The 120,029-nt window shown below is 41.1% G+C and overlaps 2 protein-coding genes across 2 annotated transcripts; one reads left to right on the top strand and one right to left on the bottom strand.

The window, feature by feature from the left end:
* Nucleotides 1-1,365: 1,365 nt before the first annotated feature.
* LOC110530496 (myosin light chain 1, cardiac muscle) lies at nt 1,366-5,524 on the bottom strand. The gene is made up of 6 exons (XM_021613635.2): nt 5,258-5,524; nt 3,491-3,518; nt 2,558-2,707; nt 2,108-2,281; nt 1,772-1,849; nt 1,366-1,661 (listed from the first exon to the last, which is right to left on the bottom strand). The coding sequence occupies exons 1-6, from the start codon at nt 5,357-5,359 to the stop codon at nt 1,633-1,635; spliced, it is 561 nt and encodes a 186-aa protein (XP_021469310.1). The 5' UTR covers nt 5,360-5,524; the 3' UTR covers nt 1,366-1,632.
* Nucleotides 5,525-38,804: 33,280 nt separating this feature from the next.
* On the top strand, nt 38,805-109,689 carry LOC110530495 (parathyroid hormone/parathyroid hormone-related peptide receptor). The gene is made up of 13 exons (XM_021613634.2): nt 38,805-40,000; nt 81,042-81,144; nt 86,281-86,391; nt 86,774-86,898; nt 92,997-93,091; nt 99,302-99,488; nt 101,627-101,780; nt 102,343-102,403; nt 103,018-103,084; nt 103,247-103,341; nt 104,302-104,443; nt 104,882-104,923; nt 105,144-109,689. Exons 1-13 carry the CDS (start codon nt 39,914-39,916, stop codon nt 105,516-105,518), a joined length of 1,644 nt encoding a protein of 547 aa, XP_021469309.2. The 5' UTR covers nt 38,805-39,913; the 3' UTR covers nt 105,519-109,689.
* Nucleotides 109,690-120,029: the final 10,340 nt, after the last annotated feature.

Genomic DNA, 120,029 nt, shown 5'->3' with positions numbered 1-120,029 from the left:
TCAGTGTCAGTTAGTACAGCAAGCAGCATGTAGGGGTCTCCCTGGGGTTGAGCCACAGGGTCTGGGGCTAAAACAACATGATTTGTTTACTGCTACAGCACATTAGGACAATGAGACCACTGTTCACTCGGTTCTTCATAGAAGTCAGTTATTCAACTTGGCAAACAATTTGTTCCACATGAAAGGTCAATAAGTTGCAGTCACGATGAAGCCGATATACTGAAATGGAAAAATTAAACAGAAAAAAGGACAACACTGGTGACTGATGTATACCTACTGATCTGTATCGAATCATCTTAAATCAGATTTGTAATACCATGTGATTATTGGGTATTATCCTGCTGAAAACAATGAATCAAACAAACCAAACAGCCACTAAATGGTCTCTGGTTTTCAGACCACTGGCTCCATCTATTGGTTGGAGGTGAGAGGCCAATGAACCTACTGCATACTGTAGGCCTATACATTACCCACTACAGTAATGTGTGGGATCTTTAAAAACGCAACAAAATTCTTCTTATAAAATGGAATGATTTCTTTGTTTAAAAATAATAATAAATTCCGCTTTTGTATTCAATGTTTGATTAGGTCTGCAACATGTTTTTCGGGACAGTTGCAAGTCTGCCCTCTTGTGTCTGCAATCAGGCAAATCAAGTGGCATCATTCAGGTGCCACAATACGTCATGTGGTTTGATAAACCACAGAAGAGAAAAATGGAGACATAAAAAGGGGACCTTGTTCTACAGTATGTGGACACTGACAATAATCACCTCAGACATTTGCGATAACTTTAAGCAGAGTTACTCCTTTCAAGTGAAATTGTCTTATTAAGTAAAGTAAAGACAGACGAGACAGTGGAAGAAAAGATACTTTGTGACCACATCCTTCATTACACATAGTGTGTGCCTGGACTGAGAATGTATGTGATAGAAATACTACAATGGCTACTGACCATGTGTACAGAACACACATGTCATAAAAGGAGTCCATCTCCTTTCTCCGTAAAAACATAATTTGTATATGTCTTCAGCTCATGCTAAAGATTGTTCATAAACTTACCTTGATGCAGTAAGAAGAATTGTCATTTCTGATATATAAAGATGAAGGACCTCAGTATGGAGTTTGCCTGTTCTGTTTAAGTTATATTTTTGGCAGTTTCTTTGAATTTATCACTGTGAGGTGCTTGTTTGGTAAAGTATGTTAGTTAGACCAATAGCACACTATTTTGTTTGTAGGCTACATGAGGGAGCATTGACCATAGACCCCAATACAGGACATGTCACATGGCAAGAGAAATATGACAGAGGAAAATCAGTTACAATAGGTCAAATGAAAATTAGGAAGTAAAGTTGCATAATACCATAATAATGAATCATTATGTTTAATTACAAGTTTTGATCCACAAATGAACAGTGGGGATATACAATAACATTTGTTATTTGAGTCAACATGAAGGGGAACGATAAAAACAATGAACAGTTAGTTGAACGGTCCTGTCACATGATGGAATAGCAATCCAACTGGGCACATAGGGATGAACACATGAGATGAGAGGCATGGTGTGGACGTTACATAAACATATGAACAATCATCTGTCTTCAACTATCAGGTGTCTCGGCAGTGGCAGCCTTTTTAAGATGCCATGACGTGTTTTACAAAAGCTGTGAAGAAAAATAGACAAGGGAATTAGGTACGGAAATATTGATTGATTTAAAAAGTATGTTTTGTAATGTTTGGTCAAAGAGAGCAAGAAGAGGGTATAATTTTTTACCTTCGTAGTTTACACAGCCGTTGGCGTCCTCCTGGTTTGTCATGAGCTGCTCAACCTCATCCTCCTTCATCTTTTCACCTATAACCAATCAAACATACTGTTCAATTCCCTTTTTTAGTTAAATAGCATTTAAATTGAGTCTGCCCTAAAATCTTTATAGTCTACATTAGCTGTGTCCCATCCTGTATGTCATGTAGCCAACTCTTCTACTGTTGTCAATGGTCTGACAATAAAGAGTTGGCTACTTCCCATATAGGATGGGACCAGGCAAAGTCAAACTATTTTAGACTGTGTTATTGTATGCTATGTTAAAGATGTCTAAGGCCATGGACTCACCCAGTGATGCCAGGACGTGCCTGAGCTCAGCGCCCATGACTGTGCCATCGCCCAGTTTGTCGAACACCCTCAGTCCCTCAACAAAGTCCTCATATGTGCCGCGGTCCTTGGCTTTGCAAATGTGTTGGTGGATTGGCAGGAAGCTGTCGAAGTCCAGCATCTTTGTCGCCATTTCTGTGTATGAAACAACAAAATCAAATGTCATTGAAACCATCCACACTACCACCAATAGAGGATCTAGAAATGTAGAACATTAACTTGTATTAAAATAATACATATTCCATATATGATTAACCAAATTAGATTTCAAATATAAAAAGTTAATAATAGGTACATTTTAAAAGCTTATTGATAAAACATCAAAGAAAGCCAACTGATCAACATATATATTTTTTATGGTTTTAGAAACTCCCCAAAATAAACTGATCATGGAATGTTGCATGGACTTACCTTCAGGCTTGGGCTTTCCAAGGACGTACATGATTTCTGCGTTGGTGGGGTTCTGCCCCAGTGCCCTGATCACATCACCACACTGTCCGTACGTGATCTTCATCTCATTGAGTGGTGTCCTGTCGAACAGCTGGAAAGCATCCTTGAAATCTGTGGAGAGAGCAACACAAAAGTGGCGGTGTGTTTCTAGATTATTTTACGCTTGTCTGTCAGGGCCCTAAAAGCAGACTGGTCTCACAGCATGCAAATCTCAATTTGAGTATAGGATGGACATTTTCAAAAGACGATGATTTACTGTTGCTTTCTCTCATCACATCTCTATCACTTTCATGTACCTCTGTCACATTCAGTGGTGGAAAAAGTACCCAACTGTCATACTTCAATAAAAGTAAAGATACCTTAATAGAAAACGACTCAAGTAAAAGTAAATGTCACCCAGTAAAATTCTACTTGAGTAAAAGTTTAAAAGTATTGGTTTAAAATATACTTAAGTATCAAAAGTAAAAGTATAAATAATTTCAAATTCCTTGTATTAAGCAAAACAGATGGCACCATGTGTTTAGTTAGTCCGCCAGATCAGAGGCAGTAGGGATGACCAGGGATGTTCGGTTGATAACTACGTGAATTGGACTCTTTTCCTGTCCTGCTAAGCATTCAAAAAGTACTTTTGGGTGTCAAGGAAATTGTATGGAGTAAAAAGTACAATATTTTCTTAAGGAATATAGTGAAGTAAAAGTAAAAGTAGTCAAAAATATAAATAGTAAAGTACAAATACCCCCAAAAATGTACTTAAGTAGTACTTAAAGTATTTGTACTTAAGTACTTTACACTACTGGCCACGTTCATGTACTTCTGTCATACTGCACGCTCATGTACCAGACTAGATATATTGTGAAAAAAAAAAAACTCTAACAACAATAATCTCGATCTTACCTTCAATTTGCTCGGGGGTGAATTCAAGCTGAAAGGAAAAGCAAAATCATTAAACCCTATTTGGTGCAGGATGTGAATGTGAAGGGAAGTGAGCAACAATTGAAAATGACTTTGAAAAACTGAGGTCAAACACATAAAGCCTTGATAGTAGTTGTATCACCCCACTCGCCTTTATGACGCCCCCACTGTAGGTGTCCAAACAATATAGAGATTCCCCTGGCTCCAGTTACACTCCACTTATTCTAGTTATTTAAAGCCAGGGCTTGGTCAGTGTCAATTTATGGCTGACCTTCAGACACACACAGCCTCCACACACATGCCTCCTGCTGACTGTTTTGATTGCGCACATGCCTTTGACCGACTGCTTTTCCTGTCTATGTTTTACACCAGGTCTGTTGTCTTAACGCAAGATGATGTGTAAGATGGAGGTTACAAGTGTCATGCAAATGATTAAGTGACACTTCACCAGCATAGAGAGAAAGTGCCCTATTAAAAGGGTAAGCATTTCACAGCTGATGAAGGAGGTCAGGGTGGAGTCACTTGAGTCCCTCTGGATGATCCTGACTGTAAAGTGAATGTGAAATGGAGGAGAAAAGGAGGAGAAGGACACTAAAATGAAATGGTGCTTATCCCACATTTCTGGTTGTCTGAATAACTTCAAAGGTCTAACCTAAAGCTGTATTAAAATCCAATTTATATTCATTTGATATCCTTCATGTAAAGAGGATCGCACCCTTCTTGGCGATTTTCCTATTGTGTGTGTTGGATTTGTTTCAGATAGTCATAAATTACTGTCAGATCTGTGGATATTTAGAGATCCCAGCCAACGGTGGAGCTACATATTTTTGCATGTTTAAATAAATGGCCTTGGTAAGATATATATGTATTTATCTTTGCACTTTTTCCCCTTTCTTTTTTGCACAAAGCCAGTCAGCCTTTCGATTTGGGTGGTCTGCTATGCATGGACATAAATTAAAATCACATGGTGTGGCTTTAACCTCACTACATTGTAATACAGCTGCTCCCTCAACCATGGAACATGTTTACCCACATAGAAAAGGCAGAAATAGCAAGAAACAAACGTTGTCTTGTGTAAGCTAATATATACCATCAAGTTCAAGCTACTTTGGCTTATGTACAAAATGTGACTTACAATGGTAAATAATAGTACAAAGAAAGCTCAAGGCCTGTGTTTGCATATCACATAAAATGATCATTGTTGCTCTTCAATCTGTCATGCTACTGGTGTTTTGTCTTATCAATGTGGAAACGGCTGAACAGTAGGATTCCTATTTGAATGCACTGCACTGTTCACGTCACATGGTGTCTCTGATGTTCTTGAAAAACACAGATGACTATCAATGGAAGACCGAACTCTTAGTGCCATCTCCTTGAAAGGTCAGTTTTGCCCTCAAGTGGATAGATGGCTTGATGTTGAGATTAAGGGTATTACATTTTTCTTATCAATTTTATGAATGTGAAAAGAATGGATCCTCACCCATATGATAGTAAAATTATGTCCTGTCTGATAGCCCAGTATCAATTGTTGCATCTAATAAACATATAATAAACAGCCTTTTTCAATCTTGAATAAATCCCTAATCATTTTAAACACATTTGAAGATAACGAATAATTGAAAAACATGTTTATGTTAATGTTTCCCCTACCATCTAGACCACCATCCAACACTCACATCCAAAGCTCATCACATTTTCCTTATTCCCATCGTCATGCAAACTAAAGTGAAAATAGGAGTTTTTCTGTACCACAACTTCTGCAGGGTTAAACTCCGGGATCTTGACGGGCTCAGGCTCTGGGGCCTTGGGTTTGGGTGCTTCTTTGGGCTCTTCCTTCTTCTTGGGCGCCATTGTGAGAACAGAGATGCACAACTAAGCACAGGAGCCACAGGAGGAACAACACAGCAGAGGGTAACACTTTGGGTAGGGGCTGGGGCCCTTTATTCTGTCAGTCCAGGTGTCATCCTCACCCCCTCCCTGGCCCGCAGAGCTGCCAACAATAGTGAGTGTACTATAAAAGGCCATGCTTTGTGCTTCTATTTAAGACAGACTACAGGCTGCGGATGCACATCATCAAGATGCCTACTAATTTGGATCGAAATCCCCCGCCTGGGTCCTCATCCTTGAATCCAGCTATTTCTATCTAGTCCATATATGTGTTCAGGTGTGCATGCTAACTGTTCCTGTAGATGGTTCGCAAAACTACCTTTAACTTCCTTCATACTAAACACAAATAAATAAGAATGGTATCCACAAGTTCATCTGACTCTGGGGAAGTAGATAAAGGGATTTATTGCCAAAACCCTGAACTTTCCCTTTAAGGGAATATGATAGTGTTGTAACCGGAACTCTTTGTTCTACCAGTTATTTTTTTAGTTATTTTACCTTTATTTAACTAGGCAAGTCAGTTAAGAACAAATTCTTATTTTCAATGACGGCCTAGGAACAGTGGGTTAATATGCCTGTTCAGGGGCAGAACGACAGATTTGTACCTTGTCAGCTCGGGGGTTTGAACTCTCCAACCACTAGGCTACCCTGCCGCCTACTGAGCTAAGGTGGTATGTGATCATCTGAGAAGTAGACGGTGAATGCGACTCACATTATCCTGTCATAATAATATTGATAATACCCTGCAATTACTCTCCACTCAGATTGAATATTGCATAATGGCTAATAAATTAGTATTATCTGCCACGGATAGGACCGGAAGACATGTGTGTGGCAAGCATGGTGGGTCTGTGAGATTATTATTTATTTATGGGACAGATGTTCCTATCTGCAGGGATTTGCAGAGCATTAGTGACAGTGTGGAGAGAGATTTGAATAGTCTCTCTGCTGGCAGTAGACCCAATGGCATATTAATTGCTCTTGGACTGGACTTTTCAGATGTTAGCTTATGGACCTGCTAATAAAAAATGGCTTGCTTGATCCATGACAAGATGCCATTGTATCTTTCTGAACAGCTTGCCCCAGAGAAATCCACCGCACTGTGTATTTTCCCCTTCAGTTAACATGCAGGATCAATCTGATGGAATTATTGGTTAGTTTCACACTGACTGCTCAGCTTGCCTTGCACAAAAAGACAAGGAAGGAAACTTTCATTATAAGAGGATATTGAAATTCTGTGTTTAGTGATGCATGCTGCTGACTATGGATAGAAAAATGGAGAAGAATATGGAAATAAGATCAGTGTCAGAGAAACAAAGCATAAACACAGCACACACTCCTCCAAATAATGACTGCATCTAATATAATCAATGAACTATCAAGAACCTGCCTAGTAATGGTATCTTTATTTAATCCGAAGAAAGTGGTCTCCCATCCAATGTCTATAATAGTCCACATTGCATTGTTTGTTTCTGACAATGCTTGTGTCCTCTTGTCTGTATGCTACTGTACAAGGACTCTGGCAGCTGCTTTGTGGTTGTATTTCAAGACCCTGCGACTGATACATTATTCTATGCCCATGTCACGTGAAAATTTGACAATTTGTTTGATTCGTTAAATAAAGTTTAGGGTGTGACCGATATAATCTAAATGAACTGTTCTCCCTTATGTACTTTTGTTTCCTAGAATATCACACAGGCATGTGACCAAGTTTGGATTGGTTCAACACCATCTCCTGAGCTTCCCAGTGTGCCACTTTTAACTTCCGATTGCTTCCTATTTCCAGATTGTCTTTGAATTGTTTCAACATTTGGCAAGTAAATACTGAATGAGCCTAGAGATTTCCTGTTTGTAATGATGAGTGAGTATACTGCTAAAGGGAATATAAATACTAAATGAGATTTCCTTTTCCTCAACTAAATGGTCACACAGGTGGCTAACAGCTTTACTCTGACAACAGGGTTATATGATCATTGAGAGCTTTGGACTATAATGTTCTATCGGCATTTTAGTCAAAATTGAGTTATTGACATAGCCTTGTTCTGAATGTTCTCTACCGATAAAGTGCTCTAAATACCCCAATTCATGTTGTTAAGTTCAAAAGAATACAATTTCAAAATTGCCGACACCATTCAAACCAATGAGGATTCGGACCTTTAAAGCCAAGCATCTCAGAATCATCTTTTTGCAGATAAAACTTTATAGTCCCAAACTCTCAATGTGTCAATCTGGGCTGAATGAAGTTAATCCATACAGGGGTTATTCAAGGCTACATCTCACTCTACCTGGAGAGCCTACCAATCAAAGGCAAAATACAAGCTTATCAGGTAATAACACTACAGAGCCATGTGTGAAAGAGGCAAGGTAGGCTTAAGGCCAGCAGTGCAGATTTCATTATCACAGGCTGTGATAACCCACAATACTGTGAATATAATGTAATTATTGCATCAAACATCATACACTGGCTACTGATGAACTCTGTTAGTGTTACTGAATTGATCAGCTCCTCTATTCAGAAATCATCCGGCTCAATGTCATTTGCATCAGTTATCAAATCAAAGTGAAATGTTCTACCAGCCATGAAATGACTGATAATTGCATATATATGTCAATAAAATGACTCTCTGAACAGACAGTACTGCAGCTTGCCATTATTATGTTGTAATGCCTATCCAACTCATTGCTGGCTTGCACTTGCACTTGAACAGAACCCCGGCCAGTCAATGAGTGTCAACCTACATAGAGGCACAGATGGAAACTCAGTGTGTCAGTTAGGGTATAAATGGATCAAGCCCTTCATAGCTCTAACTGCCACACCACAAACATTATATCAGATGATTGACATTGAAGAGGGCTATTGCAGTCATCCCAGAATGACCACCCCATGGGGAAGCTCGTAAAACATGCATGATCTGTCCAGTTTGCTATTTTGGTGCTGCCTGTTGTTCTCTCTGGAAAGGGTCCAGATGATTTACAATGTCAATTGTTATTTGGCCCTCAAACAAAGCGAAGCGACCTTCAGTGCAGCTGTACTGTAGCAGAGGCTGCTTAGCAAACTAAAGTCCTAAGTAAGTATAGACACACTTAGTTTGAACGTTTCTGTTTGGATTCAATGACACAAAGTAACATCCCTTAATCCAGAAGGGACAAACAGAGAAGGGTACTAACTCAAATTAATTAATTTATAAGCTGTACACTGTTGAATAACAGCCATAGAGCACAATTATCCAGGAAATTCAGCTGGCAATGTCTCAAATTATGGTTCTGCCCTGCCGCGTGGCAGGTTATACTTCTGTCTAAGTTCAGGAGGACGTTCTCAGGGAGGAAGAGAGTTGATGATTAGAAGGAGAAACACCTATCAAGGTCCCCGATAACTAGTGTGGATCCCTTTGCATAATAGTTCAATGGCCAGGACTGGATTGTTAGAGCTTCCCTTCACCAGAATTTCTGAATTCAAGAATTTCATTTCTTGAATAACTTGAATAAGGGTCTAGTGCTGTCAAACATGTGATTTCCTGTGTTTTATATATATTTCCACACTATGAGGTTGGAATAATACTGTAAAATTGTGTAAAGGGTGATAATGCCCTTTACGTTTAAGAGTGTAAGAGCTGTTTGAAAAGGCCGCCTGAAATTTCAGCCTGTTTTGGTTGGATGGAGTTTGAGTGGGAAATTACTCAATTGACCAATACAAAAGAGAGTTCCAAATCTCTCTGCCAATAATAGCTAGTTTTCAGTTTTCCCCACTCAGGCCACTCCCAGTCAGTCCTAGCAAATTTCTTGCTTGAGAAATTGCACATTGCTAAGAAGCTGTTTTTGTTTCTTTTTGACCATTTTAATTTAACACAGTCACAGTAAGTCACAGTCACTTTATAGTTTCCTAGAAATTATTTGATATTGAGATAAAAATGGCTGCATTGAACTGCGATTCAACTCATTCTACTAATATGAAACTACATTTTTACATTTTTGTATATTGAGAGTCACAATGGTTAATTGCGCTGACACAAACTTTTTAGGACAATTTACCTTGTTGTAGCATCTTGTAGACATTAATTATTGAATACTGTTGAACCAAGTCTGCAATCAGATAGTCAACTTTAAGAAATGATTGTACAAGCATAGTTTGGAGTACATTATCGGTGGCATCTATAATCGAAGTGTAGGCTTCATACTGTGTCATCATACTGTGGCTATTGAATGGCAATAGTTAAGTTCCTTTGTGAACTTTTTGTAACCGTCATACGTACAGCTGCATCATGCCCGGGATTAGCTTTATGTTGATGACAATGAATGTTCTTATGTGATTGACATTTCCCTCTGGAAAATGTATTCCTCCAAATGGGTCTTTTAGTGATCATACAAACAGCCTACTCTGCTGTGTATTGTCCATGCTGAAATAGAATCAAATAAAGTAAAGTAGCACATCATTCTAAAAAAAGAGGATGACACAAAAAGTCATTTCACATTTTAGATTATGTCACGTTCTGACCTCTATTTCCTTTGTGTTGTATTTATTTAGTATGGTCAGGGCGTGAGTTGGGTGGGCAGTCTATGTTTGATTTTCTATGTTGTGGGGCAGTTCTATGTTTTCGGCCTAGTATGGTTCCCAATCAGAGGCAGGTGTCATTAGTTGTCTCTGATTGAGAATCATACTTAGGTAGCCTGGGTTTCACTGTGTGTTTGTGGGTGATTGTTCCTGTCTTTGTACCTGCACCAGATCGGGCTGTTTTGAGTTCTCACGTTTCTTGTTTTCGTTAGTTTGTTCATGTATAGTGTCTTCATTAAAATACAATGAACAACCACCACGCTGCTTTTTGGTCCGCTTCTCCTCCTACAGACGAACGTCGTTACAGAATCACCCACCACAACAGGACCAAGCGGTGTGGTAATGGGCAACGGAAAAAGCAGCAGCAGGAGCAGCGCGAGGAGGTATGGACATGGGAGGAGGAATTAGACGGAAGAGGACCCTGGGCTCAGCCAGGAGAATATCGCCGTCCCAAAGAAGAACTGGAGGCGGCGAAAGCGGAGAGGCGCTGGTATGAGGAGGCAGCGCGGCGTCGTGGATGGAAGCCCGGGAGTCAGCCCCAAAAATTTCTTGGGGAGGGGGCTAACAGGGAGTATGGCTACGCCAGGTAGGAGACCTGAGCCAACTTCCTGTGGTTACCGGGGGGCTGGAGAGACCGGGCAGGCACCGTGTTATGCTGTGGAGCGCACGGTGTCCCCAGTGCGGGTGCACAGCCCGGTGCGGTACATTCCAGCTCCGCGTATCGGCCGGGCTAGAGTGGGCATCGAGCCAAGTGCCATGAAGCCGGCTCTACGCATCTGGTCTCCTTGGGCCGGCTTACATGGCACCAGCCTTGCGCACGGTGTCCCCGGTTCGCCTGCATAGCCCGGGCTATTCCACCTCGCCGCACTGGCAGGGCGACCGGGACCATTCAACCGGGTAAGGTTGGGCAGGCTCGGTGCTCAAGAGCTCCAGTGCGCCTGCACGGCCCGGTCTATCCGTCACCACCTCCACGCACCAGCCCTCCGGTGGCAGCTCCCCGTACCAGGCTGTCTCTCCGGCCCATCCTTGCAGGGGCTCTCTCCTCTCCAGCGCTACCAGAGCCTTCCTCCTCTCCAGCGCTGCCGGAGTCTCCCGCCTGTTCGGCGCTAGGAGAGCTACTCAGCCCAGCGTTGCCGGAGCTTCCCGTCTGCCCAGCGCCGCCAGCGCCGCCCGTCTGCCCAACGCCGCCAGCGCCGCCCGTCTGCCCAGCGCCGCCAGTGCCGCCCGTCTGCCCAGCGCCGCCAGTGCCGCCCGTCTGCCCAGCGCCGCCAGTGCCGCCCGTCTGCCCAGCGCCGCCAGTGCCGCCCGTCTGCCCAGCGCCGCCAGTGCCGCCCGTCTGCCAGGAGCCGCCAATGCCGCCCGTCTGCCAGGAGCCGCCAATGCCGCCCGTCTGCCAGGAGCCGCCAGTGCCGCCCGTCTGCCAGGAGCCGCCCGTCTGCCAGGGGCCGCCAGTGCCGCCAGTCAACCAGGGGCCGCCAGTGCCGCCAGTCAGCCCAGCGCCAGCGCCGCCAGTCAGCCAGGGGCCGCCAGTCAGCCAGGGGCCGCCAGTGCCGCCAGTCAGCCAGGGGCCGCTAGAGCCCCTCCGCCCGGAGCAGCTGCCCCTCTGTCCCGAGCAGCTGTCCCTCTGTCCCGAGCAGCTGTCCCTCTGTCCCGAGCAGCTGTCCCTCTGTCCCGAGAAGCTGCCCCTCTGTCCCAAGCAGCCCCTCTGTCCAGTGGGGTCATTGAGAGGGGTGGGCATGGTGAGTAAGCCACGGAGGCGGACAATAAGGCGGACTAAGACAATGGCGAAGTGGGGTTCGCGTCCCGCGCCAGAGCCGCCACCGCGGACAGACGCCCACCCAGACCCTCCCCTATAGGTCAAGGTTTTGCGGCCGGAGTCCGCACCTTTGGGGGGGGGGTACTGTCACGTTCTGACCTCTATTTCCTTTGTTTTTGTATTTATTTAGTATGGTCAGGGCGTGAGTTGGGTGGGCAGTCTATGTTTGTTTTTCTATGTTGTGGGGCAGTTCTATGTTTTCGGCCTAGTATGGTTCTCAATCAGAGGCAGGTGTCATTAGTTGTCTCTGATTGAGAATCATACTTAGGTAGCCTGGGTTTCACTGTGTGTTTGTGGGTGATTGTTCCTGTCTTTGTGTTTGCACCAGATCGGGCTGTTTTGAGTTCTCACGTTTCTTGTTTTCGTTAGTTTGTTCATGTATAGTGTCTTCATTAAAATACAATGAACAACCACCACGCTGCGTTTTGGTCCGCCTCTACTCCACAACAAGAGAACCGTTACAGATTAACCCAACAAGCTTAACATATATTACTTTCTGAGTTGTACAACTTTGTTGTACATTTATTTGTCAATGGGGTTTCATAACTTGTTTCTGATTGGAGTAATTCAAGGTGTTCCAATTGCAATGTACCAATTGCCCTCGGTCTCCCTTATAGGACCGTCATGATGGAACATACAATTTATACTGATTTACTGTTACAACAGAGCATGGATGAATGTATATTATATACAATTTGTATTTACTGAAGACCTGCAGGGTCGAAAGCAATCTTGTCACTCAAAGAACATCAAACTATTATGGGCCAGCACAATGGCCTAACACTAACGATTGGTTGAATAGAGAGACAGAATGACCATATACAAGATCACTTTACAGTTTCCTAAAAGGCATTGTCTTTCAACAGTGTGCTGTAATATCTGAAAATAGCAACTGTGCTCATCATGCAACTGTAACTTTAGTAAAAAATGATTTACTTTCACTAAGAACTTTTTGATGTACTTTTATTAAGCAATGATTATGGTCACATTTTGGATCTGGAAACCAGTAACAGACACTGTCTGGGTAGCTTTTTGTTGATCCTTGTGAATCTTACTTTAACACAGTAAGGGTTGAAAGGTAAGTCACGTAGGGCTTTCTAAAACATGTTTCTACAGAATCCATTCAGCCATTCGGATTTGTACCTCATCTTCTTCCAGAAAACGTGTCTCACATTTCATCTGAGCTGATGATTGTCTCCAGTTCAAATCCCAAAGGCGATCAGACATTTGGGAGTATGTTGCTATCAGGAATATGTTCTCTACAGGAACTCTACTCAGATCTGATGGTCTCTTTGATCTCCTCTGTTCTTCTCTGACCATTGAAGTGCAGGTATGTAAAATATTCAGGTATTATCTATTCAGTGATAGGACTAGACCTCAGTACTCATTGATTAGATTTAACATATGAAAAAGACACAATCTTTATAAAAACATTTGCCTATTTTAAACTCGCAGGAAACACTTAGTTAAACATTGCATGATATTTGTGAGTATTTCAAATCATACAACATGGAGCAGCACTGAATAGAAAAAACTACACTTGAACCTGTTACTATGAGGCTAGTGCCACACTGTCAAACTGTCACCAGGCATAGACTGGGACACAGTGCCCTCCTTTGGCTAAAAGGTTAAATATGTGACATGGAGTCAACAACGCCCACTTACTTTCTATGTGACAGACAGGGAACAAGCTGTACAATTTTATATGAATGAAAGCTGTTGAATGAATGAAAGCATGAAATCATGGTTTTTGATGACCCCATCACTATAATTCCTGTGGAATGTACAGTATCTCAAGAAAACTTTACAAGAGCTTTGTTCGATCGAACCCATGCACACCCACTTGAACCATTTTAATCTACATTAAACTTAAAAATATTTGTTTTCTTAAATTTCATTCAAAGAACATCCAATTATTATGGGCCAGCTCAAATGCCTAACATTGACTGTTGACTAAATAGAGAGACAAAGTTACCTAATACCAAAGTCACATAACTTGCATTCGAGTCTGATTCCAGTCCCAAATTTCATGACTTGATACTCAACTTGATAGAAATAAAATAACTTGAGACTTGACTTCGGGACTCTACTTGAACTTGACTTGAGACTGATGACTTGAAATGATCTGGCCAGGTTTTATAATGTCTTGTCATTCATTTTGTGGCACAGAGTCTACCTGGATTACTCTCCATGCACCCAGAGGCAGTAGCTGCAGCATCTCCCTTGCAAAGAAAACTGCAACAGATTGCCTAGTGAAACGCACACGCAGCACTCTGATTGGACCAGCAAACTGTCAATCAACACAGGTCGGGTGAGCTAGCAGATTGGATCAGGTGCAGCACAGATGTCAAATTATAGGAAGAGCAGATTGTCATAATAAATAAATATGCTGCTCCAAAAATTGTTTGGTGATCAAGAATATTAATATTTACTTTGCAAGCTCATCAGCAATGGGGCATCAATTAGTAGCATAGGCCAACTGGTATTTTGGTATGTAACAGTTGCTGGAAATGTCGAATTTACTCATGAATCTTGCATTTAGAATTAGTTTAAAATGAATTATTACTGTGGCGAAGACACACCATAGGCGCGGCTCTTTACTTGAGCTCTCAAAACTATATTTTTCTCCTGTTGAAATGTTTGCTGTTGCTTTCACATGTTTAGCCAATATCTAAATTGCACCTGGGCAGGAAAACTACATTATGCCCTTTCTCCTGCAGATGATGATGATGGTACAATTTTCCAATAACTCAATTTAGCGGAGTATCTACAGAATTAGCATTTTATTTTACCCATTGATCAAAAGATTGGACACCCGACTTTAATGCACATTTATTGGGCACATATCAGATCTCAGTATAAGACCCAGATGCAGACAGTTCGAAATAACAAATGTTTATTTACGAAACAGGGAGCAGGCAAACGACAGTTCAAGGGCAGGCAGAGGTCAGTAATCCAGGGCAGAGTTCTTAAGGTACAGAACGGCAGGCAGGCTTCTGGAAACAGGAGACAAAGGGCTGTGAGACATAGGTTTAATCCTAGACACATGAAAAGTGAGATGTATACGGAGGGTACGGGGCAACAGAGGACGAACAGCAGAGGGGCTAAGAATCTTGGAGTTGGGGAAAGGGCCGATAAAATGGGGGAAAAGTCTTCGGGACTACACTCGGAGGGGCAGATCCCGAGTGGACAGCCATACCCTCTGCCCGAGACGATACCGGGGAGCTGGGGTCCGGTGGTGGTCTACCTGGAGGTGGACTTGAGAAGAGCCGACCGAGTTTTCTTCCAGATCCGACCTCTTCCTATTGCTCCGGGAAGAGTGGGGGCTGATATCCGAGGGAACGCTTAAAAGAAGACAGACCAGTGGCAGAGCAGGGGAGGGTGTTGTGGACGTACTCAACCCACACGAGTTGCTGGCTCCAGGTGGTGGGATTGTCGGAGACAAGGCAGCGAAGAGTTGTCTCCAGGTCCTGATTGGCTCGCTCCGACTGGCCATTAGACTGGGAGTGGAACCAAGAGGACAGGCTGGCCAATGAGCATGCAGAACGCCTTCCAGAATCGGGACAAGAACTGAGAACCCTGGTCGGAGACCATGTCCACTGGGAGTCCATGGATCCGGAAATCGTGCTACAACATGAGCTGAGCCATCTCTTTGGCAGAGAGTAGCTCGGGGAGAGGAATGAAATGGGCGGCCTTGGATAACCGGTCCACTACTGTAAGGCAACGGTGTTGCCATCAGACGGGGGAAGACCAGTGATGAAGTCCAGGGATATGTGTGACCAGGGACGGTGTGGGACAGGAAGTGGTTGAAGGAGACCAGCTTGAGCTTGCCGATGAGTTATATTCTGTGCACAGATCGTGCAGGTGGCGACGAAAGCGGAGGTGTCAGGGACCATGGTGGGCCACCAAAAGCGTTGTCGCACCAAGGCCATGGTCCGATGGGAGACCAGGTGGCAGGCAAGCCTGGAGGGGTGGACAGCGTGGACAGAGTCAGGAACAAACATTCGGTTATCTGCTCCCCCCCCCCCCCCCCCCGGCTGGGAACGCTACGCCTCACAGACTTGATTCTTTATTCCCCAGCTGAGTGCTGCCGTCAAACACGAGATGGAAAGGATGGTCTTGGGTTCTGAGGGTGTAGCCGCGGGTCTATAGAGGCGTGAAAGCGTGACATTCTTGGATCCCGGGCAGTAGGAGAGGGAGAAGTCAAACCGTGTGAAAAGCAGGGCCCACCTAGCTTGCCTGAAATTGAGACCCTTGACGGTGCAGAGATATTCCAGATTCTTGTGATCCGTAAACACAATGAAAGGATGTTCTGCCCCCTCTATTGACAATGAAAATGAGGGGAAGAGCTGGAGAACAACGTGACAACTACGAATGAACAACCACCGAGGAACCAGGAAAATCAGGAAGATTGGGGCAGGGAAATGCAGCTAGCTAGCGTAGCTAATGTGACTAATGTGGCTCCGGTGGCTAAAAGAAGGATATGGTCGATTCAAGAAGAGAAATGAACAGACAAGTATTTTTTTGTACTGCATAATGGGACTAGTTCACTTTGTCTTATTTGCCAGAAGGCAGTCAATTGTTTTAAACATGCAAATAAAGAGCGACATTTCCAGTCACACCATGCCACTTGAAAAACATATACACCACAAAGCAACCACAAAGCAACAAAATAGTGCAACTCAAAGGACAGTTCAAAGGACAACAACATATGTTGGACAGATCTAGCACTGTTGCAGAGAAAACTACAGAAGCAACATATGAGATTGCTTGGATACTCACAAGAAACAAAAAGGCCTTTACAGGCGCAGAGATTGTCAAAGAATATTTTTTGGCCTCAGCCAAAATATTGCATGCTGATTTCTGGACTGGATTTCTGGACTGGAACTCTCAGACTCGACCATAACAAGACGCATAGAAGATATCGGCGAGGACATCGGTAAGCAACTGATTACTGACATATCTGTGGCACCATATTTTAGTATTGCGGTTGACGAAAGCACTTATCCTCTACAGGATTGCTGGGTCCCCCTCGGGACGGTTGAGCTAACGTAGGCTAATGCGAATAGCATGAGGTTGTAAGTAACAATAACATTTCCCAGGACAAAGAAATATCTAATATTGGCAGAAAGCTTAAATTCTTGTTATTCTAACTGCACTGTCCAATTTACAGTAGCTATTACACTGAAATAATACCATGCTATTGTTTGAGGACGGTTATGAACTTGAAAAGTTATTAATAGACCAATTATTCACAAAAAATAAAATACAATTTTATTGGTCACATACTTAAGGTTAGATGTTAATGCGAGTGTAGCGAAATGCTTGTGCTTCTAGTTCCGACAGTGCAGTAATATCTAACATTCACAACGACTACCTTATACACACAAATGTAAAGGGATGAATAAGAATATGTACATATAAATATATGGATGAGCGATGGCCGTGCGGCATAGGCAAGATGCAGTAGATGGTATAGAATACAGTATATACATATGAGATGAGTAATGTAGGATATGTAGACATTATTAAAGTGGTGTTACTTAAACTGAATAGTGATACCTTTTTTAGATCCATTTATGAAATGTCTTAATAAGTGACATTGCCCAATTATGTGTTTGGCTCCGCTTCCTTCAAAACGAGTTGTTCAGAGAGGAACTTTTATGTTTACTTCCCCTTCAGGGACAAACACGAGGAGAGGATATTTTGAAAGCCCTTGTTACATTTTTTGCTTATAATAATATTGACTGGTCAAATGTGGCATCTGAGTGCACTGACGACGCCTCAATAGTGCGAGGGAAGGAGAAGGGACTCAACAATGAACATTGTGAAACAAAAACAGAGAAACAGACTGACCTGGATTGCCTCACAACAGACAATAAATCTATAATTAATTCAGTCAAGGAGCCGAAGGGAAATTTTCGCTCATCCAACTACTGAGGTAACCCATATGTGTCTTATACATGTGATGTAACCTATTTGATGTGTGCATGTATATATTTGTGATGTGCTGTATATCAAATCAATTGCATGTGCTCTATTGCTCTGAATTTGCTTTCAATTGATAATTGATAATATTGGAAGAAAAAGTACAAATTAAAGATCTGTGCGGCAATCTGAATGAATGTGTCAACTCAAAGTGTCCCACTTACAAAAAATATTAACACTGATTTAGATCTACACAATAATAATATTTAACATTGAAATCAACACTAGGCCTGATGCTGCTCAAATACACTCGCTCCCAAATGCAAGCCCCGCTCTCCTTGTGCGCTCTTGAATTAGGCTAACTTTGACTTGCCCCATGTCCACAACCTTTCAATAAATGTGTATCTTGTAAATGCTACCCTACCCTTATTGCTAGCAAGTTATCTATGCAATTCGAGTGAAGTTCTTTTCCTTCAATTTGAAAATGTATTTCAGGTGCTTACCTTGAGTCTGTCTTGTTTCTGTTCCCAGCTTCTTGTTGGTACACTCTTTCCATGCCACTTCGATACAAAGTGATTTTGGTAGCAGGTTAGCAGAGGATTTTTGCTAACCCTAACCTTTTCCTAACCTTATCCTCAGTCTCCTAACCTGCTATGTTAATTCTCCCAACCTGCTGTGTAAGTTATCCTAACATGCTGCGAAAAAGTCACTGGTGTTGAAGAGGCATGAAGAGTGCTTCCCGCCACTTCTTGGAGCTCTGCTCATGTAGCACCATTTCTCACACGTGTTCTGTCATTTTCTAATGTATTCATTTGTTTAATGAGATCTCTCATATTGAAAATGTATACTGGTTGGATGGAGAAGAGCCTGTAAATGTTATGTGATGCTATGATTAAGTCTGCTTCTATACGTTTGTATAGGCTTCAGCTTAAATGTTATAATTGGCCAGTTATATTGGCACCCCTCTTGGTGAGGCAATGGTTTTTTCCAGGTTGTAGCCTATGCAGAGTTGCCAGAAAACACTAACATCCAGTTTTCAACTAACTTACGTTTTCCACCCCTGCTACGTTATATTACCCAGCTAGTGGCACAAGATAGGCCCTATTTCTACCTGGCTTTACCAGTGTTCTGTGCTCTGATCGGGAGCGTATATGTGTTTGCAGGCTGTACATTTGTCTGACATTATACCGTTTCCTAGACAGGAAATATCCTGGATTGAGTTCAGTTTGATTTTGATTTCTTTGGGGCCATTTGTTTTTTCATAGTTTCTTTGATTTTTAAAGTCCCTTTTGATCTATTTTGCCGACATTATTATATCCTAACCACTGCGCCATCGCTATCCTTATTTTGGGAAAGAAACCACAATTTGAGCACATTTTTGCATCCTTTTCCTGCTGCGTCATGTCCTTTAGCCAATATCAAATCTAACAACTATCATCATTAGCTAATTCATTTAATTGGTTTGTGATAGCTGTTGATAGACGTACGATGCTCCTGTTTAGCTGTGTCATTTTCGACCAACCTTTACTTGGTTGAAAAGACCGGTGTCTTTTAACCTCCCATGGCTAGTTGCAGGTAGAATGTTGGAATTGAGAAAATGCTCCATTATGAAACAAAAAAAATGTTTTGCTCCATGAAGTAATCCAACAATGTATACTCCCCCATCTTGTTGTTCGGCGCTTCCTCTTTCACCTGGCAGTCACTGGGAGTATGTGTGTGTGTTTGTGTGTGTGCACGCCTGCATGTGTGTGCATATGTAGCTGTTGCCTGAGAGACTAAGCTTTAACACATCTGTCTCGATGTCTGTTGGGCAGGATATGATAAATGACCTGATGTCTCATTACTGAATACCACTTAAATATTCACTCTCTAGTAGACAGCTTGCTGGTTCCGTAAGCAATAAGCATTATGCCTCCAAATGAAATTAACAGAAAAAAATACAATTAAAGGGAGCATGATATTTCTATTATAGCATATTGGCTGACTGTAATTCATATTCCATTCACCCAGCTCAATGTAAAATCAATAGGTTTAGGCTACTTCACCATAGTCAATATTTTCCCTGTACCCATCATGAGGTTGCTACAATGAATCTAAGGGAGTGCCAGATAAAGGGGAGGGTAATGAGTGAGGTAATGGAGTCCAGGTGTGCCTCATGATGATGCACAGGTGCGCATAATCATAATGATTGATGCCAGGTGTGCGTAATGTTGGTTGCCTGGACCGGTGGTTAGTAAACCGGCAACGTTGAACGCTGGATAGGTGGAGCAGGAGTAGACATGACAAAAAAATCAAATCAAATTTATTTGTCACATACACATGGTTAGCAGATGTTAATGCGAGTGTAGCAAAATACTAGTGCTTCTAGTTCCGACAATGCAGTAATAACCAACGAGCAATCTAACCTAACAATTCCAAAACTACTACCTTATACACACAAGTGTAAAGGGATAAATAATATGTACATAAAGATATATGAATGAGTGATGGTACAGAACGGCATATCGAGTACAGTATATACATATGAGATGAGTAATGTAGGGTATGTAAACAAAGTGGCATAGTTTAAAGTGGCTAGTGATACATGTATTACATAAAGATGCAGTAGATGATATAGAGTACAGTATATACATATACATATGAGATAAGTAATGTAGGGTATGTAAACATTATATTAAGTAGCGCTGCTGCGCCTTCTTCTCCGCCGACAGAGATGGCCGAGATGGCCACCTCGCTTCGCGTTCCTAGGAAACTGTGCAGTTTTTTGTTTTTTTACGTGTTATTTCTTACATTAGTACCCCAGGTCATCTTAGGTTTCATTACATACAGTCGAGAAGAACTACTGAATATAAGATCAGCGTCAACTCACCATCAGTACGACCAAGAATATGTTTTTCGCGACGCAGATCCTGTGTTCTGCCTTACAAACAGGACAACGGAGCGGATCCCATGCAGCGACCCAAAAAAACGACTCCGAAAAAGAGGGAAACGAGGCGGTCTTCTGGTCAGACTCCGGAGACGGGCACACCGTGCACCACTCCCTAGCATTCTTCTTGCCAATGTCCAGTCTCTTGACAACAAGGTTGATGAAATCCGAGCAAGGGTAGCATTCCAGAGGGACATCAGAGACTGTAACGTTCTTTGCTTCACGGAAACGTGGCTCACTGGAGAGACGCTATCCGAGGCGGTGCAGCCAACGGGTTTCTCCACGCATCGCGCAGACAGAAACAAACATCTTTCTGGTAAGAAGAGGGGCGGGGGCGTATGCCTTATGGCCAACGTGACATGGTGTGATGAAAGAAACATACAGGAACTCAAATCCTTCTGTTCACCTGATTTAGAATTCCTCACAATCAAATGTAGACCGCATTATCTACCAAGAGAATTCTCTTCGATTATAATCACAGCCGTATATATCCCCCCCCAAGCAGACACATCAATGGCTCTGAATGAACTTTATTTGACTCTTTGCAAACTGGAAACCATTTATCCGGAGGCTGCATTCATTGTAGCTGGGGATTTTAACAAGGCTAATCTGAAAACAAGACTCCCTAAATTTTATCAGCATATCGATTGCGCAACCAGGGGTGGAAAGACCTTGGATCATTGTTACTCTAACTTCCGCGACGCATATAAGTGTCATGTAATGTCATGTTGTGTCTTGTCTCTGTCCTTTCCCTTCACCCTGTCTCCCTCTGCTGGTCGTTGTTAGGTTACCTTTTCTCCCCCGCTTTCCCCCAGCTGTTCCTTGTCTCCTCTAACTACCCATTCACCCCGTTTCCCACCTGTTCCCTTTTTCCCTCTGATTAGGTCCCTATATCTCTCTCTGTTTCTGTTCCTGTCCTTGTCGGATTCTTGTTTGTTGTGTTTCATGCCTGAGCCAGACTATCGTCATGTTTGCTGTAACCTTGTCCTGTCCTGTCGGAATCTGCCGGTCTATCTGAGCCTACCTATGTTTGGTTATTAAAGAAGCTCTGTTTAAGTTAGTTCGCTTTTGGGTCCTCATTCACTCTCCATAACAGAAGAATCCGACCAAGAATGGACCCAGCGACTTCGGATCCTCTCCACTCAGCCGTCGGGATCCAGGGAGCGATGCTAGGCAGACACGAGCAGGAAGTGTCTGCTGCTCGACATGCCGTTGAGACCCTGGCCACCCAAGTCTCCAACCTCACAGAACAGGTTCACCATCTCCGCCTCGATCCACCGGCCACTTCCAGGGCTTTCGAATCTCCGGAGCCCAGAATCAATAACCCGCCGTGTTACTCTGGGGAGCCCACTGAATGCCGCTCGTTCCTCACCCAGTGTGATATTGTGTTTTCTCTCCAGCCCAACACTTACGCCAGGAGCACTGCTCGTGTCGCCTACGTCATATCTCTCCTTACTGGACGGGCTCGTGAGTGGGGCACGGCAATCTGGGAGGCAAGGGCTGAGTGTACTAACCAGTATCAGGACTTTAAGGAGGAGATGATACGGGTTTTTGATCGATCTGTTTTTGGGGAGGAGGCTTCCAGGGCCCTGTCTTCCCTATGTCAAGGCAATCGATCCATAACTGACTACTCTATTGAGTTTCGCACTCTTGCTGCCTCCAGTGGCTGGAACGAGCCGGCTTTGCTCGCTCGTCTTCTGGAGGGTTTCCGCGCAGAGGTAAAGGATGAGATTCTCTCCCGGGAGGTTCCTTCCAGCGTGGATTCCTTGATTGAACTCGCTATTCGCATTGAGCGACGGGTTGATCTTCGTCACCGAGCTCGTGGAAAGGAGCTCGCGCTCTCCGTCGCCTCCCTCTCCGCATCACTACCATCTTCCTCTGCCGGCTCGGGTGCTGAGCCCATGCAGCTGGGAGGTATCCGCATCTCGACTAAGGAGAGGGAACGGAGAATCACCAACCGCCTCTGTCTCTATTGCGGTTCCGCTGGTCATTTTGTCACTTCATGTCCAGTAAAAGGCCAGAGCTCGTCAGTAAGCGGAGGGCTACTGGTGAGCGCTACTACTCCTGTCTCTCCTTCAAGATCCTGCACTACCTTGTCGGTCCATCTACGCTGGACCGGTTCGTCAGCTTCCTGCAGTGCCTTAATAGACACTGGGGCGGAGGGCTGTTTTATGGACGAGACCTGGGCTCGGGAACATGACATTCCTCTCAGACAGTTAAAGGAGCCCACGGCCTTGTTCGCCCTGGATGGTAGTCCTCTCCCCAGGATTCAGCGTGAGACGCTACCTTTAACCCTCACTGTTTCTGGTAATCATAGTGAAACCATTTCTTTTTTAATTTTTCGTTCACCTTTTACACCTGTTGTTTTGGGCCATCCCTGGCTAGTTTGTCATAATCCTTCCATTAATTGGTCTAGTAATTCTATCCTCTCCTGGAACGTCTCTTGTCATGTGAAATGTTTAATGTCTGCTATCCCTCCTGTTTCCTCTGTCTCTTCTTCACAGGAGGAGCCTGGTGATTTGACAGGGGTGCCGGAGGAATATCACGATCTGCGCACGGTGTTCAGTCGGTCCAGGGCCACCTCTCTTCCTCCACACCGGTCGTATGATTGTAGTATTGATCTCCTTCCGGGAACCACCCCCCCCGGGGTAGACTATACTCTCTGTCGGCTCCCGAACGTAAGGCTCTCGAAGATTATTTGTCTGTAGCTCTTGACGCCGGTACCATAGTCCCCTCCTCCTCTCCCGCCGGAGCGGGGTTTTTTTTTGTCAAGAAGAAGGACGGGTCTCTGCGCCCCTGCATAGATTATCGAGGGCTGAATGACATAACAGTGAAGAATCGTTATCCGCTTCCTCTTATGTCTTCAGCCTTCGAGATCCTGCAGGGAGCCAGGTTTTTCACTAAGTTGGACCTTCGTAACGCTTACCATCTCGTGCGCATCAGGGAGGGGGACGAGTGGAAGACGGCGTTTAACACTCCGTTAGGGCACTTTGAATACCGGGTTCTTCCTTTCGGCCTCGCTAACGCTCCAGCTGTCTTTCAGGCATTAGTCAATGATGTCCTGAGAGACATGCTGAACATCTTTGTTTTCGTTTACCTTGACGATATCCTGATTTTTTCACCGTCACTCCAGATTCATGTTCAGCACGTTCGACGTGTCCTCCAGCGCCTTTTAGAGAATTGTCTTTTTGTGAAGGCTGAGAAGTGCACTTTTCATGCCTCCTCCGTCACATTTCTCGGTTCTGTTATTTCCGCTGAAGGCATTAAGATGGATCCCGCTAAGGTCCAAGCTGTCATTGATTGGCCCGTCCCTAAGTCACGCGTCGAGCTGCAGCGCTTTCTCGGCTTCGCGAACTTCTATCGTCGTTTCATCCGTAATTTCGGTCAGGTGGCAGCTCCTCTCACAGCCCTTACTTCTGTCAAGACGTGCTTTAAGTGGTCCGTTTCCGCCCAGGGAGCTTTTGATCTCCTCAAGAATCGTTTTACATCCGCTCCTATCCTTGTTACACCTGACGTCTCTAGACAGTTCGTTGTCGAGGTTGACGCGTCAGAGGTGGGCGTGGGAGCCATCCTTTCTCAGCGCTCCCTCTCTGACGACAAGGTCCACCCATGCGCGTATTTTTCTCATCGCCTGTCGCCGTCGGAACGTAACTATGATGTGGGTAACCGCGAACTGCTCGCCATCCGGTTAGCCCTAGGCGAATGGCGACAGTGGTTGGAGGGGGCGACCGTTCCTTTTGTCGTTTGGACTGACCATAGGAACCTTGAGTACATCCGTTCTGCCAAACGACTTAATGCGCGTCAGGCGCGTTGGGCGCTGTTTTTCGCTCGTTTCGAGTTTGTGATTTCTTATCGTCCGGGCTCTAAGAACACCAAGCCTGATGCTTTGTCTCGTCTCTTCAGTTCTTCAGTAGCCTCCACTGACCCCGAGGGGATTCTCCCTGAGGGGCGTGTTGTCGGGTTGACTGTCTGGGGAATTGAGAGGCAGGTAAAACAAGCGCTCACTCACACTCCGTCGCCGCGCGCTTGTCCTAGGAACCTTCTTTTCGTTCCCGTTCCTACTCGTCTGGCCGTTCTTCAGTGGGCTCACTCTGCCAAGTTAGCCGGCCACCCTGGCGTTCGGGGTACGCTTGCTTCCATTCGCCAGCGTTTTTGGTGGCCCACCCGGGAGCATGACACGCGTCGTTTCGTGGCTGCTTGTTCGGTCTGCGCGCAGACTAAGTCCGGTAACTCTCCTCCTGCCGGCCGTCTCAGGCCGCTTCCTATTCCCTCTCGACCGTGGTCTCACATCGCCTTAGATTTTGTCACCGGACTGCCTTCGTCAGCGGGGAAGACTGTTATTCTTACGGTTGTCGATAGGTTCTCTAAGGCGGCTCATTTCATTCCCCTTGCTAAGCTTCCTTCTGCTAAAGAGACGGCACAAATCATCATCGAGAATGTTTTCAGAATTCATGGCCTTCCGTCAGACGTCGTTTCGGACAGAGGTCCGCAATTCACGTCTCAATTTTGGAGGGAGTTTTGCCGTTTGATTGGGGCTTCCGTCAGTCTCTCTTCCGGCTTTCACCCCCAGTCTAACGGTCAAGCAGAACGGGCCAATCAGACTATTGGTCGCATCTTACGCAGTCTTTCTTTTCGTAACCCTGCGTCTTGGTCAGAACAGCTCCCCTGGGCAGAATACGCCCACAACTCGCTTCCTTCGTCTGCGACCGGGCTATCTCCTTTTCAGAGTAGCCTCGGGTACCAGCCTCCGCTGTTCTCATCTCAGTTCGCCGAGTCCAGCGTCCCCTCCGCTCAGGCTTTTGTCCAACGTTGCGAGCGCACCTGGAAGAGGGTCAGGTCTGCACTTTGCCGTTATAGGACGCAGACTGTGAGGGCTGCTAATAAGCGTAGAACTAAGAGTCCTAGATATTGTCGCGGTCAGAGAGTTTGGCTCTCCACTCAGAACCTTCCCCTTAAGACGGCTTCTCGCAAGCTTCCCCGCGGTTCATTGGTCCGTTCCGTATTTCTCGGGTCATTAAACCTGTCGCAGTTCGACTTCTTCTTCCGCGATACCTTCGTCGCGTCCACCCGGTCTTCCATGTCTCCTGCATCAAGCCCGTCCTTCGCGCCCCCGCTCGTCTTCCCCCCCCCCCCCCCATCCTTGTCGAGGGCGCACCCATCTACAGGGTCCGTAGAATTTTGGACATGCGTCCTCGGGGCCGTGGTCACCAGTACCTCGTAGATTGGGAGGGGTACGGTCCTGAGGAGAGGAGTTGGGTTCCCTCTCGGGACGTGCTGGACCGTGCGCTGATCGAGGATTTCCTCCGTTGCCGCCAGGTTTCCTCCTCGAGTGCGCCAGGAGGCGCTCGGTGAGTGGGGGGGTACTGTCATGTAATGTCATGTTGTGTCTTGTCTCTGTCCTTTCCCTTCACCCTGTCTCCCTCTGCTGGTCGTTGTTAGGTTACCTTTTCTCCCCCGCTTTCCCCCAGCTGTACCTTTTCTCCCCCGCTTTCCCCCAGCTGTTCCTTGTCTCCTCTAACTACCCATTCACCCCGTTTCCCACCTGTTCCCTTTTTCCCTCTGATTAGGTCCCTATATCTCTCTCTGTTTCTGTTCCTGTCCTTGTCGGATTCTTGTTTGTTGTGTTTCATGCCTGAGCCAGACTATCGTCATGTTTGCTGTAACCTTGTCCTGTCCTGTCGGAATCTGCCGGTCTATCTGAGCCTACCTATGTTTGGTTATTAAAGAAGCTCTGTTTAAGTTAGTTCGCTTTTGGGTCCTCATTCACTCTCCATAACAATAAGGCCCTGCCCCGCCCCCCTTTCGGAAAAGCTGACCACGACTCCATTTTGTTGATCCCGGCCTACAGACAGAAACTAAAACAAGAGGCTCCCACGCTGAGGTCTGTCCAACGCTGGTCCGACCAAGCTGACTCCACACTCCAAGACTGCTTCCATCACGTGGACTGGGACATGTTTCGTATTGCGTCAGACAACAACATTGACGAATACGCTGATTCGGTGTGCGAGTTCATTAGAACGTGCGTTGAAGATGTTGTTCCCATAGCAACGATTAAAACATTCCCTAACCAGAAACCGTGGATTGATGGCAGCATTCGCGTGAAACTGAAAGCGCGAACCACTGCTTTTAATCAGGGCAAGGTGTCTGGTAACATGACCGAATACAAACAGTGCAGCTATTCCCTCCGCAAGGCTATCAAACAAGCTAAGCGTCAGTACAGAGACAAAGTAGAATCTCAATTCAACGGCTCAGACACAAGAGGCATGTGGCAGGGTCTACAGTCAATCACGGACTACAGGAAGAAATCCAGCCCAGTCACGGACCAGGATGTCCTGCTCCCAGGCAGACTAAATAACTTTTTTGCCCGCTTTGAGGACAATACAGTGCCACTGACACGGCCTGCAACGAAAACATGCGGTCTCTCCTTCACTGCAGCCGAGGTGAGTAACCCTCGCAAGGCTGCAGGCCCAGACGGCATCCCCAGCTGCGTCCTCAGAGCATGCGCAGACCAGCTGGCCGGTGTGTTTACGGACATATTCAATCAATCCCTATACCAGTCTGCTGTTCCCACATGCTTCAAGAGGGCCACCATTGTTCCTGTTCCCAAGAAAGCTAAGGTAACTGAGCTAAACGACTACCGCCCTAGCACTCACTTCCGTCATCATGAAGAGCTTTGAGAGACTAGTCAAGGACCATATCACCTCCACCCTACCTGACACCCTAGCCGAGGATTGTGGACTTCAGGAAACAGCAGAGGGAACACCCCCCTATCCACATCGATGGAACAGTAGTGGAGAGGGTAGCAAGCTTTAGGTTCCTCGGCATACACATCACAGACAAACTGAATTGGTCCACTCACACAGACAGCATTGTGAAGAAGGCGCAGCAGCGCCTCTTCAACCTCAGGAGGCTGAAGAAATTCGGCTTGTCACCAAAAGCACTCACAAACTTCTACAGATGCACAATCGAGAGCATCCTGGCGGGCTGTATCACCGCCTGGTACGGCAACTGCTCCGCCTTCAACCGTAAGGCTCTCCAGAGGGTAGTGAGGTCTGCACAACGCATCACCGGGGGCAAACTACCTGCCCTCCAGGACACCTACACCACCCGATGTCACAGGAAGGCCATAAAGATCATCAAGGACATCAACCACCCGAGCCACTGCCTGTTCACCCAGCTATCATCCAGAAGGCGAGGTCAGTACAGGTGCATCAAAGCTGGGACCGAGAGACTGAAAAACAGCTTCTATCTCAAGGCCATCAGACTGTTAAACAGCCACCACTAACATTGAGTGGCTGCTGCCAACACACTGACACTGACTCAACTCCAGCCACTTTAATAATGGGAATTGATGGGAAATGATGTAAATATATCACTAGCCACTTTAAACAATGCTACCTTATATAATGTTACTTACCCTACATTATTCATCTCATATGCATATGTATATACTGTACTCTATACCATCGACTGTATCCTTATGTAATACATGTATCACTAGCCACTTTAACTATGCCACTTTGTTTACATACTCATCTCATATGTATATACTGTACTCGATACCATCTACTGTATCTTGCCTATGCTGCTCTGTACCATCACTCATTCATATATCCCTATGTACATATTCTTTATCCCCTTACACTGTGTACAAGACAGTAGTTTTGGAATTGTTAGTTAGATTACTTGTTGGTTATTACTGCATTGTCGGAACTAGAAGCACAAGCATTTCGCTACACTCGCATTAACATCTGCTAACCATGTGTATGTGACAAATAACATTTGATTTGATTTTCACAACGCTGTCTGTGTGGGTGGACCAATTCAGTTTGTCTGTGATGTGTACGCCGAGGAACTTAAAACTTACTACCCTCTCCACTACTGTCCCATCGATGTGGATAGGGAGTGCTCCCTCTGCTGTTTCCTGAAGTCCACAATCATCTCCTTAGTTTTGTTGACGTTGAGTGTGAGGTTATTTTCCTGACACCACACTCCGAGGGCCCTCACCTCCTCCTTGTAGGCCGCCTCGTCGTTGTTGGTAATCAAGCCTACCACTGTAGTGTCGTCCGCAAACTTGATGATTGAGTTGGAGGCGTGCATGGCCACGCAGTCGTGGGTGAACAGGGAGTACAGGAGAGGGCTCAGAATGCACCCTTGTGGGGCCCCAGAATTGGAGTGGGTCTAGTGTGTCAGGTAGGGTGGAGGTGATATGGTCCTTGACTAGTCTCTCAAAGCACTTCAGTTACCTTAGCTTTCTTGGGAACAGGGACAATGGTGGCCCTCTTGATGCTTGTGGGAACAGCAGACTGGGATAAGGATTGATTGAATATGTCCGTAAACACACCAGCCAGCCGGTCTGCGCATGCTCTGAGGACGCGGCTGTGGATGCCATCTGGGCCTGCAGCCTTGCGAGGTTTTGTGCTTTCAGTTTCACGCGAATGCTGCCATCAATCCATTGTTTCTAGTTTGGGAATGTTTTAATCGTTGCTATGGGAACGACATCTTCAATGCACTTTCTAATGAACTCGTTCACCGAATTAGCGTATTTGTCAATGTTGTTGTTGGACGCAGTGCGGAACATACCCCAGTCCACGTGATGGAAGCAGTCTTGGAGCGTGGAATCAGATTGTTCGGACCAGCGTTGAACAGACCTGATTCTGTCGACAACATGTCAATTTATATTGCAAGAGCTCTGATAGGTTAGAGGATGTCCTCCAGAAGTTGTCATAATTACTGTGTGTCTATAGAAGGGGCTGAGAACCATGAGGCTCCTAGGTTTTGCATTGAATTCAAGGTACCCAGAGGAGGACGGAAACTAGCTGTCCTCTGGCTACTCATGGTGCTACTCTAAAGAGTGCTGTTGTGGCTACCATCACCATTGCAAAACAGTGTTCAAATACATTATTTGGTGAAGTGAATATATTTAGTATAGTTTTTTCTAAAAAGGCTAACTTTTTTTTGTTTCACTATTTTGCTGAAATTCAATGAGGAGGATGGTCCTCCCCTTCCACCTCTGAGGAACCCACACAGCTACCACTACTCTTGCTCAACTAAAAAGGTTATCTGTCTCATCTACATTTTTTAAGTCAATCTAAAAAAAAAACGATTCTGAGGTAAGTTGATCTAATATTTTGTCATTTACAAAAAGTTGTATATACATAATCTAAGTTAGATCTATAAACGCTTTACATTAACCATTAGGGGAGCCCAAAGATACTTTGGAAAAACAACCTTTTTCTAAAATCAACATTTCATTAAATAACAAAAAAAGTGTAATCTGCTTCCATCATCCACATGCCTAATTTTGACCAAACTTTGCTTTTTTGTGTCAGCAATTGGATATTGTTCTTAGGGGGGCTAGTTACCCCAAATTAACATATTAATGCTTCTCCCTAGCCATATTAATACTGCTGCTTATACAGTATTTGGATATAGTCAAGTGTAGTTATAGTGAAAGGATCATTGGCTACAGTTGTCCTCTATAAGCCTGTGAGGAAAATGGTTGTTGGGTGAAAATCAATTATTAATACGTTAAGATCAACAGAATAGGCTGCCAGAATCAATTTGTGAAGTAATCAGTTTGTTTGAAACACATATTGTCTTTTCCAGCTTGGGAGAAGATTGTGAGATTCCTTATCCGGCTTGGATCTTATTTCCTGTTTCTCAGGTTCCCGTTGGGAGATCTGAGTGGTGAGCTGTCAACGCAATAAGAATTGCTGTCATATTAGATTGAGATGGGGGAGGGCGGCAGTAAACTATTGTTCTGTTGCGTTCAGAGAGAGTGTTTCCTCACCTTGTTTGTTGTCCTGGAACAATAATTCAACCATAATTAGAGAGATAAGCCAAAGCCAAAGTATTATACTGTAATGAAGTGTTTATTACCATTGATTACCTCATATTTCTTTCGCAGAGTTAGAGTGGATGAGGGATGCAAGCAAACTGGAGGACCATGAGCTTTTACTATAACTTCTACATAATGTACATTGAGCAAAGATATAAATGCAAAATGTAAAGGGTTGGTCCCATGTTTCATGAAAAGTGTTGATCCCAGAAATGTCCCAAAAGCTTATTTCTCTCAAATGTTGTGCACAAATTGGTTTACGTTGCTGTTAGTGAGCATTGCTCCTTTGCCTGACAGGTGACAGGCGTGGTATATCAAGAAGCTGATTTAACAGCATGATCATTACACAGGTGCACCTTATGCTGGGGACAATGAAAGGCACTTTAAAATGTGCAGTTTTATGTGTAGAGTAATGCCACAGATGTTTCAAGTTGCATGCAATTGGCATGCTGACTACAGGAATGTCCACCAGAGCAGTTGCCAGAGAATGTAATGTTATTTTCTCTACCATATGCTGCCTCAAAACATCGTTTTAGAGAATTTGGCTGTACATCCAACCGGCCTCACAACCGCAGACCACGTGTAACCTCGCCAGCCCAGGACCTCCACATCTGGCTTCTTCACCTGCGGGATCGTCTGAGACCAGCCACCCGGACAGCTGATGAAACTGAGGAGTATTTCTGTATGTAAAACTCATTTCTGTATGAAAAACTCATTCAGATTGTCTGGGCATGTCTCCCCAGGCAGGGGCGCAGCCATGGGTGGGCATGGGAGTGCATAGGCCCACTCACTTGGGAGCCAGGCCCACCCATGGTTGAGCATAATATATATTTTTTCAATTGACTGATTTCCTTATATGAACTGTAACTCAATAAAATTGTAGAAATTGTTGCACGTTGCGTATACATTTTCTTTCAGTATATATTGTTTGGGAAACATGTACGTCATCTACGTGTTGTTGATTTTGTAGTAAGCATTATGCTTAAGTTTGTGAAATTCAAGCCTGAGGATTGGATCAGAAGGTAATGTTTAGAAGGTAAAAAAAACAATAGTGGGGGTCGTATTTTGAAGAAACTAAAGAATCAAGTGAAAATGTTGGAACGCGACATTTTAAAATCACTTGATTGTGATTACATCCTTCTCCACAAGACAACAAAAGTGATACATGTATCAAACATATCTATATTCTTGATATATATATATATATATATATATATATATATATATATAGATAGATAGGCTCTTCAATGATGATGAGAAGTTAAAGTGAAAAGGCTACGAGTCTGTCTGTCAAGCTAATAAACTGTGCCTTGTGTCACATTGTGCAGCTAGGGGCATTAACCTGGGTCCCACTCTCTCTCTCTTTCTCTCTGAGTTTCCACATCATTGATAATTTCCCCTTCACTTCAGGCATATCACAAGGCATAGCCAACATAGGAGTGAATGTTGTGCTCTCACCAAGCAGATGACATCTATACAACTGATTAAGCAAAGCAAGATGCTCAGGAGGAGATGCACCATGCTATTTCTTATTCTATCTACAATGCCCATTCTACCCAACTGTGTTCCCAGATTGAGTCTGTATTTTTACACTTTCGGGGCCGCTGACTCATGACTGTCATCACTAAGGTGTCCCAACAAAAAAGTTATTGTAACTTTTACTAACAATATTGCAAAAAAAGCTGCCAAAACATTTGGTATAATCTAGATTATGTTTAAGGGTACTTCCCAGCCACCATAAATTTGTCAAATATACAGCCAACTCAATGATTTTGGTTGAGAGTTGGTGTAAAATACATGTGAATGTAATGGGTTGTAATGGGTTGACATTGCAGTCCAACAGAGAGTTGAACTTCTGACCCAATGTATCCAGACTAGCTAGGTCCATCAACTAATTGAGTTCAATCAATAGAGTGTGCCCTTGTCTAAAATTTTTCCACTCGCAACCACATCCCTAAAACCCAACCACACATTGGCATTTAATGACTTTGGGTTTTAATTTGTCCATAGAGGCCTTACAAACCAAAAAATACTTATTTTCCACCATAATTTGCAAATAAATTCATAAAAAATCCTACAATGTGATTTTCTTGATTTTTTTTCTAATTTTGTCTGCCATAGTTGAAGTGTACCTATGATGAAAATGACAGGCCTCTCTCATCTTTTTAAGTGGGAGAACTTGCACAATTGGTGGCTGACTAAATACTTTTTTGCCCCACTGTATATGTTATTTCAAATATCTTGAGTTCTTTCTGCTCGTATCAGTATGTGATAATAATGCATACTTTATCATGCATATTTGTTCCTTCTATCTGTCCAATGTTGAGCTATATAAACTGTCAGTTAGAATGACATCAGCTACAATAATTCACTTCATGTTCCTTCATATTTTCTTTGTAGAGTACATATTCTATTATACAGTTCAAGTATTTCACAACAGTATTGTGATTCAACTGGGTGAGACTATCAATGGAGGCTGCTGAGGGAGGACGGCTCATAATAATGGCTAGAACAGAGTCAATGGTGTCATACCAACCATATGGAAACGACGTCTTTTATGTGTTTGATACTGTTCCCTTGACTCCATTCCAGCCATTATTGTGAGCCATCCTCCCCTCAGCAGCCTCCATTGCTCTTTAGAGCAGTTTGCCCTATGCATACACAATACATACACAAGGCCAGTATTTCTCAGATGTCACCAGCTAAAAACAACCAATGTCCTAGTCTGTAACCAAAGTATGGCTCTTAATCATCCAAATTAGCCTGCATGCCACCCTGTTTCATCCAGCCAGTGGGACACCAGCAACGGTAAGGTTAGAGGGAGTACGGCATAGCACACAAAACATAAGCATCTCATTATTGAGTATGTTGTAATTTGATGTTTAATTATGTGCTTATTCATGCATATAAATGACAATTTAAATGAATGTTTAACTCCTGCAGGAGGACTGCAAGCTAGATAAAATGTGATACATAAGACTACATATTGTAGAGACTGTATAAAATGTGATATCTCATAAGCATAGCGTATGCACATAGGAGTGGCGAGATACTCTTAGATGCAAAATCTATGCTGTGTGACAATCTCTGTCAGTGTGATATACGGTTGAGCATTTCTGTGGCACAGGAGCATCATTCTCTCCCATGTATAATGGATATGGATTAGATGGCGCCTTAATCCAAATCAATCTACTCACCACACACATCACCTTGTCGCTATGAGTGTGGTAGGCAACATGTAAGCTACTATAAAAAGACACTTTGATGACTAATTCCCAGACTCTTTACTTTTAGTAATATATTTATCATTTTTTTATAAAGTGAAAGGTATTTGTCTATCTGTTCTAATGAGTAAGCAGTAAGATGAATGGTTGTGTCAGTACATGCAGTAGGGCGATTTATCTACTGAACTTGACCAATTTTTCTTCTTGAGTGCATTACCTTTAAGGCTTCTGTACACATTGGTGGTTGATAGTCTTGTTTATTCATGGTTTTGAAAGAAGAAAAAAAAACAGAGTAGGCACATGTTTTGAATTTGTCACCTGAAAGTGGTGACATTCAATAGATACAAATGTTCCTCTAACAAAACCAATCAATGAACCAATATTGTTCGACATTGCACTTATTGGCGTCATTAAGTCTACGTGCTGACTCACTAATCTATACAGAATCTATATAAATGATATGGTTGTTCCTCATGTAGAAATATGCCAACAAATGAGTACAAGTATGGTTTTACAAACACCATGTCGTTATTGTAGAAAATAATGTGTTTTCAATTACTTAAATGCTTCAACAAAGGCAATTAACACCATGTAGTATATGTAGAACAGCCATATACACTGAGTATACAAAACATTGAGAACAACTGCTCTTTCCATGACAGACTGGCCAGGTAAATCCAGGTGAAAGCTATGATCCAGTATTGATGTCACTTGTTAAATCCACTTCAATCAGTGTAGATAAAGGGGAGAAGACAGGTTAAAGAAGGATTTGTAAGCCTTGAGACAATTGAGACATGGATTGTGTATGTGTGCCGTTCAGAGGGTGAATGGGCAAGACAAAAGATTTTAGTGGCTTTGAACGGGGTATGGTAGTAGGTGCCAGGTGCACCGGTTTGTGTCAAGAACTGCAACGCTGCTGTGGTTTTCACGCTCAACAGTTTCCCTCGTGTATCAAGAATGATCCACTACCCAAAGGACATCCAGCCAACTTGACACAACTGTGGGAAACGTTAGAGTACTTTTTTATTGATTTGACCTTTATTTTACCAGGTAAGTTGACTGAAAACACATTCTCATTTACAGCAATGACCCGGGGAATAGCTACATGAGGATTAATGAAGCAATTGGATGCTGGGGATGATTAGGTGGCCATAATGGTATGAGGGCCAAATTGGTAATTTTGCCAGGACATCTGGGTTAACAACCCTACTCTTACAATAAGTGCCATGGGATATTTAGTTACCACAGAGAGTCAACTGTTTAATGTCCCATCCTAAAGACAACACTGTACACTGGGCAATGTCCCCAATCACTGCCCTGGGGCATTGGGATATTTTTTTAGACCAGAGGAAAGAGTTCCTCCAACTGGCCCTCCAGCACCACTTCTAGCAACATCTGGTCTCCCATCCAGCGACCGACCAGGACCAACTCTGTTTAGCTCCAGAGAAATGCCGGCAGTGGGATGCAGGGTGGTATGCTGCTGTCTGAACATTGGTCAATATGGGCCAGCATCCCTGTGGAACACTTTCGACACCTTATAGATTCCATGCCCCGACGAATTGAGGCTCAATATTAGGAAAGTTTTCCTAATGTTTGGTACACTCAGTTTAGAATACCTAGAATATCCATATACAGTGCCTTCGGAAAGTAGTCAGACTCCTTGACTTTTTCAACATTTTATTAGGTTACAGCCTTATTCTAAAATGTATTAAATATTTTTTTCCCTCATCAATCTACACACATTACCCCATAATGACAAAGCAAAAACAGGATTTTAGAATTTTTTGCTAATTTATTAAAAATAAATTCAAAAATTTTACATTTACGTAAGTATTCAGACCCTTTACTCAGTGCTTTGTTGAATCACCTTTGGCAGCAATTTCAGCCTTGAGTCTTCTTGGGTATGACGCTACAAGCTTGGCACACATGTATTTGGGGAGTTTCTCCCATTCTTCTCTGTTGTTCCTCTCAAGCTCTGTCAGGTTGGATAGGGAGCGTCGCTGCACAGCTATTTTCAGTTTGATTGGGTTCAAATCCGGGCTCTGACTGGGCCACTCAAGGACATTCAGAGACCACTACTGCGTTTTCTTGGCTGTGTGCTTAGGGTCGTTGTCCTGTTGGAAGGAGAACCTTCGCTGCAGTCTGAGGTCCTGAGCACTCTGGAGCAAGTTTTCATCAAGGATCTCTCTGTACTTTGCTCCGTTAATCTTTGCCTCAATCCGGACTAGTCTCCCAGTCCCTGCTGCTTAAAAACACCCCCACAGCATGATGCTGCCACCACCATGCTTCACAGGGATGGTGCCAGGTTTCCTCCAGACGTGACACCTGGCATTCAGGTCAAAGAGTTCAATATTGGTTTCATCAGACCAGATAATCTTGTTTCTCATGGTCTAAGAGTATTTAGGTGCCAACTCCAAGCGGGCTGTCACGTGCTTCCGTCTGGCCACTCTACCATAAAGGACTGATTGGTGGAGTGCTGCAGAGATGGTTGTCCCTCTGGAAGGTTCTTCCATCTCCACAGTGGAACTCTAGAGCTCTGTCAGAGTGACCATTGGGTTCTTGGTCACCTCCCTGACCAAGGCCCTTCTTTCCCAATTGCTCATTGGTGTTTCCAGACTTCTTCCATTTAAGAATGATGGAGGCCACTGTGTTCTTGGGGACCTTCAATGCTGCATATTTTTTTTACCCATCCACAGATCTGGGCCTCGACACAATCCTGTCTCAGAGCTCTATGGACAATTCTTTCAACCTCATGGCTTGGTTTTTGCTCTGACATACACTGTCAACTGTGGTACCTTATAAATTGAATTGACCACAGGTGGAATCCAATCAAGTTGTAGAAACATCGCAAAGATGATCAATGGAAACAGGATGCACCTAAGCTCAATTTTGAGTCTCATAGCAATGGGTCTGAATACTTATTTCGTTTTTTAATTTGTAAGAAATGTAGAAAAATGTATAAAAACCTGTTTTTGCTTTGTCATTACGGGGTATTGTGTGTAGATTGCTGAGGATTTTGATTTACTTAATCAATTTTAGAATGGATTAAGATAACAAAATTAGGAAAAAGTCAAGGGGTCTGAATACTTCCCAAAGGCACTGTATGTTCTTGCAATTTCTAGTGTATTAAATTTCAGATGTATATATGACAAGTAGTTTCTTAAACCATAGGATTCATGAGTTTCTACTCACCAATGTAACAACACATTGTGGTCAAAGACATAGTAACTTCGTTTTAGTCACGATTTGGTTTCCTATAAGTAAAAACACAGTTATGTTTTTGGCTATTACATTTTTATTAACTTATTTCCGGATATCTTCTACACTATCCACAATACACAATTTCTGAACATCATATGGAGGATTTCCTCTGTGCTAACGTGTTCGTATGCTAGCTCGGTAGCTAGCTCAAGCTGGCTAACGTGAGCCACTAACCATGCTAGCATGTATTTACATTCCAGACCAAGTGTTGACGGTGGTGAGCTACAATCCACCGATCACAGGAAATGGAATCTATCTATTTGGGATTTCCCTGACTCTCCAATGACCGGTGAAACACCCGCCCCCACCATGGTAGCTAACTCAGCCTTCACTCTTTTAAAAGTTTTACCGTTGGATGGGCCCAGCCATCAAGTCTCTGCTCTCTCTTTGCTTTGATCTGTGGTTATCTTTTAGTTGTGTTGTGTTAGTTGTATTCTAGCTGGTCTCCAGTAGTTGGGCTCTAGGTTGCCGACCATAACCATGGTGGTTGGCTAGGCTAGTTAGGCTAATAGCTAGTTAGTTAAATAGCTAAAGTTCGATGGCTGGCTAGCTTTCTGGCTAAGAAAATTGCATTTAGCTAACATTCTTTGATAACTGGTTAGATGCCATTATTAATTTCCAAAACTTTGGTTTACTTTAATGTAGCTGTAAACTAGGTGTTGATAGCAACTGGCTGACTTATGTAGTGCTAACATAACGTTAGCAGGCTGGTATGGCTAATGTTAGAATGCTAATTGGATAGCAATCTTGCATGTTGATTTGTAACAGTAAATGTAGAAAGTACTGTATTTGCTTGTAATTTGGCTGAAAATGAAATTGAAACTAGTAGTCATGAGTGCAAACAATTTGGCTTAATTTGAAGTTATACATAGGAAGTTATTTCGGTTGAAATTTAGGCTGGCTTGTCAGTTCCTCCATTGTCACGCCCTGACCTTACATATCCTTTTTATTCACTATTTTGGTTAGGTCAGGGTGTGCCTATGGTGGGTAATCTAGTTTTTGCATTTCTATGTTGGCCTGGTATGGTTCCCAATCAGAGGCAGCTGTCTATCGTTGTCTCTGATTGGGGATCATATTTAGGCAGCCTTTTTCCACCTGTTGTTTGAGGGATCTTGTTTTCGTGTAGCTGCATGTGAGCAGCTATACACTGTATTGTTTTTGGTGAGTTGCATATTTATTAAACATGTTGAACTCTAAGTACGCTGTGCCTTGGTCCATTCATTCTAATGATCATGACATTCATATTACATCACCCCCCCCCCCCCCCCCCCATTTGATTTTTAACTAAATGACTTCGGCATTCTTCGGAATTCTGGTTTTAAGTAATAACTAAAAAAAAAAGTGTAGCTTAAAACTTCTTCCATTATGAAGTAATTGGTAGCTCAACACTGCTGAAGATACAATAGTTGGCAATTTGAAAGATTGTAAATTGTACATTTATGAAGGGTCACTTACATTTGGAAATGTATGTACTAATACAGTAACAATAACAATATGTATGTCGATAACAATTATATTATGACAAAGTGGACATATCATGTTAGAGAATATGCGCAGTATGGCTAGGCTACCAGTGGAAAAATAACAGTGTAGGCTAAATTTGCCTCGAACATCTCCTCCCATACATTATCTGTTGATAGCAAATACAATAACATATGCAAAATGTTAGCGTAGTTTACTGTAATAAACTGGCAACACTCACAAATATGTTGAATGTGGAGATTGTGTGGAAAGAGGTGAGAAAATACTGTATGTCATTTTAGAGACGTGGTTTAATCTAACGCAAGAGAGCGCGGACCAATGAGAACCTTTTACGCGCTTCTCTAATACCTGCCTCTTTCATCCGCCTTCATACTCTCACAACTGGTGTCGAGCAACTGCCGTTCACATCTGGCGCCGCGTTGAATATTAGGGTTAACTCTTTAACTTTCTGATTTATTTCGAAAGGAGGCTGCCTTTTTAGATTTTGGTGGTTCTGAAAAAGCTGAAATGCATCAGAGTTTGGTTTGTCACAAATAGCGTAAGTGTGATCTTTATAGCCTGCTTTGCGATTTCCTTGGACTGTCTACACCACCATGCGTAAACAGAGCATGGTTACGTTTGTAGATTTGATACATCCACATAGAATGAATATAAGTATGAAGTTACACTTTTTATAGTTCGATACAATGTCTAGAATGTCATTCGTATAAATGGTCCATCATCTATTCAGTTTAGAAATTAATGTCTGGTGGGACAGCCTACACGATAAAATGTTTCGTCATAGCACGAATCTTATTAGAAAAAGTTGATAATTCTACGACTAACATGACGCTTTGCCTTGAGATTCACTTTTCATTTTAACACGGCTTCCCGAGAAAAGATTATGTAATTCAATTGTCCATAGTTCTTCACTGTGACAGATGACATGATGAACCATGCGTTTGTGCACTATATGTAAATTATCTTAGGTCATATAATAAGTGACATTTTCATATGATTTTGTCCACTTAACAAGTAACAGTTGGAAGGGGCTCTTGGGAAGGAAATTTGGGATATGGCATAAAGGCGCACAGCTCCATACTGAAGTGTTTAAGTTAGTCTGAAGGGAAATTTAAAAGACCTAAAAATACAGCGCTGGTTTCTTCTCCACAAAGAATCATTTGAACTTCCCACCGCAGAACGAGAGCGACATAAATAGTTCTGACATGTGGATGTAATTTCAGAAGAAGTAAAAAAAAAACTAAAAAAAAACAGACATGCAGATAAACAAAGTGAGTGGGCTCAGTTTGAACGTATTACAGATTTAAAAAGAGGGAGGGAAAGCGAAGAGATTATAGTTATGATTTTACAAGCCACTATCAAGACCATAATGAGAGGACAGATAGAGTGAAAGATGACTTGCTCTTTTGAAGACAGTTTAAAGTAAATTAAGTAATTTTACTGAAGCATCAACTCAACCTTGCTTTCTGAAACGACTATTGGAGGTTCGGCATGGTTGTCTCAGGGATGGGCCCCCCTCTAGTGTTCCACAGTGTGGGCTTTATTTTCTTCAGCTTGGTCCTCAGTCACGTCTGTCTGGTAAGTTATTAATTTCATTATAGAACATGTTCTGCATGTCATTCTTGTATTTTACCACATGTGTAGGCAGCTCACCTTACAGCCTATTCAGTTGTAATAGGTTGAAGCTAGGCTATATATTTTTTAATAATTGTGACCTTCATTGAACATACCAGCCTATTGAAGCTGGAATTATGTTGACAGATGATCCACGATATGAATAAAACTGTCTAGAAAAATGTTTCTTCATAATGGAACAAATTAAACGGACACATTCCTTAACATCTCTTCCCATAGCACTTGTAGAGCAAGGATGTTTTGTTAGACATTGTACCTACAAAATTATATTCTGACCTATTCCACTGCCCTGCTCAGAGCATACTGTGGATGCATATACTTTTAGAAAAAAGGGTTCCAAAAGGGTTCTTCGGCTGTCCCCATTGTAGAGCCCTTTTTGGTTCCAAGTAGAACCATTTTTGATTCAAAGTATAACTATTTTGGGTTTCATGTAGAACCCTCTCGGGAATGGTTCTACCTGGAACCAAAAGGGTTCTACCTAGAACCAAAAAGGGTTATCCTATGGGGACAGCCAAAGAATCCTTTTAGGTTCTAGATACCACCTTTTTTTCTAAGAGTGTACCCACCCACTCAGTGTATTGCATTCACTCAGGTACATAATGCTATGCAGTGCAATTTCCATGAATGAATGCTATTAAAGAACCTCATAAAATGTAGGCATTTACTTAATTATATGGGAAATTGTTTTACTACAGTAGACTATAATGTGTGTCATTTCAATTATGCATGAATCCTACTGAAGCCCCATCACACTGAGAGATAGAGTGCATGTGTTAAATCACTTTGCCAAGCCTAATCAATAGTAATGATGACATCTCTGTTCAACTATGTTGGATACAGTAACTGCATGTACATCATCAGGGGAGACAGAGAGAGTCTAAATACAAATGTAGGTTTTTACCATTCTTTGTATCCGGCATGGGTATTATATTAATGAAAACATGCATTCACATGTAATTTCAGTGTGGTGTTTTCCAAAGGAGAATGCTAGTGTACATGCACCGCATGGGGGCAAATCCTCATTAACATTTGATGTCTGTGTAATATCATGCTCATGTAGGTTTTCTCATGTTGATAGGTGATGCTAACTTATTAGTAAAGCCACAAGGTTGATGATGCTATTTTCAAAAGTCAGTATAACAGTAGCTCTACTCTGTAGACTACACAGTGGCTTTACCGACAGCAGTACAGGCAACTGCAAGTAGCACTGCTGGTCGTGGTTGTTCTGTGTTTTTTGGCTGAGTGTGTTGAGCGTTCAACAAGCAGTTTGCTGGGGCTGTGAGGTACAGTGCCTTTCCCTGGTGATGTGGTACATCACTGTGCCGCAGCACTGCTGGCATCATTGGTTTAGATGGCAGGGGGAAACAATTCTAACATAGCTAACTGCATTTATAGCTGATTCAACATTTGGTCGTTAAAGGCTGTGTCTGTAAATTTTGTTTACCCTTTCAGTTTTGATGTTTACCCTTTCAGTTTTGTTATTTTTCTCAAAAAAGTTATATTTAAGAGTTGTGTTTTTTATAGTATATGTCCAATGATGATATCCAGATAATTATGGAAAGACTTGAGTAAGTGAGGGATACACAGTATATTGAAAGCAGGTGCTTCCACACAGGCGTGGTTCTTCAGTTAATTAAGCAATCATGCTTAGGGTCATATATAAAAATGCTGGGCAGGCCATTATTTTGGCTACCATAGGATGACAATGTCCCCATCCGCAGTGCATGAGTGGTCACTGAATGGTTTGATGAGCATGAAAACGATGTAAATCATATGCCATGGCCGTCTCAGTTACCAGATCTCAACCCAATTGAACTCTTATGGGAGATTCTGGAGCGGCACCTGAGGCAGCATTTTCCACCAACCTGAACAAAATACCAAATTATGGAATTTATCTTGGAAGAATGTTGTCACATCCCTCCAATAGAGTTCCAGACACTTGTAAAATCTATGTCAAGATCATTGAAGCTGTTCTGGCTCATGGTGGCCCACCATCCGATTAAGACGCTTTATGTTGGTGTTTCCTTTATTTTAGCAGTTACCTGTAGATGTCCCCCAGTTTACGTAGGCTGAGTAATGAAGCACTAACATCTAACACCTATAACTATATTAAGAAAGTCTAAGTCCTATGTCAGTTAGTATGTATCCTTCCATTAAGCTATACTTCATTTGAAATACTTAAAAAATAAAATGTACATTGATATAAACTGATGGTGCTTGCTGTACAGAGGAAGGGTCTTAATTTCAGTTTCAGGAAGCTATGTCGCACAACACTACTTCACAGGAGAGGCATTTCAATATATTTTTTGTTGTTGTTGATCAAAATGCGTTTTTTGGTAGAAATGCCTTCTGGAACTTGTGAACTTTCATGTGCCTTAATAACGAACTTATATTCCATCTGTAAATACGAATAGAATTGTTAAGTTAGGAGCCTAGTTGGTTTAGCCATGGAAAAAGACAGGAACCTTACCACTAGCCATGATTAGCTGAGGTAATGGATGGGCTGGACATGCCGAGAGATGAGTTTGGATTGGTCTTCTATGTAGCATGCTTCTGTCTATAACGTGAGCTACTCAATATATGTTGATAGTCCTTTCTAACATGGTGTTTTTTGAAAGATTTAATTTAATGTTAGCCATCGAGAAACATAATAGTTTTGCGTCTTTTCTCATCAACATTGATGCCCTGATGGGCTACTTTCTGCACACACCACGGTCAGTGTGAACCAAAGTGACTTGAATTAACGCTGGCCAAACAAGACGTAGCTACAAACAAAACAGAGTTAAATGGTTCCAGTCTGCTGTGAAGCCTTCATCCATGTATACGGGTAAGAGTCTAGCTACATTTTCAGATTTTATACGTTTCTAATTATGTCAGAAAGTCATATTCATTGCAAGTTAAAGTGTACTGTTAGCTAGCATGTGTATGATCTGTGTCGTAATATTATTCTAATCAGAACTCCATTTGGATTGCTAGTTAGAGCCTAATGTAAGCCTGCTAACATTGAACCTAGTTGGTTAGCTTTAGCTACCTACAGATTCATACTACAGCTATGACAATGTTTACATTGGTAGTAGTATGAGTTGGGATTATGCCGCTTCATTGTTTAGCCAGCTAGCTACATGTCTAAACAAAATACTTTGCCAGATGATTACATGAGCCATCAATTTAGCCAAGTGTGTCTGGTGGTGATTACGACCATCTATTGTATTTCATGAACGTGTGTACAGTACATGTCTAGACAATAGTGACCCATCCACTTAGCTAGATGTGGCTGGGAGGGTGGTTATAGCATTTCTTTCACATGACCCATTAATTTAGAAAAATGTGTCAGGTAAGCGTCATCTAATAGTTATAAAATATCCTGTGCATGTGACAAATACATTTAGATTTTATTTGATATAGTATGTGTTTACCAGAGACGATCATGTAAAGAACAACATGACCTGCACCAAAGTCAGATTAGGATATAGGCCAAGGACTAGATACATTGTATTTTTACATGGAGTTTTTCCTTACTGTAGGCTACTACTTTTACCACTTTTAGTCTTGAAATCTTTGATTTTTACCTCACTATTCACTCTTATTAGCACATGGCCTCACATGTGAATGCTTAAAGAGATGGGTGGGGCTAAGGCTTAAGAGGGTGTGAACGATGCTGAATGGGTGTAGACAAAGAATAACTCTCCAGTAGGTGTACCAAAACATTCAAGGGCAATTTTCTCAAAAGTGGGGTTACAAGTTTATCAACTTTCAAAGCATAATTATTTCCCACTGTTCCTCACCCATTGTGCAAATATATTTTGTTTTCTAGCTCTGAGTCTCTACTTTTTCCCAATGTTAAAAACACAATTTCAAATTACATAGGACCGAATCCAGGTGGTAGGTCATATTTGATTAGTATTGTCATAGCAAAAGTATCCTGCAGCAAGAGGATTTGAGCATTTTGTCCATAATATTGCTTGATCGGTGTTTAGGGTATTAGCTGGATGAAAATGTGCTTCAAGAAAAGTGCAGTACTGTTAATAAAACCATGTGTTAACATTCTCAACAAAAATGTTATCAAATTAAGATCCTACATTGTCATTCTCTGCTTTTTATTAACCTTGACACTAATAGTTTAGTGCCAACTCACAGACATGGCCAACACACTGCTGCCTGCCTGGTAGGATTGTCTGTTATCAGACTGAGTGACTCAGACTCACTGGGTTATTGAATTTATTAAGAGGAAATGCTTCTTTCAGTAACCGCGGTCGGTGTGCATCGCCATCTAATTCCTACCTCATGACTGTGTTTTGGCTGTCTGATGACTTGCAAGTGTCATGTCTTCCTCCCAGAGTGAGAGTTAAACACATAAAGTATCTGTGAAACAGAAGTTAGCCATGTAGGATATGTGATTCAGTCAAGATGTTTATCCAAGAAGCAGCTTCATTGTAAGCACTAGTGACAGGGAAAAAACACTGTTACAATATATCGTATATTATCACTTTGACAATATCGCAACATTAATTTGGGGCTAGTTGGCTCTACCTCTTTTTAAACAGGGGGCCAATTTGTTTTCAGCACTTTTATTTCCATGCCTGATCAAAACGTGTTTTCTCATTGGTCTCTCTTGTCGCTCTGCAGCAGACATATCGTGAGCAATATGTTTGGAACATTGAATTGCAATAAAATCACAGTATCAAATCGTAATACATAAAGAATCGTGAGAATCACAATACAGATCATATTGGCACCTAAGTATTTGTGATAATATCGCATCGTGATGGCAATTCCCAGCCCTGGTAAACACGTTTATATACAGTGGGGCAAAAAGTATTTAGTCAGACACCGATTGTGCAAGTTCTCCCACTTAAAAAGATGAGAGAGGCCTGTAATTGTCATCATAGGTACACTTCAACTATGACAGACAAAATGAGAGAAAATATGGTGGAAAATAAGTATTTGGTCAATAACAAAAGTTTATCTCAATACTTTGTTATATACCCTTTGTTGGCAATGACAGAGGTCAAACGTTTTCTGTAAGTCTTCACAAGGTTTTCACACACTGTTGCTGGTATTTTGGCCCATTCCTCCATGCATATCTCCTCTAGAGCAGTGATGTTTTGGGGCTGTTGCTGGGCAACACAGACTTTCAACTCCCTCCAAAGATTTTCTATGGGGTTGAGATCTGGAGACTGGCTAGGCCACTCCAGGACCTTGAAATGCTTCTTACGAAGCCACTCCTTCGTTGCCCGGGCGGTGTGTTTGGGATCATTGTCATGCTGAAAGACCCAGCCACGTTTCGTCTTCAATGCCCTTGCTGATGGAAGGAGGTTTTCACTCAAAATCTCACGATACATGGCCCCATTCATTATTTCCTTTACACGGGTCAGTCGTCCTGGTCCCTTTACAGAAAAACAGCCCCAAAGCATGATGTTTCCACCCCCATGCTTCACAGTAAGTATGGTGTTCTTTGGATGAGTTTTTACCAAAAAGTTATATTTTGGTTTCATCTGACCATATGACATTCTCCCAATCTTCTTCTGGATCATCCAAATGCTCTCTAGCAAACTTCAGACGGGCCTGGACATGTACTGGCTTTAGTGGGGGGACACGTCTGGCACTGCAGGATTTGAGTCCCTGGCGGTGTAGTGTGTTACTGATGGTAGGCTTTCTTACTTTGGTCCCAGCTCTCTGCAGGTCATTCACTAGGTCCCCCCGTGTGGTTCTGGGATTTTTGCTCACCGTTCTTGTGATCATTTTGACGCCACGGGGTGAGATCTTGCGTGGAGCCCCAGATCGAGGGAGATTATCAGTGGTCTTGTATGTCTTCCATTTCCTAATAATTGTTCCCACAGTTGATTTCTTCAAACCAAGCTGCTTACCTATTGCAGATTCAGTCTTCCAAGCCTGGTGCAGGTCTACAATTTTGTTTCTGGTGTCCTTTGACAGCTCTTTGTGCTTGGCCATAGTTTGGAGTGTGACTGTTTGAGGTTGTGGACAGGTGTCTTTTATACTGATAACAAGTTCAAACAGGTGCCATTAATACAGGTAACGAGTGGAGGACAGGGGAGCCTCTTAAAGAAGAAGTTACAGGTCTGTGAGAGCCAGAAATCTTGCTTGTTTGTAGGTGACCTAATACTTATTTTCCACCATAATTTGCAAATAAATAAATAAAAAATCCTACAATGTGATTTTCTGGATCTTTTTTCTCATTTTGTCTGTCATAGTTGAAGTGTACCTATGATGAAAATTACAGGCCTCTCTCATCTTTTTAAGTGCGAGAACTTGCACAATTGGTGGCTGACTAAATACTTTTTTGCCCCACTGTAGACTTGTACATAGACATTTGAACTGGTCAATGCTCATCCTATCACACTGCCAGTTGCAATTGAGGAGACATCAGTTAGTGTCTGTTGGAGAACACTTTGAATGTGTCTCAAGTTAACTGTTTTTGCTGTTTCAATAGATATGTAATTATTATTTACAACACAGTGTATATACCATGTATATTTCACAAAATAACACATAAGGCACTCAATTATTTCCCATGAAGTCAAAAGAACAGCTGTGAGTTAACAATAGGGGTTTGTTCCCCCTAGTTAAGTGTACCACAGGAGGTTGGTGGCACTTTAATTGGGGAGGAACGTTTTGTGCTAACGGCTGGAGCGGAATTAGTGGAATGGTATTAAATACATCACACACAGGGTTTCCATGTGTTTGATGCCATTCCATTCCCTCTGTTCCAGCCATTATTATGAGTTGTCCTTCCCTCAGCAGCCTCCACTGAATTGTAGAGTAATTGAATGGTGATAACACTGATAGGATACGAAAGTACAATTATCTACTTACTACCTGCGTTTAGTCAAAACAATTAGCACCTGGCTTGTACCTGCTAACACACTGACCATTTAGTCAAAACAATTAGCACCTGGCTTGTACCTGCTAATATGCTGTTTGGACCACATTACTGTAAGTATTATTAAGCCCCTAAGCTCTTAAGTAAAGACCCATTTTCTCTGCTTGGAATATTGTTCCAATATGTTAGCTTGTGTGTCTTTCGATTCTACACTGAACAAAAACGTGAACGCAACATGTAAAATGTTGGTCCCATGTTTCATGAGCTGAAATAAAAGATCCCAGACATTTTCCATATACACAAAAAGCTTATTTTTCTAAAATGTTATGCACAAATGTGTTTACATCCCTGTTAGTGAGCATTTCTCCTTTGCCAAGATAATCCATCCACCTGAGAGTTGTGGCATATCAAGAAGCTGATTAAACAGCATGATTATTACACAGGTGCCCCTTATGCTTGGGACAATAAAAGGTCACTTTAAAATGTGCAGTTTTGTCACACAACACAATGTCACAGATAAATTGACTGATTTCCTTATATGAACTGTAACTCAGTAAAATCTTTGAAATTGTTGCATGAAGCGTTGATATTTTTGGTCAGTTTAGTCTAATAATCAACAAGGCAACAGTGAATGATGCAGCCTCCCCCCCACCCTTTTGGGCCATTTGAGATATGACTAACACATTTCAATGAATTACTATAGCTCCCACCTTGGGCCAATCAGTGTCATTTAAAAAAAGTTACGGATCTCTATGGCAAGATGCATCATGCACAAAAGTTTGCTGTCTGAGATATCGCGTGTGAATAACGGACGGACGGATGGAAATAGATCCACAGTCCCTTCCCCGATTTCATCGTGGGGGACAGCAATATCTGAGATCGATAGAGTGGAATGTTATCGCTAACCATGTTGTTATTACTGTTTTAGAGCCCTAGGTATGTCATATCCCTAGATGCTTTGGGTGAATGTTAAAACACAAGCTGTGTTAAAAGTTGTTGCCAACATTTAACCCTTTCGGAATAAGTTACACAATACACTTGAGTGCTTGAGTGGTGAAATGGGATTCACTGTGCAGCGGATGTATGATGGACAGACATTGTTCCACAGTATTATCTGGTACTGGATTGGTTGTTGTCCTTTCAACTGAAGTAGGAAGGTAATGCAGTATCATCAGATGTGCACCACACAGACATCATTGTCTCATAGCTGTTTCACTCTTTATCATTATGTGTATACTGTAGGTCAGCTTTTAAGGTGCACGTAAAGTGTAGTTAATACATGTAATGATCATGCATCACTGATCATCCTTTGACCAGCATCAGTACAGGTACACAGATTGATTTCTACTGGAATTGCTGTAGTAAGACTTCCTGGTTGTTCTCTCTCTATTCTTTTAGAGATCTACAGAGGATGGCGATGTTAGGACAGTACTAGGTAATCTGTTGCACCATGTTTCTATGGATGCTACTGATAATAGCATCACTGTCTGCACATTCACAACAAGAATAGCTAGGCTTTTCTGTATACATTTGTATATTGTCATCAGACAGTCACCGTGGACAGTTTAGAACCTGGCGTTTCCATTTTGTGCATTAATTTCAAGGTAATGATGATTGCGATCAGACTTTTAAATTGATAGCTGGTAACCTTGCTGGCACTTGAGCATTTCTGAGGAAACCTGTTAGATAACCCTGAGTTGACAATGGATGTCACTGAGACAGAGGAGACCATTTTTGGTTCCAGGTAGATCCCGCCGTGGAAAGTTTTTTTTAAAGGGTTCTCTAGAGAGCTAGTGCTTTGTGCTTTTCTTTAGTTCTCTGTCATCATACAGGGTTATTTTTTTATCTTTATTTAACTAGGCAAGTCAGTTAAGAACAAATTCTTATTTACAATGACGACCTAGGAACAGGGGCAGAACGACAGATTTAGCAACCTTTCAGTTACTGGCCTAACGCTCTAACCACTAGGCTACCTGCCACCCCATAATTATGTTGTGAATTATAGAAAAAACATTTTCCTGAATGTAAGATTATATAATAAGTGTACTAGAGACTGCCCTGGCTGGCACACAAATGTGTGTGTGTGTGCGTGTGTGCGTGTGTGTGTGCGTGTGTGTGTGCTGACAAAGTGAAGAGGACAGGAGGTAACGAAGTAGTCTTCAATCTGTATCTGTATAGCACTTTGTGACAATTTTACTGATGTAAAAATGGCTTTACAAAATACATTGGATTGATTGATTTAATCGGCATGGCCGATTAATTAGGTCCGATTTCAAGTTTTCATAACAATCGGTAATCTGCATTTTTGGATGCCTATTATGTCCGATTACATTGCAATCCACAAGAAGACTGCGTGGCAGGCTGACCACCTGTTTACGTGAGTGCAGCATCAAAAGGACCTGGTGGCTGCAAGGAACCAAGGTAAGTTGCTAGCTAGCATTAAACTTATCTCGTAAAAAACAATCAATCTTAACATAATCACTAGTTAGCTACACATGGTTGATGATATTACTAGTTTAACTAGCTTGTCCTGTGTTGCATATAGTCAATGCAGTGCCCGTTAATTTATCATTGAATCACAGCCTGCTTCAACTTCGCAAAACGGGTGATGATTTAACAAAAGTGCATTCGTGAAAAAGCACAATCGTTGCACCAATGTACCCAACCATAAACATCAATGCCTTTCATAAAATTAATACACAAGCATATTTTTTTAAACTTGCATATTTCGTTAAAAGAAATTCATGATAGCAGGCAATATTACTAGGGAAATTGTGTCACTTATCTTGCTTTCAGTGCAAGCCGAGTCAGGGTATATGCCGCAGTTTGGGCCGCCTGGCTCGTTGCGAACTGTGTGAAGACCATTTCTTAATTAACTTGCCAGATTTTTACATAATTATGACACAACATTGAAGGTTGTGCAATGGAACAGCAATATTTAGACTTATGGTTGCCACCCGTTCGATAAAATACGGAACGGTTGAGTGCATTTTTTTATTATATTAAGTTAAAATAAAAGTGTACATTGTTCATTCAGTATTGCTGTAATTGTCATTATTACAAATATATTTTTAAAAAATTGCCCGATTAATCGGTATCAGCTTTTTTTGGTCCTCCAATAATCTGTATCGGTAGATTGATTGATTGATTTAATGGATGTGACACTAAACACTTAATTCACAACCACACAGCCTAACATATTATGTCTTTAATGGTGCAATAGAAGCAATAAAGGTGGAGAAATGTAACCACTCTCAAATTCATAAACAGAGCTGTGGATGCAAGTACTGACCATCCATTATAGGTTCGGCCCTAATTTATGTATTCTCTGTCACCTGGAGCTGCATTGAAAATGATTCAGGAAAAAAAGGACAATGCCCAACGACTAGTCAGCCCTTCCCCCTCTGAGGGGCCAAAATGTATCACTCGGTTACAGTATCCAGAGGACTGACTATTGTGACCGAATAATGCTATAGTATCCATGTTTGATATCTATCTAAAACTTGTTCACTGAGGATAACTCTGATGCTATCTTTAAGGATGTATGATCTCCGTGGTTACTTGTAATACAGGGTGAATTCTCAATTACTCTATTATGCAAAAAGGTTTTATGGTCTTCTCAGGAATTCTGTCTTATGTACACTGGTCTCATCCCCACACAAGCACCTAGATGCTGTAACATTCTGTAAAACGTTTACAGGTTACTCTGTAAACTTGGTATTGTTTGATTGGTCAATTGTGGTTGGTTTTTGGTTAAAAGGTTACACCTTCAGATGTTATAAATGGAATGAAATGCCTTTGTTCTCTCTCTTATCCTGTAAATTAACCGTAGAGTCTATATTAGTGATGCACCGATATGGCATTTTTGACCGATACCGTATCCAATATTTTCCTTGCCAAAAAGACCTGATACCGATAACCGATATTTAAAATTTTAATGGCCTTTTAAGCATTCTAGTACAGTTAAATAGTTAACATACACATGGACACAGAGGTCTAAGGCACTGCATCTCAGTGCAAGAGGCGTCACTACAGTCTCTGGTTTGAATCCAGGCTGTATCACATCCGGCCGTGATTGGGAGTCCCATAGGGCAGCGCACAATTGGCCCAGCGTCGTCCGGGGTAGGCTATAGTTGTAAATAAGAATTTGTTCTTCACTGACTTGCCTAGTTAAATAAAGGTTACACACACACACCACACTGACCAAAAATATATTTTGATGGCATTTACACTACCTTTCAAAAGTTTGGGGTCACTTAGAAATGTCCTTGTTTTTGAAAGAAAAGCTAATATTTTTGTCCATTAAAATAACATAAAATTGATCAGAAATACAGTGTAGACATTGTTAATGTTGTAAATTACTATTGTAGCTGGAAACTGCATATTTTTTATGGAATATCTACATAGGCGTTCAGAGGCCCATTATCAGCAACCATCACTCCTGTGTTCAAATGGCACGTCGTGTTACTTTCAAATAGGTACTTATATTTTGAAGGCAAACTGCAAATTCCACTATTGTGCCTAATCCTTATTGTGGCTAGCTTCACAACACATAACAACGGTCAGGTCGAGCCTCACTAGCCAGATGAAGCTAGCTGACTGCTTATAACATTAGCTATGGGGAACAAAGTTAAGTAGCTGGCTAGCTTTTTATTTTCATGAACTGAAGTTCAATTTCAATAGGCGAGCAACAAGTGGCTACCTAGCCAATACTTACTCACAAGGATTACTAAATCATTGCGAAGAATAATGAAAATGACTGCAGTTTCTACTGGTTATTATTTTCAGGCTGGTTTTATTGGTGCCAGCTAGGTACCAAGCTAAAGCTAGCTAGCTACCCCAGAAGTTGCCGTTGAACAAATAATGCTTCATTACCAACGTGGTATTGTTAACACATCGTTCGTGGCCGGTGTTAGCTTGTTTGCAGACTTTTTTGTACAGCTTTGATAGTGCTACTGATAGTAGTGGTGACACTTGGCTTGTACGTGCAAATTCAGAACACACAACATTCTATAATGTGTTATTTGACGTGTCAAATTAAAAGCTTATTTAACGCGTCAAATAATGTTATTGTCAAATAGTGTTATTTGACATGTATTTTTTTTGACACGCAAAGACCCAAAGGCATTCCATAGTATGTCATGAAGCTAATAGCAGTGACTATATTACTGTGTAACTCCGGTAGGGCAACAACTGAAAAATAGCGCAGTTGGTAACGTTAGTATGGACTGGGGCTCGACCAGTCGTGAAAGCCAACATCACCCACGACAGAGAACGGTTGATTGTCAAGGGCAATGAATTCCATTATCTTGGCATTAATGGATTTCGCCTTTGAGTTGTCTCGCTGAAATGTTCTTACTCTTTGAAATGACTGCTCGACTTGTTGACTGCTTGATCCACACAGCAGACATTGTAGGCTAGGTTAGGAATGCTGTGTTGCACGTGTAGCGCAACATTTCACGCGGCGTCATTACATCATGTACCTACGTTATATAGGTATGCATGTCAGCTTTGACAACGGTTTTGCACATCGGCGTTAAACTAGACATCGGGCAGATACCGCTGTTGGCATTTTTAGCGAATATCGGCCGATTCCGATAAGTTCACTGATGTATCGTGCATCCCTAATCTACAGTGGGTAGAACAAGTATTTGATACACTGCCGATTTTGCAGGTTTTCCATCTTACAAAGCATGTAGAGGTCTGTAATTTTTATCATAGGTACACTTTAACTGTGAGAGACGGAATCTAAAAAAAATCCAGAAAATCACATTGTATGATTTTTAAGTAATTAATTTGCATTTTATTGCATGACATAAGTATTTGATACATCAGAGAAGCAGAACTTAATATTTGGTACAGAAACCTTTGTTTGCAATTACAGACATCATATGTTTCCTGTAGTTCTTGACAAGTTTTGCACACACTACAGCAGGGATTTTGGCCCACTCCTCCATACAGACCTTCTCCGGATCCTTCAGGTTTCGGGGCTGTCGCTGGGCAATACGGACTTTCAGCTCCCTCCAAAGATTTTCTATTGGGTTCAGGTCTGGAGACTGGCTAGGCCACTCCAGGACCTTGAGATGCTTCTTACGGAGCCACTCCTTAGTTGCCCTGGCTGTGCGTTTCGGGTCGTTGTCATGCTGGAAGACCCAGCCACGACCCATCTTCAATGCTCTTACTGAGGGAAGGAGGTTGTTGGCCAAGATCTCACAATACATGGCCCCATCCATCCTCCCCTCAATACGGTGCAGTCGTCCTGTCCCCTTTGCAGAAAAGCATCCCCAAAGAATGATGTTTCCACCTCCATGTTTCACGGTTGGGATGGTGTTCTTGGGGTTGTACTCATCCTTCTTCTTCCACCAAACACGGCGAGTGGAGTTTAGACCAAAAAGCTAATTTTTTTTCTCATCAGACCACATGACCTTCTCCCATTCCTCCTCTGGATCATGCAGATGGTCATTGGCAAACTTCAGACGGGCCTGGACATGTGCTGGCTTGAGCAGGGGCACCTTGCATGTGCTGCAGGATTTTAATCCATGACGGCGTAGAGTGTTACTAATGGTTTTCTTTGAGACTGTGGTCCCAGCTCTCTTCAGGTCATTGACCAGGTCCTGCCGTGTAGTTCTGGGCTGATCCCTCACCTTCCTCATGATCATTGATGCCCCACGAGGTGAGATCTTGCATGGAGTCCCAGACCGAGGGTGATTGACCGTCATCTTTAACTTCTTCCATTTTCTAATAATTGCCCCAACAATTGTTGCCTTCTCACCAAGCTGCTTGCCTATTGTCCTGTAGCCCATCCCAGCCTTGTGCAGGTCTACAATTGTATCCCCAATGTCCTTACACGGCTCCCTGGTCTTGGCCATTGTGGAGAGGTTGGAGTCTGTTTGATTGAGTGTGTGGACAGGTGTCTTTTATACAGGTAATGAGTTCAAACAGGTGCAGTTAATACAGGTAATGAGTGGAGAACAGGAGGGCTTCTTAAAGAAAAACGAACAAGTCTGTGAGAGCCGGAATTCTTACTGGTTGGTAGGTGATCAAATACTTATGTCATGCAATAAAATGCAAATTAATTACTTAAAAATCATACAATGTGATTCTCTGGATTTTTGTTTTATATTCCGTCTCTCACAGTTGAAGTGTACCTATGATAAAAATTGCAGACCTCTACATGCTTTGTAAGTAGGAAAACCTGATAAATCGGCAGTGTATCAAGTACTTGTTCTCCCCACTGTATATGCTTGAAATAATGCCTTGTAATGCTTGTTAAAGGGGTAATCCACCCTAAACCACTAAATCATGTTATTAACAGTGTAAACACTGTTAAATAACAATAATATGTGAGAACAATATTTTTTTGTGAACAAATGTATAATTTTGTTGTGATAACAAGATTGGTAGAAACTTGCATTTTTTTTGTGAAATCTGTTGCAGCTCAAGTCTACTTATTCCCCCAAATGCAATGGTCCCATATTGCTCAGTTGGTAGAGCATGTCGATTGCAACACCAGGGTTGTGGATTTGATCAATGGAACAGTAGTGGAGAGGGTAGTAAGTTTTATGTTCCTCGGCGTACACATCACAGACAAACTGAATTGGTCCACCCACACAGACAGCATCGTGAAGAAGGCGCAGCAACGCCTCTTCAACCTCAGGAGGCTGAAGAAATTCGGCTTGTCACCAAAAGCACTCACAAACTTATACAGATGCACAATCGAGAGCATCCTGTCTGGGTATCACCGACTGGTACGGCAACTGCTCCGCCCACAACCGAAAAGGCTCTCCAGAGGGTAGTGAGGTCTGCACAACGCATCACCGGGGGCAAACTACCTGCCCTCCAGGACACCTACACCACCCGATGTCACAGGAAGGCCATAAAGATCATCAAGGACAACAACCACCCGAACCACTGCCTGTTCACCCCGCTATCATCCAGAAGGCGAGGTCAGTACAGGTGCATCAAAGCTGGGACCGAGAGCTTCTATCTCAAGGCCATCAGACTGTTAAACAGCCACCACTAACATTGAGTGGCTGCTGCCAACACACTGACTCAACTCCAGCCACTTTAATAATAGGAATTGATGGGAAATTATGTAAAATATATCACTAGCCACTTTAAACAATGCTACCTAATATAATGTTTACATACCCTACATTATTCATCTCATATGTATACATATATACTGTACTCTATCATCTACTGCATCTTTATGTAATACATGTATCACTAGCCACTTTAACTATGCCACTTTGTTTACATACTCATCTCATATGTATATACTGTACTCAATACCATCTACTGTATCTTGCCTATGCCGCTCTGTACCATCACTCATTCATATATCTTTATGTACATATTCTTTATCCCTTTACACTTGTGTGTATAAGGTAGTAGTTTTTGGAATTGTTAGCTAGATTACTTGTTGGTTATTACTGCATTGTCGGAACTAGAAGCACAAGCATTTCGCTACACCCGCATTAACATCTGCTAACCATGTGTATGTGACAAATAAAATTTGATTGGATTTTGATTTGATTCCCACAGGGTATGAAAATGTATGCTCTCACTAGTGCAAGTTGTTCTGGATAAGAGCCTCTGTTAAATTACTAAAACGTAAATGCAATGTTCTTTATTTCGGCTAGCTAGAAAACATAGCTACATACAATAATCCCAAAGTTAATATCAGCATGTGAAGGAAAAATCTAGCTGTAAAATCTCTAAACAAACTGCGCTATCAATTCAAGAGTCTTGCAGTTTTTCTCTACCGAGAGCAGCATTATGTTGCTTTCACACAGAGACAGTTTTGAGGACATGTGAACTCCATTTGAATCGGATTGTATGATGATTAGCTTAGCAACTGCATGATGCAAGCATGACAACATGAATGCGATTGGTCGACAGTCAGTTGGGTGGGGCGTTTCTCCATTCATTGCGCAATGAGATTCCTCCTATCTCCTCCTGTAATAGCTCTGTTTCCTACAGACACGGCAAATTGCGTCATGGTTCTTGAAGTAGGAACAGAGGTTAATAATTTGGGACACTGTTTAAATTGAGCACATCTACGGGAAGTCTATGCTTTGTAATGACGATATAAACTGATGGATGTGTTTTAAACATTTATGGCCATCCATATTGGCTGATTTGACAATCTGGAATGCAGGTCATTGTTTTTAAAGCGTTATGAAATGTGATAGTTTGTAATCCCCTCTCTCCAGTTTCAAGAATTATGTCGTTTCTACACAATTTCCTGATTTTCACAGGCGGACCACTTAGAAGTTAAACCATGGGGATTTTTTTTTACCCAGAGATAGAACATAGGCTTTCAACAAATTGACAGGAGTTTCATGATTTTTATTTCTGTGGGTGGATTATCCCTTTAATGCTTGTAACTTAATCTTCATGCCTTGTATGTGAATCCATTCATTCTTACAAAGTAATTAAATAGACTTGTATTTACAATTCCACTCTCAGACATTTCTTGATGGCCTATTACTGTAACTCAACTATAATGTTTCTGCATATTGCTGATTATATTTATGGAGTCAGATAAACATTTTAATACGCTAATAGGCTAATTGCTTAGTCTGGGGCGGCAGGGTAGCCTAGTGGTTAGAGCGTTGGACTAGCAACCCTAACCCTAACCCCCGAGCTGACAAGGTACAAATCTGTCGTTCTGCCCCTGAACAGGCAGTTAACCCACTGTTCCTAGGCCGTCATTGAAAATAAGAATTTGTTCTTAACTGACTTGCCTAGTTAAATAAAGGTAAATAAATAAAAGTCTTAGTACGAGTCACATGTGAAGTAGATATACTGTATATACACATATCAAATATTATTACTGTACACTACACAATGATATAAAAAGTATAGTTTTAACCATGTTTTGAGGCTGCATTGTTTTTGTTTAGATTTTATTCGTTTACAAAAGTTGTAGTAAAACCAGCTAATATTTGGGGTTCTGATAGGGTACGACAGTTGAACAAAGCTTATCAGGCATTTATAAGTTATATTATTCAAGAATCAATGGGCACATATTCTTATTTATTAGTCCAAAAATGTATGTAGTAACTGCTGATTGCCCCTTTAAGGGTAAATGTTAATTATTAGTCAACATAAAGTTTATAAATAATTAATAAATATTTATAGCTGAAATTGTGTGATCATCATTGGGTGCTTGCCTAAAAGTGATTGTATGTATTGAGAGTTAGTTGTTGACAGATTAGAAGCATACAGTGTTTATGAAGATCTTACTGTAAGATTGAAGGCCCATTCTTGGGTTGGAGAGGAGGACATTTCTTATAGGTGTGAGAAAGTCACCCACAGTCGTCATTGCCTGGTCTCTTGGAAACGCGAGTTTATGTGATTCCTGGGATGAACTTTAGATTCCTCACACACAAGTACACTTTTATGGGGTTAAGCACTCCTTAGACATGGTTATACAAAACATCTTAGAGAACAAAAATATATATATATTTTTTTACTGTTCATTCCTTTTCTTAAAGGGAAATTCTTGGTGTTTGTTTCATTACTCCACTGTTGATTCAGTCTCGAATTGATTTCAGTCAGCTATCAAGTTTTCAAGAAATATAATTAGCAAAGTACAGAAAGTGTCACAGCATGATGCGTTTTGCAAATGAGTTGCATTTTCCTTTAATGTTTGTAATTCTTTATTAAGAAATGTATCCTCAGCTCTCACACAATTGTTGTTTTTTATGTTGACTCACACATAGCAGGGCTGTTGAGAAGGCCCCTGACTCAGTCTCATAACAGACCTGTTAATAGTCAAGTCTTCAGTTTCCTTGGCATGGTAAGGTTATACCATGGCTGTGTTTGACTCAGGAAAGAGCTTGTTTTCTTGACTTCCCTTGACCTTCTCTTTTTTTCTCAACTTTTCCATTTAAAGAATGCAGGAGTGTGAGTAACTCAATGCCACTTTTACACCCCACTGAAAAAGTTACACCACTAACACAGATATTTTAATGATGTCTCTCTCTTTGCCGTAGTACTTTTGGAGGGTCTCTCTAATAATCTTTCTAGCAAAGATAAACCTGTTATTTGGGGTTTTGAAGGGACCATTTTTACAGTATATTTATTGACATTTCTTGACAGGATTACTCATGGCACCATACCATATTTTGGGTAACTGACTAAATTCATATATTTTATTACAGTACATTTTGGAGAAATGTTGTTGCTGAAACCAGTACAGAAAGAATAGTGCTGATGGTGTTTACCTACCAGAAAGTAACGTCACAAAACTGCTCCCACATTGTCTTGTATTTCCAACACCACTGACTGCATTGCACATAATTATGTTAAATCATCCCTGTTCTAATATTCAACATTCCCAAAATCATAGCACGCTGCATAGGTGAATTTTAAGAAGTTAATACCCAAATCATAGTTTGAACATCATGAATTTAAAGCCCAGGAAGGGCCACCATCTTTATTAATACCTGTATGAAGAGCCAGGAGTATGTGAACAGGTATATAGTGAATATGACTGGACTGGTCTTTTGTACAGACAACCTATTGGAGGTATAGAAATAAATAGGTAAAGAAATGAAAAGAGTGGTTTTGTCACATGGGCAGTTGCTGTGTTTCAAAAGAATAACAAGAGACAAAATGTATATGTGGGGCTGGTTATCTCTGAAGCTGTAAATGTGTGTGTCAATGGTTTAACTAACTTGTAGGAATTATCACTCTTTCAATGTGAATATTTGTGTCATTTAGCAGACATTCTTATCCGGAGTGACTCACAGGAGCAAAGGTTAAGCGCCTTGCTCAAGGGCACATCAACCAAATGTTCACATAATCAACTTGGGTATTCGAACCAGTAGGGCCAGTAACCGAATCCGACTCGCTTAACCGCTAGGCAACCTGCCACCCAATATTAGATAAGATATCCTGTCTTCATGATCCAGGATTAATTGATCTTAAATTGTTTCGAAGATACCTATGAACAGTGTTATTTTGTTTTACAACATGAAACAAAACAATATTACATTTTGTATTAGACCATGAAATAAACCATGTTTGATGAGTTGTTAATAATCACTAAGCTAATGTCTTGTCCTGTGGGGCTCTTCTTCCCTCTACCTAGCTACTGGATGAAAATGCTGCGATAGATTTCTAGAATTCCATGTGGTGTGCATTCCATAACTCCCAAGGTACCTCAATTGCGTGTTCTTAGCCATGTTGCTGCCTTCCACATTGACATAAAGTCCTGCAACGCCCTCCCCCACCGGCAGCGCAAGGGATAACATTTCAAACACATAGGAGAACCTATGACATATTATGACATAGCCTCCCACCCCCAGCCCTCGTCACAACATCAAATGGGCTTTCACAGAATCCATTTCTCAGATCAATGCAGCACCTGAGATCTGTGGTTACTAGGAATTCTCCTCAGTTCTGATCCAGTTGTTGTTGATGTGATTTGAAGGCAGCTCTAGTTTTGGGCAGGTCTAACCCGCTTTCCTTGGCTGGCACATGGCTTATATGCAGAGAGGAGGGAGCATTTCTTAAAAGGACCTTTATTAGTTTCATTGCGAACCTCTGGGGTTTATGGGTTAGTAAGTATGCAGTTCACAGCTCCCAGATTTTCCAGCAAAGAGTAAGAACAGCACATTACAGATCCAAGCCAATTCAAATTAAGATAACAGTGAGAGGCCTTGCCTGGATTGCTGCAGTAGCGCAATTGCATTTAGCACATGATCCAAAGTGAAAAGGAAATATACAAGCTGTTGCTAAGCTCACAGGCTGATGATCCATGTTTTTGTCTAGGGAATATATTGTAATTTCTTGAGTAAAATGGTACTTACATAGCATTGTGTTCACAATATGAATGATGTGGATGGTGCATTGCATCAGTGTTAATTTTGGAAGCTATTTTTGTTTTCGTCTTAGTTTTAACTTTAAAATGCAATTTAGTCTTAGTCACATTTGAGTGATTTCATCCTCTGTTCGTTTTGTCTAGTTTTAGTCACAGCCATTTTAGTCACATACTATTAAATATTAAATATTCAGGCTACCTCTACCTCTAACCTACTATCCCATCATATACATTAACTGGCAACATTGATATTGTGGCAGATTGTAACCAATGACAGCCATAATTAACCATATAGGCTACAAAGACTTAATCCCCATCATAGCCGTCAAGGGTAAATAACAGTGGTTTCCTTGAAAAGGGGAGAATTTGAGCTTTGCAAAAATGCCAGAAGTATGAAATATTCTGCATGCATGCTTAGGATTGGACAAAACAGATGAAAAGGAGCTTCACGTGAAATGAACTGTCCATTAGACTCACATGGAATTCTTGTCTTGTCACATTTTCGCAGTCTAAAAAAAGTCATTTGTAATAGTTTTTCCACGGAATCTCATCTCATTATCGTCATAGTTTAAGTCAGGAAAAGTAGGTTGTTGACGAGTATTTTTCGTCATGACAAAATGAACAATACATGAAAAAAGGTCAAAACAGAACTTGAAGTGCTCCTTCTCTTTGTGGAAGACACATTAACCCATTGACAATGAAGAGAGCAATCGAAGAGAGCAACCACTTGTGAAGCACATAGGTTTGAAAAGAGATGTGGAGATATTCAGTGCATTCGGGAAAGTATTCAGACCCCTTGACTTTTTCCACATTTTGTTACGTTACAGCCTTATTCTAAAGTTGATTACATTTTTGTTTTTTCCTCATAAATCTACACACAATACCTCATAATGACAAAGTGAAAACATAAATACCTTATTTACATAAGTATTCATACCCTTTACTATGAGACTCAAAATTGAGCTCAGGTGCATCATGTTTCCATTGATCATCCTTGAGATATTTTTACAACTTGATGGAAGTCCACCTGTGGTAACTTCAATTGATTGGACATGATTTAGATATGACATGTCAGAGAAAGAAACAGGAAGGAATTGTCCATAGAGCTCCGAGACAGGATTGTGTTGAGACACAGATCTGGGGAAGTGTACCAAAACATTTCTGCAGCATTGAAGGTCCCCAAGAACACAGTGGCCTCCATCATTCTTAAATTGAAGGAGTTTAGAACCACCAAGACTCTTCCCAGAGCTGGCCGCCCGGTCAAACTGAGCAATCAGGGGAGAAGGGACTTGGACAGGGAGGTGACCAAGAACCCAATTGTCACTCTGACAGAGCTCAAGAGTTCCTCTGTGGTGATGGGAGAACCTTCCAGAAGGACAACCATCTCTGCAGCACTCCACCAATCAGGCCTTTATGGTAGAGTGGGCAGACGGAAGCCACTCCTCAGTAAAAGGCACTTGACAGCCCGCTTGGAGTTTGCCAAAAGGCACCTAAAGGACTCTCAGACCATGAGAAACAAGACTCACTGGTCTGATGAAACCAAGATTGAACTCTTTGGCCTGAATGCCAAGTGTCACGTCTGGAGGAAACCTGGCACCATCCCTACTAGAGGTCGACCGATTAATCGGAATCGCAGATTAATTAGGGCCGATTTCAAGTTTTCATAACAATCGGAAATGGTTATTTTTGGATGCCGATTTTGACGATTTTTAATATTTTTATTACAACTTTATTTAATGAGGCAAGTCAGTTAAGAACACATTCTTATTTTCAATGACGGCCTAGGAACGGTGGGTTAACTGCCTTGTTCAGGGCCCGAATGACAGATTTTTTACCTTGTCAGCTCAGGGATTCAATCTTGCAACCTTACAGTTAACTAGTCCAATGCTCTAACCACCTGCCTCACGAGGAGCTTGCCTGTTACGTGAATGCAGTAAGAAGCCAAGGTAAGCTGCTAGCTAGCATTAAACTTATCTTATAAAAACCAATCAATCAATCATAATCACTAGTTATAACTACACATGGTTGATGATATTACTAGTTTATCTAGCGTGTCCTGCGTTGTATTTAATCGATGCGGTGCGCATTCGCGAAGAAGGACTGTCGTTGCTCCAACTTGTACCTAATCATAAACATCAATGCCTTTCTTAAAATCAATACACAGAAGTATATATTTTGAAACCTGCATATTTATCTAAAAGAAAGGTTAGCAGGCAATATTAACCAGGTGAAATTGTGTCACTTCTCTTGCTTTCATTGCACAGGGTATATGGGTATATGCAACAGTTTGGGCCACCTGGCTCATTGCAAAATTGTACATAATTATGACATAACATTGAAGGTTGTGCAGTGTAACAGCAATATGTAGACTTATGGATGCCATCTGTTAGATAAAACACGGAACGGTTCTGTATTTTACTGAAAGAATAAACGTCTTGTTTTCTAAATTATAGTTTCCGGATTCGACCATATTAATGAGTTAAGACTCGTATTAATGTGTGTTATTATGTTATAATTAAGTCTATGATTTGATAGAGCAGTCTGACTGAGCGATGGTTGGCACCAGCAGGCTCATAAGCATTCATTCAAACAGCACTTTCGTGCGTTTTGCCAGCAGCTCTTCGCAATGCTTCAAGCATTGCGCTGTTTATGACTTAAAGCCTATCAACCCCCGAGATTAGGCTGGTGCAACCGATGTGAAATGGCTAGCTGGTTAGCGGGGTGCGCGCTAATAGCGTTTCAAACGTCACTCACTCTGAGACTTGGAGTAGTTGTTCCCCTTGCTCTGCATGGGTAACGCTGCTTCGAGGGTGGCTGTTGTCGATGTGTTCCTGGTTCGAGCCCAGGTAGCCCAGGAGAGGGATGGAAGCTATACTGTTACACTGTTACACTGGCAATACTAAAGTGCCTATAAGAACATCCTAATAGTCAAAGGTATATGAAATACAAATCGTATAGAGAAATAGTCCTATAATTCCTATAATAACTACAACCTAAAACTTTTTACCTGGGAATATTGAAGACTCATGTTAAAATGAACCACCAGCTTTCATATGTTCTCATGTTCTGAGCAAGGAACTTAAACGTTAGCTTTCTTACATGGCACATATTGCACTTTTACTTTCTTCTCCAACACTTTGTTTTTGCATTATTCAAACCAAATTGAACATGTTTCATTATTTATTTGAGGCTAAATTGATTTCATTGATGTATTATATTAAGTTAAAATAAGTGTTCATTCAGTATTGTTGTAATTGTCATTATTACAAATAAATAAATAAAAATCGTCCGATTAATCGGTATCGGCTTTTTTGGGTCCTCCAATAATCGGTATCGGCTTTGAAAAATCATAATCGGTCGACCTCTAATCCCTACGGTGATGCATGATGGTGGCAACATCATGCTGTGGGGATGTTTTTCAGCTGCAGGGACTGGATCACTAGTCATTTTAAACAATGCCACTTTAAATAATGCCACTTTAATAGTGTTTACATATCTTACATTACTCATATCATATGTATATACTGTATTTTATACCATCTATTTTACCTTGCCTATGCCGCTTGGCCATCTTTCATCCATATATTTATATGTACATATTCTCATTCACCCCTTTAGGTTTGTGTGTATTAGGTAGTTGTTGGGGAATTGTTAGATATTACTGCACTGTCGGAACTAGAATCTCACGTATTAACATCTACTAACCATGTGTATGTGACCAATAAAATTTGATTTGATTTGAATAACAGAGAATAGTATAGAGAGACCCTTGAGATCCTCTGCTTCAGAGTGCTTACGACCTCAGACTGGGGCGAAGGTTCACCTTCCAACAGGACAATGACCCTAAGCACACAGCCAAGACAATGCAGAGCCTCTGAATGTCCTTGAGTGGCCCAGCCAGAGCCCGGACTTGAACCTGATCAAACATCTCTGGAGAGAACTGAAAATAACTGTGCTCTTAACTCTCCCCATCTAACCTGACAGAGCTTGAGAGGATCTGCAGAGAAGAATAGGAGAAACTCCCCAAATACAGGTGTGCCAAACTTGTAGCGTCATACCCAAGAATACTTGAGGCTGTAATCACTGCCAAAGGTTCTTCAACTAAATCTGAATAAAGGATCTGAATATTTATCTAAATGGGATAATTCTGTTTTCATTTTTAATAAATACATTTTTGCTTTGTCATTATGGGCTGTTGTAGGTAGATTGTTGAGGAAAAAACAAACATTTAATCCATTTTAGAATACGGCTTTAACCTAACAAAATGTGGAAAAGGTCAAGGGGTCTGAATAATTTCCGAATGCACTGTAAATGTAATGGTTGGGAGCAACTCACTGAAAAACATAATTTCAGTGATGTTGTAGGAAAACACTGGGTCTCATTTATCCCGGGCAGTGGGAGGCTTCATATGTTTCAATGACTGGCTGCAATGCTGTGTGATTGTCACTTGAAAATAAAGTATTGCAATCAAGCCAAAACATGACAGGCATTGCACTCAGTTTTCTGGCCTTTGAGAAGAAATTCTCCAATGAAGATTTATGGAAGTCTTCAAATTGTTTGAGCATTACTGTTTGATTGAAGCTGGTACGTCTGAAATGTTGTTTTTTTTACACTTTTCTTTTTCTCTCATGCTTGAAAAGTAAAATCTACTTTATAGGGGCAGTGCAGTCAAAAACTTTGTTTTCCAGTTTTTTTTCTTCTGATACTTCTACAATATGAGGTCAAAATAACACTCTGAAATTGTGAAAATTATGTTGATGCCCTTTTATTAAAACATTTTGAGTGGAATTTCAGCCTGCTCAGGTGGGATGGAGTTTTTGGCCCACAGCATGACATCATAATCTGATCTGATTATTCTGACCATTGACCAATCATCTTTTTATTTGCATATGTATTCTCCTATTTTGAAGGGGTAAGTGGGGTAGGCTCTAGAGTTTAGAAAATCCTATCTTCCAATGGGCTGTGTATGTAAATATATTTACATTTGTATTAACACACCCAGACTGAGAATTTAAATTGCATAAGGAGACTCAAGGAAATAAAGGATCAAAAATATTTTTTGTCATTTTCATGAAATTAACACACACAGTGATTTATTAGGCATACAGTGATGATTTAAAACATTTAATAAAAAATACTGCATTGGTGCTTTAAAGAGTAACATTTATGAAAATAACAAAACGAAAACCAAATATTATAGGCTTATTTATAATGATACACGTCAATTCTGGTCTTCATTTTGACAGTCCTTTGCAAAGGTGATACATTTTGGTATTTTAATAGAAATCTAGCTCTTTTTGCCCCTAGCGGTTCAACTCTACCATTGAAATTGTGATGTAGCTGTACCCCTCTCAGTGGAGGGGTTCGGTATGAAATAAACTACCTTCTGGATGTGCTGGGTGGTACCACCTCAAGGCTTACTATAAAAGCAGGTGACAGCGCGCCTTATTTGGCAATGGTCTTGGTGAGTGGAGGGCACCAATATATTTTGCATGATGCTTCCTTGACTAGACTACTGACGTTACACAAAATATAAAAGGAAGTAAGGCACATTTCCACATATGACCAAATTCAAAGTTTTTGCTTACCGTTTTATACACATAGCTTTTTCAAATAAAGCAACAGGTAGGCTATGAGGATTATACGTTTATACTCATAGCTACATCCATTACAACAAGAACTAGATGAGAATGGAGGTCATGTCAAGTTGGTATATTTTTTTCCAAGCTGCTTTTGGTTGTGCAGTCTGCTAAGAAAGTTGGCTCATAGTTCAATTACTGAGTTCTAACCCCCAGATATCTATTTTTTCTTCAAATCCTGCTGAGCTTTCTACCCAAGCGCTCTTTCTTAATTTGAGCTTTCACATAAATAAACCATCTTTGATTTGACTCCTCAGTTTTAGTGGGTAAAGAGCTCCTGTGTAAGCACTCCAGGCTGCGTTTGACCTTCCCATCAAGGTTCACTTGCAAAAGACCCTTTAACAAGCTAATCAAAGGGGCGGGATGTTTGGGGAACAAGAGACACCTCGGATAATTAAGCAGACGCTGATTATACTCCAATTTGGGAAGCTGTCGCTTATTAGCGAGGCAAGCAGTCATAATTAGGGGCCTTACACAAATGCCTGGCCCTGCTCGGCTCCTCTGCTCTGCAGGAGTTTGTGCCCTTGGATGACAGTGAAAAATGTGTATTTAAGTAGAATTTTCACTGCTCAATTCCCCATTTTTCATCCAACAGTTGGGGCATAAACACTTCCAAGGAATTGTTCCATACGCTTGGCCCATTCAGAGAAAGAGATGGTGATGGTAAAGATGCCGACAAAACATCTTGATTGATAAAGCGGTGTCGTGAGGATTTTGGAGGTTTAAGATGGTTAAAATATTTAATTTTCTCTATAATGGGCATGTTGGCATTGCACCGTTGCTTTTATGGGTTATCGCTTATCAAATATTCTAAACAGACATTTGCTAATGTGCATAGAACAAATTCCATTATGGGGGAAAAAACTGAGATTACCAACAACATTTTGTTTGTGCAAAAATCTGACTATTCTATTAAAATTGTGGGTGCCATTTTAGTACTAGCTCAGTTATGGTGGTAATGCCAATATATTTACATTTTTCCTTTCCTGAATTATACTCTTGAACGTGTGGAATCCATGTAATTCTGAAAAGCATGAACAAAGATAACATCTCACACGTTCTGAGGATTTTTTGAAACATATGAACTTAAAAAGCATGCTTGAATTAAATCAACCTTAATGTACTGTAAGGGGTGTGTTCATTCATCTGAAATCTTCTCTGGAGCATGACCTAATGCTCTCTGGTGGAAAATGTCCTATAGTGTTCTTCCTCTGGTTAAAACTACCTGACCACACATGGTATCTGAACAATCTATACTGAACAAAAATATAAACGTATGTAAAGTGTTTCCATTCAAAACGCTTATTTCTCTCAAATTTTGTTCACAAATTTGTTTACATCCCTGTTAGTGAGCATTGCTCCTTTGCCAAGATTATCCATCCACCTGACAGGTGTGGAATATTAAGAAGCTGATTAAACAGCATGATCATTATGCAGTTTTGTCACACAACACAATGCCACAGATGTCTCAAGTTGACTGCAGGAATGTCCATAGCTTTTGCCAGGGAATTGAATGTTCATTTCTCTACTATAAGCCACCTCCAATATCATTTTAGAGAATTTGGCAGTACTTCGAACCGGCCTCACAACTGCAGACCACATCTAACCATGCCAGCCGAGGACCTCCACATCCAGCTTATTCACCTGAGAGATCGTCTGAGACCAGCTGATAAAACTGAGGAGTATTTCTGTCTGTAATAAAGCCCTTTTCTGGGGAAAAACTAATTCTGATTGGCTTGTCCTGGCTCCCCAGTGGGTGGGCCTATGCCCTCCCAGGCCCACCCATGGCTGCGCCCCTGCCCAGTCATGTGAAATCCATAGATTAGGGCCTAATGAATGTATTTAATTTGATTTCCTTATATGAACTGTGACACAGTAAAATCATTGAAATTGTTGCATGTGCGTTTATATTTTTGTTCAGTATATTATAAACACTTACTACACTGAGTGCCCGAAAGAACAGACATAGAAAACCTTTTAGTTATACTTTAACAGTGAGTTACGAACTGGCTCATAGCTCGTAACAAAGAGGAAGACAATGTGGAGATAGAGAAATAACAAACATATTTATTAAATTAAGTAAACTACATCCATGTAACAATGGTGTGTAGTCAGTAGTGTGAGTGAGTGGATGCATGCATAGATGGTGATAATGAGGGTTGTTGAAAGGTGCCAAAACAAATGAACACCAAACAACAGTGTCTCTGCGTGGAGAGAGTCTCCTCGATGTATGGGGGAAAGGTGTATTTATCCCCGGGACACACCCGAGCCCACATGTATCCCATTTCGCTGAAGACCCTCCCAGCTCCGTCCCCCGACATCCTATTAAGGAAAACAAGAGCAGAGAGAAAGGATTCGGCAGACAGAGTGAGATGGTCATGTACATGTAAACTTATTACAGCTACGTTACAAGCAAAAATATTGTAATAAGATTACAGATACTTTTGAAAAACTAGATGAGTCGGTTTTTTTGTAATTATGTTTTTGGAAAAGTACATTATGACACCTTTCTATTTTTTCAATGACATTCAACTTGACCTCCAGTCAGAGACCACTATGAGGACACACCAAAATGCATTTGATGGATCCTTTTTGTCTTCTAATGCCTTTTTTCTAATGCCTTTTACGGGTTATATAAAGCCTTTTAAGGGTATAATGCATTATTACTAGTTATACGCATTTATGACTCTTTATGACTCTCCTTATGGGACTAATTATGCTGTATGTTATGTCTCTATGTAGCAAATTCATTATAATTGTTGGCTTTTACACTTGAAAGTGTTCCTAAGTTTTTCAAAACAGGCATCCTAGAAATGTGTAAAATCCCTGTTAAATATGACAGGTCTGAGAAAGCAGTATAATACCGCTCAGCTGCAATGGAGCGGCAGGTAGCCTAGTGGTTAGAGCATTGGACTAGTTACCAAAAGGTTGCAAGATTGAATCCCTGAGCTGACAAGGTAAAAATGTGTTGCTCTGCCCCTGAACAAGGCAGTTAAACCATTGTTTAAAAAAATTGAAATGGCCGTTGGAGGCCTTTTCATACAGTTAATGGCCTGTGGAAATACCTGATTTTTAACAATGTGGACACCCCTTCAGATTCACAAAGTGTGAACTGTTGCAATTTTGGCCAGGTCGCAGTTGTAAATGAGAACTTGTTCTCAACTGGTCTACCTGGTTAAATAAAGGTGAAATAAAAAAGAAATAAAAATACAATTTCAGTCCAAGCAGCAACCTGTCAATCCATTGGGTTGTAGACAGACCATCTAAAGCTGCGCTTACACAGGCAGCCTAATTCTTATATTTTTTCCACTAATTGGTCTTTTGACCAATCACATCACATATTTTCACATCAGATCTTTTTCAGAGCAGATCTGATTGGATAAAAGACCAATTCGTGAAACTAAATATCAGAATTGGGTTGTGTGAACGCAGCCTTAGAGACTAACCTGAAACGCTAATGGACTGATAATGTGTTTTTGTCCTATGTACACACACAAGATACCACAAGACTTATTGAATTAGACTGAGCCAGCAGCAGAATGTTGATTGGTTATATTGTGGTCTTGGATTGTCAGTAGTGGGAAAATCTGATGAAATGAAAAAGGAAGTGAAATACATTGATCTCAAACGATGACAATGCTGTCGATGTGAATGGTAAAAATGTGTTATGATGAAACTTGAACCATTTGGGGATATTCTAAATTGAATTATCGTTAACCTTTGAGTTCCACTGTCCTGGCATTGGGCGTTCATTCACTGTCATCATTCATTTATGGTATTTTCTGTAAGGTAAAAAAAAAACTACCTGTGGAAAGCTTTCAGATATTTCAGGCGTCTTCTTTTTTCTTCTTAATGGGTTCTTTTTTTATTTTTACGTAACTATCTTTAAAAAATTGATGGAGCTACTAGAACTCACCTGCTGTTCATCCATTGTAAATATTGTAGAATCTGGCTTTCTGACTCACGTATTGTAGTTCTTTTTCACAATGAGGCCATGGCTATGTGCAAGCGATTCAATGAGTTTGGTCCACAATAGTGTCTCTTTCCTCTCTTGTCTCTGTTTCAACCAGTCTCCCCTGCATATAGTGTACTGAAACGCACATTTGAACCATGGCATCATTCATGTTGGGAATAGGGCTCTGATCATGTACAGGTATATCACAGCAAAGAAGATAAACATGGGAGTTAAAGAAAATATATAACGGATACGTCTGTAACACTTTACACTAAGTAGCAGATATACTTGTGCAGTAATGCTATTATTACTTCAGTATCAACATTGAATTTCACCAATGGTGTAGTAATGGAGTTTTTCTGTCATTACAATTATGTATCTTTCTCAAGGTGTAATGCTATTTGTATTATGCTTTATCTTGGCAAGGTCACAGTTGTAAATGAGAACTTGTTCTCAATGGGCTGAGGTGGTAATGTTGTGTTACAGTGTCACAGTATCAAGAGTAAAAAGACCAGGATCTTAAAATAGAAAGCTTTTAGGAATATAAATAAATAAATGTAAATATAATTAATCCATCATCTAGATAATCTGTCAAGTGTATGTCAAAAGGATCACTCCCCTTAACAACATACTTTGCAGATACTGCATTCCCCAGATGTATGTAAATATAACCTATTGTCATGCTGGCCACCCCCACCCTCCATCCATCCTTCCCAATGTGATTTATTGAAACATTTCTGAAACGTCCATTAGGATATTATGAAATATCTGGTGTCTTTGATTGTTATATAACCATTAGTAGTGTTTAAGCTTTTGATGAAAATTAAAATGCGGTCATTCTGGCTGGCATTGCTGTAGTGACAGAGAGACAGAGAACTCATGCATGCTCTCTGTATTAAAGGCAAAGCGCTTATACAACTTAAAAAATATATATAAGTGCTCAATTTCCAATAAAAGGGAACCACACAGACAGAAAGACCTCTTCTGGCCCCATGATATGTAGGGCTCTGCTGGTTTCCCAAAAGCACACATAATGTTTCCATCAGGGACACAAGTGCTGTTCTTAAGGCATATCTGGCCAGGCCAGGGTATAATTAGAAGCTGAATGCTGCTTTAAGTCAGAGTGTGGTTTGCAGAGCATTTCCAAAGGACAACTAGTCTAGTGGTCTGTGGTTTTTTATCATCAAATGCAAATTGCACATTTAAGGAGGAGTTGCACTGACTCATAGAGTTTATAATATCCAGGAACTTGCGTCCGCTAAAACATTCATGTGGTGCAATATGTCAAAAGTAAAATATTCATGTTTTTTTTTTGACAGATAGTGGACAGGCCATTAAAAACAAGATTCGGTGGAGCTATAATTGACAAGATCCCCCTATTATTTATTTATTTGAAAAAAGGCGTGGAAATAGGCCAACAATAAGGAAGGACATGTTATACAGTGTAAACAAATTGATAGCCATAATTGATAGCCATGATATGTATATTATTTATCCATGTGACGAAGTGTGATCTGAGCCGAGACGCACGCAAACTCAGATAAAGCATCCGAGTGAGAAAAACAGCTCCTGTCTGGACAAAAAGAGTATGGCATGCTTATTTAACCAGGTGGGCCAGTTGAGAAGTTCTCATTTACAACTGTGACCTGGCCAAGATAAAGTAAACCAGTGCAACACAAACAAAAACACAGAGTTACACATGGGATAAACAAACATACAGCCAATAACACAATAGAAAAGTATATTTACAGTGTGTGCAAATGAGGTAAGATAAGAGAGGTAAAGCAATAAATATGCCATAGTGGTGAAAAATTACAATTTAGCAATTAAACACTGGAGTGATAGATGTGCAGAAGATAAGTGTGCAAGTAGAGGTACTGGGGAGCAAAGGAGCAAAAAATAATAATAACAGTATGGGGATGAGGTAGTTGGATGGGCTATTTACAGATGTGCTATGTACAGGTCCAGTGATCTGTGAGCTGCTCTGACAGCTGGTACTTAAAGTTAGAGAGGGAGATATGAGTCTCCAGCTTCAGTGATTTTTTATAAATTCGTTCCAGTCATTGGCAGCAGAGAACTGGAAGAAAAGGCGGCCAAAGAAGGAATTGGCTTTGGAGGTGAGCAGTGAAATATACCTGTTGGAGTGCGTGCAATGGGTGGGTGCTGCTATGGTGACTAGTGAGCTGAGATAAGGCGGGGCTTTACCTAGCAAAGACTTATAGATGACCTGGAGCCAGTGGGTTTGACGACGAATATGAAGCAAGGGCCAGCCAACGAGAGCATGCAGGTCGCAGTGGAGGGTAGTATATGTGGCTTTGGTGACAAAACGGATGGCACTGTCATAGACTGCATCCAATTTGCTGAGTCTATAGCAGCTTATAGATACGTGTAGGTGGCTTCTCTCTCTGGCGCTGGCACAAATTATGAAGAAGTGTAGGCGTGTGTGCAGAGGCCCGTCGGTAAGATGCTTGACTACTCTACTTCGAGCGTGCCAAACCCGATATAACAAGAACAGCCACAGACAGAAAACTCTACCAGGGCAGTGGAGGCTATCTCATAATAATGTCTGGAATGGAATTAAACCATGTGTTTGATTTATTTATCTAGGCAAGTCAGTTAAGAATAAATTCTTATTTACAATGACGGCCTAGGAACAGTGAGTTAACTGCCTTCTTCAGGGGAAGAATGTCAGGTTTTTACCTTGTCAGCTCTGGGATTTGATCTAGCAACCTTTCGGTTGGCCAAATTCTCTACCTGCCGCCGAGGTGTTTGATATCATTCCACTTATTCCACTCCAGCCATTACCACGAGCCTGTCTTCCCCAATTCAGATGCCACCAACCTCCTGTGTATCAGGGGTTGCTAAAACGGGTGTCCACAAAACAGTTTGTTATGGACTTGGAGCTCATGTACGACGCACTTAAACTCGCCCAACTGTCCGAGTGCTTAGCTTACAGAAACGTACCACCTCTATTGTGTATGCAGACAAACTGATCCCCCGCATGAACCTTATCATCACACCAACGAGATCATGGATGCAAATTCACAGTGTGTCTGCATGGCTGTTAATAAAAGTCCATGGACACCTCTTACGCAGTGGAACCCAGAACGATATGTGACGACTTGGTTATGGTGCTGTCCTTTCAGCACCACGAATAGAAGGGAGATCAAATCTCTTTAAATAACATCAAGTTCTGTTGTCTATGCCTAATAGTCCTACTCATCACTTATTATTATTATTATTATTAGAAATAGAAGATTTTTACTTCTCACAATGGTGTTTAGTAAAGTTAGATCAAAGCAAGATCACAGATTAGAGGTTGACCGATTCATTGGAATGGCCGGTTAATTAGGGCCGATTTCAAGTTTTCATAACAATCGGAATTATTTTTATTTATTTTTTTATACCTTTGTTTAACTTTTTAACTGGGAGGGTCAGTTAAGAACACATACTTTTTTTCAATGACGGCCTAGGAACGGTGAGTTAACAGTCTTGTTCAGGGGCAGAACGACAGATTTTCACCTTGTCAGCTCGGGGGAGCCAATCTTGCAACCTTACAGTTAACTAGTCCATCGCTATAACCACCTGCCTCTCGTTGCACTCCACAAGGAGACTGCCTGTTACGCGAATGCAGTAGAAGCCAAGGTAAGTTGCTAGCTAGCATTAAACTTATCTTATAAAAATCAATCAATCATAATCACTAGTTATAACTACACATGGTTGATGATATTACTAGTTTATCTAGCGTGTCCTGCGTTGCATATAATCGATGCAACGCTGGGGGATGATTTAACAAAAGCGCATTTGCGAAAAAAGCACAATCGTTGGATGACTGTACCTAACCATAAACACCAATGCCTTTCTTAAAATCAATACACAGAAGTGCATATTTAGCTAAAAGAAATCCAGGTTAGCAGGCAATATTAACCAGGTGAAATTGTGTCACTTCTCTTATCACTTCTCTTACGTTCATTACACGCAGATTCAGGGTATATGCAACAGTTTGGGCAGCCTGGCTCATTGTGAACTAATTTTCCATAATTTTACGTAATTATGACGTAACATTGAAGGTTATGCAATGTAACAAGAATATTTAGACTTAGGGATGTCACTCGTTAGATAAAATACGTAACGGTTCCATATTTCACTGAAATAATAAACGTTTTGTTTTCAAAATGATAGTTTCCGGATTCGACCATATTAATGACCAAAGGCTCGTATTTCTGTGTGTTATGTTATAATTAAGTCTATGATTTGATAGAGCAGTCTGACTGAGCGATGGTAGGCAGCAGCAGGCTCATAAGCATTCATTCAAACAGCACTTTAGTGCATTTTGCCAGCAGCTCTTCGCAAGCACAGCGCTGTTTATGACTTCAAGCCTATCAGCCTAATGGCTGGTGTAACCGATGTGAAATAGCTAGCTAGTTAGCTGGGTGCGCGCTAATAGCGTTTCAAACGTCACTCGTTCTGAGACTTAGTTTTTCCCCTTGCTCTGCAAGGGCCGCGGCTTTTGTGGAGCTATGGGTAACGCTGCTTCGAGTGTGGCTGTTGTCGATGTGTTCCTGGTTTGAGTCCAGGTAGGGGCAAGGAGAGGGACGGAAGCTATACTGCTACACTGGTAATACTATAGTGCCTATAAGAACATCCAACAGTCAAAGGTACAGTATTTGAAATACAAATGGTATAGAGAGAAATAGTCCTATAAATACTATATTAACTACAACCTTAAACCTCTTACCTTGGAATATTGAAGAACCACCAGCTTTCATATGTTCTCATGTTCTGAGCAAGGAACTCAAACGTTAGCTTTTTTACATGGCACATATTGCACTTGAACTTCTCCAACACTTTGTTTTTGCATTATTTAAACCAAATTGAACATGTTTCATTATTTATTTGAGGCTAAATTGATTTTTATTTATGTATTATATTAAGTTAAAATAAGTGTTCATTCAGTATTGTTGTAATTGTCATTAATACAAATAAATAAATAAAAAACGTCCGATCAATCGGTATCGGCCTTTTTTTGGTCCTCCAATAATCGGTATCGGCATTGAAAAATCATAATCGGTCAACTTCTAATAATGATTCATTAGTATTTCACATAACAACCGAATATAATAGCATACACTTTACCATAGAAGGCCTATAAAATGTTACACCAAAAACACATCCTCAGTCAGTTCTTATCTGAAGCTGAAAAGTCGATAAAAGTCCTCATGTGGCCAAAACTCAACAGAGCGAGCCACTATACAGGATATATGCTTTAATTAAAACAAAATATGCATACAAGAAAGGCTCATAGTTTGTAAACACAATCCGCTTTAACTGGCTCACGAAACAAATCTTCAAGAAGATCTTAATGCGCATTCCCATGAAACTGATTGAGATCAAATGATTGGCATGCAGACGCAGTTTGGACATTTCACTGTAAAAACGTGAAGAATTATCATTCACATTTGACAGTGATGATGGCTGAATTTTGAAGTAAGGTATGCCTAACTTGGTGTACGAGTCTAATATTCTTAGGGCTATTCTACAATGATATTCAAAAGGCTATCAGACAGTCTGTCGGTACAAACTTTGACCGACAAATTATGACAATGTTTCTAAAAGAAATGTTGCGCTACCTCACCAAAAGAAGATAGACTACACCAATGGAATTTAAAGAAAGTTGGCGGGTGCACAGATACTGGGATTATTTTGGAGGAACATGCGAAGGTAACCTTCTTTTGGAAGTGACTTGTTTGACAATCAGATGAAAACATCATGACTGCTTGTGTTCATGCCACATTAAAAGGTCATACATTTGTAAAGTTAAATTGCATGTCTTTATTATAAAACCCATTAAAAAAAGTGTTGCACATGCAAGCACGTGCACACATTGGAGGCAACATGAAAAAAAGTTCCCCCCCTATTGGAAATCAAATCCCTGTCCAATGCCTGTCCAACACACCTAGTGGCATATTGGTCTGCAGTAGGCTATTCTATCTCTCACTTTCATCTTTCTTAATCTCAACCATCCCAGGTTAGGTTTAGTTCCTCTTTGTTCTGTATGGTCCCCAATCCCCATTGTAGTATGCATGTATTTTTTATTTGTGCAATAATATGATTTCAGCAACAACTTACTTGTCTGCTGTTGCATTTTATATAACATAATGTTAATTTAATCTGCTTGGAACACATACAGACATTGCAGTTCTGTTTTTGGATGGGAGTCGATTTATTCCACTTTCAGCATTGGAGTCACAAATACACAGAGTAGACCATTTCAGGAAATGCTTTGGTTTACCACAAGTTTCTAAAGAAATGTCCTGCCATTGTATAAGGCGGTCTATAATCAAGACTGTGGGTAATGCAGCTGAACCCACTGTCTCCACTCAGAGCTCAACTCGTTATTCTTCTCTTGTCACTCTCGTCTTCACCCACTTCCTATCACATGTATTTAATTTGCAACAAAAGCTAAATCTTTACTTTCTGCAGCATTTTTGTAGAAACCAAATCTATTCTCTCCTGTTACTCAAACAGCATTGACTGACAACCTTGAGTGAGATGTAAAAGGGTGCAGTATGGCCACAGTGTAAAGCTTTATTCATTCTAGAAACTTAATAAAGCAAGACTAGTCATAATTGACTGTTCCAATGGTGTTGTCCCTTCAGCCTATATGCAGCAAACTCAATATTGGTCCACACATTTCCTTGAAAGGAGAGATTTTCTTTAATTAGTCTGAAGACAAACAGAAACGAGTGGTTTATTCAAGTAATGTTTTTATTTAGAGGACTAATGATGAAAACGCATGTTTACTGTATGTGGTGTGTATTTAAAAAATAAAATAAAATGGGCATGCTGTCAAAGGTATTTTACAAAAAGAATACTGTATTTTTGAATGGAATGCTGGCAAATAAGAATGTGCAACGCTTCTCAATGTGAGAGTTATGTTTGCTTTGGTGGTTTGGAGCCCGGCCAGTGGAGAAGGAATATAGTTTTCAAAAATAATCAAGAGGCACGGGCTTATTAACCATGATCCTCCTCTAGGGGATGGCTCTAATCCGAAATTATACATCATGATATCTCGGCATGTATCTTCCTTACAAAGACGTGTGCAAGCTGCATTATCTGCTAGTGAAATATTGAGGGCCTCTTATTGTCTTTCACCTATTTCTGACTTAACACACTTAAAGGTCCAATGCAGCTGCTTTTATCTCAATATCAAATCATTTCTAGTACAGTTAAATAGTTAACACACACACATGGACACAGCAGTCTAAGGCACTGCATCTCAGTGCAAGAGGCGTCATTACAGTCCCTGGTTCGAATCCAGGCTGTGTCACATCCAGCCGTGATTGGGAGTCCCATAGGGCGGCGCACAATTGGCCCAGCGTCGTACGGATTTGTTATTTTAACTGACTTGCCTAGTTAAGTAAAGGTTACACACACAAACACACACACTGACCCCAACTTTTTTTTGGGGGGGGGGCATTTACGTATGTCCCCATTACCAGCAAAACATAATCAAAACCTAATTCTTTCACTTACTTGCTGTGCTGTTTCGTTGTTCATTTGTTCAGTCGTTTCATTCTCAACCAGGATTTCATCATACATGTTAAGCAGTGAAGTTTCAGCTCTGTCTGTCCATGGCTTCTTTTCCTCTGTGTGCACTGTCACTGTGTCTGTTTCCCTCTGGTCCAGCTGTGTATGTAACATTTCACGTTAACCCTGTTTCTTGTCTGCATCTAAGTAGCGGTCCTTGTACCTAGCATCGAGCATGGTGGCGACACAGTAGAGAGAATGCCACCGAGTCGCTTGTTCACAGCTTGTGTCTGCAGTTTTGTTGACAGGCGTTTCAATGCCATGACAGAGGGTATCACGTCTGCTGCAGGTGCAGTTGATGAGCTTATTTCTCCAGTCAGTTGTTTGAATGGAGCTAGCTAGCTAGTGTGTTCATGTTTCAAACATGTTGTGAAATGTCTTTGAAATGGCAGCAGCTGTATGACAACCAGCACATTCATGAGCATGCATTGCGACTTTTCTCAGTACGAAATACTCAACGACCCACTGTGCTGTCAGACTCAGCATGCTCATGGGGCTGACATCGCTGGTCCAAATGTCAGTCGTGAAGCTCATAGCAGTGACGCAATGTTTAATTTATTTTCAGTTTAAAAAAATATGTATATATTTTATCGTTTAAAAAAAATTGTTTTTGCACATCGGCATTAAACTAGACATCGGGCAGATACCGATGTTGGCATTTTTAGCTAATATCGTCCGATTCCCCGATAAGTTAACCGATATATTGTGCATCCCTAATTTCTGGGTAGCAATTCCGTAGCTTACTTGTATTTTTTTTTAAGTGTCCATTAAAAAGTAAATTATTTGCTGAATATGCCGTCTTTAGATTTGGATGAAGACACCTGTCTAAGATGATGAAGACACCTGTCTAAGATGATAAAGACACCTGTCTAAGATGATGAAGACACCTGTCTAAGATGATGAAGACACCTGTCTAAGATGATGAAGACACCTGTCTAAGATGATGAAGACACCTGTCTAAGATGATGAAGTCACCTGTCTAAGATGATGAAGACACCTGTCTATTCGAGGGCTGTTTTCATGTTTTTCTGCCCTGTCACTGCCATTACCCCTGCATAAAGTAACAGAAGTCAGCAGCGATTTAGATGTGAACATTATCTTTGCTTCTCTGGAATAGACCTGTGGAATATTCTATATTGGCATAGCCAGTACAGTAAACAGGTTGTATCTATCCTTGTTCGCTGTGTTGTGATATGTTGTTCCATCTGTGGTTGTTTACCATCCTAGGCCATACATTTCTCTTTTCCTCTGTAGCCCCATTCAGCTCTCAAAATTGACATTCTTATTTCAACCCTTAAACTTGTGAAAATATTGATGGATCGAGCATTATGGTGTCAAGTGTTGCAGTGCAGCCCTGTGTGTGGCTGTGGGCCTGGTATTTGCCATTTTAATATTATATCCCCTCCCTGAAAGGTCTGGCTATCTTATTTCCTAAATTATTCAAAGTAGATTTATTTAAGTCATGCACAACATGGTGTTTAACTATACAGACAACAAGAGTAGACATAGACTGTCATAAAAATAATGTAAAAATAAGAGTCAAGATGATTTACGAAGGTACCTCTGAGAGTAGGCCTGCATAAAATATACAGTATATTAGTCCATGTAATTTACTGTTAAACCAAACGTCTCTTTCGGGTCAACGTGGTGGCACATTGGATCATACTAGCGTCTCCTTTAATGGTGTTCGAATCCATATCTGTGTAAAACATATGCTGACACCTGCAGGGTGTGACTTAACTGAGCTTGTACTGTACCACATGCTTAGATTCTCACAGTGGTTGAGGGATTAAAGTTATATCACTTCTTTAGTCACTGTGGGAGGATAGATACTAGGCAGTGTTCACCAACCTTTTCTGAGTCAAGATCACTTTAGCAGTCAATAGGCAAGCCGATATCTACCGCTCGGATAAAAAAAAAAACATGCAATATTAACCTAATAAAAACAGTTGTGTAGGAAAGAGGTTTGTGCAGTAGGCCTAATACATTATCACATCATATTGGCTATATGCCTGGCCTGCCAATGTTCTTCTCAGATCATATTATATTTCAAAGCCTGAGCTTTGATATCAAAATAGATCAGTTGGTGTAACCCTTGCGAGGCACAGCTGAGCATAAATTTAACTGGACTGATGGTACCTGCATCTGATGGTCAGTCTCAGCGGACGAAGGGAGGGAGAGAGCATAAGAGGGAGAGACCACACCTCCGCCTTTCACGGTCCCTGTTCTCTCCTTTCCTCCAGTGAGATTGACCAGAGAGAGGGGACACTGTCTTCCACCTGATGATGAAACTCGAGTCGCACCACATCTGCTTCATGCACAAATTCATGTTGTTCCCATGGCCAGAGAAAGTGAAATATTCCTTGATATTAAAAAGATAAGAAGTGCTAATAATAATAAAAACGCGGCCTATCGATACATTTGGCTACTCATTGATTGCAGTTGAAATGCTAATGGAAGTAGGGAGAAGTGCGTTTTGTTTTGTAAAAGTGTTGACAGTGCTGATTTAAAAACTTAAACATGAATTCAGAAAAAATCCTCATAAAAACAGCTGCTCTTTTGCTGTATTCTTTGACAGTCTATCTCTGGTCATGGTTTTAAAAGTTATGAAATCTCATGTAGGCTGGTATCAAACTTTGCTGTGAGGTCGCGGAAGCAGTAGGCACGGTAATTTGAGATAAAGGATTGGCCAGCGCAGTAGGCACACTTGATTTAGCCACAGCTCTCCTGGTCTGCTGGGTAGGCAGAAATGTTCAGTCAAATGAAATGGTTCAAAATGGGAACACCTTGCCTACCCGGCGCGCAGGGCTTCTGAATCGATTGCACCTACCAACAACAGCGCAAGGCAAATAAAACAACAAAACAAGGCTTTATCCTTGGCTTTTCTACAGAAATGTTTGGTGATCGAATAGGAATGCCTTGAAGATCGATCGTGATCGACCGGTTGGTGACCACTGGTCTAGGGTCAACCTTTTTATAACCTTTGACATTATCACGTCACTTTGGCTCAGTTAGACTGTTCTTCCAGCACGTACAGTAAAACCTTTTATGAATTAAATACTTTACAATGATTAGAAATGTAGTTTTGTGAGTTAGGTGCCACTCGTTTAAGTTTACAAGATTTGCAAACGTGAGTTTGCATGAACAGTTTGAAAATGGGTCTGCTGGTAAATGTTTTTGTCACAAATGCCAAAGATGACACAAAGTCAAGGGAAAGCTCCAGCCAAAGGTACCTATTAGAAGGGGGAAAGTTTCCTAGAATAGAAAACCACACCTGGATATTATGGCTCTCTCTCCAGAGCTGTGTTTGAAAGCTGAGCAAATGTTGTGAGGTGTAAGAGGAAACCGTTTGGTATAAAATGTATTTTTCCCTTTTCTGTGTCATATCTGATTAGTGCTTCAGGGTACACAAGCCACAGAGTGGCTAAAATCACAGGAATACCAGCTGGGTCTATAAACAAAGAGCGAAACTGATACTGTTTAGACAAGAAACAGAAACCGCAAGGTCTTTTATAACCCTTTGCCTTCATGGGCAGCTAAGACAGAAATAAAAATATGTAATCGGCTTTACGTTTACACAACTCATTGTGACTTACAGTTGGCCAAATGCCTTTATTTTGGTTCATCTCAAATGTATCATAGAAGAAAACACTGTCTTATGTTTGAGGAAATTGTTAGACTGAGACAATGAGTGACAGGGTTTTGATAATTGGGTTGCATTGCATGCATGCACACATTACACACACTACCACCTGCTGCTGTTCTCTAGGCTAGTTGTTTATATACAGTGTGTGTGTGTATGTGTATGTGTGTGTGTGTGTGTGTGTGTGTGTGTGTGTGTGTGTGTGTGTGTGTGTGTGTGTGTGTGTGTGTTTGGGGGGGCAGCTGTGTTTAATATTGTCCATTTGATGTATTTCACGAAGCTGTCAACCTCACTTAAAATGCTTATTGATATGGGAAATGAAATGTGGGTTCACAACGATGCATTGCTCCTCCGCTATCTGATGTTTGTTACAATTCAAGTTTCATGTTGTTTCAGATGCTTCACTTTTCCATTGTGTTGTTGGAAGAATGATTGCTCCTCGCTCCACTAACTCAGTGTCATTGTCCTTTCTATGCAGGTGGAGGCAGATGATGTGCTCACCAAAGAGGAACAGATCGGTCTGCTGTTTAAAGCCAAACGCAAGTGTGAGGTGGCCATCAGTAACAAACACAAGCCTGGTGGTGAGTAAAAAACTAATCTCAGATAAAAGTTATGTAAACCTGACGTGTTTTTTTTTCATTGACATGAAAACAGTCCTGTCACATTGGTAATAGATAAATGACATCTGTGGCTTCCTGCAGAGTTAATCTGTTGGTTCACTGCCTGCTCTGTTAACCATGCACACGTCTAGTTCTGTCACATTGGCACCTGAGGACACACCAGGAACATAAGCATTATTTTGTCTACTGGGTTGTCCAAGCAGAAAAATAACTCTGTTTGAACTGACAACATCACTATAACAGTGTTGACACGGAGCAGTGGATTTAGAGGCTGAGATGTACAGATTATTGAGTGGGTCAGAACTAATATGCATCAGACATGGAAACAGGACAGGGTTTCTGTAGGAATAATAACCCGGCTCTGACAGAAAACCAGAAAATGTCGATGTGTTTTTAGAGCCTGTCACAAGATGAATTATCTCAGGTGGAGAAAATGGTTTCCTTCCTTTGTCACCATTGACTCACATTATTCCAATTAGTGTGACTGCTGCTGGCATTGATCCAATATCGGATTGTAGCTTTAATATGAGGCATTCATACTGGACAAATACAGATACCGTGGCTGTACTGTAGTCTGAAATTAAGAGGGGGAAATGTATTATATTTCTTCCTGTATGGTTAGGAGGTTACGATGGTCAGGGGGGCTTTTTGAGAGAATCCGGTCCATATTTGTTTACTTGTGGTTATGTGAAGACTGTCACATTCAGCCAGACCCCAGAATCCCCCTGTCTCTGTGGTCACTGTCATTTTTTCTGGTTGATTATTCTAAAGAGGTTTGGGATTCCATATCCAGCCAGTCATATTATTTTCTCTTTAACCCTGGTTCATTGTGGTCTTCTTGGGTTCTTTCTGTGTTGGGTTCTCAGGCTTTCTAAACAAAACTTCTCTGTAAATGAAACACAGCATTGCAAACCTTTATTTTAAAATTAAGAAAGCAAAAGGTATTATTGATGGATTCCCAGCAGTTATATTATCTCTCACCACATTCCCCATAATGTGCACATATTCTGCAAATGTTCACAGTTTTAGGTATAACTGGAAATAGAACTTAAAATAACACATTATATGGTAATCTATTATCAACGGTCATCAAAATACTTGTTTGAAGGTGATGGTTTCAGTGTTTAAGAGGGAAAGTGTAAAGCCTGCGTGTGTATTGATCAGAATGATCCTAGACACTTGACACTAAGCAGGGCTGTTATAGCCACATTAGAGTGTTCTACGATGACAGGCACCTTGTCTCCCCTGACCACCGTCACCTGTAATGCAGCCTGACATTTGTTGCATGTCCCTGTTGTATGAGGTGTTACTCTTTTTCCAGGTATCTGGGGTACATTTCCAGGGTTCATTTCAGCCTTCAACAGTTCCCTTGGACTAGAAAGTTATCCTTCTTCATTTGGGAGAGTATTTTAAATGAAATTGTCTTGAGTAAGCATAATACTTTATAAACTTGGAGAATACACATCTTACTTCCAGTTTTTGTCGGTTTCTTTTTAAATGAGTCAATTTGTGAAATGAACAGAAATGCATATCACAAATTGAAATAATTGTCTTTAAAGTGGTGGTAAACTTTCAAATATACCAAAGACAAATTGAAATGTTTTAATTATTCTCTTGGTCAGTGGATGCTGCTGAGGGGGGGGGGGGGGGGGGACTCATAATAATGTCTGGAACAGAGCAAATGGAATGGCATCAAACCATGTGTTTGATGTACTGTATTTGATGCCATTCCATTCATTCTTCCATTACCACAAGCCTGTCCTCCCCAATTAATGTGCCACCAACCTCCTGTGCTCTTGATGGTTACTTTTGCTGATATGTTCACATATGCAGTATTTTACGTTTTATCACCTGGGAGAATAGAACTGTTACCTTCAGTTTGGGTCTGAGTATATTTAAATTAGTCATTCAGAAACTGACAAATGTGGGCCATTTAATAATTTATTCAAAGACCAATTAAAACTCATGTTTCAATGATTTCTCTTGATGGTTTACCTTTTCTAATATGTTCTCAGGTACATTTATGTTACTTTTTTAGATACACTTCTTTAGAGATCTACTTTGGATATGGTTTCTAGACAAAGCTGTTGCTGGAGGGACAGTTTTCGGGCAAACGGTAGATGCGTCAGAGATGACCACTACATGACCTGTATACCTGATGACGCTGTCAGAGAGTAGTAGACTCGACATAGCCTTTATCTGGTGGCTGTATCCCAGCTCCTTTTGGAAGGTTGCACACGTCTTTTGAATCATAGCTCAGTTGATGCTGAAATTAGCGTAAACATATGACCTACCTCTCAAAGAGAGGGAAAAGGCCCTGGTATACTTTCTGCCTGAAAAAAGAATTCAAGACCTCATTTTGTGCGCTTGAGTTTTTTCTTCTTCATTATTTCACTCTTAGCGTTTTCATTTGAACTTCATTTCAACCTAATGTGCACATCTGTTGATCTGTTTATTGCTATTTATTTTATGTCGATATTCAATCAACATTTTTTATTTAGATGCCTATTACAAATATAATTGATTAAGGTAGAATGGCAATATATTATATTAGGTGGCAAAGACTTCCACATCATCATGTTCTGGAATGTTACAGCATAGCCTATGGTGTAGTGAGTCTAATGATGACCCTGTAGAAATGACGATGGAAACTGTTGCTGTTAACAGGCAATTATATTTTATGAATCGTTTTTATTTTTGTAATGTTGCATTGGCCAAGAAAAGAGTTCCCCTTTTTTTTAATAGGCTACTGCTAATTGTGGTCTCCTCTATTGTGGAAAAACCATGAAACCTGCATTCTGACTCAAACTCAAAGAATAGCAATTGAATGCAATTTTGAGGACTTTTCTTCCAGATTTGTCTTGCCTATATTGTGTGTCTCCACCCTTGGGGTTCTGTGCCACTGTAAACTCTTGGTTAGCCTAACTATTATTACTGTGGAGGGGAGACTTTTTTGCAAATAGTAATGAATTGATCTTGCTATTCTAGCTATTTTGAAAGTGGTGGCTGGTAGGGTGGTGGGCCAACTTCAGCCCAAGGAGAGGGTCTTGCTTAGTATTGCGGTGTTTCACTGTGAAGCCCATCTATTTGTTATTATTTTTCATTTGTGCCTTAAATACTTGAGTTCTCATTACTTCCTTGACACAACGTTTTCATTGAGGGAGACACTGAGGTTTGCCTGGTTAGGACAGTAGAAGGATGTGGGTTCAAGGCCCTAGACCTTGCAGTGTTGAAAATAGCTCAGCATTCAAACCTGTAGTGCCAGTGTAAAATAACATCAGCACTCATCATAACAGCTTGTACATATCAAAACTCTACTGCGATATATGTTTTGACATCTGCAAGGCCTGAATCAAATGATTGCAGGGAAAAGAAAATGTTATTTAAAACCTCTAATAGATCACCAATACCAACGTCCCCCACAGTCACGTTTATATTTAAATCATGGCCATGAAATTTATAGGAAATGATATATGTGTGTGTTCTGTGTTTAATTTGAGTCTGTTGGTAGGTGGTCCAATGAGTATTAAAAGTACAGCCAAAAAAACTAAAACCTAAGACCGATTTCATTCTCACTTCACTCCCAGGACCATGTGGTCATTGTGATTTTGAAAAACGTGAAGCTTCTCAGGCTACTTTTTCAACCCTGTCATCTCTCACAATCCAAAATCAGTCTAAATCATACAAAGTCTACGCTTTCATTGAGAGCTGGGTGACAGGCCATTTTGAAGGCACATGAAAAGCATTTGATCATTGCCTCTGATGTTTCTTTGTAACTTTGATTACAGGAATGAGACAATAATAGATGTAAAGCAAGGAGAAAACAGTTTTAGTTTTATCCTCAACTAGTTATTAGTGGTGAGTGTGGGGCAGATGTTTTCAATAATAGAAAATAAAAGCGTAGCCAGAAACCGGCGTCTGCCAGGGATCTGTGGGGAGAGGGGACTACACTCCCACTATTGCAGGGCTATAGGGTTAATAATAACGTTCTAAAATGCTCCTGCTGCCCGTCTTAACGAACGTGAGGCTGCCGATCCCAGAAAAGTAAGGCTTCTGCCTTCCACTCACAACAATTCATTGTGAGATAAAGGCATTTTCGCAATCCTGTACAAATAGCAACTTCACTGCACATTACACACACTCAGGGGACGGGGAAGAAACATTTTACAAGAGGGTGGATTTGAGAGCGGTTAGCAGAACAACAATTCTGCTTGACTCTGCTCTTCCACTGTGGTAGACTAGACTCGTGTTCAGTGTTGCGTCATAGTATCTTTGCTTCTTCCCAGGGAGCCAGAACGCTACAGCCTTGTCACTGTTGTTTTCTTAATTTTGCATGGAATCTCCACAAATAAGATCCATATTAAAACCACTTTGACAAAACAGATGCACTATAGCGTGTGAGTGCTGCGGTGAGATCATAAGCTTTCACTAAATAGCCCATTTAGGCCTATGCTGCTCCTATGGATCATTAGAAACATGTCTGCTTAGACCTACTCAGTTATTTAATGATTACAACATTTCAAGTGTCCATTTCAGGCAGAGGAAGCAACGTAGACTAGCAAACATGTCTTTCTTGTGGGGTGGACATAAACAGCCTACCATGACTGATTTGATATGTCGGATGGGATTGAAGCGGATTCATGCCACAGCAAATGAAAATTAAAACATTGAAATTAACACATATTTGCTTGCAAATGTAGACATTTCAGAGGTGTTTGGGGAATTCAATGCTGGTTTGTTGAGCCTTAATTGTAAAGATCAAACATATCCAGCAGACAGAACACAACACTGCTCTGGATGGCTGGTGTTGTGAACATTCAGCATCACAAAGGACATTGCATCTGTTTCCTGCATACCCACCAATTAACAGGCCGCCAGGGCCGTCTTTCTCTACATGCTATTTATGATCATAACATTAGGCTACAGTTCATTTGTGTATTGTCTTTAGAGGACAACACAATAAAAAAAAACAGCTACTCGCTGGTGCTCTGGAATTTAACAAAGAAGCCTCCAGCAGTGTAATGTTGGAGCCAAGGCAGTGAACACTCAAACTCACTACACTTAAATGTCACCATTGCTTTGTCTCTACTCCTGCAGATGGTTACTGCTCGCCAGAGTGGGATGGCATTGTATGTTGGCCTGAGGGGTCTCCCGGGAAGCTGGTGTCCACTGCCTGTCCAGACTACATCTATGACTTCAACCATAAAGGTAACACTGGCCACTTGATAGCCTGCAGTTCAACAGTTCTCTTGCACAGAGCTCATTTTCCATTTTAGGTCATGGTGCTCAATGCCCACATTAGTAAGATAGCCAATAGGCCGCTGAGATAGTGGATAATCTTTTATCTACTTTAATCTGTAACACAGCATGGAGCATTTCTTTTCAGTATATTTATATAGCTATGGCAATGCAACAAGATATTGTATTTTTTTATGTAAGTACTTCGTCATACAAGGCTGTTGTGAAGTTGTTGAAATGCCCATGATTTCTGATGGGATTAGACAACGGCAATATGCACTTACAGGTGAAAAGAAATTACATGTGCATTGTGTCATTCTGTTGTTTTCTGTAATTGTGTTGTATTCTACAGGACTAGCCTATCGTCGCTGTGACAGCAATGGGACGTGGGAGCTGACCACCACCAACAACAAGACTTGGGCCAACTACAGCGAATGTGCAAAATTCCTCTCGCACTATAACCAAAACAATGAGAAGGTGAGAGTCATGTCCATCCCAGCATGCATTTCTCCGCACCATTAGACAATGCCAACTTTGTCAGAGACTTGACACAATAGTAGTAGACAGGGACAGTGGCCATTGTGTGTCGTTTCTGGGAAAAAAAGTGACATTTCAATCTATTCTATTCTTTGGGGGCTGTTGTGGCATTAGCATACATAATCAATGTGGAGGTATTAGAATGTTAATGATATTGGACGTGTGATTTGATTGGTCAGAACAAAGGTCCTTTTCTCCAAATCAGTATGCAGTGGGATGCTTTTCATTTCTGTCACACATCAGATGGTCCTGGAGGGGGCTTTGTGTCTAAGCATACTGGAGCAGCTACCTGGCTCACATTCTCTGAGTGTTCAATCATTCTATAACCTTGTCTGTAACTTAATGAGCATCTACAGTCTGTCATCCCCTTTGTTAGACTCATTTACCTTCTGCTTTTTCTGATGTTTCTACTCATTTGTAAGGAACCTAACAATAACAATATATATTTAGAAGATGAACATAAAAACCCTGTTTATAATTTAGATGAAGTGTCGCGTAATGGAACAAAAGACATGTCCCCTCAGAATTGTTGGACTATTTGAAATGAAAACCAGACATGACAATTTACTTATTTCCCCCATGGAGATTATGTGAACAACACAACAGTAGGCAGGTAGCCTGATTGCTCGTTTGAATCCCTGAGCTGACTAGGGGGAAAATCTGTGGATGTGCCCTTGAGCAAGGCACTTAGCCCTAATTACTCCTGTAAGTTACTCTGGATAAGAGCATCTGTTAATACTTGTGTTTGGAAGTGACTTACAGGAGCAATGTTTCACCTAGTTAAACTTGTAGTGTATTTGAGCTTTAAAACGGCTTATGAAGTTTGAAATATCCACTTTGAAATACCAGACTGGATTTTCCCTTATGAAAAATGTATCAACCCCTACAAAAATGTCCATTAATTATAATCCACATAATAATTGATTAAGTTGTTTTTTTGTGTTTTACGACTCAACTACCATACACTCACGTGGTAGTCGGGACTAGAAATATCCAACTAACTGGTTGTATAACTACAATCATTTAGCAGGTATAAAATTCAGAGTTTCCTAGTTCCAACTAGCACGTGAACGCTGCATGAGCTACCGTACAGCGAGAGTTTGGACTTGTGTTTCGAAGGCAAAGGATGAGTCTGAGTCTTATTTAGTTTTACACAAATAATTGTACATTTTCAGTAATAAAACTGACAATTATTTATTTTTGATTAAAAGTACTGAAGATGGGAGTACAGTTTCTTCATGCATTGTATGCGTGTGCTTACTGTCACCCTGATATTGGCTACTAGGTAGCTACTTCCCCAGCCTTTGCCGGACAGAAGTGCTTGTCAAGCGGAGTGAAAGGCACTGTGTCCCGGTAATGTTGCCGTTCATGCCCTCCCCATTGAGTAGCAGACTGTATGTATGTATTGAGGTGATATCTATATGGCTATCCATGTTAGTTATTTATTGTGTAGGCTGCTATCCTACTTGAAATAAATTGATGGGAGGTGAATCGATTGCCATGTTAGCTACCGCCGGTGACACGACCGTGATACAATAGGAAGCATCTCAGGTCGGCAGGCACGTCAATACAACACTGGTTCACTGGTCGCTGGCTTATCGACTCGTCGTGCATCCCAATCAGCCACACAAAATAGTGTTGAGTGGCAACAAATCAGCCCAATTAGCTGATTCGCTTTCCACACACCTACTCCTTTCGACAAACCCAGTCACCCATACTCCAGTCTCCATGGGCTGCAGCGACCCATACTTGCATTCAGGGGCTGATTACCTACCGCTTCCTTATGAAGGCCCAGTGACGGAGCAGACAAACTAACCCATGGCGGCCCACTGTCCACTGGCGTAGAACTGAGTGTTAAGGAAATCCATTCGATCGTTGAAATGAACACCTCTAATAACGGTTGTTGAGGGCCAAGGGGTTTAACCCGTTACAATCGTGGGAATTGGCCTATATGGATAAGGCCAAATTGAAATGTTTCTAACATACGAAATATGAGAAGCATATGCATAACCATAATTACAATTTAAATGTGACATTTTGAAGATTATTGGGAAATTACTGGACCAAAATTGAGGACACAACAGTTTACCTTACACGAGACTGAATCCAAACATTACGCTGCACTTTTCGCAGCATTTGACAATTATTAAATCTGAAAATACTCTGGACATCATCAATAACATTATAAGAATATTCATGGCAAATGTGGCGTAGGTGCAACATGACAAAGAAATTACAAGGGAATGAGTGAGGCCTAATTTGTGTGCACAGGTAATTTCAATGCAATTTTATGACTCAAAGAACAGTCTTAATTTACTTTTTTTTTTTTTTTGCTCTCCTAGCTATGTATGTCCTTGAGGAACTGAAGCAAGCACACTTTTGTTTGTAAAATAGGCCTGCACTGCTACCAATTACTGTTGTTGTTCACGCAATCTAAAAACGGTCCATTATAAATCACAATCTGGGTCAGGTGGGCATCATTTGAAAGTGTTTAGGCTCGTTCTGTTCAGAACAACCCAGGGTATAATGCCATGTTATCCTTGGAACTGCACATCAAACAAAGTCATCAGAAACATTGATACTGTAAATTACATGAGTTTTATCATATTGAAATATGAATTGCACATTTGGACACACGGGTGTATGGTTTGCTTGTATGACATCAAAGCGGTATTTATTATAATGTTCAACGTCTGATATTTCAGAACACATCAAATGCTCTTAATTTACAGCATTCCTCTTGCTCAGACAACAAAATAAAAAATAAAATATCCCAATTAGCAGGAGGGATGGGAACATCTTCTATTTCGGCATTATGCTAACAATTAGAACATGGTTCGAATCTTATACAACTCTGTATAGCAGAGATCCTAAGCTTTATCATACACTTAGTTTACAAAACATTAGGAACACCTGCTCTTTCCATGACATAGACTGTCCAGATCAAAGCTATGATCCCTTATTGGTGTCACCTGTTAAATCCACTTCAATCAGTGTTGATGAAGGAGACAGGTTAAATAATGATTTTTAAGACTTGGGACAATTGAGGCACGGAATGTGTGTGTGTGCCATTCAAGAGGGTGAATGAGGGTATCAGGTAGCCTAGTGGTTAGAGCATTGGGCCAGTAACCGAAAGGTTGCTGGATCGAATCCACGAGCCGACAAGGTAGAAATCTGTCGTCCTGCCCCTAAACAAGACAGTTAACCCACAGTTCCCCTGTTGGCTGTCATTGTAAATAAGAATTTGTTCATAACTGACTTGCCTAGTTAAATAAAGGTTAAAAAAAAATGGGTAAGACAAAATATGTAGTTGCCTTTGAACAGGGTAAGGTAGGGGGTGTCAGATGCACCAGTTTGAGTGTGTCAAGAACTGCAATGCTGCTGCAATGCTCAACAGTTTCCTGTGTGTACCAAGAATGGTCCTCCAGCCAACTTGACACAGCTGTGGGAAGCATTGGAGTCAACATGGGCCAGCATCCCTGTGGAATGAGTTTGACACCTTGTCGAGTTCATGCTCCAACGAATTGAGGCAGTTCTAAGAGCAAAAGGGGTACAACTCAATATTAGGAAGGTGTTCCTAATGTTTTGTACACTCAGTGTATTTCTTTTAAAATATAAATTTTACTATTAAGAACAGATTTACAGCCACTGTGTTCCAATTTAGGCGCTTATCAGTGACCAAATCTGCAATTTTCATACCGAGTGAGTGAGTGTAAAGGACTACTGAATGGAATGGAATTAAATTGGAATGACCTCTGTGATAACAGCAGAATAAAGCAAAGGAGATAGATATCAGTATCAGTCATTTCTATGATTAAAGTTGCTTTGAAAAAAATCAGTGTTGAAAAAAAATCTATTTCCACATGTTGAATTTTTCCCTTAACATCCTGGCTACAGCACTTTGTATTATTTTGGGAGAGAGGTGCCTGTCATGTACCATTTTCTTCTGACAATCCAATCCAGCTCCAATCCATTTAAGTCAGGGGAAGAGGTTTACAGGAATCATATCAGATTGTAAGAATCTGTTTAATGAAGGTAAAGCTAGGGTGACAGGTAACCTCAAATACACTACACTTTTGCAGGAAAGTTCTACTGCAACAGGGTGATAAAATGAAGATCCTAGGTTGGATAGTGATGAGATCTGCTCAGCTGACAAGGACAGGGCCAAGAGAGCACAGGAGAAGTAGGCCATCAGATAAAACAAAGAGCGGACATTCAGCCTTTGTGATTTTTACTGTCCAATGTTTTTTCTTCCCAATAGGATCTGTTTTCTCTTCAGTGCTGCTCAATGCAGCTTTTTCTCCTGTTAACCCCAACATTTCTCTGGTCTCTCCCCACCTGCATTCTTCACTCCTTCTTTTAAATGTGGCTCTCAACATTAAGGTTTTGGGTGGAGGAGATTGTGGGTATCCATCCACATTTTGATGAGGCCCCCTAATTTTCCTCCCTTTTCGACTTTGAATGTTTATGCCAATGGTCTCCCGGTTCCAGGATTCACAGCAGCAGCAATGAAACCCTTCAGCCGCGCACCACAACTTAGGAACCCTTTGGTTTGGCGCTGGGTCTCCATCCCTAAATGATAACAGCAGTGGAGGAGGCTCTGGTTACAGCAGGCCCCAGAGTAGCCCCTCCACTAGGCTGTGTTGATACAGGGACCACGGGTAGCTAGCTGGAGGCCAGACCTAGATTCAAACAGTATTCGTTTTCTTGCAAATACTTTCAGGGTTGATTGAGCCTACCTGGAGAGCCAGATGGGCAAAGTGTATTATTTTGGAACTATGCTGTTGGTTCCATTACGCCAGGCAAGCTCAATCAAGTGCAGCTAAAGTATTTGAAAGAAAACAAGTCCTATTTGAACCCAGGTGTGCTAGCTTCTCACCTCTCCAGCAGTATGTCCTCTGGCTGCCTGCTCTGTGCTGTAATCTCCTGCTGGAAGCCCCTGCACTCTCCGCACCTCACCCAGGCTTTTGTGAGCGCGGCACATCTCTCAAGCCAAATGTTCAGTTTATTAGAAACCTGGAGTCATCTCAGTCAGTCTCTTGGTGGGCAGCCTTATTGCTTGGTGGGCTTTAGTCGTCTGGTGGGCAGCTCGCTGTCAGAATCAATGCACCCCATTTCATTCAGAAACTAATTAGAGGCCTGGAACGGTCGCACACCATGGCATGACCTTTGATCTTGGAATGGTTGCACACATTGACATAAGCTTCTGTGACCTTTGGTGTGCAGGCTGTTTAGTTTTTGCTCCACAGCAGTTTTCTATGTTGCAATGTGTAGCCTGCAACTGTATTGGTATTTGGTATTTATTAGGATCCCCATTAGCCGCTGCAAAAGAAGCAGCTTCTATTCCTGGGATCCACATGAAACATGACATAATACATAGTACAGAACATTATTAGTCAAGGACGGAACTACATATAGTTAAAATGTCACACACAGCCTACATGTCAGTACATACACACAATATCTAAGTCTAATAAATAGTATATTGCAAATTAGAATACAATATACATAAAATGACTGTGAGTCGTTTGTCAAGAGTAACATTATCCTCAGTGCTTCTGGAAAGCATGAAATGTGTAACTTGTTTATCACAGATTTATCAGGACAATATTGTGTCATTGGAATGGTAGGTTGTATATATTGTAAATTATAAATGTAGCACACAAGGCACAGAGGCCCATGATAGCTTGACATTATCAACAAATGTATGGGGACAATATTGTGTAATTGGAATGTCATCGGTCAGTGACTGTATAGCCATGTTTTATGTATTGTAAACTGATCAATCTAACACACCAGGCACATACTAGTCATGGATTTATGAAACATCTATCACTTCTATCACTTCCTCAACCAAACTACTGTAAGTAGGCTGACACCTCTGAGTACACAGTACATGATATGACAAACAACATTTATCCTTCATATGTCTCTCTTGTCCCAACAGGAGGTGTTTGACTGATTGTACCTCATCTAGACAGTTGGGTCCTCCATCTCTCTAATGTTTCTCCTTCATATGTCATTGTCTCTCTCAACAGGAAGTGTTTGACCGTCTGTACCTCATCTATACAGTAGGATACTCCATCTCTCTGGGATCACTTATGGTGGCTGTGGTCATCCTGGGTTATTTCCGGTGAGTGATCTACTTGTTGCCATTGGGAAAATTCCTTTCTCTGTTAATATTTTATCTTCCACCAAATCCCACCTGGGCTTGAGGGCTGGGTGAATTAACGGTCCGAGTGGGACAGAGATTAGGGTTAGTGTCACAGTAATGATATTGGTACCTTCCATTAAAATCAGGACAACTGTGGTTTAATATTTGATGGGGTGCCGCTGAGCGTACATATTTAAACAATGCCGTTGGGAAATAGTAAAAGTACTGTGAATATGAGACAACAAAGAGTAAGGAACAATGAAGAAATACAGTGCCTTGCAAAAGTATTCGGCCCGCTTGAACTTTGCGACCTTTTGCCACATTTCAGGCTTCAAACATAAAGATATAAAACAAGTGGGACACAATCATGAAGTGGAACGACATTTATTGGATATTTCAAACTTTTTTAACAAATCAAAAACTGAAAAATTGGGCGTGCAAAATTATTCAGCCCCCTTAAGTTAATACTTTGTAGCGCCACCTTTTGCTGCGATTACAGCTGTAAGTCGCTTGGGGTATGTCTCTATCAGTTTTGCACATCGAGAGACTGAAATTTTTTCCCATTCCTCCTTGCAAAACAGCTCGAGCTCAGTGAGGTTGGATGGAGAGCATTTGTGAACAGCAGTTTTCAGTTCTTTCCACAGATTCTCGATTGGATTCAGGTCTGGACTTTGACTTGGCCATTCTAACACCTGGATATGTTTATTTTTGAACCATTCCATTGTAGATTTTGCTTTATGTTTTGGATCATTGTCTTGTTGGAAGACAAATCTCCGTCCCAGTCTCAGGTCTTTTGCAGACTCCATCAGGTTTTCTTCCAGAATGGTCCTGTATTTGGCTCCATCCATCTTCCCATCAATTTTAACCATCTTCCCTGTCCCTGCTGAAGAAAAGCAGGCCCAAACCATGATGCTGCCACCACCATGTTTGACAGTGGGCATGGTGTGTTCAGGGTGATGAGCTGTGTTGCTTTTATGCCAAACATTACGTTTTGCATTGTTGCCAAAAAGTTCAATTTTGGTTTCATCTGACCAGAGCACCTTCTTCCACATGTTTGATGTGTCTCCCAGGTGGCTTGTGGCAAACTTTAAACGACACTTTTTATGGATATCTTTAAGAAATGGCTTTCTTCTTGCCACTCTTCCATAAAGGCCAGATTTGTGCAATATACGACTGATTGTTGTCCTATGGACAGAGTCTCCCACCTCAGCTGTAGATCTCTGCAGTTCATCCAGAGTGATCATGGGCCTCTTGGCTGCATCTCTGATCAGTCTTCTCCTTTTATGAGCTGAAAGTTTAGAGGGACGGCCAGGTCTTGGTAGATTTGCAGTGGTCTGATACTCCTTCCATTTCAATATTATCGCTTGCACAGTGCTCCTTGGGATGTTTAAAGCTTGGGAAATCTTTTTGTATCCAAATCCGGCTTTAAACTTCTTCACAACAGTATCTCGGACCTGCCTGGTGTGTTCCTTGTTCTTCATGATGCTCTCTGCGCTTTTGACGGACCTCTGAGACTATCACAGTGCAGGTGCATTTATACGGAGACTTGATTACACACAGGTGGATTGTATTTATCATCATTAGTCATTTAGGCCAACATTGGATCATTCAGAGATCCTCACTGAACTTCTGGAGAGAGTTTGCTGCACTGAAAGTAAAGGGGCTGAATAATTTTGCACGCCCAATTTTTCAGTTTTTGATTTGTTAAAAAAGTTTGAAATATCCAATAAATGTTGTTCCACTTCATGATTGTGTCCCACTTGTTGTTGATTCTTCACAAAAAAATACAGTTTTATATCTTTATGTTTGAAGCCTGAAATGTGGCAAAAGGTCGCAAAGTTCAAGGGGGCCGAATACTTTCGCAAGGCACTGTATATCGTCAAAGATGATTTTGATGGCAGTGAGTGACTTATATAACTAATTGAATTGTACCCTGTTTTACTATATCTGATTTATAATGTGTGTGTGTGTCTAAAGCAGTGCTTCTCAATTATTTTCTGTTACGCCCCTCCTAGGAAGAAGTAAACATTTCGCGCCCCCCAACTCTCTGCCTCGACTGTAAATAGTATCATTTGTCTATAAAATTGTTATAAGTACATCTCTGCATAACATTGTATCCATTGTATTTGATACTGAAAAATAAAATAAAATATAATCAATAAATAATAAATTCAAATTGATCAGCAACATTAACTCTATAAAACAAAAATTAATAAAACAATTTGTGCTGATTTTTAATGGGAAAATCAGTCAATAGCCCTGGTGGTATCTTGCTACTGCCCTAGACTGTTTTTTAAAAACCTTTATTTAGCTAGGCAAGTCAGTTAAAAACAAATTATTATTTACAATGACAGCCTAGGAACAGTGGGTTAACTGCCTTGTTAAGGGTAGAACAACAGATTTTTACCTTGTTGGCACAGGGATTTGATCTAGCAACTTTTCAGTTACTGACCCAACAATCTAACCACTAGGCTACTTGCCGCCCCAGGTAGCCTAGTGTTTTGAAACAAAATGTGCAAAATGTGTATGTAAACTCAGCAAAAAAAGAAACGTCCCTTTTTCAGGACCCTGTCTTTCAAAGATAATTCATAAAAATCCAAGTAACTTCACATATCTTCATTGTAAAAGGTTTAAACACTGTTTCCCAATGAACCATAAACAATAATGAACATGCACCTGTGGAACGGTCGTTAAAACACTAAAAGCTTACAGACGATAGGCAATTAAGGTCACAGTTATGAAAACTTAGGACACTGACTCTGAAAAACACCAAAAGAAAGATGCCCAGAGTCCCTGCTCATCTGCATGAACATGCCTTAGGCATGCTGCAAGGAGGCATGAGGACTGCAGATGTGGCCAGGGCAATAATTTGCAATGTCCGTACTGTGAGACGCCTAAGACAGCGCTACAGGGAGACAGGACGGACAGCTGATCGTCCTCACAGTGGCAGAGCACGTGTAACAACACCTGCACAGGATCGGTACGTCTGAACATCACACCTGCGGGACAGGTACAGGATGGCAACAACAACTGCCCGAGTTACACCAGGAACGCACAATCCCTCCATCAGTGCTCAGACTGTCCGCAATAGGCTGAGAGAGGCTGGACTGAGGGCTTGTAGGTCTGTTGTAAGGCAGGTCCTCACCAGACATCACCGGCAACAACGTTGCCTTTGGGCACAAACCCATCGCCGCTGGACCAGACAGTACAGGAAAAAAGTGTTCTTCACTGACGAGTCGCAGTTTTATCTCACCAGGGGTGATGGTCGGATTCGATTTGGAGGTGGAGGGTCCGTCATGGTCTGCGTTAGTGTGTCACAGTGTCATCGGACTGAGCTTGTTGTCATTGCAGGCAATCTCAATGCTGTGCATTACAGGGAAGACATCCCTCCTCCCTCATGTGGTACCCTTCCTGCAGGCTCATCCTGACATGACCCTCCAGCATGACAATGCCACCAGCCATACTGCTCGTTCTGTGCGTGATTTCCTGCAAGACAGGAATGTCAGTGTTCTGCCATGGCCAGCGAAGAGCCCGGATCTCAATCCCATTGAGCACGTCTGGGACCTGTTGGATTGGAGGGTGAGGGCTAGGGCCATTACCCCCAGAAATGTCCGGGAACTTGCAAGGGCCTTGGTGGAAGAGTGGGGTAAAATCTCATAGCAAGAACTGGCAAATCTGGTGCAGTCCATGAGGAGGAGATGCACTGCAGTACTTAATGCAGCTGGTGGCCACACCAGATACTGACTGTTACTTTTTATTTTGACACCCCTTTGTTCAGGGACACATTTTTAAATTTCTGTTAGTCACATGTCTATGGAACTTGTTCAGTTATGTCTCAGTTGTTGAATCTTGTTATGTTCATACAAATATTTACACATGTTAAGTTTGCTGAAAATAAACTCAGTTGACAGTGAGAGGACGTTTCTTTTTTTGCTGAGTTTATAATGTTTTACCTTTGCCTTTTCCGTGAGCGTTTGACTTTCAAAAGGATTAGAGATTGCTGCCTTTGAGGTTGTTGCCTTGGGGCCAGTGTGTGATTGTGGTACGTGCCTCATCTTGCTGACATTTATATTCTTAGTTATTTTCATACTTATTGATCTCAGGCCATAGAGATCTATAGGATAGCTGTGGTTAGTGTTTGCTGTTATTCTGTCTACTTAGTGGGATGTTTATATGAAGATATCGTTCATATATTGGTGTGCAGTTTCAGCCTCATCAAAATACTGTCATCTACAGGCTGAAACCTTTAAGGCGGGCTGAAAGGACAAATTTATTCTGACAGTCAATTTTATATGTAGTGAATTGACTGGTTGGATGTTATAGAGAGAGTTACATTGTTCTTATCATTGCCTTAGAACAACGTATGACTCATATTCAACAGTATAAACGCTAATCCTTGAATTCATTTGATATTTTACAGTGAATCAGGTCCAGGAATTGGTGTAAAGTCGTGTTTACAAACGTTCCGCTCAACTTGACTTAGTTTAATAAGGCGTCTCAGGGGTCCGTGGATGTCTGGGCTGAGTATCCAGCAGCATGTTCAGGAGCACTCCAGCCACGACTCCCTCTTCCATTTAACTTCAGGCTTTTAAAACCCTTGGACACGAGAGAGGCAGGTTCATAAACGTTTTCTGGGGAGAGACCAAGTGATACATACTGCACATTAGCAGTAGTGTTCCTCCTCTTCACCCAATGCACTGGGGGACTGTTCACCTCACAGGAGACTGGTGGCACCTGAATTGGGGAGGCACGGGCTCGTGGTAATGGCTGGAGCGGAATCAGTGGAATGGTATCAAACACATCGGTTCCATGTGTTTGATTCCATTCCGTTCACTCCGTTCCAGCCATTATTATGAGCCGTCCTCCCCTCAGCAGCCTCCACAGGTTCACAAACAATATGATTTTCCCTCACAACTTCATAAATCAATATTCCCCAAAGCAGAGCTTGTCTAATAACCAGGTTACCTATTGGTTTGACTACAGAGGTTAGTCACAAGCAAATAGTGAGTGAATAATGATTCATGAGTTTTCTGCTGTCACTTATTATATAGCTCCCTATGATTTAAAGATGTTGACAAGGGATATTTTGAGTGTAATGTGACAGATACACTTGCTTGTCTGGGAGGAAATGCACATGCTCTTTGATCTGCTCAATACATCAGGGCTTGACATGAGCTTTTTTAGCCACCTGTCCTTCGGACAAGTAGAACTGATCTTTTACTTGTCCGAAAGCTTGAGTCACTTGTATGGTCTGTCACACCATGGGCCAAAAAGGTGACTGAACATTGCATTTTTGATGCAAGAAGCCACTTCACAATATACAGTACATTCATTATGATCACTGGTGTTGACAATGGAACGCGGCTGGTCTCTGAACCCAAGTATTGTATCTCCTGCCATTGTGGCCTTGAGCAAGGCCTTAACCCCCACAAAGTATAATACTGCACTGATAGGCTACTGTATAAAACACCTGGTCCGTTAACCGTCCATCTGGAGAGCTACTGGCTGTGAAGAATCTTCACCCAACCCTGCTCAAACACACCAGTCATCTTAGTCATCTTATCAAGGTTCTGTTGAGCAGCTGATTTTTTATAATGTGGGGTTTTCGAGCAGGGCTGGAGCAAACGCCTGCACGCACAGTAGCTCTTCTGGAATCTCCAGGAGGATGTTGGCCACCCTGCAACATTACAATTACCACCAAATACTTTTTATGTCTTTATAAAATAATTCCCTCACTCAATGAACCAGGGACCAAATGGCTAAGGTGGGCGAGGTTCATTCAATATTTGTGCTTTTCAATCCCCTAAATCTCTAGAATGTGTTATAGTCTGCGAGGAATTCAGCTGGCTCTAATTATGATGAGTACTCTTCTGAAGAGTGTGAAAACACACACCCACATTCACACACATACTGTTCACACGCACACTCACTGTGAAAAACCTTCACCCGTTCACACACTTACCACCTTGATAACATTTCAACATGGGTTCCTAGTGTAGTAATGGCTCAGTAGCAACACATTCTCTGATGTTTTGCACAAGGATTTATGTATTTTTTCAATGATTGTCTTTGGTTTGAAGAAGCCAACAGTATAACGTACAATTACCCCAACAAGATGATTGCATATCACGGTGCAGATTATATCATCATTTATACAATCTTTTTCTCCTCTCCTCTCTTCTCTTCCAGGCGGTTGCATTGTACCAGGAACTACATCCACATGCACCTGTTTGTGTCCTTCATGCTCCGAGGCATCAGCATCTTCGTAAAGGACGTGGTGCTGTACTCTGGCTCTGCCCTAGAAGATATGGAGAGAGTCAGTGTGGAAGATCTCAAGTCCATCACTGAGGCTCCTCCAGCTGACAAAACCCAGTTTGTAAGTACCTAATCTTTTCTCCCCAGACTATAGGAAGTTTGGTGCACGAGAATAGTAGGTAGCAGGCTAATGTAGTTAAGTCACTGACCAAACGCAACTGTGAATTATTTCCATAGAAAACAAATACTTGCTGTTTACAAATTCTATAACTTTGTTATTTTGAAAGGTCCATTGTAAATTGGTTGGATCGTTGTAAAAGGCCTTCCTCTAAGGATATAGTGATCAGTGTAATCCAGGGACTATTGGATATGACTTACTAAAGTCGTTCCAGCATTCAGTATTATGAGTCATCAGTCTTTTCATTATAATTATAATTTTTTCATTACTGTCTGTCGCAGCATTTCTAAATTAGAAAAAGTCAATGCTACTGGAAAATACTTGCCTAATGATTATAAAACAGGGAGAGCGAGAGAGAGAGTGAGAGAGAAAGAGAAAGAGAGAGAGAGAGAGAGAGAGAGAGAGTGAGAGAGAGAGAGAGAGAGAGAGAGAGAGAGGCAGGCTAAGTCTCTCTTGGCTCATGTGTATCATCCCTAGCTGGAGTGAGCATGCAAGGCTGAAGGAATCAGCTATGGACTTCAAAGTACTCTGTTAGAATAGACAGGCATAGAGGATGGCTTCTCTCGGGGCATACACAGGCTGAACCTCCAGGGATTTCCTGTTGTTTACAGTTGATCAGCATCTACAGATTGGAACAGTATTCATTAGGATTAGAATACATCTTTAATTGTACAAACCGTGATTGGAACCTAGAGGTTAAGGTTTCATCCTGGACAGGCTTGAATGTTGGTTTACTCACTACAAAGGGATTTCACATTTATCAATGTACACACTACCCTTAGAGTTTCTGTATGTCGCACCAACCCAGCAGTAGAACTATATAACAGTGCGAAGCAAGAGTGGATTATAAGGATTCAAAATGGCTTCAGGTCACTATAAGAAGATCCAAGGCATTCTGAATTGATTCTGCGATTGACAGGTCGTGACCTTGAGACTATAGGGCCTCGATCACAACGACAGCGTCATTGCATTTTGGTTCACCAGAACTACGTTCACTTCCAATGGAACGTAGTTGTCGTGTCGTTGCAGAGGCCGTTGCAGTGCGTTCTGTGTTGTGCATACGTTGAATTCATTCGAACGTGTGCGTCAAAATGTATGCTTAGACGGCTCGACAGAAATGGTAACAGAAGGTGAATGTTAAACTTCTGTTTCAGACATATCCAGATGCTGCTGCGTACCATTTTGCGCAATGATGCTGTAGGTGTGATCAAGGTGCAAGGTTCTATCTGCCCAAAGCATAGTTCTGAGATATTGAGCATAAACGTTTTCACATGCCAGATCTCAGAACTGTTTTGTAGTGAATTCTTATTTTGTTAACCATTAAGGTCCTCAGCTTAAAGGTACCTAAAGTGCAGAGTATCAAAATCCTGAGACATTTGTAAATCTGTTTCTTTAGGGGGGGGGGTGCAATCGCAGATATAACCTAATGGCTCTGAAATGTCAATCTGGGTTCAGCCATAAGGTTCTGTCTGACACTTCTGAATTAGACATGTTCAGTTTTTAAGAAGACTGTAGCTATTTGAATAGCATAAATTATAGAACAACACTATTGTATCAGGATAGGGTCAGAACATATCATCAAATACATTAAGACATGTATTATGATCCTCGGATGAGTTACTGTCATCACTGAACAACGATGTGATATCATTTACTGTAAGATTTCTGACAGTGTTGTTTTTTTTTGCTTGCATGCCTTTATTGCTGGCTAGACTAGCCTAGATCATACTTAGAGGGAGATGGCAGAGACATGCGTTCTGATTCATTTTGTATTTGTTCAGGCTTGTGATTGGATTGCAGATAGAACCTTATATCACAAAGTTCATATTGGTTCATGCAGATAGAATTGTTTTTTTGTTTTGTTTTTACTTAAAATGTACTTTTTCAAAATGTTTACTTCATAGAAATATGAAAAACCATCTAAAGATCAGATAGAACCTTATATTGCCACGGTCTCAAGGTGTTGGAAGTCATTAGTCATTCATCTACAAGTGCTTGTGACCATGAAATAGGCTGCTATATTTAAGGATGCTTAGTAAGCTCAGTATATTTGATATATTTGTCTGTTGCGTTTCCTTTAGATTGGCTGTAAGGTGGCAGTGACCCTGTTCCTATATTTCCTGGCTACCAACTACTATTGGATCCTAGTAGAGGGTCTGTACCTTCACAGCCTCATCTTCATGACCTTCTTCTCAGACAGGAAGTACCTCTGGGGATTCACTCTAATTGGATGGGGTGAGTGTTCCCAGAATTCTTTGGAGGTTTTACTGCAAATTCACTGCTACGAAGTCAAAAAATAAGCTAAACAAACTATCCCAGACAGATGTATTAATCAATCAATTTCAAAAGCCATTCCAATGTTGTCATGTTTCGAGGAAGGTTTAGAAGAAAGCTGATAATATTGTTGATTCCACAATTGTCTACAATTCATTGGTTTCACACATACTGTGTGAGTTCTACTATAATCAGAACTCAAGAAGAGTTCAGAAAACTCGGCTGTACGGCTCCTGCATTGTACACACTGTGCGTATCTGTAATGTAAGCACAGCGCATACAATGTGGATGCCGTGTCACCCAATTGCCTCGCTGCAAGAATCCGAAAAACTACATTATATTAGCAGTATATTACAAGGGTAATTTTGACTTGAATCCACAACGATAATTGAAAGAAAATGACTGTATTTTGTTTCTGAATCATTGTTTGTGTGATTGCAAATAATTATGCTCTGTTCTGCAGGGGTCTCGGCTGTTTAGTTGTTTTGAGATCTTTTTTATGTTTGCTGTTGTTGATTTACAGGGGTCCCAGCTATGTTTGTGACAGTGTGGGCGAGTGTGAGAGCCACCTTGGCAGACACAGAGTAAGTACTGCACTAAAATCCCAATTCGTCATTGATGATGTCAGGTCTAAACACATAGTACTGTACATTTGCCAGAACCTTTCATGGGAATGTGAAACGGGACCTTAGAACATGTTCCAGAATCCTCTTAGATTCTTAGAACATGTTCCAGAATCCTCTTAGATTCTTAGAACATGTTCCAGAATCCTCTTAGATTCTTAGAACATGTTCCAGAATCCTCTTAGATTCTTAGAACATGTTCCAGAATCCTCTTAGATTCTTAGAACATTTAAGGGTGTGAGTGTACATCCTCAATTTCATAGAAACACGCAATGCAGTATTTACACAGTAGTTCCTCTCACAGATAGATTCTGACAGTTTTCAGGATAGGAAATGTGTGTATGGAGGCAGTAGTTTGTGTACAAGGACCATGTGTAAACATAGCCATGGCTGGTTGGATTGAATTCCAGCCTTGGACTCGGAGCCTAGGAACAGACTATAAGCACTGCCAACTTCCCCATGTGTTGTTGCTACACTAGGATAAACCGAAACAGATCAGATCCTGAAAGCGATTAGTTAAGCAATTATACCTACCTGTATTAGTTTTTCATAAATGCCCTGTTTATCACTTGCAGGTGCTGGGACCTAAGTGCTGGCAATCTGAAGTGGATCGTACAAGTGCCAATTCTAACAGCAATAGTGGTAAGTAAACATGTCAATTGAAAATCTTAATTGGCGTAATGGCATTTAAGGTTTTCGATTGACACGTTTACTTACCACAATTACTTACCACTATGACCACCATTTGCTTTTTGAGAGATTTGGCCTTGGTGTTCTACATTGTGTCATTTTCTGTTTTCAAAGGTGAATTTTATGCTGTTCCTGAATATAATACGAGTTCTGGCCACTAAACTTCGGGAGACAAATGCTGGCAGATGTGACACAAGACAGCAGTACAGGTAAGAAGCATTACTCTGACTGACTGCTCCTCCTTCCCTGACTGCTTTATCATGACATTTGTATTCTGTTTTATCTCCAGCATGCTGATAGAAATATAGACTCTTTATCACACCAAAACATGCCACCAATAATGTCAGTGATACATAGTATGTATGAAAATGCATAATGCAGTGAATGACCACGATAATATCAAACTTAATCTCCTCATTACAATAAATGTCACGCACAGTAAATCTAAAAATACATGTTAAAAGTATAATAATAATAATCACATTGAAATCTGTACAGAACTGTAGAAATCTGTACAGAACTGTAAAGGTACAGTAGATGATCTTTGTAGCTGGCAAAACAATTATAATGAACAATGGGGCAAAATGCCAATAAATACACAGAGTGTACAAAACATGACAATCTATGTATTTCCATGACATAGACTGAGCAGGTGAAAGATATGATCCCTTATTGATATCACCTATTAAATCCACTTCAATCAGTGTAGATGAATGGGGACAGGTTACAGAAGGGTGTTTAAGCCTTTAGACAATACATGGATTGTGTATGTGTACCATTAAGGGGGTGAATGGGCAAGAAAATATATTTAAGTGCCTTTGAAAGTGATATGGTAGTAGGTGCAAGGCGCACCAGTTTGAGTGTGTCAAAAACTACAATGCTGCTGGGTTTTCAAAGCTTAACAGTTTCCTGTGTGTATCAAGAATGGTCCACCACCCAAAGGACATCCAACCAACTTGACACAACTCTGGGAAGCATTGGAGTCAAAATGGGCCAGCATCCCTGTGGAACGCTTTTGACACCATGTAGAGTCCATGCCCTGACACATTGAGGCTGTTATGAGGGCAAAAGGATGTACAACTCAATATTAGGAAGGTATTCTGTTTTGTACGCTCAGTGTAGATTGTAAGAAAAAAGAATCTTATGAACATTTGCTTGTATTTATTCAGGAAACTGTTGAAGTCTACATTGGTCCTGATGCCACTGTTTGGTGTCCACTACATAGTGTTCATGGCGATGCCTTATACTGAAGTGACTGAAGTCCCATGGCAGATACAGATGCACTATGAGATGCTATTCAATTCATTCCAGGTACCGACTTATGTTGTACAGCATGGATGGATGGATGGATGAATGAATGAACAAACTAACTAATGAATGAATGAACAAACAAACAAAATAATGAATTAATATACTACTGTATATAGGTTTAGTCACAGGCAGCCAGCAATGGATCCGAAACGATGGGCTACTACAGTACTTTAAAAATATCCACTAAGGGGCACTGCATCTGTTCTAGTGGTGTGCTACACATAATTAGCTTTTGAGTTGTGATTAAACTGTGAATGAGTTAAGATTTTGAGAGAGCACAGCTCAGTGTTTTCAGAGTAAGCAGCTGGTATCAATGACGTGAAGAAGTCACTTTAGATTGCATGGCATTCTTCCAGAGTGCTCTGGATAGATGCACAGGTCAACCTGTGAACTTTGAGGCTTAAGCAAAAATGTAATGTTTTTTTTTATCCTTTTCAGGGATTCTTTGTAGCAATTATATATTGTTTCTGCAATGGGGAGGTAAGGACTACTTTGAACAACTTTGTTAATATATTTATTTGAAAATGTCTGCAATGACTCATTATAGTATTTTATTTAAGACAAAATATGTAATCCTGAAAGATAATATAATGTTCAAGATGAATTGCAGTCACAGCATGCACAGACCTGAGACTCAATTATTGTATGTCACAGTAGATTAGATCTATTTAGTGACAATCTAATTTCTTTCCATCTTTAGGTCCAAGCGGAAATTAAGAAATCGTGGAGCAGGAGGACACTTGCGCTGGACTTTAAACGTAAAGCCCGTAGTGGCAGTAACACATATAGTTATGGACCTATGGTGTCTCACACCAGTGTAACCAACGTCACTGCCCGGGGGCCCCTGGCACTGCACCTCACCACACGCCTTGGGGGCCCCGTCACCGTGAACGGGCACCGGAATCTCCCGGGGTACGTGAAGAATGGTTCCATCTCCGAGCACTCCATCCCTTCCTCAGGACAGGAGTTACATGTTCCCGAGGAGGAGCAGCCATCCAGTAACGTGCCACCGCATTCTGTTGAGGAGGAGAAACCCTCGCCTGTAGTGGAGGAGGAGCGGGAGACCGTCATGTGACAATCATGTGACCTCTTGCGAGAGACTTTCAGGCAGCCTATAGCGCCTCCACTGGGAGAACGATCTCTGTAGGAATGAGTCATGGGAAAGATCTCAATTACATACTCCTTGTGTCCTCTCTCCTCGTCTCCAGAGGGACCTCTGGCTTTCTCATCCAATGAGTTTTGAAAAGGAGAAGAGGAGAGAGGGCGCAATTGAGAGCTTCCCATGAAACATAGCACCACATAGACCAGTCAAGCTTCTCAGTTGATTTTATTTCACTGCCTTCAATGTGTTGCAGCAAGTACTTTATAATGGATGAATACCAACCATGGTCTGTGGATGAACAGTAGGCTAATGTGTCTGACTGAAACAGACAGCATTGATTGTCCACAGGTCCTGTGGCTGAAGGTATCAACCGTTTACTATGGTCCTCATTCTGGCAGGAGCATGTTAGCTTATGTTAGTGTAGCAGATGGCTAAGTTAGCATACAGCTCACTAGCTCACATCTGCTACATTAGGCACTCCTAGTGATATGAGAATATGCCTGGCTGCAGTTGATTCTGCATGCGTAGTTGGGGAGATCTCACTACGTTTCAATTTGTTTGAAAATGTGGATGTACATTGAGATGACCCAACCCACTTTGATGTAGCTAAAAGGGAATAAAACTCAGGTCCTCTAAACCCTCCATTCTAGTGCATCAGTTGGAGCTAGTCTGTAGTTTCAGAGGTGTGCTGGCTTCTAGAGTTGATTTATATGGAGAAAGGCCCAATGGATTACTTTTCCCCATGAGTATCAACTTTTTGTACAGTTTGTATTTTTGCTATTTAAAAGAGACTATCCTAATATTCAATGGCTAATGAAGGTTATGCTTTTTCCATGATGTGTTGATGATTACATTCTTCAATAATAATATTATATTTCACAATATATAATGCCACAAAAGTAACCAAAACCTGGAGCTCATTGGAGTCAAAACGTGATTTTCCTGTTTTTTACATATATTTCCACACTCTGAGGTTTGAATAATACTGTAAAATTGTGAAAATTATGATTATGCCCTTTTAATGTAAGAGCCGTTTGAAAAGACCACCTGAAATTTCTGCCTGTTTTGGTTGGATGTAATTTTGGCCTGCCTGGCAATATCACCAGGGGGTAAATTAGTTACTAGACCAATAAGAAAGAGAGTTCCAAACCTCTCTGCAAATAATAGCTCGTTTTCAGTTTTCCTCTCCCAACTCAGACTACTTCCATATAGTCCTAGCAAAATTCTTGCTTGAGAAATTACTCTTTGCTAAGAAGGAATTTAGGTTTATTTTTTACCATTTTAATTGAAAACAATCACAATAAGGTACTTAATTGTTACTCGGAAATGATTTGTTATTGAGATACAAACGGCTGCATTGGACCTAAAGTTTTGGGAGAAATGGAGTGGTAGAGACAGCTCAAAGAGGACAAAAAATGGCTATTATTATAATGGAATTGTAGAAAAATACTTTATTAATGTTTTAAAGGGAGGCACCCTCTCCAAAACTCAGGGTGCAGAAAACAGTAAAAAAAAAAATACGGAATGTTAATTAGATGAGGAACTCCTAGGGATTCTCAAATTCCACAGGAGAATTCCCAGGGAGACTTATGAAGAGACGGACGGTATGAAGGAACACCAGAACTGAATAGTACACAACTGTTATGTTTTATATAGTCCAGTGTTTTGCTGCTCTTTTTGTATATACAGTATGTATGCATTTGCATAGAAGTCACAATGTTTACAATGATAATAAAATACATTCTAGCTGTGAGCTAAAATAGCATCAAAGGTCATGTAAATGTATTAGAACTATAATTTGATATTTGTACAGACTGTTGAAAATGTTAAGGGATGTTGAAAATGTAGAATGATTTATATTGTATTTAGTGGTAAACACATAGAAACTGGATATATACTATAGGTGAGGGACAACATACTGTATGAGGATTCAGGACCATAGAGTTAACATTTCAGTAGAATGCCTATCAGAGGTAATAACATTAGACAGCTATTTACACTATACTCACATGTAATTCTGTGAATATGGCAGTTTAGGTTGATGGGAGTCAAGAACTCAATTGCACTCCGCTACTGTATATCCACATGTATACACTTTGACCCTACAGTTCCCTCCCCCACTACTCTATATCCACATTTATAAAGTGGGAGGTTTGAGCCCTGAATTCTGATTGGCTGAAGGCCATGGTATATCAGGCCATATACCAAGAGGTATGAGAAAACATTTAGTTTTACTGATCTAATTACGTAGGTAACCAGTTTATAATAGCATTAAGTCTCCTCTGTGGTTTGTGATATATGGCTAAAATACCACGGCTAAGGGCTGTGTCCAGGCACTCCGCATTGCGCCGTGCCTAAGAACAGCCCTTAGCCGTGGTATATTACATCGGCCATATACCACACATCCCCAGGCCTTATTCCTGAAATATATACTTTGCGAAAATATTTCTAGTTACACTTTACATTTCACTTCCATCACACTGCAGTTTGCTTCCCAGACAATGTTCAGGGAGTGAAGTGAAGGGATGAAGTGATTTGTTTGTTAGTTTGTCACAGAAGCAGAATGTGTGTCTTTTAGAGTGTGTCAAGTAGCCTGATCCTATACAGTACAGTATGTGCTGTAGCCAACTCTTCTAGCATTGTCATGCCTTACTGTATGTACTGTATGTTTGGCATGAAAATTAATGAACACATAGAACACAGAGAGGAGTTGGCTAAAGCACAAACAGACTCATTCACCAGGCTATGTGTAAAGATGTCAAGGTCCCAACACGCATTGTCCATTTCATTCCCAATCCGTCCCAATAGTTCATATACGTTTTCAACCCTGTCCATCACAATGTCCGTTTCATTCCCAATCCGTCCCAATAGTTCATATACGTTTTCAACCCTGTCCATCCCAATGTCCGTTTCATTCCCAATCCGTCCCAATAGTTCATATACGTTTTCAACCCTGTCCATCCCAATGTCCGTTTCATTCCCAATCCGTTCCAATAGTTCATATACGTTTTCAACCCTGTCCATCCCAATGTCCGTTTCATTCTCAAGCCGTCCCAATAGTTCATATACGTTTTCAACCCTGTCCATCCCAATGTCCGTTTCATTCCCAATCCGTCCCAATAGTTCATATACGTTTTCAACCCTGTCCATCCCAATGTCTGTTTCATTCCCAATCCGTTCCAATAGTTCATATACGTTTTCAACCCTGTCCATCCCAATGTACGTTTCATTTCTGATCTCGGTGTGGCTTGCTATTCCTATTTATTGTCATGATCTTATATGGTTAGGGCACATTATCTTTTATACTGAAGAGTAGAGCTAAATATAAAGGTGGAGATCATTTTCTGCCTCACAAAGATCTGTTGCGTGATATAAGCGTGATGTAAGGATACCATTAGAGAAAGTGTTACCTAAAGATGCCATCTAAGCCAACAAGAAAATGAAAAATACAGTAGAATATCCCCATTTTCTTATACAGTGGTTATCTTAAACCAACCTACAGCCAACAAACATTCCACTCGCAAGTAGATACGTTTGGGAGTATTATTAGTATTATGTTTTGTATGTATGTCCGTCTGAACTTTAACTGTCCATGTTTGGTTCGAAGGGGGCAATGCTAGAGCCAGTGTTGATTAGGAAAACATTTTTTTTTTATATATATATTTGAGCACTTTAATACCCTATTATATTTCCTATTGTTGGAGCTAGGAACACAAGCATTTCATTACATCCGCAATAACGTCTGCTAAATATGTGTATGTGACCAATAACATTTCTTTTGATTTGATTTATTGATTGTATCATGTAAATGTATTGTTTTTTAAATTCAGTATGTAAACAGGCCAATTCTTAACAGAGCTAATATTGTACTCGTTTTTTGAAAGTTACCTCTCATGGAAGTAAAAATTACATGATATTTTCATTGTTTTATTATTTATCTTATATTGAAAATGTGTCTGTCCTCAAAGAGATAGGAGTTGTTATTTTTCATGAATAGTCTTTATGCCATGTGTAGAGAGGGTGTGACTGTTTGTGTTTGAAATAGGACACATCATACCTGGTTGATTTCACTCAAAGTCGGTTGATTGAAGTCAATGTTGTAAATGTAAACGTGGGTTTAAAATAAAATACAATTCCAATCTAATGTTCATCATTGTATCGTGAATAAGACATTAAAATGTACAATTGTACTGTAACTGAAGTGTTCATTGAATTTGAAACATGACTGCAATCCTATAGTAATTATGTTCTTGTTCGAACAAGAACTTACATACAGGTTGAAGAAATTAATGTACCTTTATTCTCATTATATACAATATTATACGCATTCCATATTTACAAAAAGTATTAAAAGATCGACGAGTAAAAAAATAAATGTGTGTTTCCGGCCCAGTGTTCACTTTTTCACAGCAGGTTTTTTGGCTCCCCCCTTTGCGCCTCCTTTTGCACCTCCTCCTTTATCACCTCCTCCTTTCTCTATCTTCTTCCCTTTTACTTCACTTGCTTCTCCTTTCTTTCCACCTTCCTTTTCACCTTTTTCTCCTTTTTTCTTAGTTGATCCCTCCTTTTCATCATCCTTTTCCTCCTTGGCACCCTTGCCCTCTTTCTTTCCCTTGGTCTTCTTTTCCCCCTTGTCACCGTCCACTTTTCCTGAGACCGTTGTTACCGCTTCTTTTTTCTCCACAACTACAGCTAGAAGGATAAAAAGCACAAGAGGGAACAATCACTTGGAGGCCGCAACAATAGCATTTGTTATCATCAAGACCTCTGACAGCAATAATATCTGGTAAGTGGAAAGGAAAACATATAATCCCGGCAAAGAGAACCCTACCTTCAGTGGGTCACAGTATTCTAATGAATGCGCATCTGTCTTTCTCCATTCTAATGAACACGGCCTATATATTCTACTAATGACGTTTCATACGTTTACTGGGCTGGCTGGGAAACAACTTATGGGTATTTGAAATAGAAAAATATTTGATTAACTACGTTTGAATCTTCCAGAAGGCCATGAAGTACTGTAGGCAATCTGCACTCCAGAGGATTTCATAATCCTGGTAACTGATCACGACAAACATAACAATCTAAATGGCCTCTGTACTACACAACATCAAAATAACTATGTTTGTTCTATGCTATGAGTTTCGTTTGCTCCACCTCCGAGAACCAATCAAAATGTAAGGTGAACCCAGGTCAAGGTAGGAACGAGCTTCCCGCTGATGCTAGGACAGCAGAGTTCCTGTCCATCTTCTGAAAATGTTTGAAACGCTAACTCTTTAAAAGTATCTTAAATACCCCCCCCCCCAAAAAAAATACCCCCCCCCCCAAAAAAAACAATACAAATAAAAACTTAACACCCTTGCCTTTCATGAACTAAAACTCGCACTTCATATTTTACTACTCACACTGACTTTGCTGATAGCTACTTTATTGAGGAAATATGTGCTTACAATGACTGTGAATTGTGGTTGTCTCACCTAGCTATCTTAAGTTGAATGCACTAACTGTGAGGCGCTCTTGATAAGAGTCTGCTAAATGACTAAAATGTCAATCGAATGAGACTTTACTGCAAAGCAAATAGATCTAAAATATATGGAAATAATTCAAGACGTACAGTGCCTTGAGAAAGGTTTCACACCCCTTGAATTTTTCCATGTTTTGTTGTGTCACGCCTACCTACAATACCACATAATTAATAAAAAATGGGAAGGGATGGTAGACTTAGAGGGAAGGATCATAGGGTTAGAGGAAAATAATAAAGGAAAATGCATTTACAAAATCTAAATATATATATTTGATATACAGTACCAGTCAAAAATTGGACACATCTACTCATTCAAGGGTTTTTCTTTATTTTGACTACATTGTAGAACAATAGTGAAGACATCAAAACTATGAAATAAAACATGGAATCATGTAGTAACCAAAAAAGTGTTAAACTATAAATATATTTTATATTTGAGATTCTTCAAATTAGCCACCCTTTGCCTTAATGAGAACTTTGCACACTCTTGGCATTCTCTCAACCAACTTCACCTGGAATGCATTTGTGGAATTTCTTTCATTCTTAATGCGTTTGAGCCAATCAGTTGTGATGTGACAGGGTAGGGGTGGTATACAGAGGATAGCCTTATTTGGTAAAATGCCATGTTCATAAAAAGGCAAGAACAGCTCAAATAAGCAAAGAGAAAAGACAGTTCAAAATTACTTTAAGACATCAAGGTCAGTCAATCCGGAAAATGTCAATAAATTTAAGGTTTCTTAAAGTGCAGTCGCAAAAATGATCAAGCGCTATGATGAGACTGGCTCTCAAGAGGACCGCCACAGGAAAGGAAGACCAATAGTTACCTCTGCTGCAGAGGATAAATTCATTAGAGTTACCAGCCTCAGAAATCGGCATTTAACTGCACCTCAGATTGCAGCCCAAATAAACGCTTCATAGATTTCAAGTAACAGACACACCTCAACATCAGCTGTTTGGAGGAGACTGCGTGAATCAGGCCTTCATGGTCGAATTTCTGCAAAGAAACCACTACTAAAGGACACCAATAAGAAGAGACTTGCTTGGGCCAAGAACCACGAGCAATGGATATTAGACTGATGGAAATCTGTCCTTTGGCCTCATTAGTCCAAATTTTAGATTTTTGGTTCCAACCGCTGTGTCTTTGTGGGACGCAGAGTAGGTGAACGGATGATGTCCGCATGTGTGGTTCCCACTGTGAAGCATGGAGGCGAAGTTGTGATGGTGTGGGGGTGCTTTGCTGGTGACACTGGGATTTATTTAGAATTCAGGGCACACTTAACCAGCATGGCTACCACAGCATTCTGCAGCAATACGCTGCCCCATCTGGTTTGCACTTAGTGGGACTATCATTTGTTTTTCAACAGGACAATGACCCAAAAACCAGGCTCTGTAAGGGCTATTTGACCAAGAAGGAGAGTGATGGAGTGCTGCATCAGATGACCTGGCCTCAACAATCACCCAACCGCAACCCAATTGAGATGGTTTGGGATGAGTTGGACGGCAGAGTGAAGGAAAAGCAGCCAACAAGTGCCCAGCATATGTGGGAACTCCTTCAAGACTGTTGGAAAAGCATTCCAGGTGATTACCTCATGAAGTTGGTTGAGAGAATGCCAAGAGTGTGCAAAGCTGTCAACAAGGCAAAGGGTGGCTACTTGGAAAAATCTCAAATATATTATGATTTATTTAAAACTTTTTTGGTTACTACATGATTCCACATGTTTAATTTCACAGTTTTTATGTCTTCACTATTATTCTACAATGTAGAAAATAGTAAAAATAAAGAAAAACCCTTGAGTGAGTAGGTGTGTCCAAACTTTTAACTGGTACTGTATATACAGTTGAAGTCGTAAGTATACATACACAAATTTCTTGATAACAAACTATGGTTTTGGCAAGTCGGTTAGGACATCTACTTTGTGCAAGTAATTTTTACAACAATTGTTTACAGAGAGATTATTTCACTTATAATTCACTGTATCACAATTCCAGTGGGTCAGAAGTTTACAAACACCAAGTTGATTGTTTCTTTAAACAGCTTGGAAAATTCCAGAAAATTATGTCATGGCTTTAGAAGCTTCTGATAGGCTAATTGACACAATTTGAGTCAATTGGAGGTGTACCTGTGGATGTATTTCAAGGCCTACCCTCAAACTCATGCCTCTTTGCTTGACGTCATGGGAAAATCTAAAGAAATCACCCAAGTCCTCAGAAAAAGAACTGTAGACCTCCACAAGTCTGGTTCATCATTGGGAGCAATTTCCAAATGCATGAAGGTACCACGTTCATCTGTACAAACAATAGTACGCAAGTATGAACACCATGGGACCACGCAGCTGTCATACCGCTCAGAAAGGAGATGTGTTCTGTCTCCTATAGATTAACGTACTTTGGTGCGAAAAGTGCAAATCAATCCCAGAACAACAGCGAAGGACCTTGTGAAGATGCTGGAGGAAACAGGTACAAAAGTATCTATATCCACAGTAAAACGAGTCAACATAACCTGAAAGGCCGTTCAGCAAGGAAGAAGCAACTGCTCCAAAACCGCCATAAAAAAAGCTAGAGTACGGTTTGCAACTGCACATGGGGACAAAGATTGTACTTTTTGGAGAAATGTCCTCTGGTCTGATGAAACAAAAACACAACTTTTTGGCCATAATGACCATCGTTATATTTGGAGGAAAGAGGGGGAGGCTTGCAAGCCGAAGAACACCATCCCAACCGTGAAGCACGGGAGTGGCAGCATCATGTTGTGGGGGTGCTTTGCTGCAGGAGGGACTGGTGCACATCACAAAATAGATGGCATCATGAGGTAGGAAATTATGTGGATATATTGAAGCAACATCTCAAGACATCAGTCAGGAAATTAAAGCTTGGTTGCAAATGGATCTTCCAAATGGACAATGACCCCAAGTATACTTCCAAAGTTGTGACAAAATGGCTTAAGGACAAGAAAGTCAAGGTATTGGATTGGCCATCACAAAACCCCAACCTCATTCCTATAGAAAATGTGTGGACAGAACTGAAAAAGCGTGTGCGAGCAAGGAGGCCTACAAACCTGACTCAGTTACACCAGCTCTGTCAGGAGGAATGGGCCAAAATTCACCCAATTTATTGTGGGATGCTTGTGGAAGGCTACCCAAAACATTTGACCCAAGTTAAACAATTTAAAGGCAATGCTACCAAATACTAATTGAGTGTATGTCAACTTCTGACCCACTGGGAATGTGATGAAAGAAATAAAAGCTGAAATAAATCATTCTATCTACTCTTATTCTGACATTTCACATTCTTACAATATAGTGGTGATCCTAACTGACCTATAACGGGGAATTTTTGCTTTGATTAAATGTCAGGAATTTTGAAATACTGAGTTTAAATGTATTTGGCTAAGGTGTATGTAAACTTCAACTGTAAATGGTTGTCTAGCAATGATCAACAACCAATTTGGCAGAGCTTGATCATTTATTTTATAATAATGGGAAAATATTGTACAATCCAGGTGTGCAAGGCTCTTAGAGACTAATCAAGAATGACTGTAAACACTGCCAAAGGTGATTCTAACATGTATTGACTCAGGGGTGTTAATACGTATGTACATTTCTGTATTTCATTCTCAATAAATTTGCAAAAATGTATTGAAACATGTTTTCACTGTCATGTTTTTTGTGTGTAGATGGGTAAGAAAAACAATCTATTGAAACCATTTTTAATTCAACTGTATGCAACAAAATGTGTGCTAATTAAAGGTGTATGAATACTTTTTGAAGGCAATGTGGATGGTTATATCCCTTCCTTGATCCAGCATATCCATTGACGTGTATTTATTCATTGTTTTACATGTATTTATTCATTGTTTCCAAAGTCAAATGGCATTTTGAGATAGATGAAAGTATTGAAACTATTTAGATGAAGACTGTTGCGGATACAGGTATTCTGTGTGTATCCTGTGTGTGTGTGTATTTCTTTTCTCTCTTTCTCCCCTCCTCACAGGTGGCAATCATCATTCCCCAATCAGTCAACATGCAGTCATCAATCAGAAGACACACCTCATTTTCCCTTACCCTATCACATTTCCTTTCCCTTGGTTTAAAAACCCAATCAGTTGTTTTCTCAGGAGCTCGATCTCTTTGTGTTTCAATCTCTCTGTGTCGCAATCTCTCTTTCTCTGGATTGAGCTCTTTTGTTTTGTTTTAGCACCTCCATATTACTTTGTCCCCACCTGTGAGTATTGGTTTTGTTATGGTGTTTGATGGTGGGAAAAGGGGGAACCAAGACAAGTTGCCCATGGGCATACAATACCTGTAGGACTACTTTGTCTAAGAACACTAGTTAGAACTGGGCGGACCACCCACTGTATTTTTGGTTAGTTAGTTAGCTGTATTGAAGTAGGCTAGTCTAGTTTAGGGGTATTTTTGGATATTTGTTTATTTCCTTGGGTCCAGCTCAGCCCCAACTAAACATGTGAATCAGCATGAAGACAAACACAGTGTGCATGTCTTACAACGTCCCCTCCATGCATGAGAGGATTTCTGTAATGAAAAATTCAACAGCTCCCACAATCTAGAGCTGTGAAGATTGCGAGGATTACCTACCTCCCGAATGCCCCCTCCCTCTATAACATCCATGGTAACACCCTGGGTGTGCTAGTTCCTGCTCTAGGTGAAACCACTGCTGAGAGGGAGAGGATACTGCTGCTTCTTACTATACCTTCTTAAAGCAATTGAGCGGGACCTTAAGTGCAACAAATGTGTAAAATACTGTATGAATTAGATTCATAACATATCACACGAAAAAAGGACGTAACATACAGGAAATGGATGACGTAGTAGATTGTGCAACATTTTCGGGGACCCGTTTTGGTTTGTGAGCAGTACTTTCAAAGCTACTGGCTAAAATTATACAAAACTTGTATAACGCAGCTTGAATACAGTAACAGAGGAGCAAACACAGAGAAATAGAATGGAAGTCCCCATTCAAGTGAATGATGGCATAATGGGTGGACCGGCAGCCATTTTCAGTGAACTCATTGGAGCAAAGGAGGAAGTAAAAACAGGAAGTAATAGTAAGAAGTGTACCCATCAATCTGTGCTGTGATTTCTTGATTCAACTCAACTGACATGCCATTATATGAGCCACATCAGTTAACATAATTTGAATGAACATTCCACATTACATCCAAGATGGTGTAGCAGTCAGACATATTTTATCCTTGTCTTGTCGTATATATCTTTTAAAATATTTGTAAAATATTTTTCTTAACCTCAACCTCAATATACTCTCCTGCAATCCGCCTCCCCCAATGTGGTATGGATCTGCTATTTTCTTTACTCTTTGAACCGTAAACCCGAACATAAGCTAGCCAGCTAACTAGCTACTAGCTAATAGTCAGCTAGCTACTGCTAGCGGTCATCAGCTACCTTTAGCCCAACTCTCGCCAGTCTGCACAGCATGACTCAAACCAGAGCAAATCTGACTTATTTTTCTCCATATCTCTGGATTCCTACCTCAAGCCCTGAACCTTTTCACCTGGATCATCGCAACTAGCTAGCTGCTATTCGAGTGGCCACTCCTGGCTAACGTCCATGTCCCGAAGCAAGAACCAATTAGCCTGGAGCTAGCCGTTGCTAGGCCCAACTCAAGGCTAGCCGAAGAGTTCCAAAAGCCACTCCTTTGGCTACAATACCTATTTTGCCAATTGGCCTGGACCCCCGCTGACCCATCATTACTGGACTACCGACGTAAATCACCCGAGGGAGTTTTTCAACTGGCTCCTCCGTCGCGACGTCCCCTGAATGCCCATCTGCTAGCCTGCCAGCTGCGGCCGGCTAGCTGTCTAGAGCATATCGGATTGTTAGAGGCCCATCGGACAAATTGTTTGGCCACTACACCTATTTTGCCAATTGGCCTGGACCCTTTTACCACATGGAGCCCTGCTGATACCATCCTAACCAAATACACCATCCTAGCCCTCCAAATACACCTCTGCTGTCTTTAACCAGGATCTGTGTTCACTGCCTCATTGCCTGCATCCGTAATGGGTGTGCGGTCAAATGACCGCCCCTCATCACTGTCTAAAAGCTCCCTAAAACACTTCAGCGAGTAGGCCTTTCTAATCAACCTGGCCCGGTATCCTGGAAGGATATTGACCTCATTCTGTTAGTAGAGGATGCCTGGTTATTCTTTGAAAGTGTTTTCCTCACCATCTTAAATAAGCATGCCCCATTCAAAAAATTTAGAACCAGGAACAGCTATAAATCAAATCAAAACAAATGTATTGATAAAGCCCTTCTTACAACAGCTGATATCTCAAAGTGCTATACAGAAACCCAGCCTAAAACCCCAAACAGCAAGCAATGCAGGTGTATAGCCCTTGGTTCACTCCAGACTTGACTGCACATGACCAGCACAAAAACATCCTGTGATGTACTGCATTAGCATCGAATAGCCCCCGCGATATGCAACTTTCAGGAAAGTTAGGAACCAATGTACACAGGCAGTTAGGAAAGCAAAGGCTAGCTTTTTCAAACAGAAATTTGCATCCTGTAGCACAAACTTCAAAACGTTCTGGGGCACTGTAAAGTCCATGGAGAATAAGAGCACCTCCTCCCAGCTGCCCACTGCACTGAGGCTAGGAAACACTATCACCACCAGTAAATCCGCAATAATTGAGAATTTCAGTAAGCCTTTTTCTACGGCTGGCCATGCTTTCCACCTTGCTACCCCTACCCCGGTCAACAGCCCTGCGCCCCCTACAGCAACTTGCCCAAGCCTCCCCCATTTCTCCTTCACCCAAATCCTGATAGCTGATGTTCTGGAAGAGCTGCAAAATATGGACCCCTACAAATCAGCCGGGCTAGACAATCTGAACCCTCTCTTTCTAAAATTATCTGCCAAAATTGTTGCAACCCCTATTACTAGCCTGTTCAACCTCTCTTTCGTATCATCTGAGATTCCCTATATTCCCTATATCTATCCTACCCTGCCTTTCTAAGGTCTTCGAAAGTCAAGTTAACAAACAGATCACCAAACGTTTTGAATCCCACCTTACCTTCTCCACTATGCAATCTGGTTCTGAGCTGGTCATGGGTGCACCTCAGCCACGCTCAAGGTCCTAAACGATATCATAACCGCCATCGATAGGAGACAATACTGTGCAGCTGTATTCATCGACCTGGCCAAGGCTTTCGACTCTGTCAATCATCACATTCTTATCAGCAGACTCAACAGCCTTGGTATCTCAAATGATTGCCTCGCCTGGTTCACCAACTACTTATTCTGTATACTTCTGGCCCTTCGTTGGACACTGTGAACTAACCTCCAGACGAGCTTCAATGCCATACAACTTTCCATCCGTGGCCTCCAACTGCTCTTAAAAGCAAGTAAAACTAAATGCATGCTCTTCAACCAATTGCTGCCCACACCTGCCCGCTGGACGGTTCTGACATAGAATATGTGACAACTACAAATACCTAGGTGTCTGGTTAGACTGTAAACTCTCCTTCCAGACTCACATTAAGCATCTCAATCCAAAATAAAATCTAGAATCGCTTCCTATTTTGCAACAAAGCATCCTTCACTCATGCTGCCAAACATCCCTGTAAAACTGACTATCCTACCAAACCTTGACTTCGGCGATGTCATTTACAAAATAGCCTCCAACACTCTACTCAGCAAATTGGATGCAGTCTATCACAGTGCCATCCATTTTGCAACAAAAGCCCCATATACTACCCACCAATTCGACCTGTATGCTCTTGTTGGCTGGCCATCGCTTCATATTTGTCACCAAACCCACTGGCTCCAGGTCATCTATAAGTCTTTGCTAGGTAAAGCCCCGCCTTATCTCAGCTCACTGGTCACCATAGCAGCACCCACCCATAGCACTGATCACCCCCAAAGCCAATTCCTCCTTTGGCCGCCTTTCCTTCCAGTTCTCTGCTGCCAATGACTGGAACGAACTGCAAAAATCACTGAAGCTGGAGTCTTATATCTCCCTCACTAGCTTTAAGCACCAGCTGTCAGATCCTCTCACAGATCACTGCACCTATACATAGCCCATCTGTAAATAGCCCATCCAACTACCTCATCCCCATACTGTTATTTATTTTGCTTCTTTGCACTTAAGTATCTCTACTTGCACACTCATCTTCTGCACATCTATCACTCTAGTGTTTAATTGCTATATAGTAATTATTTCTGGCCTATTTATTGCCTCACCTCCCTTATCCTACCTCATGTGCACCACACTTTATATAGACTTTTTCTATTGTATTATTGACTGTATGTTTGTTTATTCAATGTGTAACTCTGTTGTTTTGTGTCGCACTGATTTGCTTTATCTAGGCCAGGTCGCAGTTGTAAATTAGAACTTGTTCTCAACTAGCCTACCTGGTTAAATAAAGGTGGAATACATTTTTTTACAAAAAAAATAAAAATTACAATGGAAATGATTGTATCACAATACCAAATTGTGAGGGATGTCTGACATTGCAATGCAGCAAATACATAGAGCACAACCCCACTAACTTCGTCACCGACAAGAGCAGGGTGGATTTTGTGGCTCTACTCACAGGCAAAGCCCTGGATTCCCACCGCCATATGGACTGCCAACAGCACAGAACTCGGCTCCAAGACCCATTTCCGCACCCTCTTCAAGGAGGTATTCGATCACTCTCCCTCCGGTCGTCCTTCTCTGATACAGAGCGTCACCTTCCAGATTGGAGTTTTCCACGCCGAAACCATTCAACTCATGGAACTCTCATCCCAAATACAGACACTCGTTCTCAGACAGCCCTGGCTTTGTCATCACAACCCTGCCATCTCGTGACAACAAGGTGAACTACTGTCCTGGTCTTCTACTTGCTTCTCCAGTTGTCCCAGCCTACCCTGCAGAGCCATCACCATTGAGGACTCTGCCTCGGCAGTGCCACCCACCATACCACCTGAATACGCCCAGTACA

The sequence above is a fragment of the Oncorhynchus mykiss genome, chromosome 8 (genome assembly GCF_013265735.2).
Source record: "Oncorhynchus mykiss isolate Arlee chromosome 8, USDA_OmykA_1.1, whole genome shotgun sequence".
Lineage (NCBI taxonomy): Eukaryota > Metazoa > Chordata > Actinopteri > Salmoniformes > Salmonidae > Oncorhynchus > Oncorhynchus mykiss.
This window is presented reverse-complemented; position numbering and strand designations above follow the sequence as displayed.

Coding starts and splice junctions, on each gene's coding strand:
- LOC110530495 (XM_021613634.2), top strand. CDS start 39,914: ATGGTTGTCTCAGGGATGGGCCCCCCTCTAGTGTTCCACAGTGTGGGC. Junction 101,781..102,342: donor ATTCACTCTAATTGGATGGG/GTGAGTGTTCCC, acceptor GTTGATTTACAG/GGGTCCCAGCTATGTTTGTG. Junction 104,444..104,881: donor TGCTATTCAATTCATTCCAG/GTACCGACTTAT, acceptor TATCCTTTTCAG/GGATTCTTTGTAGCAATTAT.
- LOC110530496 (XM_021613635.2), bottom strand. CDS start 5,359: ATGGCGCCCAAGAAGAAGGAAGAGCCCAAAGAAGCACCCAAACCCAAG. Junction 2,708..3,490: donor CACCCCCGAGCAAATTGAAG/GTAAGATCGAGA, acceptor CTCTCTCCACAG/ATTTCAAGGATGCTTTCCAG. Junction 1,850..2,107: donor GCACGTCCTGGCATCACTGG/GTGAGTCCATGG, acceptor GATTGGTTATAG/GTGAAAAGATGAAGGAGGAT.